The sequence below is a fragment of the Polypterus senegalus genome, chromosome 6 (genome assembly GCF_016835505.1).
Source record: "Polypterus senegalus isolate Bchr_013 chromosome 6, ASM1683550v1, whole genome shotgun sequence".
Taxonomy (NCBI): Eukaryota; Metazoa; Chordata; class Cladistia; order Polypteriformes; family Polypteridae; genus Polypterus; species Polypterus senegalus.
This window is the reverse complement of record NC_053159.1, coordinates 135,240,330-135,384,508: the sequence shown is the minus strand read 5'-3', so window position 1 is coordinate 135,384,508 and position 144,179 is coordinate 135,240,330.

Sequence of the window (144,179 nt, the reverse complement as noted above, 5' to 3'; positions counted from 1 at the left end):
TATCTATCTATCTATCTATCTATCTATCTATCTATCTATCTATCTATCTATCAATAATATTAATGTCCTAGAGGGGCCAAATCAAAGTCCAGGGGCCTCATGCATAACGCAGTGCGTAGAATTCACACTATAACATGGCGTACGGACAAAAGAGGAAATGTGCTTACGCACAAAAAAATCCAGATGCATAAATCTGCGAATGCCAACTTCCATGTTCTTCCGCTACATAAATCCCGGTCAGCATGAAACGTAACGCACGTGCACGCACCTGCTGTCCCACCCCATCTCCTCCCAGAATTACGCCTCTTTGAATATGCAAATCAATATAAATAGCCCTTAAGCTCAGAGTTCTGTGAAAAGGCAATGGCAAAAGCACTGGGGGGAATAGAAGAATTTCAGCAAAGACCAAGTGGAGACAAGGAAAAACGTACTTTTTGTTGGTTTAAACAGTGGTAAAAACATCCATCCATTATCCAACCCGCTATATCCTAACTACAGGGTCACGGGGGTCTTCTGGAGCCAATCCCAGCTAACACAGGGCGCAAGGCAGGAAACAAACCCTGGGCATGGCGCCAACCCAACGTAGGGCACACCCTCACACCAAGCACACACTACAGACAATTTAGGATCGCCAATGCACCTAACTTGCATGTCTTTGGACTGTGAGAGGAAACGGGAGCACCCGGAGGAAACTCACGCAGACACGGGGAGTACATTTAAACTCCACGCAGGTAGGACCCGGGAAGTGAACCTGGGTCTCCAAACTGCGAGGCAGCAGTGCTACCACTGCACCACCCTGTGGTATAAACAACAACAGCAGTACTGTCTCTTTCAAATGTACTAACCTCCAATTCCTGTCCTTCCTTTTCTTTCTCCAAGTAACCAATTGCCACACAATCAGCTCTGTAATAGACATTAAGCCATCTGTAAGCTTAGAACGCCGATTCTGAAAAACTTTTAAGGAACATTGAAATATCTTCATAGTACATGTTTAATTACTCCATCCATCTATCCTTCCCTTATTGCGTCAGTCTCAGCAAGAATACAGCCTGAGGCAGGAACAATCCATGAACGGAGCACCAGCTCCTCGCTAGCGCTGTGGCACCGTGTCCTCACATGTTTAATTATTAACAATATAGATTATTTAAATGAAGTTAAAGTTTTATCTGTATAATATAATAAACATATTTTGCTGCATTTCATCATAAAATGATATCGTCATCATATGTAAATACGCGCTTTATAAAGTGGCTCAGGTTATGCAATATTATAACTGTATCACAAGTTTACAGTGAGGTAATTGTACTTATAAGTACAAAGCTTTCTACAAGGAGCACTTGATGGACTGATTGAGTGCGTTTGTAGTTCTAGGGATGAAACTGTTTCTGAACTGCGAGGTCCGTACAGGAAAGGCTCTGAAGCGTTTGCCGTATGAGAGCACTTCAATAGACAGCATGGCTGAGGCAGAGTGTGCTTGATGCTGTGTCCCGATAATTCTCTTTCCAATAAGCTGCTGTAGATCTGTGATTCCCCACTCAGATACAGTGATATAAATACTCCGAGTGGTGCAGTGAGAGTAATATGGAAAAAGATGATCCGCTGTGGCAACCCCTAATGGGAGCAGCTGAAAGAAGAAGAAGAAAAAGGCTCAGTGAGAGTAACAACGCTAAAGCAGTTATGGTATTTAGAATAGTTTGTCCATTCTGTGGACCATTATATTGTTACAGGTTAATTACAATCAGATGCATTAAACTAATAAACAGAATGCGGTTAATTACAGTGTATTTAATAAAGCCGCATCAGGGATGTGGATCTAAAAAAGAAAGGGAAACCACACTGGAACAGTAGCACTGCTTTGACGCTGGGTGCCGCCAGTTTGCAAAACCGAGCGGAGAACTTGCGTACGCCAGGGTTGGAGCTACCGTGAAAATGTGTGTGGCTTTATGCCAAGTTTAGGTTTTATACATCGCGATTCGAACATGGAAACGTTCGTACGCAACATTTTTGTGCATACGCACCGTTTATACATGAGGCCCCAGCTCACAATCCAACTGCAAAGTTGTAGCTGGACTGGGAAAAAGCTGTTCACTCATGATCTTCAAACAAGAAGAATGGGGAAAAATTACTAAATGTGCAAAGCTGATAGATAGAAGCAGAGATGAGTGCACATAGACTCAAGCCTATAATGGCTGACAGAGGTGTGTCTACTAAATACTGTCTTGAAGGGGGTGAATACTTTCATCAATTACTTTATTTTTTATATTTGTAATTAATTTAGACCACTTTGCAGAGATCCATTTTCACTTGACATTAAAGAGTCTTCTTCAGTTATTCAAAGTCGAACAGGAGACATTTCCAAGGGGTGAATACTTTTCATAGGCACTGTATTCTGCCTTCCCTCATACTGCCAAAAGACAAGCACATGGAGTTAGCCCCAATCAAGTGAGTATGGGCATGTAAATGAGCTGGAAGGTGGGGAGGGACCAGACACACATGTCTCCAAGAAGTGGAGATTCACGCCCTGGTGTACCATATGGGTGCTGCACACAACTACAACATCTTTGAGTACTGTACAATCTGTGTCTGTTATTAACTAAAAAAAATTGCTATTATTTATCAGCTTCCAGGTCTGCTAAAGAAATTCCTTGACAAGCTGGACATGATACTCTCCTCAAACTCAGATGGTGACAGCCCACTTCTAAACCTCAGGGACTTGAACATCCACCTGCTATGGACTTCCTTTCTCTTCTTTGCTTTTTCAACTTGATACAATTGCACACCCCACCCGCCTCAAACTTCAAGATCTCTCCTCTGCCTCTGACATAATCAACCATCTAATTCTCCTTGCCACCCTCCTTTACATAGGTTTCACTAGGAATTCTCGTAGAGGATCCTAATTCTACCTCTTGGGCAGATCTTATTGTGTGCCTGCCAAAGAGAGATGGCAAGCATGGGAGTGTACCAAGAACCAGTACTGGGTCCTCTCCTCTTCTCTTTTTATATCATCTCACTAGGCCCTATCATCCAGTGCCATTATTTCTTATATATTGTCATACACAGCTGTAAATGTTGTTCCCTTCAGAGGACCACATGGTATCAACTATAAATCTAACATAGATTAGATGAAGGAGCAACATCTCCATCTCAGCCTTGCAAAGACACACCTTTTTGTTACTCTAGCCAGACCTTTCAACACTTCACTTCTGTTCAGCTCGGCTCACCCGCCAAGTCAGTATGTCAGTATGTGGTCGAGAGGTAACCAGCTATCCTTCACTTGACTAAGTTGCAAAAGTTTCTCATTATTGCAGATTCATTCTCTATAACATTCAGAAGACCAGCCTGTATCTTAGAGTATGCAGAACAGTTCCTGGCTTGCCAGACTCTTTTAATGTGTGAGCTGTGCACCACCATCCAAACTGCTGACACTGTGCTTAAGAAGAGTTTGAAGACTCTCGTGTTCTGTGAATATCTTTCTAATAACTTTGATATGTTCTTGTAGCTAAGAAGAGAGTAACTACTGTAGTTTTGTTTTCTTTTGATTTAAAGCTCTCCACTTATGATAATCAATGTTGTACACTTTGATCTTTAAAATTCCCCTAGACCAGGGGTGGGCAATGTTGGTCCTGGAGATCCACAGTGGCTACAGGTTTCCGTTCCAACCTAGTTGCTTAATTAGAAACCTATCTTTGCCAATCTCAGACCTTATTTAATCTTACAGCTTGTTACTCTGCAATGTAAGGTTCTTATATAATAGATTTTTTCCTTTCCAAGGATATCATCCAAATGATTTTGAACATATCATTTTCAGTCTGTCACATTTTTCTATTAAGTTTTTTATTAATTCATACAGTGCTGAATGAACACACACACAGATATAAACAGAAACAAGCTAGATGGAGAACTTCTAAGTGCTTTGTCATTTAAATTAAATTATTGCTAATACGAAGCCATTAAAACCCTGAACGCAGCTGTTTAAGATTGAAATAAGCAATTAAGGTTGGGGACTCTTAACAAGAGAGACAACTAAAATGAAGAATCAAAATGTCACTTAAGCAATAAGGGCTTCATCAGGAATAATTGACTTCTCAGTAAGAAACTGGGTTGGAATAAAAACCACTGTGGCTCTCCAGGACCAACATTGCCCAACCCTGCCCTAGACTGATGCCTACTTGATTAAATTGATCTCTTTTGTAAGTCACTTTGGATAGAAGCATCTTCTAGGCAAATAAATGTGTTTTCCCTTTTAAGACCAGTGGCAATTTTAAGCTGCATCACTAGTTAGCTTTTTATGTCTCTTGTATGCCCACCTCACAATAGGGCTGGGACTTTGTGTGTAGCAGTATATGACATTAATTTGGTCATTGGTAGATCACCCTGGAATAACATTATTGACAACGGAAGGGTTTAAAAACTTTAAATAGAAAATGATTTCAAGTAACACATGAGAAATTTTCATATCAAAGTCCCCTCCAAGTCAGTGGTAGCACGTTTCACCTCCCCTGATGAAAGCCATACACTGGGGCTGAATGGCACCATCAAAGGAAAACACTAGAAGCTAGAATGACTCTCACGTTCAGGCCCCAAAGCACTGAACATCCTGTGATTCTTCCTCTTTTCATGCTGCCACCTTCCGTGACTACTCTGAGCTTCAATTCTTTTCATCTATTGCCTTTGCATTTGTTTCCTATGCATTGCCCACCTCTAAATCCTTCTTTTCAGACACCAGCTGATGAAGGCTCAATAGCTGAAACATTGCGTTTCTAACATTCTTTTTATTTTTCAGAATGGTATTACTTTGACTTATTTCCTTTTAACAATGTAATGTGTGTTATTAAAGAGATCAATCACACAGAAGACAAGCTCCACACAGCTAAGACAAAGGATGGTTCTTCAAAGAGGCAAAAATGAAAGAAAAAAAGAAATGGAGGTGCCTGTAGTCACAAAGGCTGCCTATTGCAGTTCTAGCCACATGCCTGTTTATTTCTTCAACTGTCCTGGTACACTGACTTCCAAATGGGCATCTGATGACAGAAACCAGATAAATACTGACAAATTGTGTAAGCTCTGGTCAAGAATCTTCAGAATATGCATATTTTTCTCACCTCACAGCAGATTCCTTTTTCTTCCCTTTACAATTGTTGACAGGTCATTTCTCCTACACTATTCATCCAGATGTTGCCAGGGTGATGTGTTTATTAACCACCTAGCTGCTTAAAGTTATTCACTGGATCTTGAAGTCGCCCACCTGGCATTTTTGTTTCTGACATGACCTTTTAAAGAATCCCCATTAGAAAACAGAGAATATTGGCCTGTGTTCCCTGCTATGGAATTATGGATTCAAATTCTTGGCCTGGATACCTCTATGTGTCTCTGTAGGTTCTTTCTTTCTTTTTTTTTTTGGATAGCCTTTGGCATATCAAACCCATGTGTTTAAGAGTGAATAGATAGATAGATAGATAGATAGATAGATAGATAGATAGATAGATAGATAGATAGATAGATAGATAGATAGATAGATAGATAGATAGATAGATAGATAGATAGATAGATATGAAAGACACTATATGATAGATAGATAGATGTTTATTTGTTCCCAGGGGGAAATTTGGTAGTGAAGGATTAGAGAATCAAAATCTGTCTGGTAAGAGTGAATATGTGTGTGTGTGATTGAAGCCTCTGATGGAGCTGTATACGGTTTGTTTCTGCCTTTCATCGATGCTGCCAGGATAGGCTCCCGTTCCGTGAAACCTAGAGCTAATAGTGGCTGAGTGGACAGAGGTTTGTAACTTCAAAATTGTCAACGGTTATGAGACAATGTTTGTTATTATTCAGAAAAAAGCGTTTATGGGACAAACTGAAGAACATGGTGGTGCAGGAAAGACCTGACTGGACTGTCCATGTGTCTACTTGGATTCTTATGGCTGTTTGAGTTTAGGTCAGGAGGAGCAGAGACTCTAGCCCAACCTTCTATGAGTGGCTGCAAGTGAGTGTGAAAGTGTGACCCATTGGATGGCATCCCATCCAGGATAGGAAATGGTACCGGGTCAGGTTCACTTCCTACAGCTGTCTTATGGAATAAGCTCTGTAGAGAAATATTTGTATTAGTGATAGCCATTGAACATATTCGCAGTCCTGAACAGTATTGGATACTGGATGGACTGCCATTTCACTGAAGGATGATCACATACTCATTCTACAGAAATCAGGGCTAATTGCTAAGGGATCTTTGAGGAATATTTTCTGTATATTTTCCTAGTGAACAGCACATTTTTGTAATATCAGTTCTATAAATTGATTTAATGCGTTTCGCATTCTAGATAGATTCAGTAGCTCCCAGTTTTTTACTTCATTTGTCTGTTATCTGCTTGTTGTGACATTTTTTTCTGTCAAAGTATGGGAATGTATAATGATGGTTGATTTTGATAAAGAAACATGAGTTATGCATGGCTACACTGGTAAAAAATAAGCTGCTTATTCATTGTCATTCACAGCCAAGCTACATTTTACTAAAAGCTATACAAAGAAATAAAAATTAAAAAACTCAAAAAATCATATCTCGTGGACTCAGAAAGAATTCAGACCCCTTTCACTTTCTACATACTTTATTGTGCTGTAGGCAGACATGTTGCTAGCTGTAGAACTTATGAGGGTTTTAAGCCCCACAATCCCCTACCAATGATGCAGATCTTACTCCAAGTATGTTAGATTGAAAAGAGGGGGGGGTCCCAAAGGTTTATTGCATAGCCAAAGTGGAGATTCCCCCTTTGAGTTTTCACGTAGTCACAGAACAGGAAAAAAGGGTTGGCTAGGCTCAGCACCTAAATGAGGCCGTGGGGGGAGCAGCCCCTTGCAACCATCCCCAATTAGGAAGAAGAGAAAAAAGGAGCCTGCACGGGACCAAAGGAGGGAATCGAGCAGAGAAATGAGAGGAGAAGAAAGGAGGTTAAAGAGATTAACTGAGAAAAAAGCATGAGCGAATGAGTGAGAGCAAGTGCAAGACTGGAGGATGCAGGTGGACGGTAAACAAGCCCCATGAACGAGTGTATGGCCGGTGCTTAGCATGGGGCTTAAGGTTTGATCCTATTGAGCAGCCAGGTAGCAGGAGCGGTCATTGTGCTCAGGGTGTGCTATTGCTGGAAGGAGCCAGTGATAGGCAGTGGTGTGAGCAGAACAGTGCTTGACGGCTCCTCGTGGAACACCGTGGAATTAGCGGTGGGGACACGGGCCAGTATAAAAGGTTGTCTGCGCCTGTTGGATGGATGTTTTTCCATGTAACAAGGCCCGATCAGAGTTAGACGGAGAGACATCACTTTTAAAAGGTAGGCACCAGGGCTTTTGGTTTTAGAAGAATGTCTTCTGTGTTTTAACCTTGTTTTATTGGATTATTTATTTGGATTTTAACCTCCACAATTCACTTTTTTATGAATTATTTATTTGTTAAATTGTAGCACTGCACTTGCACAAAAGCACTGGATCACTTTTGCAACTACCTTTTTTGCTTTGTGTGCTGTGTCCTCATTTGCTGGGTCATCCCTGTGACAGTAGCGGGTTCAAGAGACTCCCTAGAGCAACTGGAAGTGTGGAGCAGACCCGTACTGTCACAAGAGTCACCAATCAATTTAAACTATGTGTCTTCAGGATTAAGGAAGGAAGCACAGAACATTCAGGCAAGGAAGAAGAAGAAGAGCAGTCAATCTTCCCATCAAGACTGTCCAGAATTTTGTTGCAGTTAGGTAGAAATGCTAACCTTATTTAGGCAGATAAGATGCTACAATAACACATTGATCAAAAACTTATGCCCAGTTAATTCCAAAATCCTGAAGGCGCTTTAAGCACACCTGAAATCCCCACCCCTACCCCGTTGTCAAAGAAGGTAAAAGCATACCATGCATAAAATCCCACTCTAGTGAAAACACCAAGATTCAGTAATAACTAAATAACACGTTGATACTATGAAAAGAACAGCAAAACCAATAACATGTCAGTGACACAAACTGGCAAAATTCATGCCAATATAGTAAAGCGCTAAACAGACCAATTAAGAATCCAGTTCACAAACGCAGACACCCTGTAAGGTATTGTTTCCTGCCCTGTGCCTGATGGTCTTGGAATGGACCCCAGCCCAAAATAGACTAGGCAGACTAGGAAATAGATAAATGGTCAAAAATAGCAATACCTTCTCTGTCCTTATAGAAGGCAGGAATGAGCTGAAATCCTGGCTGGGATGGATGGTGCTCCCTTACCTTGATGGGAGGCTGGCACAATGAATGAATAGTAGAAGATAACCTCCTGGGCATGTGTGTTACCCCCTTTATGCTGAGTGATGGCTCCATTTGTTTTACAAAGGTAGCTTTTTTGAGGTCATTGGGTGCTGCTTCTATGGGGAATAGGCTCCACTGTTATATGAAGGATCTACCTGGGCTTCCTGGTGCACTGGAAGTATCTGCAGGCCCATTTTGAAAAGGAACCCCTCCACCCCAGCCAGAAAAGTTGAAGTTAGGAAAAGAGGAGGACAACATTGTCCAAAACAGGAGATGAAGAAGCAGGCCCCAATTTTGTGAATCTTAAGAACTGTGCTTCTAATATAGATGTGAACAACACTGGAGAATCACAAAGTATGGTCCTGTGTCCTTTTCTCTTCACTCTGTGCAACTCAGGCTATAAGGAAAACAACAGATCATGTCACTTGCAGAAATTCTCAGATGATTCCGTACTTATGGGGTGTACTGATAAGGGGGATTAACATTAGCAAAACCAAGGAAGTGGTTATTAACTTTTGCCCCCCAAAGAGCTTCTATGTCCGGTCACTATTAAATAAGTGGATGTGGAGGTGGTGCACTCCTGCAAGGTTGGACTGGTCTCATAACACAGGAGCTATATAAGGAAGGGCAGGGCAGGCTCTTTTTTCTTAGGAGAGTGTGTTCCTTTAATATGGATGGTGACATCCTCCTCATGTCCTTGATAGCTATTGGCGAGATGTCTATTTGTCCCATGCTGATTGCCTTCACTTCATGTTCCTAAGCAGGGTCTCTATTACTGAACAGTTATTTATTTTAAGATTGAATTACCTTGATAAGAGCAAACTCAGTATTGTTCTCTTATAGGACTGGATTTTCCTTACTGGTCTTTTTGAGCTTGGATCATTATGTACTCTAACAGGATCTGTTTATCATTCCTTCGGCATGAGTTCCAGAGAGGGTAACTCTTGGTTTGAAGGTAATAGAGTCTTAATATACACCGACACATGACAATGGAACAGAGAATTTATTATCCCCCTATTTAAATGTATAACCTTTGCCATGATTCCTATTAAAATCTCTCCAGGCATCTTGCAGGTGGAGAGCACTCAGCTCATTTACATAAGCACATTCATTTAAATCGGGAAATGAAGGGAAGAAAAAAAAAGCAGTTGAGCACAGGTGTCCAGCAGTCCTCCCTGAGCTTCCCGTTTCAGCCTGGTGTACCTGATAAAAATATCCCGGCCACAATGGGAATCTCAGCAAAACCCATTAGCTAAATACAAAGAGCAGAAAAGCACAAAATAAATCAAAATCCTATATTTAGTTACAGAAGATCTAGGCACTAACCTTTCACACCAGTAAATTCTGAATTATATTTGACATTGGATAGATGAAAATCACTGAAATCTGCTGAAAAAGTGCTTGATACAGAACCCCATAAGAGAATTCTGTCATAGAGTGATAGAGATGAGAGCGTGTTGGCCATCAAGTGTCAGAGAAGTGTGTGCTTAAGGCTGAACTTATCTAGGACTACTTCTTAGCCTTAACAATTAATGTCTGTTGTAGCGGTAAGAGCCTAATAAGTCCCTATTGGTCCCATGCATATTTTGCAAATGCACAGGGATGTTGAGGCTCAGGTTGTTTTTAGTATACAAGGACATGGACTACAGTTGTCAAGGCCAGGTTGATGAGCAATGACTGTAGGGCATTTTGACCTCTCAGTGTGACTCTCGAAGACCACACAACTCTGCTGGGCAAACAGTGAGTGCTGAGGTCAGAGAGTTTATCAACAGTGCATGTTGTATAGTAGAAAGTGGGCCTTATCTTAAAGGGGTTCCATTACAAGAAGCTATGAGCAAGGAAAGTAAAACAAATTATTCCACGGGACTAAGCACATGATCAAAACTTCTCACAGAGGCTGAAAAAACTCGAAACAAAACATGACAAACCACTACAGCACACCAAATGGCCCTTGTTATGAATGGGATCTTTTATACATTTTTTTGTGTATCTCCTAATGCAGATAAAATTCCTTCTGATGTGGTCATGGGTTTTTTCAAGGAATTATGCATTTAATTTTGTAATCCGAGGAGTCTTCGAAAAGTTAACATTTTTTTTAATCTGTTTTTCCTACCAGCACTACAATGCTGGGAAGGTTAGTGTGGCTGTTGAAAAGGCAGTGTATCCGATGAGCCACTGGAAGTGTGCAATGAGTGACATCATCACGATGATTACCTGCATCCCCAGATTATCCAAAATTGGATAAAAATACTGCACCTGTTATTTTTGTGAAATTCTGACAGTAGAAACTAGCTTTGAATTTTGGTTACTCACTCATACACGTTTTTACTGACTACCTTTTTATTGAGTACATAATCTCATATCATCATAAATGACCCCATGAATGAACAGAATTTTTGATATATATGGGAATTGGAATGGGAATTAAAAGATTTATGAGGAGAAATGTATGGAATTGCCTGTGACCTTTGAGACAATATGTATGATGCCGTAGTCTTCATAACTAAAGAAATAAATGTTCTTGGGAAGCAAAACAGGATATTTAAAGAAATTAAATATAATGTGAAAAGCACAGACATCTCACTAAAACTCAGATTTGCATGGGGAATTATAACAAAAAGCTCATATATTCTATCGACTTTGGAAAAGTGAGTTTTAGAAGTCAAACTTTTTGCAAAGTCAACAATCCTTAATAACACTGAGGTATCCACATTTATTGATTTTGGTATTGCAGAAAATTGTATTTGTGCAGCTTGCAATTGGTCGGTATACATCCTATAGCATTAATAGTGAAATGCTATGAAACCCTGAGTGATGTTGATCTCACTGAGATTCAGTTACAAGTGGGAATGTTTCACAAGGAAGCAATAACTTTCTTTGTCATACAATCTTCTTTTTCTCAAATCAATTTAGGTATGCCCTGGTTACAAAAACATAATTTGTATATCGATTAGAAAAATAGAGATATTACAAGATGGGGTATTATGTGCCATGGAAGCTATTTTAAAATCAATGAACATGCAGTAGTCCTCTGTTCCAATATTAATGCTCTTCCACCAGGAATACAGAGAGTTTCAAAATGTATTGAGTACATTAAAGAAAATGTGCATAATGAATTAGAAAAATGTGAATTCCGTACAACTAGAGTTCTGATTTTGAGTATGACATTACACAATAGGAATTAGTTATGAATCAATCAAAAGTTGCAATAACCTTGAATTGGAAAATACCAGAAAGTATTAAAAAGATACGAGGTGAGACATAAATATAGCTGGACTGGGCTTGGGGCTTTCCTAGAAAACCATCCAGAGGTCGACCGAATGTAAATCATAGAAATATATCCCCTCCTATATGCCCTCTCAAACTGCTGACTGGCTAGGTACAGTATATCCTGTGAATAGCCCAGCCAGTATTTGCACAACAATCACTACACAAGTTTCTGCTATAATGTTGGGTGAAAAAAATCGAACAGCAAATCAACATCAAATTCCTCGTGAAATTCAACAGAACAGCCACAGAAACTTATGAAATGATAAAAAGAGTGTATAGTGATAACAGTTTGTCACGCAAACAAGTTTTTGAGTGGCACAAATGTTTCAAGGAAGGACAAGAAAATGTGGAAAACGTTCAACGCCCAGGTAGAGATGGGGGTGGGTGCTTCACCAAGACAACGCTCCCGCGCACAATGCTTTTTCCGTAAAGCAGTTTTTGACTGACAAAAGCATTCCTGTCCTCGATCATCCTTCCTATTCTCCCAGTTAAGCTTCCTGTGATTTTTACTTGTTGCTGAAAATCAAAAGTGACCTGAAGGGAACACATTTTTCTTCAATGGATGAAGTGAAGATACGTATGGAGCTGTGTAGAGATCGGGAGGGGGAGTATATAGAAAGTGACAATGTTTAGAATGCTGTAATTCATCAATAAATATATATTTTTTTACCAATCCGGTTATTTTTGTGTCTCACCTTGAATAGTGCTTTGTAGGGTTTATGAACTACTACAGCCAGTTTATCAGAAACTTTAGCTTTGCAATTGCCTCTAATTAAATTATGGACTGAAAACGTCTAAAATGTTTTCTTTGACTTCTGGAGTTCAGGAAGCCTTTGATAAGTTAAAAGTAATGTTAATGAGTGATCGCTTTTTGAGACATCATGATGTATTCATGCAGTCAAGATCAATCCCCCCAAGGGTTACTAATTGGGTTATTACAACCCAATCCATGTCCTTCTCGTCCCTGAGAGACAGTTTCTTTAGATTTTATTTTTGACCTTCCTCCTTCCAATGGCTACACTACTACAGTAATTTGATTTTGTTCCTCAACATAAAAACTAGCTGACATATTTCTCATACATGGAGGCTGCTTACATGATTTTCCCAGTACAATTATATCTCATCAAGGACCATGGTTTATATCTTGTTTCTGGAAGTTATCATCCAGAGGCAAAATGGACAGTGAGAGTGAACTGTAATTTAGAAGAATTACCCTGGTGTACTATTAATTATAATCAAAACATTTGGAGTGACTTTCTACCACTGGCAGAACTCACAAGGTATATTCTTTATCTTATAGCACTAAAAATGTTTCAACCTCATATCTTGGTCTTTCCTTAAGTTAGCGTTTCTCAACCTTTCAGTATTTGCGACCCGAGTTTTCATAACAGTTTTAATCGCACCCCCCTAATGTTTTTTTGAGGGAGCCCACTAATACCAATTTTTTCTTTTTTAATGAATGATATATCATAGATGCATATTTTATTATATCTACTTAACTTTTATCGACATTTATCTAACTCTATATTTATTTTTCTAGTATCAGAATGTAGTTTAAGTTAATTTGTTTTGGTTTCAATAGATGTATTTTTCATATTTTTGATTCTTGTTTTCTTTTTTTCACATCTTCGCTCCCCCTTTTTTGGTACTTCATGCCCCCCTAGGGGGCCCCACCCCACAGTTTGAGAACCACTGCCTTAAGTTTCCTCTACAGTGACTGGCATTGCTGAGTATCTCAGTAAGTTACCCTCATTATCATGGACATAAAATGTAGTAGTCGGTTCACTGAAAGGGCTATGACCCTGAAGATTGATCATGGGTCCATTCATGTGATGTCCATAATTGGTGACTTCTAGATTTTATTCTCAATTTCTGAAAAAGCCTGATAGATGCATCCAGAGATCACGCCCTAGGTAGGGTGCCCTTTTATAAATGGCATCTTTTATTCATTTTTTTAAGTGTATCATACTGGCGATAAAATTACTTCTGCCATCTGTTTGGGGAGTTTCAGTTACAAAGAATTCAATTTTTAAACTTATGCTCCAACATTGTTTTTGGGAGTGTTTCTGGTATTGTTGCTGAGGCAATGTATTCCATGATGAACCAGGAGGGTGTAACAAGTGACATCATTGACGCAACCATATGAAAGTCACCACATGCATTCCTGGATTATCCGAGATTGGATGAAAATAGTGATACTTTCAGATTTCATTATTGTGACTCCTGTCAACAGAAACTAACACTGAATTTTTGACTTTGACTTTTGGCTCACTCATAAACCTTTTAATTGACTACCTTTTTCAGTCTGTATAGTTTTCACAACGTTAAAATGACGCAATATTTGAACACAGCCTGAAGGATGTGCTCTTCTTTTATTTCCCACTAATACTGATACCTGTTTACCCCATTATAGGGAATGCTATGGAGCACAGTAAGACATTAGAAGTCAATAGCAGGTAGCAGGTGAAAAGAGGGGAATGAGGCAGGATTTAGGTAAAATATCATTTTATACAAGTTTGTTATTGAACTTATTGAGAGGTAGTGAACAAAACATTGTGGCAGAAAGGAATATGGTTAGTATATAGAAAGGAAGTGTGGGTCTCCAGACAGGAATAGTGGCCAACAGTCTCCTTTAGAAAATTGTCAGGATGCCATTAGGGAATGTTCTCATTCATTTTATTCTTCCATAAGAAGGATGAGGCCTATTAGAGTAGGAGAACAGATCAGGCGAACAATGAAGCATAGTCATATACCATACCAGGTTTCACAACTGGGAATTCTATTAATCAAATATTTTCACTGAATCAAGAACCAAATCATAATCAAGAACCAGAAGCAACAAGTTTAAAGCCAGGAATATTAGATCTTAAAAGTCACACAGGAAGTATTTCTGATTTCAATCCACAATCTCAGACAATGATGAAGTGTACTTCTGCCATCTGTGCATGGCAATATCCTAGAGACAAGAAACAAACAATGGTCAAAATTATCTATAAAGCAACTAAAAATAAATGGCACAAACCATTTCTCCACACTGACAACCCCCAAAAGAGATAATTATGTTTCTATTCTATTTATTTGCATTTTTGCTACTATTTTTGTTGTAATAAATTTGAACTATTTTGGTAATGTTACCACACCTCAACTTTCTCAACTAAATTAACAGAATTTAGAATCAACAAAGCAAAGAACTAGAACCAAAGCAACTCAAAGACAAAACTAAGCCATCATTGATTGTGTTTTGATAAAAACCTTTAAAAGACTCTTGATTAAGATTTTTGAATAATGTTTTAATTTTGGCTAAGGGTTCATTAGACTTATGCACATCAGAGCTCCGCCCGTTCTATGACAATAGCTTTGACACTCTTTCTCTGCCATTACTACTCCTCTTTAATACAAACACTATATAAATGGGATACCTAGCAGCAGTTTAGAGCACTTTTCACAGAACACATTGTTATTAAATTATGCTTTGTTGCTCTATTTTTCTGTAATAACTCCATTGTCTTCATTCCCTTGCTGATTCTTGAGGAGCTTATTGTAGGTCATCATTACCGCACTTGTTTCCATGCGTTTTTTTGCAATTATGTTTATGATTCATTACTGAATGAGGAAGAAAGACTCAGCTATAAAAAGAAGGCTGTGAACTTGCTATGTACAGTTGTGCTTGAAAGTTTGTGAACCCTTTACAATTTTCTATATTTCTGCATAAATATGACCTAAAATATCATCAGATTTTCACTCAAGTCATAAAAGTAGGTAAAGAGAAACCAGTTAAACAAATGAGACAAAAATATTATACTTGGTCATTTATTTATTGAGGAAAATGATTGAATATTACATATTTGTGAGTAGCAAAAGTATGTGAACCTCTAGGATTAGCAGTTACTTTGAAGGTGAAATTCGAGTCTGGTGTTTTCAATCAATGGGATGCCCATCAGGTATGAGTGGGTAACCTGTGTTATTTAAAGAACAGGGATCTATCAAAGTCTGCTCTTCACAACACATGTTTGTTGAAATGTATCATGGCACGAACAAAGGAGATTTCTGAGAACCTCAGAAAAAGAGTTGTTGATGCTCATCAGGCTGGAAAAGGTTACAAAACCATCTCTAAAGAGTTTGGACTCCACCAATCCACAGTCAGACAGATTGTGTACAAATGGAGGAAATTCAAGACCATTGTTACCCTCCCCAGGAGTGGTCGACCATCAAAGATCACTCCAAGAGCAAGGCGTGTAATAGTCGGCAAGGTCACAAAGGACCCCAGGGTAACTTCTAAGCAACTGAAGGCCTCTCTCACATTGGCCAATGTTCATGTTCATGAGTCCACCATCAGGAGAACACTGAACAACAATGGTGTGAATGGCAAGGTTGCAAGGAGAAAGCCACTGCTCTCCAAACAACAGCAAAACATTGCTGCTTGTCTGCAGTTTGCTGAAGATCACGTGGACAAACCAGAAGGCTATTGAAAGAATGTTTTGTGGACGGATGAGACCAAAATAGAACTTTTTGGTTTAAATGAAAAGCGTTATGTTTGGAGAAAGGAAAGCGCTGTATTCCAGCATAAGAACCTTATCCAATCTGTGAAACATGGTGGTGGTAGTATCATGGTTTGGGCCTGTTTTTGCTGCATATGGGCCAGGACAGCTTGCCTTCATTGATGGAACAATAAACTCTGAATTATATCAGAGAATTCTAAAGGAAAATGACAGGACATCTGTCCATGAACTGAATCTCAAGAGAAGGTGGGTCATGCAGCATGACAACGACCCTAAGCACACAAGTCGTTCTACCAAAGAATGGTTAAAGAAGAATAACGTTAATGTTTTGGAATGGCCAAGTCAAAGTCCTGACCTTAATCCAATCGAAATGTTGTGGAAGGACCTGAAGCGAGCAGTGAATGTGAGGAAATCTACCAACATCCCAGAGTTGAAGCTGTTCTGTACGGAGGAATGGGCTAAAATTCCTCCAAGCCGGTCTGCAGGAATGATCAAAAGTTACCGGAAATGTTTAGTTGCAGTTATTGCTGCAAAGGGGGGTCACATCAGATACTGAAAGCAAAGGTTCACATATGTTTGCCACTCACAAATTTGTAGTATTCGATCATTTTCCTCAATATATAAATGACCAAGTATAATATTTTTGTCCCATTTGTTTAACTGGTTTCTCTTTATCTACTTTAACGACTTGAGTGAAAATCTGAGGTCATATTTATGCAGAAATATAGAGAATTCTAAAGGGTTCACAAACATTCAAGCACAAATGTAAGGTTTGCCACTAGTGGTCCTTATTTTAATGGCTCATTCAGCACAATGGACAGTGTACCTGACAGTATGATGACTTGACTCACAAATGAGACGCATAATAAGTCAGAAGCTCAGCTGACAACTACTTACAATGAAATGCCACATAAATCAGGGCATCAGAAGTGAACTCTGAAGTGACTGTATTTTCTGGATAGATAAAGGAGGTGTCTTCCCTTTTCTAAAAGGCCCATTAGGAGTGACATGTCCTCCTATTTGCCAGATCTGCATGTTTGTATGAAGCCTTGACAGGCAGCCAAAAAAGCACTGTATATTTTTCTTCTAGAAGTGCCTCATTGACTAATGTATAATTCAATTATTAGTCATTGAAATGTTTACAGCTTTATGTCTAAGTGGCCCATGGTGCCAAAGCCACCATTTGATCCAAAAGCAATTGCCTCAAAGGCATTGATTACACTTCAATTAGTCAGAAGGCCCTCCACATTCCAACTGAGTGCTTTGCCTTTGCTTTGTTCACCTCATCAAGTTTTATAGCTTGCCTCCTGAAACACACTGTCCTCTGAATCCTGAGTGCATTATACCAAAGTGAGTGTAAGACACAATTTTGAAGCTCCCATTCATGCATTTTCTCTCTTGTTTACAAACCAGATACTGACCAGATGTAATACTGTTAATACACAGTGCATTTTTAGCTTTCTTGGCCAGCAACTTTAAGTACTTTCTAAAGTTTTATAATGCAGTGGCGTAGGCAGAATGGCCTAGTGGTGGCAGAAGCGTTTAAAGATAAATGACAAAGCTGTCACCTCAAAGCCCACTACTGAGTGAGTAGTGAGTGACCTTGTTTGATATTTTGTGTAAATAATTGCGTGTTTTTAAAATGCCTTAGGACAGGGTTTCTTAAACTATGGGTTAGCGCTATTGGATCTCGACTCACTGTTGTATTTAGTTGTAATGGGTTCAGGATGGTTTGCAAAATAGGCTTACAATAATCCTCAATTATCACATTTTCAACAAGGAATTGTTCTCAAAGACACTCTAAATGGCAAAATTGGGACATGACAACAAAAAAAAAAAGAAATTGTGCCTTAGGGCAGTGCCCATTACACAAAGACATAGTATAAAATAAAGTTTGTTAGATGGAGTAACATATTCCAGGGGAATTACCAAAATGTTTTTTTTTCTAAAAGATAGAATTTTATGGTATGGTTGCAAAAATAGTGAAACACAAAAGAAGCAGAGGACTTCTGAAGTTCTTTTAGAGTGACCATTGGGTTCTTGCTCAGCTTCCAGACCAAGCTTCTTCTTGCCTGGTTGCTGAGCTTGGCCAAACAACCAAATCTAGGAAGGGTCCTGGTGGTTGCAAACGTCTTCCATTTCACAGTCATTAAGACCACTGTGTTCCTGGGAATATTCCAAGCTTTCAAAATGGTATACAGAAAGGTGTGTGCCGTTCTAAATGATGTCCAATCAATTCAGAGGTGGACTCCAAGCTCAAGAATAATTTAAGCAAACAAGATGCACCTGACCCCAATTTGGGGTGCCACAACAAAGGGACTGAATACTGAGAAACTTTCAGTTTCTAATCTTTAATACATTTGCAGACCCCTCAAACACTTGTTATTTTGTCATTATAAGTTATTAAGGGCACATTGATGGGCAAAATTTGCACATTTAGCAATTTAAAATTAAATCTGCAACACACTGCGGTGGGCTGGCGCAATGCCTGTGGTTTGTTTCCTGCCTTGAGCCCTGTGCTGGCTGGGATTGGCTCCAGCAGACCCCGTAACCCTGTAGTTAGGATATAGCGAGTTGGATAATGGATGGATGGATCTGTAACACAATAAAGTAAAGGGGTCTGAATACTTTTTGAATCTACTGCAAGTGTGAATGTAAAATTGAGGGTGCATTGCAATGGATGTTTTCTGCTTTGGTGCTCATGTTGTCAGGATTGACTTTTTGCACCCCTGAATTGGATAAACCACTTAAAAATGTATGGATAAGTGAACATCCCCTATATGTTTAAAAGAACAAGAAACAAATAGACCGATAAATTGCAATAAGATAAGGCAGCCCACAATTCCATTGCCTCAGGGTGAGGACCCTATGAAAGAGATATCATTCTGGCAAATGCAAAGTTTCTTTAAATAGTATTGTCTAAGATAAATATGTGTTTTGTGCTACTAATCACATTGCATCCCACTTAGTGTCAGCGGATCCATTTTAGCAGGGAACTGTAAATATTTATGACGTATTAGACTGAATAATGACCTGTTATTTCGTTGGGGCGGGATAGTGAGTCAGAGGCACTACAGAGCTCGTGCTATCAAATATGCGTTTTTCTGCATGGCTTCTAAAAAGCTTTTTAGAACAAGCTTCACATTGTTAAACATCAGTGTACTTTCTGCAGGGAACGCCAATAACGTTTCCCACAAAGAAAAAACATTCAAGATAGTGCTGTGGTCATCTCAGTATCATAATGATAAAAATAATAAGCAACAAGTAAAATATCCCAAAATGCCAAAATGAAAAGACAGGTACAGCTAAAATGATGATTCATCAGAAATAACACATATTAGCCATGGCTCATCCCTTAGACCTTCCTTTCACCGCTGAACCCACCCATTTTTAAAGTCTTTTTAGTTATGAATTACTATTTTTCATAATTTTTTATTATTTACATTGATTTTGAGTATTATTGTTTAATTATGGACTGTCCCTTTAAGTTTGCCCATGTTCCATTTCCTTTTTTGGTGGCGCCACTCTAACATCACCACTCATGACAGATAGATAGATAGATAGATAGATAGATAGATAGATAGATAGATAGATAGATAGATAGATAGATAGATAGATAGAATGTTATTTGTCCTTAGGAGGAAATGTTTATAGAAGCTCTTAGAAAGAAAGAAAGAAAGAAAGAAAGAAAGAAAGAAAGAAAGAAAGAAAGACACTTTGGTATGAACACCCACCAGAATGACTATAAAAACAAGAACATTAAAAACAAAGAAAAGTCCTATCTGGGCTGTCACATTCACAGTGAGGCATCATGCAGACGTATTCCTGTTAGTATAAAGGAGCCCCCATAGTGTTTCGTGACACAGTTCCACTGAATGATTTCGTTAGCTGAAAGTACTCATTGTTATTGTGTCAGAGAGAGGATGTACAGCATTGTTCATAATGGCACTCAATTTTATTTTAATTCTCTCCTTTGCTACAACCTCCATTGCATCCAGAATGCCTCCTATAACTAAGCCTACTCTTTTAATTAGCTTGTTGATTCGGTGGGCTGCTCTTGAAGTGATGTTACCAGCCCAGCACACCACAACATAGAAAATCACATTGGCAATAAGATATCCAGATGTCCCTTTGGCTATTTAGAGCAGAGAAGAGGAAGATCAGGCTGCGTTTTCATTGAAGTCTTTTTGGAGTTGTGTTGTAAGTATTGTTTTTAAGTACTCTTGTTTTTTCTGATTATTTTGCTCAGTCTTTGAACTCTGTGTTAGTGTTTAGGGACTTTTCTGCTCTAAGACTGATTTTTTTAGGCAATTCCTATCTGCTCTTTTGAACACCTTTTATTATTCTTTCTTTCTTTAATAAATAAGTTTAATTTACAAACGATTTGTTTCACCTTTTGGGTCATAAGCCAGAGTTTTCCTTGTTTCTGCTGTTAAGAGCATTTTTGAACTTTAGTCCAGTTTTCCCATTTTTGGAGGCCTAGTCAGGCCAAAGCCTACTGTCATAGCTGGGCGAAAACTGAATTAGCTGAGCCTTTTCCGGGCTGGCCAGTAAAGGTCCTGGACTACTTGTATAGCTTCTTTTGAAGTTCTTACCAACATTTTGTCATGTTTGTGATTCCTATCTACAACAGAAATAAAATGGAAATATTCCTTACTGCTTTGTGAAAATAATTTAATAATTTAGTGTTCACAAGTTAAGGTCAACATATTTGAATAGCTCTGCTTGTCTTTTGCCTACCTGTAAGTTAACTATGTTTTTTGAGAGTCAACAGATATTAAAGTGATATCTTTAATAGTGTGAGAGATAGTGCCCTGCCCAGACTTGGTTCCTGCTTTGCCCTCCATTGCTTCCAGAATAAGGCCTTTCTATAAAAAAACAGAAAAAACAGAACCCTAACTATCATTTGGGTTGCTAAGCCACTTCCCAACAATGTTCCCCAAAGCACTCCCTGATTACTAAATGCCATTACCACATTCTGGCAACTCTTCATACTGCCTTTGCCAAACTGTCACTTCTCAACTCCATGTTCAACAGCTTTACGGATGGAATGATCTTTTAAGCTCTGGCCAACAATTATTTCTGAATATTTTGAGGTCCTAGATGTTGTGCAAAAGCGGTTATCTCTATAGATGAGGGCATACATGACACCACAGGGTTTGCCACAGTGGATCATCTTCTTCCATATCTTTCTGTCCTCTGCATCTTGTTCTGTTACACCCATCACCTGCATGTCCTCTCTCACCACATCCATAAACCTTCTCTTAGGTCTTCCTCTTTTCTTTTTTCCTGGCAACTCTATCTTTAACATCCTTCTCCCAATCTACTCAGCATCTCTCCTCTGCACATGTCCAAACCAACGCAATCTTGCGTTAACAGGGAAAAATAATTAACATCCATCTTTGTAAATGACAAATATTTATATGGTTCTAGAATAAGAGTATCTGCTTGTCTTTTGTGCCATGTTAGACAGAGTAGAGTTTACAGCTATGCACTTTGTGTAGTAGTATTTCACAGTCAAGTGTTATTTTCATTCAGTGTGTTGGTCACTGAGAGAAAAAAAGCAAAATTAAAAAAGACAATAAACCCTGGGGCTTTGTAAAGGTAGTTTACACCCCAAGACAAGCTCTTGTAACCATGGTTACTCGTGATGTTTCAGCAAATAAAAGAAATGCGTAGACAAATTCTATGGAGGTTTGCCACGGGTGAGGCAATGAGATCAATGGAGTGGACTTCCTTTAGAAGGTTGAGAGGTAAAACTGACAGGGGGAATGGAATGATTTCCTGGGGGCAGGCCAGCCATGGTTTAATCCTTAAGCAAAATAAGCTTTGGCTTAGGAAACCCCGAAAGAAAGGGACACCATAGAGGCCCTTAACATTTTCACTGCCACAGTCAACTAGTTGAATTTGTTTGTAATTGGCCTTATGTGAATTTCCCCTTAGGATTAATTAAGTATCTTTCTATCTATCTATCTTATCGGCTGTGCTCAACGTTAATCTGCATTGATGTTTTCTTTGGAATAGTGAGCAGCTGAAGTTTAAATGCTTGGTCTGAAGGTGTCTTCAGATATCACATTTGTTTCTGTCTTATGGCATCAGAGTTTTGCTTCCTTCAAGTGTAAACATAGCTAAGTGGGTCTGGCTAGCTTTTAACTTATCAACTGATTTGTGTAATGAACCCTTAAGCCCTTTATTTTATTATTTCTTTTGCTGTTTTTTCATATAAAGAAAGTAAGTTTTAATCTTTTATTTCACCTTTAGCACTTATTCAGTTTTAATGTATTTTCAGTTAAGCAATGGAAGGGCCAAGTGGCACCATTGTTGGCCTGTGCTTAGAACATCAGTTGACCTTAATCTGGTCCTTGGGCAGACTATGGCTGATTCTGGACTAGTGTTCATCATATTTTCCATAAGAAAGAGAGAAATGACTGCATGTACTAGGTGTTAAATAAACCAAATTAAAAACAGTTACTACTTAAGTTTAAAATCTGAAGTCTACGTTGTACTGTATAATGAAGTAGTAATTAGTTAAAAAATCTGGTCTTAAACCACTTCCTGCACCCCAGCATATTACATTATCATTTATAATACTGGTTAAGTGTGCTTCTTTGTTGTGAATGGACTGAAATTTCCCATAAAAGTTGTGAATGTTGAGATATTTCAGATGAGAAGCTACATATTTCTAGAAACCTTAATGGTATATTAGAAATTGTTAAGGACAGAAATTTTGAGCTAAGGTAGTTATACTCACTGGACTGTGGCAACATGTGGCATGTAGTTTACCATATGCAAGTAAGAATTTTACCATACTCTGTACATATGACAACAATGACCTTATCTACTCTATATTTAAAATCCTAAGCCTAAAAGTGCAACGATTTTACGTGACTTTTTATGTCATGTTTTTTTGTCATGCTTTAATTTGGGCTTATTTTAAAACCTACATAAATATGTTTGGTATCATTCTTTTCAGAATTTATCAAACTTTAATGTCATGTTGTTAGATTTTAAGATTCATATTCTGTTTTTAATTTATAAACTAAAATATCAAGAACTCACATCTCACGAGATGAGATTTTGTGCCAACAGATTTAACCACGCCCGGGGGAGAAATTAAAGACAAAGAGTAGATGACAAAGACAGCTGCTGTACAGGCTTTTAAATGTTCAAAGCGCCACGCAAGATGCAGATCACGAGGCACAGCAGCAGCAGCAATCCAGCAGCTGATCGAGCAAAGAGGAGGTAAAAAAAACTGTATTTGTTTCCAATTGTATCACTGTTTAAGAGGGGGTTTTGGAGGAGCGGCCGCGTCTCCTTGAGGTACGTTCAGCCCCCCTCTCGTGTGCCAGCCCCTTCACAACATGAGTGGCAGAGACATGAAGTTGTGAAGTGGCTGGCACATAGCCCTGGCAAGCGGGGGTTGGTGAGCAAAGCGAGCAGGGGGTAAGCCCCGTAGTAAACCTATTAAATTTACATTTAGATTTAGAATGCTCCATCAATTTGGGGCTGGGTGATACTTCAGTGGTTATTCTTGGGAGACTAAGTGTAGGTAGAAAATATTGCAATGCTATTGAATGACTTTCTAAAGCTGTGATGTAATGCTGTGACCAACTTTCACTATCTGGCACAACGGAATATTTTGAGTGGTATAAGATGGCACTGCATTAAAGGTGTCTCATGTCATTTTCTATTATTCTTGGTGTCTTTCTCTTTTGTTCTACACTTTTAATGTCCACTGTTTGATGAAAATGTCTGTGCTGCTTGGCAAAGATTGTTTAAAATGATGATGATCATCCAGCAATGATTTTCATGATGGACAGTAAGGTCATGGTGCATATTCATCATTATTATTATTTTTTATTCTTAACTTGTGCAATATCTTAATTTTTTTTTGCATATGCTAACAATTGTGTAATGTGTGAGACATTAGATGTGTTTTTTTAAGTATACTTTTGAGCATCATTATAGGTAGTGTACTGAAATCTCATTGTATGTGTTATGCAATGGTAATAAAGGAATCTTATCTTATCTTGTTTTGACTTTTCAGGCATGACAATGACTGCAAAATGAGAGAAGGACACACCGGTGGGCTCAGGCACAATGATTGCCGCTAATCATCTGACTGGAATATGAGGTCGGCTAAGATTGAAACTGATGTGCCTTATAATGCAATACATGAAGTCTATTTGTGCTTGCTTATGGATGAACTTATGAGTGAAGATGAAAAGAAATGCTGGACAGCAACTGTTTGGTCCATGCTGCTTAGAAACAAAATGGTGGAAAAGCTGGCTGTCTCTAAAACGGAGATTAATAGTTCTTTTTGGAAAACTGAGACATGCTGGCAGCTTAGCTTGAATATGTGCCAAACTGTACTGTACTAAGAAACACTATATATCTGATCTGCACTTTTACAAGTTATTGCCTACACAGCTTTTCCCCCTGTATTTTTGGGTATCTTTGCTGCCTTATTGGGTATATCATGCCTTATGGAGTCAAAGATACTTAGTAGCACTGCGCTGCTGGTGACCTTTCACAATCAGTTTGTCTTGATTTCTCTGTATGTTTAAATTTGTTAATATTGTTTAAAACTGTCAACAAGCAAAATAACATTTTTAATAAAACAAAGTCATTCTTAATCTGAATCTTTGCAAAGTTAAGTTATTTTTAAAGTAATAAACATGATTAGTTAACAAAGAATAAGAAAGACTGATTAGAATAAGAAAGAATAAGCACCAGCTGCTGTGGAGTGCGTCTATCCTTTGATTATTTAAATATCACATATGATGGCTGAGGGTATTCCATCTTTCAAGCCTCCTCTTATCACTTTTACCCTTTGCTGATGACAGATTTATTCATCTGTTTGCAACAAGTATTAACATGAGCATCACACTCACCATCAATCTCCCGTTTTTCTCTCACAGTTACCCAGTGCTCTCCATCTCCATTCCTTTCCATGCTCTTCCCCTGCCACTTTCCAGGTCATATCCTTCCTGTTTCCTCCCTTTCCCTCACTCCCTCACTCTGTGTCACTCCACCCTGTGACATTGACAGCCTTGGAAAAAACTAACAAATCTCCAGATGGATTCTATTTTTCGTAGACGCTTGAAAAGACAAACCTAAGACTCCACAAGTACAGCGCAGTTTGGATACACTAAGCCATTCATTTTTAGTCTCTCTTTTTAATTTTATCTTTTTTTTTTTTTTGTTCAGTGATTTTACAGGTCAGTTTCTATTGAAAAACCCATTAAACAAAGTCATTGACAAGGACAGCAGAGTGTTATTAGTCTAATTCCTCCCTCTATTGGAGGAATGGATTTTATCATTGTAATGTATGATAATGCACCGTTCCAGGTGCACCTTTAACATTTATGAAACTTGAGTGAACCATGCATAATTTATAACATACATATGACCTTGACAGTAATCATGTTCCTCGAGAGGCCCGATCTTCTTAATCTCGTTCATAAGGGATTAATTGATGCCTTTCAGTTTCTGATGTGAAAATTGCCACTCAATTGATGTGCAGTAGCTCCCAAAAAGAAAAATATGAGAACAGGGAGATTTAGTCTGCAGTGTGGAAGGTCACCACCTGTCCTCCTAATGCAAAAATCAGTCCTTTAGTCTTTATTTTATATAGTGCTTGAAATAATGAGAGCTATCACAAAGAGCCTTTACACAACACCTGTGATTGAAAGTATTTATTTTAAATAACATAATGTAAGACAGCTGAAAAACAAGAATCGATCAGCCATGAATTTTTAGCTAATAACTAAATTATCCTAATATCTCATTCAGGTATTTTTCAAAAGTTATAAAAATTTCCACTTCAATTATATGACATGGCAATTTGTTCCAGATTTCATACCACCTTGTATGAACAAGTGCTTCATGCCTTTCATCTTAAATGCACTTCCATTTACCCAAGCCATCAGTAGGACATAACTAACCATGCAGTACTCACGTAAACAGATTTACTGGAGAATAAAAAGCACTCATATCCCATTAGTTGTGCTCTAATACTGTGCATTCTAGCAATTGCAAAAGCCATTAAATGATTAATGTGGTTTCATTTAACAAATTTGTTTTTTATTTATATAAATATATATTAATATTTACCACACAATAATTATAATAAAAAATAATCAATATGTAGTGGCAACTAATAACAAACAAGAACAACGCCCAACAACTACCCTTTCCAACCCTGTCCTAAGTCTCCATTGTACCACCAGGAACAATGGCAGTACCACAGAGTGCCTTTGGATCTTGGACTTTTAAATAATTTTTAACCTTTTAACTTTTGCATTTTGTTTATTCTTCAAATGCTTTATATAACTTTGCTGAAATTCTACCCACCTTACTGCATTATTCTATAGTTACCTACTTCAGATGTGCCTCTACATTACAAACACTTTTCTGTAAATATTCTCTTCACCTGTATTTTTATGTTTTACTGTTTTTATGGCTACACTTCATGGATGTCCCACGTCTTCCCACCTGAATTCACCTCTTCATCCTGTGTAATGTGGTCAACCAAGCATAATTAGGGTAAAGTAATTGATTCCGAGGTTCCCATGCTTCTTGATCCTAATCCAACCCATCTCTCTTGAATGGCAACAAAACGTACACAATATCCTCTTGGGGTCTCTCTAGACATACAGTGTGTGATGTACAGTATGAGGCTTACTTTTTGTTCTTGTCCATTGGATTTAGAATTTATGCCTGCCTCAAAACCTGGAATGAAATGTTTGTTTACGGGAGGAAGAGGCCCATAGAAACTTACAAATAGGGCCCAAAGATAAGCATGTGACCATAGGGTACTGGGATAACAATGAATGAGGAGAAGGTTAAGGGTGCACAGTCTCAAATCTCATGTCCGTTTCCTTATTTAAAATGTAGAAGAAGCTGTTGTAAGATATCTGAGGTCAATTCCACCCCAACATCCCAAGCTTTTCCCTTTCCAGTTCTTCCCTTATATAAACCTATCATCCACCAGAAGTTGGAAGTCACTCTGGACCCTGCTTGCATAGAGGATGCACTTTTTGATGTATTTTAACTTAACTGCTCAGACAAGGGTTTATGAGTTGGGATTCCACCAGGTAAACCTTGTTTAATTCTGAAATGAAAAGAAAATAACTGAACAAAAATAAAGTGTAATCGCTTTGATTTGAGGCATAGCTAGTACAAGAGAGCTCTGTCAGTCTCAGATTCTGGTCTCAAAATAAGGTGGCACTTTCTGTGAGCAACTCATATACATACCACCTGCCGTAAAAGAGGTGAGTTTACTGGTGTAGTAGTCCTGGGGCAGTTATGTACTGTATGCTGATACTTTTAACAGACTGTGTACCGCATGCTTTCTAGAATATTGTAAATAAACTTTGATTGGAGGTTCATTCTCCAATAGCCTTTGTTTTGACTTTCCTCAATGAACCGCACTCTTGTGAAATACCCTGTTTTAAAAAAAGGCATAATTTCTGTCATTGTCTGAACTCTACATCTTTTCTTAGATTTGCAATAGTCTTCTTGATGACTTCCTCAACCACCGCCTATCCATAAATTACTTAACAAGATAAATACTAATCTGATTAAAGCCACAGATAATTGTACGATTGGTGGAATTAGAGTGGGATTATCATGGAGGAGTTCATACAAAGGTAAACAGTAAGCCATAAAAAGTCTCATGAGATCAAACTAAATAAAAAGTAAAAAGCTGAAGGGTCAAATGAACAAGAAACAGAAGAAGTAATAAAACATGCCAAGACCTCATTATACAGAGATTCAAGAATGGGGTCTCCTTTTTCAATTAAATTTATTTTGATACAACACTCCTCCCGAAATACAGGCTCAGAACACTTTATTAACAATCTGCTGCAGACAGGGGGCTTGAAGCCAAGCAACCGAAACCCTAGACAGTGCCCCACATTAAAAATACATTAGAACAACTGTGTCAAGGAGAGGCCATTCATCAGCATGTCCATCCTATTCTGCTAAATTTTCTTTCTTTCTTTCTTTCTTTCTTTCTTTCTTTCTTTCTTTCTTTCTTTCTTTCTTTCGGTTTATTATTCCCATTGTTACCCTTTAATTTTCTAATTGATGAATTCAATTTTAAAGGGCTTTAGAACATAACAGGTACAAAAGTTGATCAGGGTATTATACAGATATAGCAAAGACTAAATATGTTTTCATAAAAATAATTTTATCCCTGTTTTTTTCCTGAAGCATAGATTTGTTGTGCTCTAAAGGTAATTTGAATTTTCTAGTTTCCCCTATCTAACCACTGAAAATTCTATTTCCTTTTGAGTGACTATAGAACTCCTTGGGGCTTCAGTCACTCAGATGCTAAGTTTGGAGGACATTCTGTTCTGTACAGGTGTGTCTAATATTCTAATTTATTCATAATATATTTTGCTGAGCTTTGTGGAATATTTAATGTGGTATAAATATTAGTATACTTCTCCTGATTGATACTTTATCGCAAACTTACTCATGTTGATTTTCAAAAGGTATAATAGCAAACTGTAGGCCTTCCCAGAAATACTCTGATTTAAGATGAACTCACGTACAACACCTTGATTGTACCAGTTAGGCTCCATTGAATTAATCATGCTACTCCTAAAGATAAAGATGGCTGCATCAGACCATTTTTAGGTGTTGTGGACGCTTGGTGGCACTGTTGTCACCTTAAACCCAACAGGCAGACACATAGGACACAGGGTAAAAGCACTAAGAAGATGTTTAATTTCTTTTTCTTCTTTTACAGTACCTCCAAGCACCACAGCCACAATAAACACAATAATATTCACAATACAGTAATCCCTCGCTATATCGCGCTTCGACTTTCGCGGTTTCACTCTATCGCAAATTTTAAATGTAAGCACATCTAAACATATATCACAGATTTTTCACTGGTTCGCCGCTTTCTGCGGACAGTGGGTCTTTTAATTTAGGTTACATGCTTCCTCGGTTTGATTGCCCAGTTGATTTCATACAAGGGACGCTATTGGCGGATGGCTTAGAAGCTACCCAATCAGAGCATGTATTGCATATTAACTAAAACTCCTCAATGCTATAAGATATGCTTCCCGCGCTGTGCTTGTTTGCTTCTCTCTATCTTTCTCGCTCTCTCTGCCTGACGGAGGGGGTGTGAGCAGAGGGGCTGTTTGCACAGTGGCTGTTTGCCTAGAAGATAGGACGCTCCTCTACAAAATGCTGCTTTATCGTGGTGCTTCTGTATACTTAAAAGCACGTATTGATTTTTTGATTGTTTGCTTTTCTTATCTCGCTCTCTCTCTCTGACATTCTCTGCTCCTGAGGGCGCTCTTTTGAAGATAAGATATGCTTGCATTCTTTTAATTGTGAGAAAGAACTGTCATCTCTGTCTTGTCATGGAGCACAGTTTAAACTTTTGACTAAAGGGTGTTATTTCATGTCTAGAGGGCTCTAATAATGTTAACAGGGTGGGAGAGTTTATAAGGGCTTAAAATATATAAAAATAACCATACAAACATATGGTTTCTACTTGGATTTTCACCTATCGCGATCGGGGGTCTGAATGCAACCCCGCGATCGAGGAGGATTACTGTATTCTCTCTCTCTCTCTCTCTCTCTCTCTCTCTCTCTCTCTCTCTCTTATATATATATATATATATATATATATATATATATATATATATATATATATCTTCCACACCTTCCAGCAAGCTCCGTGCTGGGTCTTCAGCAGTCCTTTAAATTGTCCTCGGCCCGGAAGTGGTTCCGTTCTTCCTCCCACATGACTTGTTAACACTTCTGGGTCAGAAGGAAAACTCAAGTTGTTTAATCAGCCCGGAAGTATTTCAGGGCTTCCGTCCTTGTGAATTCATACTTAAGGGCTATGGGGAAGACATGACTCCCCAGGTTCTGTCACAGCGTCCCCTGGCAGCACCCACGGTACCAAGCAGAACTGTGGTATAAAACTACATGTTCCATGGTGCCCTGCATGAATCTAGGGCACCGCTACACTACAGGGAAGCTGTCATCTAACATCTTGAGGGAAGTAGTGTCCCAAAGGGTTTTCCTTCCCACATCCTTACACACAGTATTCCATAACAAAAGGAGTTAATACTTATTAAAAATGCCATTTTCGTGTTTAGGTGTGTTGGTATATATTTCAAAGAGCACCTACTGTGGTTGCCATGACAGTGTGTCTGCCTGTATGTCCATTTGTCTGACCACATGAAACAACTCGGCTTTTAAGGGGGCAACTTTGTTGAAATTTGGCACACTTATTTTTTAAAGAAATTTGTTAGGAGAGTTCAATTTTCATTCAGATATCTAAAATAGACCATACTGTAGAAAGGTTTGTGATTTCAAAATCTCTCATTGAAAAGCACTGGCAAATTAGAAATCTTGTCTATCTTAAAACAGAAACATTCTGTATGATTTTAATTACAGATTATGTTACTGTTTCAAATTTACCTTGAGAGAGGTTACTTCAATGCTTATATATTGTACATTTTATATTTCAACCACTGAAATATATCCCCAATACAAATTTGTCAAGTGCTACTTGAGACAAGTCAACATTAAAAGAAAGAAAAAATATAGAACAAGTTACTTGTCTAGAAAGTAACATAAGAAAAATAGAATTATGGAAGTGTCACTCTGTATTCATAGAGTGAAAAAATATGTCATGTCACTTTCTAACCTGCTTAATCCAGACCATGTGTGTAGGGAGGGTGGGAGCCTATCCCAGCTAGCATAGGGTGTAAATGAGAATGAAACCCGCAACCAGGCATACACACACACACTGGCCAGTTTAGTGTCACCAGTCCACCCAAGCTGCATGTCTTTGGACAGTGGGAGGAAATCAGAGCACCCAGAGGAAACACACACATGAGATGGGGAGAACATGCAGACTCCACACAAGAAGAACATGGGACTGGAACCCTGGTCTCCTTCCTGCAAGGTAGCAGTGATACCATTGCCACCAAGGAGTAAACATGCAGTCGGGCTGCATAATCTGCACATTATAATAATATTTTAATATTTCTCTGACACTGTAATTTATTGCAAAGTGTCAGACCTGCTCTCCATCACAGTGCAAAACAGCCAACAGTTTAACCTTTATAGACCTCAATAGAAATTTTGTAGTCCCATTTAATAATTCTTTCAAAAATATTATATTTAATAAATAAAATATAGTTTTCACCATCCACAACCAACAACTAACAATAGCACATCAATCAGTGTTATTTTTATGCAACTTGAATCAGAATTGCTAAAAACGCTATTGAGCCTCGACAAGCCTGTTTGGGCTATGGCTTTAACAACATGACATTGGGTGCTGTTGAAATGTATGTATTTCATGTAGTCTAATAATGCATGTAACTGAATTCTGTTTCTGCTTTTATTTTTGTACAGTATATGGCCCATGGTTACAAATAATTTAATAAACAAAAAATATAATTGACTCTTTGATGTGAGATGTGAAATGATCCAACTTTCAAATCAGTTACCTAACTCCCCCAAATGCACGTAAATGTTATGCCATGCATACATTTTCTGACTTGTTTATTATTCATTAAGACAGAGTTATAGGATTTTGTTGATTTAGCTAGAACTTATCAGCAAGTGTAGATTTACTGCCAATATACCATTTTACTTTTTACTTGACACAGTACTGCTAATGAAACTAAGATATTTAATAAGAATTTTTATTGCAGACAGGGACTTTATTGGTTCTGTAGCAGCTGTCAATCAGTTTAATATGTATTTCTTTGAGACGTGGCAGGAAACTGAAGAACTTGGGTGGAATACCAATTTAGACACTGGGTGCTATGTACATAAGACACACAGATAGGAAATGCCAGAAATCTGAAGACATGTCTCTGGAGGTGTCATGCAGCAGGCCTTACAAGTATACATTTCTAGCATCCTAGTAAGGGTCTTGTTCAAAAAGCAGATGCCACCTCCTTCTTGTTGATTTGTTTTAGACTGGCCTACCCCTACTACAAACCCCAAACTTAAGGTTTGTGGGTGTAAGGCCAAGTACACCAGGGTCCCTAATCTTAAAGATTTAGAGTATGTGCCTATTCTTAAAATAGTGTAAGGGTGCCTATTCTTAAAATCAAGTGGCATCCAATTTCTGAATAAGACCGCCTAGTAATATATGATGCATGTGAACTGCATATACTAAAGTCTGCATTTCAGCTTTTTTGAAGTAAACTCAAGGCCATTCATCTTTTTCTTCTTCTTTCAGCTGCTCCCGTTAGAGGTTGCCACAGTGGATCATCTTTTTCCATATCTTTCTGTCTTCTGCATCTTGTTCTGTTACACCCATCACCTACATGTCCTCTCTCACCACATCCATAAACCTTTTCTTAGGCCTTCCTCTTTTCCTCTTGCCTGGCAGCTCTGTCTTTAACATCCTTTTCCCAATATACCCAGCATCTCTCCTCTGCACATGTCCAAACCAGAGTAATCTCGCCTCTCTGATTTTGTCTCCCAACTGTCCAACCTGAGCTGATCTTCTAATGTACTTGTTTCTAAACCTGTCCATCCTCATCACACCCAGTGCAAATTTTAGCATCTTTAATTCCAGCTCTGTCTCCTGCTTTCTGGTCAGTGGCACTGCCTCCAACCTATATAACATAGCTGGTCATGTCATGTTGTTTATGTTTATTCATCTTTAATAGGATTTTGTTACCAACAATATAGAAAGAGAAATTGTATTGCAAAAATAAATAAAAAATATTTGAAATTATGTAAATATGTACATTCTCTGTTTATAATAGTAGTTGTCACAGTGTTATTTTTTACTAATCACATTACAAAAAAATACAAAGAGAATTCAACTTCAGCCGAGATCAGCTGTTATGATTCTGATCAGCCCTCATGAAAATCAGCTGTTCCTTTATAATTTCTCTGCTGATTTCTTAGTTAGAGAGTGCAAAGCTAGCTATTGTAAACACAGAGCTAAGGAAACAAACGTAGATCTTATTACAGATCATACAGATCAAGAGAGAGATAGAAAAAGAATTATGTATATCATGGAACACTATGAAGACCACCCTTAAGCAGTGCAGGTAATATGGCACCACTAGGACTTTTAAAAGATCAATCCGTCTCCAAAATTGATGGCTACTGTTATGAAATTAGTAGTAAGCATAGGAAATTTTAAATAGGGATTAGAAGATAAAGCATAAGTTTAAAACAAGCAAACTTTTGTAAGCCTAAATGTGTTCTGTCTTTAATCAAAGCACAATCAGAAACCAAAAAACATAGTTGAGAAAATTAAGGCAAGATGGCTGGATCAAGGTAATGATCTGAACCACAAAGTGAAATTAACCAAGGAAATGCTTAAAAAATGAAGATCAATGTCTTGACCTGGAATGGCTCAGTCAGGGCTTAGGCCTCAATCTTTGCCTAGTGAGACCTGTGCATGGGAGGTCCTCTAGCAATTTGACTAAACTTGTCCTCTACTGCAAAGATAAAGGCAAAGAAATTACAAGATGCAGTGCAGTTGAGAGAGACCTATCTAAACAAAATTACAGCTGTAATAAAAGTAAAAAGTGACAACTGCTAAGTATATGTGCACTTAAGCAATTAGCCACTGAAAGCTTTTAGTTTTTAGTTATTTGTTTTACAAATGATCCATGACTTGCTCTGATTTTAATCTTTGCATCAACAAAACCCAAAATTTCAGTTACGTTTGTTCAGTACAGAAACATCATGGCACAAATGACACAGAGATAATGCATTAAATACAACCTAATCACATAGAAGCAGGAAGCAAATGTGCACAGTTTTCATGATCTTACTTACCTTTACTATCTGTGAATTACACAAGGGAGGCAGTGGGAGAGATTACTCAAGTGCTTTAGCTTTACACTCCTTCTATATTGCCTATGATAGTAAATGTGGCAGGGAATTTATAAATGTTATGATACACATGAAATCAAATATCTTCTGTTTCAAATAAATGTTCATTGCTGTTATTTGTGATATTTTTTTCACAGGGTGGCTGGGCTGACACTCCATGACTGAGTGAGAAGCAATCTGGGAGAGCTTCAAATCAGAGGCCCTGCTCCTCCGGATCAAGAAGAGCTAGATGAGGTAGTTTGGACATATCGTAAGGATTTCTCCCAGGCAGCTCCACCATGTGGCAGACCCTGGATATGCTGGAGGTATTTTATCTTGTGACTGGTTTGGAAACACCTTTGAATTCCCTAGGAAGTGCTCGAATCTGTAGCTGGGGAAAGGGAAGTCTGGGCTAACATGCTATCACCATTAACCTGACCCGGAAAAGCAATCGAGAAGATGAGATGAAGTTTTTGTACATTTGAGATTCTTGGTGTAAAAAGTAGGTTTGATTTTGTGATTCAACTCCTGCTCCTCACTACTTTCGTTGCTCAGTTCTTATCACAGTTTGTACAATGGTAAGGAACCAGAAGATTAAAAAACAAGCAGAAGATTTGTAAGTAAGGTGCTAGGAAACTAGAAACCAAAATGCAAATCCTAAATCATAAGCAGAAAACAAGGTTTTCACTAAGGAGAATTCCTGAAAACAAGAAAACAAACAAGAAATGAGTGGAATTAACTTTAGACAAATCCAAAATCCTGGACAACTAGGAAATGCATGAAGCTGACCTTTATACCATCACAATAGTGAGGTCACACTCCACACACTTTTAATCATCCCTTAAAAACAACAATTTAGCAACTATCAACAACAGCTGGTGGTGCTCAAAATGGAATCTCATGAGAATGTGATTAATTCATCATTAAAATTAACTCAAAACAAAAAATGACCATTAGAAATAAATCTCTTGGCCTGCAAAATTCTTGTTTATACATACAGTTTTTATTTAAATACAAGTGGGATGCAGAAAGAAAGTTAAATAGAACAGCTAATCATAACACCATCCACTTATTGTAGGAAAGGTCATGTTAAAATCACACTAAGCTGCATGGATCAGGCCATATATATCTATCTCCATAACACTCTCAGGATGTTCCTGTGGAACTCCCAGACACCCCAAACCCAGTGAAAAGATATCATCCTTCCAGCTTTGCCCTGGGGCATTTGGGTATGCCTGGTATAACTCACATAACGGGCATCTTAGCCATCTCAAAAGACTCCTTTCAAAGTAGAGAAGCAGAAATTCAACTCTGAGGTTCTCCTATATCGTTGACTTTCTCACCCTGTCCAGATAACTGACACCAGCAACCCTGGACAGGAAAATCCTTTTAGCAGTTTGTATGCAAAATCTTGTTTTTCCACTTCCTATCCTTGGCTCTTAACAATATGGTGAGAATGGGGATGCCAGAAGGATCAATAAATCAAAAGCTCCATTTTGCAACGTACTGTAGCTCCTGGCTTTACATGCAAGGTCTAGTACAGGTGCAGTCACTCTACTTATTATTTGCCCAGTCTTCACGTGTGAACAATCCTTTGAGGTTCACAAGCTTCCATGCTTGAGGCAGGTGCTCCCCATTAACATCCAGACAACTGAGCACTTCTTCCCTTGAGATGACCATGAGCTCAGACTTGTAGAGTGTAATTCTCATCCTGGCTACATCATGACAAGCTATTAATCGCTTCAGTGTTTTTCACATTTACACTCTGATTGAGGACAAAAGGACAACCTGATTTGCAAACCTCAGAGGTATAATCCTTGACACTCACTCAGTATACACTCCAAGCTTCGCCTGTTTCTTAGTTTCATATCTATAAAGTCACAAATAGGAGATCCCATTGGAAAATTTTACTGCTCAAAGGTTGATCTTTGATGGCTCATGAGACTTAAAAGAGATTCTCATTTATGTTTCACTTAAGAATTAATTTTGTCATTCCTTAGGAGTAACACCTTCAGACAAAAAGGAGACATAATATACAACTGAGATAAAATAAATTAAAATTGAGAATGTGGTTTGAAAACTATGATACTGTACATTTTGTGAGATCTCTTTCTAGTCTTGTTTTAATCTCTTTCAAGACTTCATATTATTATTGGAATGATGCCTTTATCCAAGTGACTTACAATGTTTGAAAAATAATTGGTTGTATTTCTTTTGCTTTTCCAATTGGAGACCAACCAGATTAAGTTAATTTCTTGTTGTCACACAGTGGTGTCAATAGTGGGATTTGAACCCGGAACATCAGAGCTTGAAGTAGAAAGTCTTAACCACTACACCACACTATCTACATTTGCTTTTTTAAAATGAGTGTGATGTATTTGGAGCACAGTAATATAAAATAGAGCAACTAATAGTATTAATCAGAAAATCAGTTTTATAATCCTAGTAAAGTGTTTTACTACCACAAAGACATCTCCATATATTTTACTTTACATTACTGAGCACACAATGCAAATACTTTGAGATTGCAAAAGAAAAAAGTCAAAACGCGACTTGGGAAATCAGCCCACTGTGTGACTTTGCTGAAATATCTGTTGAAACTCAGGAGGAAGTCCTTGTGAAAATTCCAGGGGTATTTTTTTTTATCAGGAGAAACATCTGAAAAGCAGTAGACAAAAGAGCATGTTTCCATTTCATTTGTTTCTGATCTCACTGCTATCCTGGAGAAATCAAAAGTAAATTAAGGAGATCTCTTTTTACTTTCTCATGTACGAAGTGTAGGGAAAGTATTGGAATCCTCCATTCCAAAAATTCCATTTTGGGATTTTGATGAATCTCGACATTTTAGGCCTCCCTGAGTCTGAAAATACCATTTTTGGAATTATGTCTGTGTGTGTGTGTATGTGTGTATGTAAACATGATAACTTGAGTACGCTTTCACTTAGGCCAACCAAATTTTGCATACAAGTATTAGGTAAAAAAAAATGTAGATTTCTATGAACTTTTGGGCTATTTCCGCTAACCAGAAGTGGTACTTTATTCATACAGCTGCAGATTCCGATTTATTCAACTTTACTTATATAATTGTTCAATATATTATTGATTTGATTTGTTGTTGATGGTTATTTAATGTACATAATATAAAAATATAATAATTGTCTTGCGGTTTAATCCTCAAATATCCATCCCTATACCTGAGTATACGAGAAAGTCTAGGGGAGACCACTCCAGATTTTTTGACTTTTCATTCCTATAGATTTTTTTTAACAATTCAACACAATGATATTTTAACATGTTTCATGTTATTGAGGTGGGCACCATGACCAAGCCCATTTATTACACTCTTAATTTTATTACTTTAATTCTCAATTGTATTCTCAACTCAATTTTCTATTTCCATTTTCAACAGATAAATATTATGATCTAAGCGGTAAAGAGTCTTACTAGGAGTGTTAAACATTTGAAAAATCAGATAGGTTTTATGTAAGTAAACCACTGCTGTCAGGAGAGAAGTTGCCTCAAGTGTCCATGCCTGATCTTACCTGAACATTTTATATATAATGTATCATACCAACTGGTTAACAATTTCAAGTGAATAGCAGCTGTGTGTAGTCTAATATCAAAGCAGGATGCCTTTAACTGTCTTTTGTTCACACTACCATTGCTGGCAGTGCGTTATTCCAAAGTGTTATTTATACACAAGGTATTTGCATATTTTATATGCATTTTTGGATTATTATTTTTCAGATTTTTATGTCATTTCTGTTATGTTTGTTAATTGTTTAATATTTATGTACTAAGTCAGAAAAACAAAAATACAGAGAAGAACACTTTTAGAATTATCCAAACATGGATACTAAAATAATCTATACTAATAAAAGGCAAAGCCCTCACTGACTGACTGACTGACTCACTCACTCACTCACTCACTGACTCATCACTAATTCCCTGCGCTAACCGAAACCAATGTACGTACCTATTTCGGTGGTGTGACGCCATTGTCAGCCACCATATTGAACTTTCCAACGTCACTAATTCTCCAACTTCCCGTGTAGGTAGAAGGCTGAAATTTGGCAGGCTTATTCCTTACAGCTCATTTACAAAAGTTAAGCAGGTTTCATTTCGAAATTCTACACGTAACTGTCATAACGGTCGATAACGGTCGACAACGTCCGCTATGTTGAACTTTCTTATTTATGGCCCCATCTTCACGAAATTTTGTAGGAGGATTCCCTGCACTAACCGAAACCGATGTATGTACTTATTTCGATGGTATGACGCCACTGTCGGCCGCCATATTGAACTTTCCAGCGTCACTAATTTTCCAACTTCCCGTGTAGGTAGAAGGCTGACCCCATCTTCACGAAATTTGGTATGTGGCTTCCCTGCGCTAACCAAAACCGATGTATGTACTTATTTCGGTGGTATGATGCCGCTGTCGGCCGCCATATTGAATTTTCCAAACATTACTAATTCTCCAACTTCCCGTGTAGTTAGAAGGCTGAAATTTGGCAGGCTCATTCCTTACAGCTTACTTACAAAAGTTAAGCAGGTTTCATTTTTTGAAATTCTATGCGTAACGGTCATAACGGTCAACAATGTCCGCCATGTTGAACTTTCTTATTCATGGCCCCATCTTCATGAAATTTGGTAGGTGGATTCCCAACGCTAACCAAAACCGATGTATGTACTTATTTCGGTGGTATGACGCCACTGTCAGCCGCCATATTGAACTTTCCAACGTCACTAATTCTCCAACTTCCTGTGTAGGTAGAAGGCTGAAATTTGGCAGGCTCAATCCTTACAGCTTACTTACAAAAGTTTAGCATGTTTCATTTCGAAATTCTACTCGTAATGGTCATAACGGTTGACAACGTTCGCCATGTTGAACTTTCTTATGTATGGCCCCATCTTCACGAAATTTGGTAGGTGGCTTCTCTGCGCTAACCAAAACCGATGTACGTACTTATTTCAGTGGTATGATGCCACTGTCGGCTGCCATATTGAAGTTTCCAACGTCACTAATTCTCCAACTTCCCGTGTAGGTAGAAGGCTGAAATTTGGTACTTATTTTGGTGGTATGATGCTATGAACTTTTCAACGGTCTTTGGTACTTATGGGCCCATCTTCAAGAAATTTCCCAACGCTAACTGAATCCTACTTACGTACATATATACTGTACATCCATAGCCTGCAGCTCGGTCGCCGTGTGAGGCGGCGTTGGGTCCCCCATCCCAACACCTCCCACGTTGTTGGCTGCCTGCCTATATAAGGCCGTCTGTCGCTCCAGTCTCTACATTCCCTTCCTTGCTTTGCCACGGTATTCACGTCTCCCTGCTAATAACTACAGCCTTTTTATTTAATCCACGGCTTCTCCGCTGTTTTATTGTTCATTTATTATGATTATAGTTATCGTGTAGGTATTTTAGACTTACTTTACATTGTTCAGGTACCCATTTCCTTTACATTTCAACCGTACCCCCATTAACATGTCTAATCGAGGTGATCACCATCGATCAAAGAACTGTCACTTACCGAGTGGTTTCCATGCCCGGAGATGGCACCTGCCTTTTCCATTCTCTTTGTTACTTATTGCACAGCCATATCAGGCTCACTCTTGATATCCGGAGGAACATTGTGTCTTATGTGTTGAATGACTGGGACAGGTTCAAGGTGTGGACTGATGACGGTACAGGAGATAATTATACTACACAGGAGCACTATAAGAGTGAAATGCTTAAGCCCTTCACCTATGGTTCTGCATGTGAGTTGATGGCTGCCACTGAATTGTTCAGTTGTCGCTTTCAAGTGTACCGAAATGGCCAAATATTTTACACCTTTCGACAACCGCCAATGCCTCTTAAACATCTTAGATTGACAGGTGACGATTTCAGTAGTGGACACTTTGATGTTTAGAAATGTTTAAACTCTCAAAAGCTGGATGTGAAGTTATCAATGAAACTGGTTGTATACTTACAACGCTTGACAGATGCCGAATGTCACTTTAACACAACAAATCCTGCAAATACTGTCGTAATTGAAACAAACCATGAAACTCAAACCGATTATGACAGCAGCAATTCTAAGCTGTGAGATTTGAAACAAGATTACTGTTCACATGGCCAACTGTACATTGCATGCTCAAGAGTAAGCTCAGCGCACAGCTTGGTCATATTACTACCAGAGGGCCGAACTCACAATGTGGTATACAAAGAGATCCTTAACAAATAATTATTGGTATATTTTCCCTCAGTTTAAAAAGGTTTAATTTTCTTCTTAATAAAAATTTTAAGGCAGTACTTTGCCGCTGCGAAGCGCGGGTATTTTGCTAGAATATATAAATATATATATAGATAGATAGATATGACAACAACACTCATATCAATGACAAAACAATTACATTAACAATCATCTTACGTTATTTTTAAAGTATTTCCTCTTCTTTTTCATAACTTCTTTAACACACTACTTCTCCGCTGCGAAGTGCGGGTATTCTGCTATCCTTATATATAATTTGATACTATCCATATGTATGGTGTTCGCATCAATACCCCGTATGTATGGTGTTCGCGTCAATACCCTGTATGTATGGTGTTCTCGTCAATACCTCGACTCAATACAAGTTAGAACCATGCAATGGGACTCTGCCTCTGTAGTTAGAACATAACGTGGCAAAAGCAGTATTGCATGATTGGCTAGGAATTTTCAAATGCTTCATGGCCAAGTATAGCAAGTCGGTGTTGGTCCGAGCAGATAACAGTAAGTTCGGTTGGTTTTTGGAACGTTGGTTTGGTGGGGCGTACTTTCCAGAACTAACATTGTCGACTGACTTAAATTCTTCGACAGCTCCGGAACCATAAGCAATTTAGAACGCATCGCCATTTGCTTGGTACGTCGAAATCTATTTTTGGGCAGTTCGGTTTTAGCATCTGTCCTTCTGACATCTATTGGCAAACTGAGTAATGACGGCTAGGTATTAGCAACGGTCATTGTTTAAATTTTAGCTGATCTCAGATCTAAAATGACCATGCCCACATAATTATTACTCCGACTCTGACTGGAGTTGTAAAATATGGTTTGTTTTGAAAATTGGTTTGCCGGAAAAAATCAAATGAGGTGCACCGAAGAACTGAGTTCACGTCTCGCAGCCCCGTTTAAACAGGAAGCTCTTCATTACATCAGCCGAAAAGGTCTATTTTAAGCACAAATCAGTGCCATGATAACAAAATCATTTCAAGGACCTAATAAAACAAATAATTCTTTGCAGAGAAAGTATGGATTTCACAAACGTAGAATTTGTAGCCTGATTCGATCAGGCTCCCAGTCATTAGTATAATATAACCTTATATATGGCCATGTCGATGGCATCACGCAAGCGTGCTTCTGGAGAATTCTGGGAGGTTGCCTTGGCAATAGTCGACATGAAACTCACATAATGGCACCACAATATGATATTAACATATTTCAGCTTTGTTAAGATTATGAAAAAACAAAATTTGGATTTACTACTACTGTTTCGAGATTCTGATTATGTATTGGGACTTGCTTGACATTTTTGGATTTCTTTGTGGACTTGTCTTATGGAGCCGGATGTCTTAACAGTTCCTATTCCTCATATGGCACTTTTGTGTATTTTGAACTTTTAAAACCAGCTCTAAATTTTAGCCGTTGTAAGCTGCCACCTACAGTTAGCTGTTGGGTGTCTGGCTGGATTAGGGTACTCCCTTTAAAAGCTACCTGTTTTCCATTTTAGGTTTGCATTTATCAGGCATGCTCCTTGGGGGTTGTTATCAAACACTGTCCTGCTAGTGTGTTTCATATTCATAAGGGACGCATGATGGATGCAGGTATAATCTTTCAAAGAAAGCAGGAAAGCAAACCACAAGTAAATAAAGACTGTAAAGAGATGTTACAGAGTTTTACTTTGTGAGAAACACCAAGAATTTGGAAGCACATCTCAAAAGGCAAACTTCAGGAATAAAGTTAATACCATTAGCTCAGCTAAGCAAGCAACATTTTTTTTTACTAGAATCAGTTTGTACAAGGTTTCCCAATTCTTGCCATCACGTAGCCAATCAGTGAGCTGAGCTGTGGGCCATTCAGGACTGATTGTCATGTTGAGCTTACAGAAATGTGGAACATAAGGTAGTGTCACTGAAACATATGAACTGAGGAAAGCCTGCAGATTTTGACAACTGGGTCATGCATCAACCCTGGAGAGACACCGCGGGATGGCAAATGTACCAGAGGTGTCTGCGTGGAAGGAGGCATTCTGTTGAATATAATTTGTTTTACTCTTATGGATGATGTTGTGGTGGTCATGTCAAAAGGAACAGTGAGTACAGGCCCATAGGGACTTTCAACAGGAAGCCGCCATTCACCAATATTAGTAACTTGACTGGAAAATTTCAAACAGAAGAAACATGTATTTTTAGATGGAAAACTTAATATTGAAATGGAACTAAAATAGATTCAAATGTTAAGAGATATCAGTAAATAATATTGAAAATGTATTGGCCAGGTTCATGGTTCCAGCAGACCGGGTCCAAATGCCAGCCCAGTCTCTGACTGTGTGGAGTTGTTGTATTCTCCTTATAACCAAATAGTTTCTTATTTTTCAAGATCTAAAGTTTTACAAGGCACTGTTAGGTTAATAGCCATTACAAATGCATGAAACAAACTGCATTTCAATTCGGGTGAAATGTGTGCCATTCACACAAATCACTTCCTGTGAGGATGTGTTTTCATGCATTAATTTGCATTCATCTGCCTGTCATTTAGTAGTTTCACAGTATGTAAATATATACGTCCGGACACAGTCATGAGTGAAGTTAGCTTAAAACTGTGTGGGGACAATTAGACGTCTCTCTGAGTGTCACATTTCTAAACCAATCCAAAGTCTTATTAAGGAGATGCTCAAAGTAGGGGCGGTGAGTCTGAACTGCAAAGCGCAATGGTGCTCTTGTTATTCTAGTCCGAGGGAGCAAACATCTGATTAAGAAGAACCGTCTACAGCCTAAAAGTCTCCTGAAAAGACTCTTATTAAACATACAAATTTGTGTTGTGTGTGCATAGAGGACATTGTATGTGTTAAAAGTAAACATAACATATTGCAAAGGAAAACTTTTCTGTAAAACCAGATTATACACTGGCATTCAAAGACATCAAGGCTCTAGTGATAATAGTAAACAATACGTTATTGCAGACCCTGGGTCCTCCCTGCATGCAATATTCATGTTCTCTCTGTGTCTGTGTGGGTTTCCTCCAGCTAATGTTTCCTTGCACTGTCCAAAAACATGCAGGTTAGGTGAACTGGTGATGCTAAATTGGCCCCAGTGTGTATGTGTTTGGGTATATGTTCATCCTGAGATGCACTGGCACCCTATCCAAGGTTTCTACCTGCCTTGCACCTTATGCAAGCTCGGCTTGGCTACAGCACCCCCATGATTCTAGTCTGGATTAAACGGATTAGAAAATTACATGATATGACGTTGTTGCAGGTGCTGTGTTTGTCCTCTGTTGTTCACAGATATGATAATAGTGTCGAAGTTGATGTAAGGTTGAAAGAACTAGCAGCTATGTTTAAATGTAAAATCTTGAATTTCAAAGTTTGCATTCGAAGTTAATGGTGTGTCAAACCCTTTCAAAAGGAGGTGAAAAGGAATATGTTAAGAGAGCTGATAACAAACACCTGAAATCGTAAATGTGCCTAACAACACTGACACAACTCCAGTAGAATTACGGACAAGACTGCACAGCATTCAACATTTCACTCCACGACTATATGAATAACTAAAGTAAGCACAATTGACAGAAAGATATCGTAGCAGACAGAAGCACATCTCAGACGTGTGGGGCCAAGTACCTGCAGTGGTCTATGTGTATGTGTGTATGTGTATGTCTGTCCGTCTGATCTGTCACTGCGCTCATTGCATTGTACAAATTAATCATTAGGCTTCAGTTACCTATGCTGTTGAGCTCCTGAACGATTACAACAATTTTAGCTTTCTATTTTCTCTCAGTGTCAGCTCTTATGTTCTATTTATTTTCTCTCTCTCTGTCTTTCCAGTTTTTTTTACATATTTTTCTATTTCATGAGAACAAATAGGACAGTACAACCCCGAGCATTTAAAGTGTAGAGACTGGAGGAAATTGGGGACAGGCATTTAGGAAGGAACTCTGTGGTCGGAGCTTTTCCAGCTACACAATTTACTACAAACGTTTTAGTGAGGTCTCCCCACATGGGTGTTCTCATTCAAGAATCACCTCAGACTCTGTGAGACTAGTCATTTAGTAATTAAAAAAAATCTCTGAAGGTGTGCATATTTTCAACTAGGATAAGGCAGTGGCTATGTAAGCAGTATGACATTTGCTAGCAGTTACGTATAGTTCGACCTGTGGAGAAAACACAGTAGTGTGCACAATGGTGTGTTTTGGTTTGTCATCCTGCTGAAAATATGCAGCAAGTAACAATTTAAAAAAAACACTTCACATCTCTCTGGTGATGTGAACAAGACGCATAAATAGAATCAATATTACGGTGTGGTACAGATTATTTGCCTTATGTAGCTGGAGAAAGAAACCCAGGTAAACACAGAAGTCTAAATGAGGCTTTAGGGAAGTAGTATTCATTGTTTTCCACCCCAAAAATTACTCTGAAAACCACAGAAACTCTTCAGTAAGTTTGTTTCACAACTGCAAAATGAATTTTAATGTCAGCCTGTTTCACTTATCACTCATAGCCATCTGTAAATTTGCGGCCTATGATAAGTGTAGGTGCATTGGATTGGCCCCTTCCTCATGCTCATTGCTGCCTAGTGGTAGGATAGGTCTGCCTCCTCTCAATCCCACAATTTCATTAAGAGCATTGGTAAAATAAATGGATGAATAGGAAGAGTACGGCATCAAAATCAAGAAAGAAAGAAAAGAACAACATAGACCCTATGGCTGTATGATATCAAGGAGGAAATTAGAAAAAAAAAAAGTCAAGCCGGTAGCGAGAAAGCATTGGAATTCACTGTCCATAAAATCAAATATTCTCCTGTTGATCTTTAATATTGGGAGGACATAGTAAGTGAACTCTTGGACCTTGTGTTCATATAATCCATGAGTTTAGTTTTTCCTCCAATATTCCAAAAATTTGTCAAATTAGACCTAAAGCTGTATTCAGATTACACCAGTCATTCATTTTCCAACCTGCTATATCCTAACACAGGATCCAATTCCAGCTAACAGAGGGTGCAAGGCAGGAACAAACCCCGAGCAGGGTGCCAGCCTACTGCAGGGCACACACACACACACACCCACCAAAGACAATTTAGGATTGCCAATGCACCTAACCTGCATGTCTTTGGGAGGAAACCGGAGCGCCTGGAGGAAACCCACACAAACAAGGGGAGAACATGCAAACTCCACGCAGGGAGGACCCAGGAAGTGAACCCAGGTCTCCTTACTGCGAGGCGGCAGAACTATCACTGCGCCACTGTGCTGCCCCCAAATTACACCAGTATGACTGAATATGGAGATTTGAGTGTGCTCTATCATAAATTAGCATCCCATAAAAGCTTAATTCTTGCCTAGCACTATTGTGGAAAAAACTTTCCTCTATATTCAAATAAATCTTTCTCAGAGACCAGATGAAAATGCAGAACAATTCTTTATTTGTACATAGCTATGCACAAATGTCTCAGTCCATGGAGTGAGCAATCAAGAAAATAATTAATTCCCTTATACTTTCCTATTACCATTAACCTTATTTAATACATCACATCATCTGACTCCTAATATTTAGAATTCTATCATCTTAGCTATTCGACTACAGCCACCAGTAACTTGGTATGCATGTCGATTGTTCTATTATTCTAAATATCGCTTTGCTAATAGGGGTGTCTTACGGGCTTTCCTATTGATCTTATCACCACTTCATAATAGCAGTGTTTGTGCTTTCTCACAAGTTGGTCTTTGCTTTTTAAGAGGGTGTTCATTACACATCTACATTTTAACTTTTGAAACTATCTTGGTGGCTCCTCTAGATAAGGCAAAAGCCTCATGTGCCCAAGCTTTAAGCTGCATTTAGTTAACCCTTTAGTTACCTTCAACTCTTTGCTTTATGCTTTTAATAATCCATTGTAGCAACTTCATTTAAATATATGTTAGTCAGTCAGTCAGTCATTTTCCAACCCGCTATATTCTAACACAGGATCATGGGGGTCTGCTGGAGCCAATCCCAGCCAGCACAGGGCACAAGGCAGGCATAAACCCTGGGCAGGGCGCCAGCCCACTGCAGAGCATACACACACACCCACACACACCAGGGACAATTTAGAATTGCCAATGCACCTAAACCTGCGTGTCTTTGGACTGTGGGAGGAAACCCACGGAGACACGGGGAAAACATGCAAACTCCACGCAGGGAGGAACTGGGAAGCGAACCGGGGTCTCCTTACTGCGAGGCAGCAGCGCTACCACTGTGCCACTGTGCCGCCCCATTTAAATATATGCTTATATTAAATTATAAAAATGATCATGTATTGATTAAAACTATTTGATTAAAATTCTATAGCACCCAGTGTTGATGGGATAAGCCACAACTCTCCCTAATGGAAACAGCAGTTTCAGAAAATGGATGAATGGGTAATAATTAATGAATGGAGGATGCCAGGTTGGAGGCATTGGCTGTATTCAATCTGACACCCAATGCTGCCTTGTTAAACTAAAACAGCATTCTGCCGGAAAAGCAGCAAATAAAATAAAAAATCAACCAAATAAAAGAAGAGACATGCAATTGAACCCAAAATTAAAGAAAAAATATTAATGTATCACCATGGTGTATTAGGAGTTGTTTTATATTTAATTTTATACACACACATACACCCACACATGCTTCTCAACGTCATCTCTTTTAATTCTTGGTTTTTACAAAATAAATAATATGTGAGCAATTACAGTAGGTACCGGAAGGTTAAAACATTACAACAACAAACTTTATGCTAAAGGGTCAAAAGTATTTAGTATTCTGCCCCGACATTACATTCATGAATATTAAAAAAATGATTTTATTCCCCTGGAACCTTAACGTCTTGCCTGCATATTTTAATATTAAAAGACTTTTCCTTCATAAATGTGACATTGCCTGATTTGAAAAAGGCAAAGCGGTATTAGCATTCACACACGGGCGTTTCGTGCAACATGTACCTGAGATCCCAGAGAACAGCTCAGAGGCCTCTGGCTAATATTTTGTTAATTTACTTCTTGGATTGCCTGTGGCTAGTACTAATTTCATTGTGTTTTAAATGTTAATTTGGTTAACGTTCACTTTCATATGTGATCGCCTGCATCGCTGTTGGCAAAACTGTCTCCTCTCAATCAGATCTAATGAAAGTGACTAATATTTTTGACTTTGACTAACTTTGAAAAATACGTCTTTTCAAACTTTCTGTAAAAAACATGGAAACACAAATGGGTGTGTTTCTGTGCAATAAATGATGTCTCCTAGATCAATACTGTCTCCTCCCCAACTTCTGAATGGATTGTCTGGTTAGAGTGTTTCCAAGAAGCATTTTATTAACTTTGAATGCAATTAAGTTTATGTTCATTATATGTGTACCTCATAGTACCAAGTATGTGTTGCTAGGCCCCCAACAAAAACACAGTGACAAAGCACAGCACAAAGGCATCAACAAAGCAGTGGACCTTAAAAAAAAGAATCAATTTAAAAGGTAAAAATATACATAGTTTTAAATATTAATAAGGCACAAGAAGTCAGTAAAAGATTTGGGGTACTGTTAATTGAAAAAAACAGATTGTCTCTCCAGATGTGAGTCCATTCATTGACTGAATCCATCATGGAAGGCAGAAGTGGCAGGGCTAGGAGGAAGAACTGGAAGTGACATCATGGATCCTTGACATTTGGAGCCTCTGGTTTGCAGATGAAAAAGGACTTTGACTCAGGGTGGACCAATTGACATTACACAAGCCCTTTGAATGCCTCCTTCTCACATGCGCATAACTATATATTTATTTAATTTGTGGGGCTGAATTGGCTGTTCTGTCCAATTTGTAAGGTTTTCAGTTTTACTTAAAGCTTTGCCAACGGATCAAAGCACAATGGAAATGAAGGTTACTTATGATTTCATTCCTCTTACACTGTAGACAATCTGGCTGGTCTGAGTCAAGTTGTTTCCTCTTCCATTTCTCCTATAATAGAACATATGACACAGTAGAGCCTATTGACGCATTTTAACGCAACAGAAGAAGATGAAAAGGTATATATCCACAATCTAAAAATGGCATCAAGTGGAGATGGTCATCTCTTATTTACAGAAAGAATAGAAAGACTCCAATAAATTATGAAACCGTTTATTTGGAAACGCAATACAGGTAAAACTAGATACGTATATTTCTGCCTTTGATGGATAGAGCTATATTTGTTTCTGAATGATTGAAAACTATAGAAGAAACAAAAATGTTTACCATGCAGTTGGATCTAATTGGTGTGAAGGATCCAGAGCACAACGTCCTCGAGTCATATGTCAAAGTGCACTCTGTTGAAGCCTCCTGAATCTTATGAAAGTCTTGTGATCTATTTGCTTGTTTCACACTTTGCATTATTTGGCTCGTGGCTTTGCAGAGATCCTAGATGGCCATAATCTTGTGATGTCACAAAGGCAGCTACCAGAAATGTGTGGGACGAGGTGAGTAAGTACATAATTTTGCAGTGGCTATTTTCCCTTCCCATATAACAGCAGGAGAGATATCTGTCAAAAACTGTACTGGACTCAATACTTGGCTACTTTTTGTTTTTTTTCACTTTTGGACACACCTAATTTACACCCTAAACCCAAAGGTCATGAGAAAAGACAAAATCCTCTCAGGGATTAACATATTATATTAAAAAAAAACTTTGGTTGTTTGTTTTGGCACTGTGTACTGATTTGTTAATGCAGGCAGACACCTATGCTGACTGAGGAGCTGTAATGGTCTTTTGAGTCAATTTTGGGATTTTATGGGCACTACCAAAGTTTATTTACAATCACCATAGCAACTGTTGATCATGTGACATGACATGTCTTACTAGATGGTTCAGGCCTTGTTTCCAGTGCTACCAGAACAATGTATTTCTTGTTCATTTAGTTTTTATATTGTTATTTAAATACGATTTAATATGTTATGTTATTAATTCTATTTTTAGTATTTGCTTTAGCTTTGTATTTTGATAATTCAATCATTTTTTGTTTCTATGTAGTGTTATTTGTGATCTGCCGAACTTCTTGTAATGTTTTAGTGTTTGTGGTTTGTTCTCGATTCTTGCTGTGTTTTTTAGATTTTCTGGTGTAAGAGTTTCTGAATTAGGTACAGTCTCTATATTTTCTATTGGATTCTTTTGACTTTAGGCAAAGCCAAATATTTGCTCTTGTTGTCTTGCCTTCTGCTTTTTGCTATCCTATAGTATTCCCTTAATGATTTGTTAAATATAAAGAAAGGTTTCACAGTTTTCCTCTTGTCTACTTTTGTGAACTTTCTAAGTCTCCATTACTTTAGAACCTAAGACTCATCTTGGGCCTAGCAAGCCTGAAAGCCTGCCTTTGGGGTTGGGGCCTGGTAGACAGGGATAAGGCATGTTTTTATCAGACTCAGTGAAGTCCTAGTCTGACTGGTAGCATCTACTCATCCTTTTTGTTCTTCATGTGGAACGATTTTAATGCATCTGCAAACTTGAACTTACACATGAATGTGAGGATGTTACATTATGTTATGAGATGCATCTGGGGTGAAAAACAAAACTCCAAGAAAATCAGCTCCACACAAGACCCAATTAGACTGCCAGTTAGCTCCTTAAAAGCCAGGTAGGGTGATGTTTTATAATGGGAATGGCTTTTGGGGACATTTTTTCTTAAAATATAAATCCCATGTACCAAATGCACATATTCTTTTCCTGCAGACTACAGTTATATGTTAAATCCTATTGCTACTCCAGTTTGCCTATTTTTACCCTTCCAGACCTTTAGGGATGTACAGTTGACACTTGCACCCTGGACTATAGTTTACTACTTCAAGACTTCACCCAGGCATGACTGTTACTTTAGCGTTTCTGTTGGGTGTGTGCTCTGTCTATCTCACCCTGGCTATCCTAGCTGTGAACTGAGTTTCTTAACTCTCCATGGTAAAGCAGAACAAAATTGTCAGCAAACTGTCAGATAAACATTTGAGTAGCATCCTGGAAATGCTTGTAAAAACAAAACAAAGAAAAAATGTAAAGTGAAATGAAACTGACTCCAATGGGAGAGACAATAAACAGATTTGGTATCCACAGATCGGATAAGGATTTACACTCATAACCTGTCGCCTCAATTATGTTTGGGTCCCAACCTCAGAGACCAAACCCCTAGCAATGCTGGAAGTGTATCTAATGACAGGATATTAACACTGTTGACCTTTAAGGATCCAAAATCATACCAAATCATGACAAAAATGTACAAGCATGAAAGCTGGATTAATAAGTTTTAAACTTCTAAAGTCACTGACAACATTCAGCCTCTCTGACCTGTAGACAGACTTTTTGTTCCTTATTCTCTAACTGCAAGCTGACTGCTACCTCCACAATATCTTCCAGAGAGGGTTCCGCTGCCACAGAGGACCATATTGTTAAACTAGACAACTTTAAGAATGCTGTTGCTGCAGGTGGCCATTGGTAAGTGATTTTAACTAAAGTATAATTTGCCCACATGTGTCTGGGTTATTCTTGGGGATCTTAATGTGTCAGCGTTTAGGGCTAGATTATATTCAGGGATATTTGTGTGAAAAGGTCATTCTCAGGGATCAACGTGTGTCAACCTTAAGGTCTGGGCTATATCCCAGCCTTCATGTGTCATGGCTTTTCTCGAGGACATTTGTGTGTATTGGTTATTCTTGGCAATCAAGGTATGTCGGTCATTAGGTCTGGATTATATCCAAGACACTGTGAAGTTGTGTCAGTCTTTATGTCTCTAGGTTATTATCGTGTATCAAGCTAGCCTTTAGATCTAGGTTATATTCGGGGACACCCATGTGTTGTTCACACCAAAGCTAGTGAGTCCCTATATGGAGTACTGAGGAGTGGTAGGCCGTGCAGGCATCAGTAGTGCTTGTGTGGATAAGGTTTGTTTGTATCTGTGTCTGTTTGTGTATTTCTGTATGTGAGACGTTTTGGGTGCAGGATAAAGAGCAAGAGTCATTTAATTTTATATTGTAGTAATACAAATGATTTACCCACCTTTTATTTCATGATCTTACCTGTAACGTCACGCTTTCTTCCTCTCTCTTTGTAAAATATGACCGCACTACCTTTTTACAAGAGAGCCTAGTCTGCAGACTCCAGATTCAAAAGAAATTGGCCAAGTCAATTTGAGGTTAGGGGTAAGCCCAATAAAATTGTGCCCCCCACATCAATTTGAGGTTAGGGTAGACCCAGTAAAATTATGCCCCCCACATACTAGACTGTGAGTATGAAATGGGGTATTTTCTGTGGCATTCTGCTATGTGTTGGTATCAAAGCTCATATCCTAATACCCCTGAAACATGTACATGAACAGGCGTCAACCCTGAAAGACAACTGGCTTTAAGAGGATACTTCTTTTCTTAGTGCAAGGTCTTTCCTCAAATGGCCACAATGAGTCTGTATTCTTTCCCAGGCCCCCTTATTTTCTTTTCTCTAACAAGCAAACATTTGACAGCTCCACAGACAGGCAAAGCAGAAATGGTACTGTCCATGACAGAAAGTCTCATAAAAATGCAATGGCACTAAATTCTCTGGTGCTAAATAAAGTATTGTGGCATCACCAATAAATAACAAATGAAAATATCTGTAAAAACAAACACTTTAGTTTACGTATGATCTTTTTATAGTGTGTGCCATTCTATGGCTCTTCAAATGAAAGATTGTTTCCATATTTATTTTTTACAGTTGTAGCACAGGCAGGTTACATACTGAATGAGCAACCTTGTGAATTATAACTGGTTATATTTCATCATGCCTCTTTCATCCTTTGTAATTTACTGTCAATGGTCACTCCACCTCCTCATGACTAAACCTCAGGGAGACAGGGGAAAACCACCGGTGGGAGTTTAACATCTCCAAGTACCTCAGATCAGATTTTTTTTTCTCCAGAAAACGAAAATGGAAATATGTCAAGGAGAGCCTATGGACAAGGTCAAGGCAGCCACCGTGGCAGAGACCCCCCAAGGAAGGCCAAGCAATTAACTACCATGTTTCAAAGAGACAGAATCTCCACCTATTGCAAAAAAGACAGCAAATAAGCTTAGCACTTACAAGTCATTTAAGAGGGAACGGCCAAACTGGTATTGAATTGACATTTCTAGCATGGCTGGTTTGAACCCTGATTCTTTGTGTTGTTTTATTGTTTTCTTAACGCACCTTAGTAGTCACATTTTGGAATAGCAGAGAAAAAACTGCTCTGATGCCTTGTGAACCATTTCATAAACAGAGCCTTATTTCTTTAAGCCCGTATCAACTACTCAGCACTTTGAGTCAATGAAAAAGAAAAAAAAAAACAGACTTGATTTATGCTTCCTTTTATGAGCATTTTTACAATGGCGTATGCCAGTAAAGTCAAGTAGAACAATTGTGTACAACGCAAAATGAAATTAGTGGAATGCTAATATAATCAGCAGAGTAAATGACTGTAATAATAAGTGCATAATTAAATAATTAGGCAGAAAAAAGCCTGCTGGGGAGGAGAGCACAGCACAGACGGCACCGAGCCTGAAGAACGCATAGATCACTTTATTTAGAGGCTCCAGGGTAAAGACTTGAGCCTTTCTTCATTCTTTGTAGGTGTCAAGTAAGCATGAGTACAGAGATATCACTCAGCAACCAAATCAAAATTACAAATGTAAGAAAATAGAAAAAACATGAAAATAATACAGTAGACACCCAGGCTCTGTTTAGATCTGATTAATATGAATGTCACATTTATTTTGATTGAGTGAAAGAGTGCCTAAATAAACTGGGTAAGTTGCCTTTCTCACAGTAAGAAGCTAAATATGTTGTTGTCTTGGCTGGATGACATAGACTCAAGTTGATAAGATCAAGCACTTCATGCTCTGTGGTATAAAATACCATAAAATGTCTCTGCTGTCCACATGATTCATGTACTGGGTTATTCTTTTAATAATGGGGCTGCCCATACCCTAACAAAAACTTGACAGTGGTCTATCCTGACATATTTTATTGTATATGTTTTTGCAAATGTGTGTGTCTCCAGTTTCTCATAGTCTGTTTGACACACACCATTAGCCAAGGTGACTTACAAGATCTGAATACATTAGTTTTTTTATGTTACAGTTGGAGCGTGGCGTCTGGGTTAAACAGTGAGTCAGATAAAGCAACCTTGTGATTTAATGTTCAGTGGCCTAACAACACCCCCACCTGCCTGTAGCAGTGGTATCATAAGGGGTGGTTTGACTTCATATTAACACACTAGTTTGTCTCATAGTCTGTTGTGGAAGGATGGCCGGCTGTTCATCCCAGCCAATACCCCCAGGCCGCCAAATGCAGCCCTCCCTGTAGCATGGAAGTGCCCCAAAGACCAGCAGGGAATCCTGGACAATGGAGTTTCTATTCCCAACCCTGCTGGATACCGTGGGGCCCACTAGAGGATGCTGCAGGGTGGCTCAAGGACTTGCATGTGCACTATAACCCGGAAGTACGTCTTAGTCACAGCGACAGAGTAAATGACGAAGAAGGAGAGTTTTATCCGACCTAGAAATGCTAAGAAGTCACATGGACAGGGGTTCAGGAGTACTTCCGGGTCATGGACTATAAAAGACTATGAGAAACCCCAGACGAGTGAGCTGAGCTGGGTAGAAGGGTGGCAACGTGTCTGGGAGTGGTGGAGAGTTTATTATTGTGGTTATTGATTATTGTATGAGTATTATGGAGAGGAGGGTGCTTTGTGCACTGTGCATTAATAAAAAGTCATATATTTGGACTTTTATGTGGTGTCTGGAGTCAAGTCTGAGGGTTCAAGGAAGCAATAGTGCCCCCTACTGTTACACTGTCTTACCAAAAAGATTAAACAAATTTAATTTGATATTGAAAACTGATGAGTGCAAAGGACATTGTCATAAATCGTGTTACCTGTTTTGTTTTTTAATAATTCCTGACCGTTTTCATACTTCAGTAGTTTGAGTGTTTTTTTATTGCTATAACAGTGCAAGGATCTCACCACCATTCTGCAGTTTTCACTGCTCATGCTGCCATTTTCTGTTAATTCCTTCTCGCAGTAGGCATATCTATTGTTATGGTGGTCACATGACATGGGGGTCACGTGGCCTGCTGGGTCATCGGTCACTTGTAAAGATTACAACATGGTAGGCCTTGTATCCTAGCTTTTGAATAATTCTAAATGTGCATTGAGGAACTTCTTTTGATGTTTGTTAGTTTGCTTTTTTGGAAATTTTGTTTGCCTGTCCTGCTGACAATGATTGCATCTTCTCTCTTTGTTTTATTTCATCTCCTGATCATTCTTTCATTTTTTTTATTGTGCATGTATTATTCACCTAAAAGTATGCACAAAAGAATTAATGTAAACTGCTAGACCAAGTAGAGGAAAATAAAAGACAGATGCTTATGAAGACAATACATGGAAATTATTTTTTCTTTATATTATAAAATGGATGTGCCCAGGACTTGTCCAAATAAAACACTATAATAACATTTGTTTTGCTCTAATATCTAAGAACTTTATAATGTAGGAATTCAATACTAATGGGCTAATTTGAGTGGAGTCATATTATTAATTTTAGCAGTTGTAACCAGTAGGAAGCAACTCCAAGCCCCAAACCCCAGACCCGATAATACCCAACATGGTCAAGGATTCAAATAATGGATTTTTTAATTCAGTCAGAACTTTGTACATTGAAGCACAGACAATAGCCATACAAACAAAGAAACTCTATCCTCTCCTTCTGCCTCAAGTTTAAGTGTTGTCTGCTGCCTCCCTACTCTGCCTGTCCAAGGAAAGGCACCTTACTTCTGGTTTGCGGTGACCTGGCATGACTTGGTGGGTGCACTTCTGGGTTGTTTGAGAACCAGAGCCCTTTTGCAGGACCCAGGACCCCAACAGGGTTGTACTTCTGTGCTACAGTTCCCATGCCTCCAGCAGACCACTGCCACCTAACACATGGGTGGAGGAACGACTCCTGGCCTCTGGATTCTGCTTGTCCTTCCCTTAGCACCTTCCAACTTGTCCCGAGGTAATGTCGCCTGTCCCCCAAGGCACTCATAAAGCCTTTGACATGGTAACAATGTAAGGGTCAAGCTGTCTGTGAGTTATCTTAGTGATGGGACTTTGGATTCAGGATTGGGCTTCAATGACTACAGTGGGTAATTAATTCTACTCTTTTGTAAGCATGTCAGGGTATTAAAGACAGAGAATCAGAACTAAATTCTACATGTCTGCATGATTCTATGCATTGTGCTGCTGTCTTATGATTGGCTGAGTAGATAATTGTGCAAATAAACACATGTACATGTGTTCCTAATAATTTGACCAGTGACTGTAAGTATAATACAAAAAGTAAAACTGCACATACAGTATACTACTTCATAAAAAGGAACATTTGATCCACAGTTCATGTATTTATACTGCACTGCTATCCATATACATTTTACAGTAGCTAAGTAAACATTGCTGACTATACTTTACTGGGAATGTTTCCACTGAGTGTTTGGTTTGCATTTCTTCTAACCAGAAAAATCTTTAATAATATATATAATATATATGTTTTCTCTAAGCAGTTCTGCTTTTTTTAAGCATATCACTTTTAAATATAACTGCTCTGCCTGGGTTTTAATCCCATTCTGTTATGGTTTTGCAGATCTTTATTCTTTTCTTGTGTCAGTGTGGCTTTTTCTGCCAACACTGTAAAAAAAAAATAATGTTAAATTTACACTAAAATACTGACATGCTGAGTTGCCAGAATTTTACCATAAAAAGAAGGTGACAATATTTTTAGGTCTATGGTACACTTAAAAAAAATTATGGTAAAATACTGGCAGCTAGGTTGCCAGAATATTACCATAAAAAAGAAGGTGACAGTATTTTTAAGTCTATAAAAATGTTATTTTTACGATAAAAAACTGACAGCTGGGTTGCCAAAATGTTACTGTAAAAAAAAAAAAGCGATAATATTTTTAGGTCTACAGTATAACTTTGTAGTAAAAACTGTTTTTTCTTTGCAACACTTTCTAACAGAAGGGAATGTTTAACCATAACCAGAAATTCATGTAGTGCAATAAATATGTCAATCAATAAACCATTAGAAAGTATTGTCAGGGTCAAACCCCAGTACACAGCTTACATCAATAAAGTAGTAACAACAACCAATAGCAAACATGTACCATTTAATTATACACATTGAAAGCAATTCAATATTTAAGGAAGCAATGGCACATTGTCTGGTGGGGAAGTAAAGTTTGCTTTTGTGGTGTATGGTGTCCTACAGGTGTGCCAGCTTATTGAATACAACCCACCATAAATAAGCTTCCATAACCTCAAAAAACCTTCAGCACGCAGGGAAAAATAAGTTTGTTAACTTAGTTTAAGTTTTTTTCCCTACTATTCAAAGGTATGTGGTTCACCAGGAACAATATGGTAAAAGAGGGCGTGTCCTTATGCAAATATCGTAACTTCGGTTTTACTGAATTAGCGCTTTACCGTTTTACATTTTACGGTTGTTTACCTTCGCTATTTAACAGTTTTACACTGTAAAATTAACAGATTTTTTCAGTGTAATTGTAATACATCAGTAAATGGCAGATTTTGAAGGTAGAAAAATATCAATTTTACAGAAACTTGGCTGTAAAAAATAATTAAATGTATTATTTAAGACATACAGGTCATTTTCAGTAGAACATAAGGTAACTTGCCTTTTTTTCAGAAAAGGTCTTTTACTTTCACCATTTACAGTATTTTTACCATTAAATTTACTGATATTTTTTACAGTGAAGGTGTAAATTGGTTTGTATGAATGTAGGTGTGTGCAAGTGGCCCTGTGAAGGCCTGGCAAGCCATCTAGGGTTAATTCCTTGCACCCAGTACTGCCGGTATAGACTCTGAATCATCTCCACTCTAAAATTGAGCATAAATGAATGGATGAACACACCAAGACTTTAATGATGATTACCGCTTCTTCTGCAGGGTCGAGTATGTACCCTTCAGGGTTATTTTTGAGAGCTTAAATGAATCTTTTTATTTTTTGTCAGCACTTGCCTGCATTTTTTTAATTGCCTTGTCTCTAAAATGTTTGATTACAGCTGTAATATTTTAATGTCTTTTAAGGGAGATCAATTAATGTTATTACCCACTAATAAAGCAAAATATATCTTTGAAATCACCAGACATGGTCAGCAGTTTTAAACCTTCATTCCACTAAAGCTGTTGCCTATTTGACTTAAACTGCTTATTGAGAAAAGAGACCCCTGGCTCCCAGCAAGAGCCTTTGTACTTACAAGCAGAAGAGCAAGCTTTGTAAATACGAGTGCAAAAAAAAAAAAAAGGCAGAGCAACACTTGGAATTCACATCTTCTATAAAAGGAACAAATTAAGGTTGCTGATCCTCCTTCAGCCACATGAAAGCTGCCGTGAGGCTGCTATAAAAATTTATAGGGCAGACGGTAAGACTGCTTGAAAAGAACAGCAAGGTAATGGCTGTTAAAATAGTCAAATGGAGCATTCAGCCGGTGGTAATATCAGTCATGGTGAGGCGTCTGTGTAATTTTCAAAGAGACTGATTTCACACAAGGGCTCAGTGAGAGCTGAATTGTTCCCTTAGCCACTTCTTTCTTTAAGGAAGCTGTGAAAGAGCATCCTTATTATAAGATGGGTTCTCTGTAGCTTGACACTGACACTTATCAGCTTTTATTAACTGTTTATTTGTAGAGACTGACAATTTAGCATTTTGCAGGTTAAGGAAATGTATAAAACAGTAAGATGGATGAGTACAGCATCCCTTCTAGCTCAGCCATTTTGGTTTGGTGACGTTCAAAATTTCTACAGGATGACTTTTCTCCCAAAAAACTCAAATATTGGTTAGGCAATGTATCTCTAAATTGGCCTTGAATGAAGGAGTGTGTCCTGCAACAGAGTGGAACCCCATTCTGAACTCGTACTTACCTTGTGTCCAGTCTTACCGGCATTAGCTCTAGCTGTCCACAATTTCGGAAAGGACTATGCAAGTCCAGACGTGTATGTATGTAGCATGAAATTCCACTCAGTATGTCTTACTATGTCATCCCGATTAGTGATAGAATTGGACCCTAGTCCAGGAAGAGCTCAGTATTGGGGAAAAAACATAAGGATGACAGTTTCCATAGATATTGACTTGTCAAAACAGAACTAAATGCAAAAAGTGTTATACTTAAAATGTAATCCATTGATCCATTCCCCCCTCCATTCTATAATCCACATTACTTGTCTTGCACTTGTCCTGTGCTTATGTAGGTGTTGTACTGTGGTTCTGGGAAACGTTCTTTCATACAGCTGTTTGCTGCATTTTTGTGTATGGATGGTATGACAATAAAGCCACTTGACTTCACTTTACTTATCCAGATTTGGGTCACAAGTAAAATGAAATAAATGATACAGAAACAGGAAAGGAAACTAAATTTCATCTTGAACTCATTTTGACAACCTGAGAGAGAATGAAACGCTCACTGTGGTTCAGTGTTGCCAGTTCTAATTTTGATTGTGTTCTCTCTGGGAAAATGTTCTTTTGTGGTTATTTTGGGCTTCTTTTGACAAACAATGCTGTATTTTTAGGCTATTTTTCAAGCCTTCCCCCAACTCTACCAACAAGCTTGTTGAAAAAAATCACTCTCTATTGTTTTTGTTTCAGCCAGGTTTATATATATATATATATATATATATATATATATATATATATATATATATATATATATATATATATATATATATATATACACAAATGCTGTATATACAGTCAAGGGCCTGTCCTCAGCAATGGGATTACCCACAGTCCCTTGAGGTTCATTGAACGTACACATTGAGTTCCAATATGATATTTTTGTGCTTTTCTGAATTTCTGGATTTTCTTCCTCTGCATCTGTGTTTTGGTACATTGTTTGCCTTTTTTAGAACATTAGAACACTCTACACAATTCATCCCAACAAAGCTCACCAGTCCTATTCACTTAATTCTTTAAAAAAAAACATCAGTCAAGTCAAGTCAAGTTTTGAAAGTCCCTAAAGTGTTACTGTCTACCACACTACTTGGTAGCTTATTCCAAGTGTCTGTGGTTCTCTATGTAAAGAAAAACATCCTAATGTTTGTGTAAAAATTTACTCAACAAGTTTCCAACAGTGTCTCCGTGTTCTTGATGAGCTCTTCTCATTCCACTGTGCTAATTCCCTTAATAATTTTAAACACTTCAGTCATGACACCTTAATCTTCTTTTGCTTGAACTGTAAAGGCTCACCTCTTTTAATCTTTCCTCATAACTCATCCTCTGCAGCCCTGGAAGCAGCCTAGTCACTCTCCTCTGGACTTTTTCTAGCACTGCTATGTCCTTTATGTAGCCTGGAGATGAAAACTGCACACAGTACTCCAGAGGAGGCATCACCATTGCATTATAAAGCTTGACAGCATAGAGTCCACTATGACTCCTAAATCCTTCTCCTAAGGTGTACTCTCGATTTTCTGACCTCCCATTGTGTATTCAAACCTAACATTTTCACTTCCTATGGGTGATACTTTAAATTTACTGACATTAAGTTTCATCTGCCACAAATTAACCCTAAGCCTGTATGCTATACAAGTCCTTCTGTAATGACCTGTACCAAATATTTTGGTATCATCTTGGTAGCATTTTTGTTGTTTCAGGCAACTGCTTTGAGCTCTTGTGCTCCACAGAGCTTACTTTTATTACTGTATGTAGCATTTTTGTTCATAATAAATCTTTTATTTATAAAGATTCTATATTTTCCCTTTTTATGGCTAGCTGGGGTTTTGAGGTGTCTCCACTGCAAGGATTGGCATTTTTGAGATAATTTGGGACTTTTGCACTTAGGAACCCTATGTTCATGACAGGTACTGGATATACCTTACATGTAATATTGTGCTGAAAACTCCAAGCAGGCCCAACCTCACCATTCAATGGTGTATGCGTAACATATTGCACTCAAAACTCAGCCCTTGATGTTTTATTTTGTATAGGTTAGGTATAGGGAAGGGTTTTTGAGCTTTTGGGTTTTGAGCTATCTTTGGCATGGGCCCATTGTAGCTGGGCTACATAGTAATAGTGTTGTCAATGTTAGTATTAAGTGCGTTTTGTTTCCATCATCCCGTTTGCTGTTTATGTATGTGTCATTGAATGTCGCCCCCGTAAATACAGGGGGGACGGATGATGGAAAGAGGCCACAGCCCCAAGATCACAATCAGTTACATCCGGCTCTTAACTATTTAAAAAATCAGAAGGGAACAAAGAAAGGAAGAGAGGAGAGGAGAAAGACAGAGATTTTCATTTTCACAACCATGAACCACCTTTACCTGCTGTTTTCCACATCGCGCTTTTGGTAATCGGTTTGTTTTTAATTCCGCTGGACTTGCCTCAATTCCCTCATCGCCAGAGACCCCGGGGTCGGACTACATCATCCACCACAAGCTGAGGATTCATGATGAGGTTGTTCCATTTGTTCCGGGAAATATAAACGCATCACATATCTGTTGACCAGTCATCCGCATTCAGGACAGTAATATACTTGGACTCAAGTTCACGATCATTCATTCCATATTTCATTCATTGTTGTTATTCATTGTTGTTTGTTATAAGTTACAGGGGCAAGGGAGGGTTTGTTGTGTGTATATATGGTGGTGTCACGTTGTTATTTGGTGGAGGGATATACATATTTATATATATACTTATTTATTTTGTGTGTGAAATTTTTATTGTTTGTTAATTATTATATTTAATATAATTAATCATTTAATTTTACATATGTGCTTGTGTGCGTATGTTTAATTCGTCAATTGTGGGGAAAATTGTATTTGTTAGAGGTATGGCTTGATTTATAAGATTCACCTCAGTAATTTATTCAGGCCACAGGTCTTGGAGGGGTAGCTGTCGGCTGGGTAGGGGGTCAGCCGTTACACCATTACAGCAATCACACATTTGTGTAGATTGACATTATTCTGTTTATTTATATGAATGTACTGAATTAAAATGTTATATTAAATATCTTCATTTACTGTAAAGAAAACAGTTAAACAAACTGCCACACAGATTAAAAGAAACTTAAGGAGCCTCTGAAGTTAAAGTAATTTGCCACTTTTGACAGATTTCAGAAATTATGTGGATAAAATATTGGGACAATTTAGATATTACTAAATTGAACAAGCCTTAATGGTTTCCTTTTGTATACCATATTTATGTTTTTATGCATTTCTGAAAGACATCCCTTCTCTTCCCCCACAAACTCAAATCCATTGGACAGGTAAATGTCAATGATTCATTGTTCTTTGTGTTTTTAGCCTTGTATTTGAACCAAGGGTTGAGTAACTTACCATTTGGGTGCAATATTGATTGCCTTTCAGCACTGAAACTTTGATTTGAATCTTGAATGAAGTGTCAGCACTTTAGGATTTGTGTGTTCTTTCCATATCTTTGTAAAAATTCTATTTGGGCTCCAGTTTTCTCCCATAATATTATAATCATCTCATAAGGCTGAAGGGCAGCTCTAAATTGTTCTGCTGTGAGTGATTTTGGTTGAATGCATTGTGTAAATTTCCCCCTTGGTGCAAATAAAGTATGATCTATCTATCTATCTATCTATCTATCTATCTATCTATCTATCTATCTATCTATCTGAGTGGCATCTCACCCAAGGATGGGTCCTACCCTACCTTGTATATGTCGCAGCTTAGATAGACTCCATCTTCTTGCCAATAGGCACTGAAAATTGCAGGTTAATAAAATAATGAATGGGCAATTTAATCATAATCGTATCCCCAGCATCATGTAACATTTGAGTGTTTTTTTTTTTTTTTCTGGAACCTGGACACAACTGCCTCCGTAATCACAATCTATTAATTTTCTAAATAGATTTTTCTGCTGCAAGTTGGGATGACAAATGACTAAATGTTTTCTGCAATGTCAGCTTGGTTATAAGCAAAACAATTTAGACACACTGGACACTGGTCTCCAGATCACTGAATTAAAATAAAATTTGTTTATTTATTATGTATTGCATGAGAAGAATTCATACTAGCACATATCCTTAGTAAATTCAGGAAAAAATAAAAAAAGGAAAAAGATAATGGAAAAAAGGGTGTCACAAACATATATTACAAAGAAGACTCAAGGCAATATACATTAGAGAACAAAAATACAACATATCTGCATACTATAATGAGAAAAATGCATTTTATTCAGCAGTCCTTTGGTGTGATTGTGGATGCTGTTGCCATGTAAGTGTGAGGAACAAGGTTCAGACTCACATGTGACAACTGTAAGCTTAGGTCATAGAGATAGTTTAAAAATAGCCAAGTATCTCAGACCATTAGATACAGACCATTCTGTGCAGATCTGGGACAAACTAAGCAGCAGTTTTAAGCCAGTAGCCTAGGGGACACAATGGGCCACTGCTCCAAAGGTTGGTAGATTCACAGGAAAAGCTGCACACATCTTATTTGACACAGTCAGAACTTTCCATCCATGACCGGACGCATGGCCAGCTCTGGTGTGTCTCTTTCTGTCACTCTGTGGTGTTATGGGTCCACAGCTCACTGAGCAAAGGCCATTTTTAAATCACCGCACCCGAGGCGGCTTCGTGAGGGGCGATGTTGTCGCGAGCCGCGGGGCAGTCGTCGATGTGGGCGTTTCTCACCGTGTGCACAGGTGAGGAACTGCCCACATTCCTGATTGCTCCCGTGGCTAATGCTACAGCTGTGATGGCCCCTCACGTTATAAAAAAAGAAGCGCAAGTCGGTCTTGGGGAAGGAGGTGAAAAAGAATTGATCGATCGGAGAGAAAACGATCGGAGAGAAAATGGAAAGGAAAGAGGATGGAGGTTACTGGGAGCGAGGAAGCATGCGGTGCAGGAGAGACAGACACGCAGAGCGTGCGTTCGAGCGCTCGGTGGGCAGCTGCGAGGAAGCTGGGTGTTAGGCCAACACCCAGACGTTTGAGTTGATGTTGCTCCCGCTGAGTGACCAGGTAGCGGGAGTGACCAGGTGAAAGCGACGAGCCGCAGAAGGCCGCGGAAAGGCAGCGGAAGTCGGGAGGCTTGGTGGTGGAGTCCCCAGTGTGTGCGTCCTGGTCATTGGTGGACATCAAGTCTCGGGGACTGGGATGAGTGCCAGACCGAAGCCAGGGATCGGGAGGTCTCCAGTCTCGCGAAAGTGTAGAGGAGGGCAGCTGCAGAGAGCGTCTTGCCTGCTGCTAAGCCCAAACAGGATAAGCAGGTGAGACGCTAACAGAAACGCTAATAAACGATGCACCGGATTTGTTGCTGTTTTTAAGACTGCTTCCTAGAGAAGATTTTAACCTCTGGTTTTAAAGGATTGTTTTTTTTTTCCAATGGTTTTAGCCTCCATGTGTTCTTTTTATGGATTATTTATTTAATGAAGATCTTTGCAACTGCACTATTTATGGAACACTGTTTTTGTTGACTGTTTTTAATAAAAGCACTGTTTTCACTTTTAACCATCCCCTTGCTAAGATGCTCAATTATTGCCTTCACTGACTAGCTCTCTTGGTTTCATTATCAACGGTGTTGGGTTCAAGGGTTCCCAAACATCAAAGGGAGTGTGGAGCCAGAACCCACATCGTCACACACTCTCTCTCCTCCAAAATGTCTGATAAGGTAATAGTCATGGCTTGACTGAGTAAAAACCTGAATTTTATGGAAGGAATCACTGTCATTTCAAAGGACACAGAGTGCCCATTTATTCTTTATCAATTTTCAAGCCTAGATGATCATGATCAGGGCACTAGAAACCTCTGAACAATACCAATAATGTAATCTTATAAACTATAAATAAAATCCAAAACAACACAAAAAATAATGAGGGTATAAAATATGAGCTATCAATATGTTAAATCTAAACATAAGGAGCTGAGTACCCAGGGGGTTAGGGGGCCTCCTAGAAAATCAGGTAATTTTTATTTCAGTATTGCTGCTTGTATCCTAATGGATATGCGCTGAAATTACCAATGCAGAATTAACTATTATTGTTTCCTATTAATTATATTGCATTTTCAATGTTTGTGCTGTTTTGTAAATGTTTAACCACAACTTTGATACACCAGTTTCCTTACTGTCTGTACTATTTTGCTTTATTAGAATGGCATCTCATTACAAAGAGCTTGTCAGTTGTTGAATCTTGTTGACTCTGAGGGAGTCCATCAGATTGTGAGAATCTTAGAGGGTTGAAGGACTACACAGCTACCTAATGGCTTCTCAGTACAGATTCAGACAGGTCTTTCCTACAATGGAGAAAGCAGCCAGAAGTTGTCATTGACAATGTTAATTACAGCTTCCTGGTGTTGGCAGCTAGAGCCACCAAGCAGAATGCTTAAGACCAACAACATGAACTTTTTTACTGTAGTGACACTGGTAGACAAGGCCTCTAAACGTATTCAAAATCCCCACCTAGACCGTGAGTGTGAAAACTCTGTGAGCCAGCTGTAGCACTGTTGAAATACCCAGGCAATTCAAATTAAAAGAGGATGCACTTTCAATATTAATCTTTGTGATTTTGCTGTGAAAGAATCAATTGCAGTGATAGAGGACAGGACAGAACTTCATTGATCCTAAGCAGGGGGAGATGCAAGCACATTTTGGAGAGCACAGTAGCTAGCATGGGGACACTTTGGCAGCCTTTAACCTAGAGGTAGAGTTCTCCACAGTCAGTGTGAACTGGTTCAGTCTATGGGTGTCAACGGGGTCCACACAGGAGTGTGTTAAAGTACTACTGTTAACCTGTGACGGAAAAATGTATTGCAGGTAGAGCATGGGAGTGATTTAAATATTGCACTATACACAAGGTAATAAAGTACAGGAATGTAAAAAAAACACAGAGAAATAAAATGTAATCCTTAAACAGTTTTTAAATAAAAGAATGCTACACAGTACTTTAGGTATATTACAATTCCTGTTTTAAATGTGTGTAGTCCTGTCAAACTGTGAGAGGTGCTCAGTTCAGGATGGCTGCTTATCTTCATAATGCAGGGGTACATCACGTAGACCTTTTCTTCGAATAAACTGATTATTAGAGAAATATTGTAAATTAAATTGATCCAAGATTCTCTTTGAATAAATTGTTATAACTATAGAGGTAAGAGAAAGTATAGAAATAAGAGAAAAAAGGGTGATTTTCAATGCTGTGGTTTGCTGAGCTGGTAATGTCACTGCAAGAGTGGCCCACCAAATCAACAGACAGATATAGGATGTACTCTGGACACCCTGGAGGTCGTTGCAAAGAAGACAATTAAAACAAAACTGAGTGCTATTATGAACAATGCTGCACATCCTCTCTCTGAGACACTAAAACTGAGGACCTTCAGCCAATGCATTATTCAGCAGAGGTGTGTCAAGAAACACACTTTATACCAACAGCAATACACCTCCATAATGCGACAGTGACAGCCAAGCCTGAGGTTTTTTTCCATCATTTTGGTGTGTGCTCAGACCAAAGTGCATGTGTACATTTATTTATTTACTTAACTACCTATTTATGTATTTATTTATTTAAAGAGGTTCCGTAAAAAGCCAGATTTCCCCTTGGAGACAAATAAAATTCTGTCTAATATAATCAAATCTAAATGCAAGCAATACATTTGGCAGCAACTGTGTGCCATTTGATAACGGTAACCTGCATGAATACAACTTAAACAAGATCATAGTATGTTAAAGCGTAAACACTAAGCTTAGTGATTTTGTAAAATTAATGAGGTTAACGTGTGTCTGTTAAAGCCCTTACAAACATAGATTTATAAGTACAGGAAATTCTTACTTACTTGTACTAATCAACATGCAACACATCACAACTATTTGGCAACATGACTTAACTTCTGTATCATTAACCTGAAACTTCTCAGAACATATGAGGGTGAGTTAAAAATTATCCTCACTCCGGCATATTAAAAGTCTTATCAGCACTTTCCGTATGAGGTCCCTGTCCCCACACCCACTGCTGTGCAGGTGTGAACGTGTTACGTCAGATCATTTTGTAACTGTGTTGCGAGAAACAATGGCTGCCCCAGATGTGATTTGCAAGAATGAAAGAGCAACATGCAGTAATTCTTTTTTGTGGTTTGAGGGTGTGTCTGGTATATTTATTGAAGACTTTGTGTACAGTATGGAGAAAGTGTTTTATTGCGAAGAAGTGTAAATGAATGGACAAAGAAGTTCAAGGAAAGTCACCCAAGTTTAAGCCATGAAGACGGAGCTAGACACCCGTCCACATCCACGACTGATGGCAACATTGAACGTGCACGTGAAATGATTCTATTGAATAGACAAGTGACAGTAGATGATGTGGCAAATCAGCCATGGCTCTGTCTATGCAATAATCCACTACAGACTTGGGTTTCGAAACGTTTGTGCGAGATGGGTACCAAAACAACTCACAGAAGAGCACAAACAGAAGCGTTTGGATATCTGCAAACAAAATTTGGACCGATACTCTAAGGAAGGTGAAAGTTTCTTAAAAAGAGTCGTTACTGGTGACGAGACATGAATTAATTACTATGAGCCTGAAAGTAAGCAGTGTATGGAATGGAAACATCCTTAAACGCCAACCAAGAAAAAGTTCAAAAGTCAACCATCAACTGGAAAATTGATGCTTACAGTTTTCTGGGATTCTCAAGGGCCAATATTGGAAAATTATCAAGAAAAGGGTTCAACGATCAACAGTGCTTTTTACAAAGAGATGTTTACTGAAGAGCTAAAGCCTAAATTGACTGTTATCCAAGGGCACTGTGTTCCTGCATGACAAAGTATGTCCGCACACTGCTGCCAACACTATTGACACCCTGAAAAACTTGTTTTGAGGTGTTACAGCATCCTCCCTATAGTCCTGATCTTGCCCCATCGGACTACCACCTGTTTGGTCCCCTGAAAGAAGCCATACGAGGACAAAGATTCATATCTGATGAAGAGGTGAAAACAGCAGTGGCCCGCAGCTCAACATAAAACATTTTTTAATAAAGGAATATGAAAGCTTGTAGACAAATGGACAAAGTTTAGTGAAAAACAGGGAGATTATGACAAAAAATGATGTATTTATCTTTTCTGAAAAATGATTAAAATAAATTCTACAGCCAGAATGCGGATAATTTTTGATTCAACCTCGTATTTATCATGAACAGACACAGAAATAGCAAACCATGCAGCAGCTTCCTTGCTGTCCTTGTTATCTTGGGCTTTATCAGTCTGTTAGTAGATATCATCACTAGCTAATGATGTGTGTGAAATTGAATTTGCACCGAAACTTACAGTTTCACATCTCAAAAACATGTGCTTCCAGCAAAACTGACCTTCACACAATAAGAAAGCTGCTCTCATGCATTCCTTTACTCATTTCCTGTCCGTCACACGTGTTCTGGCAATGCAATCCTCACTTTGTCAGTTATAATGACAAACTTGGCAATCACAACCCTAAAGATGTATCAGAGACAGAAAAGAAATAGGAAGCTCCACAGTGCATTTCCTCTACCTGTTGTGCAGGAATCAAGAAAAGGAAAAGAGTGGTTGCTACTGAAAAAAAACAAATCACTGAAAGTGTGCATATTCTCAACTAGGATAGGGAGGTTGCTAAGTAACTGCAGGGAGGATTCTTGGCAGCACCAAATTTCTATGCATTTAATGGAGAAAACACAGTAACATGTATAAGGGTGCATTTTAGTGTATGTTCATGTGGAAAATATGCAGCATGTCATTTTTTTCAAAAAGCATACAGTACTCTTATATGGTGATGTGGACAAAAGGCATCAATTGGAATTGATCTTGCCAGTGTGGTATGGATTACATGCTTTAAGCACCCAAAACCTTTAAAACCTCAATAAGCTCTTTAGTGAGACATTTCACAATTGTTAAATCACCTGCAAAATTAATTTTAGTGTTAATTTTAGGAAACTGTATGAGAATTGAAGCTTGCCTTTTCACTCATCCCGATCATTAAATAACATGCTTATTGTACATGAAACTGCATTTCATAAACAAAAAAAGGATATTTGGGGTTTAATTTCCAATATTGCTGCCTTATCTCAACCAAATATACTGTTTAATATTAGTCTTTCCTATTAGTTTCCTTTCAATGTTCCAGTCATTTTATGGTTTTCAGAAAATTTTGCCTCTGATAAAAATTCCTGTGAAAGCCCATGCATTAGAATTTAATTAGATGAAAAAGACTTGAAAAGATGAAGATATCTTTAATCAAAAAACTTCTCCCAATGTTGACTGGGTTTTGCTGCATAACACTGTAATTGGCTATAAAATGGTGACAGCCTTCTTGCACACAGAGAATCAGAGAATGTTTTACCCTCTGGTTCTAAGCTGTCTTCAGGTCCACTAGCAATGATATCTCCTGAAGGCGGTGTTACTGTGTGCTCAAAACCAGAATTGCTGAAACCTTTGGATATAACTGACATTTCTGTTTATAGGCCTGGTTGTGTATTGATAGATTTCCAGCATCCCCCATATGACTGATGATTTTTTTTCCAATCTTAAACAGACGGTGCCACTCTTTTTCTACTTAATTTTCATTTTATGCAACCAGCAGCACTTGACAGTATTTTGCATTGTTTCCTCTTCACGTTCCTTTTAATTTTGCATGACTCTCATTCTAATTTCCTTCTTTTTTGATGCACATGCTGCATTTTCAGCATTTTGGTTCAGTCATTATTTTTTTTCTTTTTGATGTTTTCCATTCTGTTGCTCATGTCACTGCATTAATGAAGTGTTCACTATTTTACTGTGATCTTATCTTCTATAGCTTGTTCAAAATCAAAGTATTTCCTACGACCAATCACAATAACAGTTGGATATGATAGAGAGAAATAAAATCGCAAGAAGAATAGTACATGCAGGCAAGGATAGCACCAAACTGGCCCTTTAAGTTCATGAAAAATGTAGATGAAATGTTAACATTTGCAAGCAATGGAATGCACAGGATTCTCCATTTTGGATTTTGATCAAAGAAGACTGTGTTGCGAACTATTTCAGGTCTTTAAAATTTTCAAAGGCATTGATAAAGATGGTCCAGGAGAAGTCTTTCAATGAAATAGTGAAACATGCAATTGAGAAGAACACTGAAGATAATCTTACAGAAATGAAATACATCTAAAATTATAAATAAAAAATACAATATCTTGCAGTACAGTATACCAAAAGTATTGTAAAATATGCAAATGATTGCCATTTTTATATATTGCAATACAGTTTCCAAATTATAAAAATATATTTCTTAATATATTTAAAAATAATGAGAATGATATACTACAAAATATTTTTTATAGTTTATATTTGAAGATGCTTGTCATTTTTATTTTGCAGTATATTTTAAAAATATATTAAAAATATCATAAAATAGTTATCTCATAAGGGTTTTTATACTGACCTTAATCCTAGTCCAAATTGGGCCGTGATAAAGCACAAACTATAAACTTATTACTCTCAGAGGAGAAGTAAGTAAGTAAGTAAATTCAGCGGATTGGAAAATGGATGGATGGATTATCCATCCATGCATTATCCAACCCGCTATATCCTAACTACAGGGTCACGGGGGTCTGCTGGAACCAATCCCAGCCAACACAGGGCACAAGGCAGGACACAAACCCCAGGCAGGGCACCAGCCCACCGCAGGGTGCACACACACCCACACACCAAGTACACACTCAGGACAATGTAGAATCGCCAATGCACCTAACCTGCATGTCTTTAGACTGTGGGAGGAAACCAGAGCACTCAGGTATCCTACGAAGAACATGCAAACTCCACACAGGGAGGACCCGGGAAGTGAACCCGGGTCTCTTAACTGCGAGGCAGCAGCGCTGCCCACTGCACCACGCTGCCCACTGCACCATATTATATTATATTATATTATATTATATTATATTAGATTAGATTAGATTAGATTAGATTAGATTAGATTATTATGTGGAAAGATATAAACCAAACAAGATTGATAGTCTGAATGGTTTCCTCTTCTTTGTCAAGAGTTAGAGTTACTCAGCTATGATAGATGGCATAGTAGCAAATACACACCTACAAATGGAATTTTGAGGGCTCAGTGCAGCATCTGTGAAACTCACACTTTGGATGAATCGATGTTTGATGTTAAGGATCAGTAGAAGAAGGCTTACAGCTCTAAGGCTCATGTATGATGCTGTAGAAAAGACAGCATTGCCACTTTGCTCTAAACATTGGAAAACATGTTATATATAATATAGAAATATATATAAATATTGTGGTCAGTAGGGAACACCGCAGAGCTCACTGATTTATTTTACAATATCACCTTCAGAGGGTTAAAGCTGGTCCAGAACCGTATAATTTTCGACATAGCACCTCTGTCTCCTTCTATTCCTCCTCTGCAAGTGTTGTCCAAAGCCTCCCAACTCTGACTTCCTGATGCAGAGGAGGCAGCTTCTTTTATGCTGAAACTAGGAGTACATCTGGTGCCAAAGCACTGCATGTCAGAAGCACTTCCAGGCCAGGCAGAAGCCCTCCAAAAGAAGCAGTAATGTTCCCCTGGAGCTCCCTCTTGCGGCACCCAAGTATCCCAACAGGTCAGCTCATAAGGACTATAGCTCCCAAAATACCCTGTGGGTGTACACATGAGAGTTCCACCAGAGTGATGCTGCCACCCTGTGTTTAGGGGGAATATATTGCCCTGGGAAGCGGCCTCCCTCTCTCCTTTCATCATGTCTGGACCAAGGTACCAGTAACAAATCTGGTCAGGATGCGTTTCCATCCACATCCTTCCATTATGGAATCTCTTACATATGGCAGACACAGTGCAGAACTTTATATAGTCATTTTTATTTACATACAAACTTTGAATGCTAGAAGACAGAAGCAGGACAGGACAGCAGTCTATCACAGGGCGAACACTTGCTGTACATTCCCATTGTCACGCATGGGTGTCTGGGGGTAACTTTTTGCTATAGCACTACAGGATGAGAGGGGGTACTTGTACTAACAGTATTGTCTCTTTTTCCTTCCTCAGTACTGAGAAGATGCCTACTGAGGACAGCTAAGCCGCTCCCACATTTTTACGAGAAGCAGCGCCTCTTCCAGTCAAGATTAATATAACCATGGAGTCCCCGGAAAATGATGTCTCATTTGATTTAGAGTCACTGCATGTCAGAGCTCCCAAAACTGTCCAGGTAAAGAAAGCTGTGAGTATTAAGAAGCCAAACTGGCTCGTGAAGCAAACCTATTTCCTGTTATGCCACGAGCATGTTATTTTTGTTCCATTCTTTGGAGTCTGGCATTAAACAGGGTAGCCTGGTTGGCACCCCATCTTTTTTTGGGACTCCTCTCCCAGTTCAGACTTCCACGACATTTTAAATTTGTTGTCAAAAGCACAGTTTAGAACAGGGAATCCACTAACAACATGTGTCTATGGGAATGTAACAAAAACAGGTGCATCAGGAGGAAAAATACATATGGGAAGAACATATAAACCCCACATAGATAATAAATAGGAGTAAATAACAATCCAGAACTCTGCATCTATTGTACCACTTCCTTTATTTTTTAAAAAATGAGAATGTTTTCCTTCATCACTTGTGCTTTTGTCTTATATCGGGCTATAAAATTACAGGTAATATATTACAGTTATGACGAGATAGGACTGAGTGAGTTGCAAATATTCAAAGAGTTAAGAATAAGAGTATTAACAGCAAACTTAATCTTAAAATATGGTTTTAGGGTCAGTTGTGAAGGTGTTCTCTACCCCATTGGTCTGAAGTATGGCTGTTTAGAACTGGTTTGTATCAAAACCCTTTAAGTAACATGACTCACTATTGGCTCTAGGGGTTGGACAGAAAATTTATAGATTTGTTTCCTTTACCTCACTTTCTATCTCTTACCAAACTGATGAAAGACCATCTCACACACCATGAACCATGAAGGACAACACATTGAAGAGCACAGCTCGGCAGCCATATTAAGACAGGCATGCGGCTCTGTTCTGAAGAAAGCTGACCAAAAATTAACTAGAGACATTTAAAGTAACTACAAGTCTGTGTGCTGCCTGAAACTACACATCGGCATTTATCAGGTTGTATGGTTGCCAATATTCAAATGTACTTTCCATATTGTTATTATTTATGACTATTATCAATAATACATTATTTAATGTGTAACTTAACTCCTGCTTGTCTTTTACTACACCTAATTGTCTGAGGTTATAGATGTATAAGGGAAAGTGGAGAGAAATTATATGATACAATAGCTTATAAACAGTGGCAAGTCTGTGAGATTTGAGGCATTCTGACAAAGGCTACATTTTAATAATACAAAAGGGGAAAGTACAGCAATATAATACTCTACCAAGACAAAACACCTGGTATGCCTCTTGTGTGAATTTTGCGTGTTTAACCATCTTCTCCTTTATGTAATGGCAAGCGGGTATCAGAGTATCAGACTCCAGCTTACTCTTTGGCATCTTGCCTTCATGGTGGCCCTCAGGAGCTGGTCCTCTGACATGCAGAAGGGCAAAGCCTTTAGCAGCATGAGCGGCAGACCTTGTATATTAAAAGTGGATTCAGACGTGTGGTTAAAGCAGAAGCAGTAACAGGAGCGATGGTCAGAGGAGGCAGGGTCAAGAGCCGGAGAATCAATAAAAATGCAAATAGGTTCATTCCAGTAGGCTGATTTGTTGTTAAAAGCACAGGCAAGAGTTCAGATATGCAGTTCAAGCAAAACACAACTGCAAAATTACTAGACAGAGGCTGAAATCCAAAAAGGTTAGGATGGAAAACAAACTTTAAGAAAATACATGAAAGACTCAACAAGGGCAGGATGGTTGTCAAGGACAAATTTTTTTTTTATTATTTTTCTTCACTTCATTGCCAAAGCAATGGCAGTTGCATGCATTTTAATTTACTGAAGGTCATACAGATAAAATATCAACACAAACATGGAACATAAGATAACCAGTAATCATCATTTCCTGTGTGTAATCACCCGATTATCCATCCATCTATGTTTTGCTGAGCCCACTTAATAAAAAAAAGACACGTAGGGAAGCAAGGCCGAACTCAGCAGCATAGCACAAGGCCAGATCCAGCCCAGACTGTGGCACCAGACCATCATAAGTCAGTCACACTCACAATAGGCTAATTTAGAGCCGATAATTAACTAACACACACATCTTAGAGCTGTCGGAGGAAGCCAGTTGCACAATGCAACAGAAGAACATCCAAAGTTCACAGAGGTAGCAATCAAGTCAGCATTCTAAACCTTTTAGGCAGTATTGTTAACCACTGTGCTGCCATGCTGTCAGAAACACAATGATGATAAGATCATGTCTGGCATCCTCACTATTTATTTTTTCTTTTTGGACATATTTGTTTTTTTAATTTTAATTATAATTTTTTTGTTACTTTTGTTTCATATTCATCCCATCCTTTTCTACAGACACCACCATATTATTTATTATTTTCTATGACCTCAGTTGCAAGTTATGGGGTTTGTAACTTGTGATGTCACCTCATTTCCCCTATAAGTGATGGCAGCACATACTGTAGTTTGTCTGAACTGTAGACTAAATACTTAAAAAGTTAAAAATAGTTTTAGGATATTTTTGTATTGTTGTCAACATCTTCTTTGATTTTGTCTTGACTCTGGTATTTGGTTTTCTTGCTTTTAAAATGCTTGTGTTATATCTCAACCAGGGTTCTTCCCCTGGCTGGGGTTCAAAGTATTGTTTTATGCCTTTTTTGTTCAATTTTGAGTCATTGAGGTATGTTAAGGTTACTTTTGTTTTGTCTACTTTATTTTCTATTGTCTACGTTTTGTTTTCATACCCTGTGCTATGTTCCAAATGTTTTGTGAGTGGTCCCGCAAGAGGTGGGCCACCTACCAATCGCAATAGGAATTGCTCAAAACAATAAGGTATTCCAATGCAACAAGGCAAGGTCCAAATAGAGAAATTAAGACAAAATTAAGTTAAAACAGAGCATAAGTCAAAATCTGAAAATCACAATAAACTTAGAAATCACCACTCTCTAGTACTTTCAGAGTTAAATGCCAGTCACTATGAAAGACCCTCTTGATATACAGGGCAGAAGGCAGTGCCTGGTTTTATTTGTGCTCCACAGAGCTTCATTGATATTGAAGAGCATTTTTGTGGAAATAAATATTTTATTTTTAAAGATTGTTTGTGGCTCATTTCATATCTAGTCAGGGTTTTTGACCAGATTTCCCTTCTAGTGGGTGTTTTTGGAAATGCTTTTAGGACTTACATGTTTGGGACTAACATTCACAATAGTACAGAGTCCTTCCTGCCTAATGATAATTTTCTATCTTTGCCTACTTGAAACTCCATATTTGTTCTTTGGTCCTTACCTTCTGCCAAAGGTTATAACACACTCCTCCCCACAAGCAAGTAGTTCAACATAAAGTTGTCCAGCCAACTGCATGAGCTGCCATACTGCTTAGGTCTGCACATTTTCTGTACATCTAAGTGGGTTTTTTCTCTGGGTTGTCCGGGCTGTCCAGTTTTGTTCTACTTCCCATAGTATTAATTTTATTGATTTTAGAAATGTCATAACAACTGACTAATACACAGATTCGTAAGAGATAAAACATTACATCTTATTCAAATCAAATGTGAAACACTCCCCTTATTCATCTAGAAAACAGAGAAAGCCCAAAAATTGAAGTGAAACAATAATTTTAGATGATTCAGATCGTTCAGATAATTGTGGATTTTGTTAAATACCTGCCAGACACAATGAACATTTGGACAGTTCCTCAAACATTTATTTTAGAATTTGTTTCTTATTTTAAATAACATACAATGTTCTTTTTCTATTGTTTTATGCAAGGTAGCTTAGGATTCTTCCATATGAGCAAAATAAGATGGCATGCCAAGTGTGTAGGGTGTGATACCACAAAAGATTTTCTTCAAGAAGTAATATCCTATCCTAAGTGTTAAATGTTACTCCAAACCGACCTACTGTATTTAAGGGTTAGAGATTATTATGATTATTGTCTGATAAATAAGCAAATATCTTATTCCAATAAGATCTGAGCTGAGGGCATTCCCGGGAAAATGTGGCCTTCTAAAGGCTTTTGCTTTTAACTTGGAGTCATCAAAAAAAATTTGTTAACCAAAAGCTATATCTGAAACACAGTTGTTTAAAGGCTGCAGATATATTGTCAATACAGAAATCACAAATATGTACTGCCTTCCAATGGATCTTAAAAAGCAGGTTAAAAAATAAATGGATAGATGGATAAATGAAACCTAATTAAAGGGGCAAGGGCAGCCTGTAGTGAGCCAAGTGTGTGGTCAGCTCCATGAAGCACAAGTTTTAGTTTCAGGTCTAAATTGTCAAAATTGGGTGAATGAACAAACCAGGGTTTGTAGTTGGTGAGTATGAATGAATATATGAATATTATCACACAAACCAACCCTTCATAACCCCCAAACCTCCATAGTGGGGATGTAATTTTGGAAAAAATTATTACTTCTTCCAAATTATGTTGCTGTAGTGGTCTGTCTCTAAGGCTCCAGAAAGTGCGGCTGAGGAAAACATCCAGGATTGTTCCTGTTCCAAGGAAGGCAGGTGCTTCTTTGCCTAACGACTACAGACCACTGGCACTTGTGTCTCACATGATGAAGGCTTTTGAGAGACTGATTCTGGATTATATAAGTCCTCTTATGGTAGACCACCTGGACTAACAGCAGTGTACCTATTGGACAAAGACTGGAATGAAGGATGCAATTACCCTTCTGTGTCACAAGGCTTATTTCCATCTGGACAAAGCTGGCAGCACTGTGAAGATTATATTTTTTTGATTTCTCCAGCACCTTCAATACCATCCAACCATCCATGTTATGGGGTAAACTTAGACATATGCAGGTGGATGAGTCTATGGTGTCCTGGATAATGGACTACTTGTCGGGCAGACCACAGTATGTGAGACTCAAGGTATGTGTCTCGGGTAAGAATATGAGCAATGCTGGTGCACCATTAGGAACTGTCCTGTGTCTTTTTCTCTTTCTCTACACCTTTGGTTATAAATATAACACCAAGTTAAGTCACTTGCAGAAATTCTCAGATGATTCTGCACTTATGGGGTATATTGATAAGGGAGATTAGACAGTGTTTAGGAGTCAGGTGGAGAACTTTGTTTATTAGTGCAAAGAGAATTGTCTAGCTAAACAAGAGCAAAAACAAGGAACTGGTTATACACGTTTGCTGCACCAAAGAGCCTCAATGTCCAGTCACTAGTCAAGGACTAGATGTAGAGGTGGTGCACGCCTACAAGAACTTAGGATAGGTTGGACTGGTCTCAAAACTCAGAGAAGCTATATAAGAAAAGGCAGAGCAGACTCCTCTTCCTCAGGAGACATGTGTTCCATTAATATGGGAAGTGACATTCTTCATGTCTTCTGTTACCCTGTGATGGCCAGGGCAATGTTCTACACTATGAGGTTGCCTAAAAAGTCAGTCCTAAAGCACAAAAGTCCCAATACACTAATCCAGAGTTCAAAGACAGAACAAAATAGTAAAAAAATTAACATTTAAAAAGAGCAGTTACAACATGACTCCAAATGGACTTCAATGAAAATGCAGCCTGGCTTTCCACTCCTCTGCTCACTAAATAGCCAAAGGGACATCTTCTATAACTCTAATTGCCAGTGTAATTCTCTGTGCTGTGGTGTGCTGGGCTGGTAACATCAATTCAACAGAGACACCCACCAAATTTACAATCTAATTAAAAGGGCAAGCTCAGTTATGGGACACAATTGAGATCCCTGAAGGTAGTAGTGAAGAAGAGAACAAAACAAAACTGGGCACCATTACGAACAAAGCTGCACATGCTTTCTCTAACATACTAACACTGTGGACTTTCAGTCAACGAATCATTCAGCACAAGTGTGTTATGAAACACTATGGGGGCTCATTTATACCAACAGCCATACATCTGCATAATGCTTCACTGTGACTGTGACAGCCAAGTCAGAAGTGTTCTTCTTTTGAAATTTCTTGCTTTATAGTCATTCCAGTGCATGTTGAGACCAAAGTCTGTGTGTACTATTTATCTACTTACAGTATGTATGTTTGCTTCTGTAAAAAGCTAAATTCTAACCTTTGGACAAATAAATGTTCTATCTATTATTACTGACTATCAACTGACTGTTGTGTGTTTCCGGCAGCAAATGTAAATGGGCTCTTTTGCATTGATGTGCATTTCATTGCCCACATGTGTATAATGCATGCACTCATACAGAGCTCACTGTACATGAATACATACATTAAGGCATGATGCAAGATGCAATGTGAATAATGCACACCAAGCAGTAATACATTAGCATTCACCAGGTACCAGACGTGGATACTGACCAACTGAGTAAAACTCTTGTGTGAAGGAATAGATTTTTCTTTTTTATTTATTTATGTCACAGAGGCAACACTTGAGTTTGGCTCAGTAGCACTCTCTGGAGACTATAATGATGTATGTAGTATCTGACTGATATGGAAGTGCAGGACATAATTACTTACTTACTCAGTAAAACTGTCATGTAAAGGAATAGACATTTTTTCAGGTGCAGTGAGCATAGAACCTGTCTCCTTGTTAAGGGCTGCAATGGAAAGAAGCACTACAGAATGTCTTTAATGTCTTTGAGGGACCTACAGTGAATCGTGAGTAGAGCTTGATTTAGGCAGTTAAATATAATAAGAGACCAACATGCTGCTAAGAAGATATTTCAATGGGAGTGATATCACATACATATGAATTAGAGCAATTATTTTGGTAAATTCTCATGCTCCCTTGCAAGCTAGATAAGCAGCTTACAAAAATGGATTTGTAATTATTACCCAATAAAACCTGTATCTGAAAACAATGCAATATGTTGCATTCATTTCCTAGTGATATCAGTCAAATCAGATGTAAGGATATTAAAATTAATTTAACCTAAAGAACATCTTTACAATTAGGATAATTAGTCTCCTTCCATCCAACCAACCATCCAACCATGCATCACATTCCTACACATTTAACCAGTTCAGGGTCATGGAAATGTTCCATAACATTAGACACAGTCCCTTCAGTAAAAATAAGTAATTGGAAATTTTGTTTGGACCGATAAACAGCTTTAATAATAGCTAAAGATATTGTGATGAATCTGATACATATTTCTACAATATACCTGAAACTTACACCAGGAGATTAAAGGCATAATCTGAATAGATTTATCAAATTTCATGATTATGGAAGATAACCAGTAATGATCTCCAAGATGTCTAGTGTACCTTTCAACATATCATGAGGACCACCTGGAAAACATCCTGCTTTAGGAAAGGTGTGTTTTTCTTACTGCTCCTGGACCTAAGAGAGATAACGATATCATTAAAATATGTCAGTGAAAGGTTAGGGGGACGCAGTAATTAAACATTCTAATTCTGCTCATTAGCCAATATAGCTCATGACAAGGGCCAGTTCATAAAGTAAAATGCATGACATTAATTGCTTATTAATGCAAACAGTGTCTTGTAAATCATAAATCAACGCAATAATAACTACTTAGCTTTCTACTGTGATTAATAGGCCCACAAGGAGTTCTTCATTTAGGACAATTAATCTTTTTTAATTAGATGAATTAGGTAGCAGTTTTTAAAGCGTCGCTAACTCCATCATCAATGTGCCTCTGGTTGTGATGAAGTATGACAGCCCGCCGCATTGCTGGAGGGAATTTACCTTTTCAACTACCATCTGGGACAAGCATAAAAGACTTGTTTCCATCCATCCATAAATTTTGTATGTCTGCCTATCCTGGCAATAAATGGCATATGAGGCGGAAACCAGTTCTGGGTGGGAGACCTGTCTGGTTCATGACATGAAGAGTCACATTGACTCACACTAGATGACCTTAATGGTGTCTACTGTGCATGGAGCTGGCATCCTCGCAGAGCAACCATAAAAACATGGAAAGCTTGTCCGGAACACACCACAGCAAGAAATCAAACTAGGTTTTCACCAATGTGAAGTTAAGAAGCTAATGGCAGGATTATTTCCAACCCTTATTAATTTCAATCTAAGTTAAAATGGCAATGGATGACAGATCATCATGTTAAGCTTCAAATTCACTCTATGTGTCCTGTCTTACAAATGTATTCATTATTTATTTTTTTGCACGTTCTTCTCTATTGTTTTAAAAGATTTAACACTCATTTTCAGCTATAGAATCTAAATCTGACATTATCTTACTAAATTAAAGCTTAATTTATTTTGATTATTTATTCTGGGTCATTTTGCCACCATTTTTGTTTATTCACTATCACTGCTATTTTAACGCAGCCTCTCATGTTATTTAGGTGTGCATCCTCAGAGGTTGTGATTTTCGGTTAATGATACGATAGGTTAAAACTTCATCTTTAGAAAATCTTTACCATCCAAGTTTTTGGATTTAAAATCATAAATAAATTTTGCTCCCTGCACCTTATTACTTTTGTTTCTCAGGTTTTTAGCTCAAATTTATGTATTGCTATCAGTGTGGCTGATTTCTTGGCTTTCAACTATTTTTTGGTTTACTTTAATATTCTTTCTGTCTTGCCTAGCATAATGCCCTGCTTGAATAAACATGCGTGAACCCCTTTAGTAAAAGCAATCTGATACCCTACTAACACTGCCCTACGAAGCTGAACAGAAAGTTCACTCTTATCCATCCTCTTAAGCACAATCCCCTCCATTGTTACCACTGTCTGAATCACAAAAGAAGCACTTCATTTGCTCGGTGCCTTTGGCCCTTCCAGAAGCCAAGGTGGTTTTGAATCATAAAGCACCAAGATCTTTGTTGTTATGTATATCCTCTGATATTTGTTATTTATTATTAACAATGATATCTGCAAAAATACAATGAAAGTCCTGCAAGAGGAGGGATGACTGTAAACCTTCGACTTGTAGTAAAAGGGCAAATAATCTTTACAAATGAAAAATGTATTAACAGAAATAGGAAAATTTTGGGAGTGAGCATCAGTAGGCTTTGTGCCCTAGGAACCAAGTTATACAAACTATTTAATATTTTTTCAGTAATTATTTATCACTGTGATGCTCATCTTTCTGATACTTTTCTGGTTAAACAAGTTTCATTTTGCATGTGAAAGACATTTAGTATGTTGATTGGGAACTCTTTATTGCTATCGTATGATAAATGTGGCTAGATGACTGACATTGAAAGTGTGTTCTAGTTCAGCCTTTTCTAAACAGGTTGTGCCTGCAATATAATAAACGGATGATGGAAACGGATGGATGAAGAATGTACATCAAAGTGACTGAAGAGGAGAGAAAAGTGGAGAGTTCACATGTCAAGGAGAGGCAATCATCAACAGGTAAAAGACGCTGAGACCACAGGAACATACTGGCCTGCGGTCAGTGGGCTACAGGCTGGCCATCTTTCTCTCTCCCTATTTGGACATAGTGATGCTGATTTGATGAAATAATAAAGTGTGGCTAAGGGACCCTAAACCAGATATACAAATATAAGATGCATGCAAGTTTTGTTCGCAATTGTCATTTGTAATTTATGTGATAATGTATTTGGCTTTGCTACCCAAGAAACTATCCAACGGACACCACTCTCTTGTTCTTGTATTTCAAAAGCATGTCTAGCAAGGGGCATTGAACTAAGACAAGGAGAGTAAAACTTCAGCTAGTGCTTTTCAGTATAAAATATTGTCTCAAACAGAAGCTTACATGCCTTCTTGGGTGAATGGTGTAATGCTTTTTCACCTAAACTATGGGCAGCACCTTGAGTTTGTGAAAGAAATGTTCAAGTGTTTTTTGTTTTTCAGTGGCCCTTTCCATTTACTATTATACTAACAGAATACCCGCACTTCGCAGCGGAGAAATAGTGTGTTAAAGAAGTTATGAAAAAGAAAAGGACAAATTTTAAAAATAACGTAACATGATTGTTAATGTAATTGTTTTGTCATTGATATGAGTGTTGTTGTCATATCTATCTATATATATATAGATATCTATATATATATATATATATATATATATATATATATATATATATATATATATAGCAAAATACCCACGCTTGGCAGCGGAGAAGTAAAAAGAAAAGGAAATATTTTAATAATAATGTAACATGATTGACAATGTAATTGTTTTGTCATTGTCATGAGTGTTGCTGGCATATATATATAGAGGCTTGTGCCTCCTCCAGACCGAGAGGGGGCGTCCATCCTGGTTATGTTGGGAGCCTCAGGTACAGGGCTTGGAAGCCCAGCCCTGTAGGGACCCGTGGCCACCGCCAGGCGGCGCCCCAGTGCCTGATTATGCCGGGAGCCCGGCACTTCCGCCACACCAGAAAGTGCCGGGGGGAAGACGACAGGGGACACCCGGACGGCTTCCGGGTGCGCAGCCGGCACTTCCGCCACACGGGGGTGTGTCCGCGGGAGATTGCCGGGAAGCAGCTGGAGCCCATCCGGGTTCCTATAAAAGGGGCCGCCTCCCTCCAGTCATTGGCGGAAGTCGGGTGGAAGAGGACGGAGCTGGAGTGAGGACTGGAGGCGGCCAGGAGAAAGAGAGGCACAGGACTGTGTGGCCTGGACATTGGGGGAATCGGTGCTGAAGGCACTGGGGTTTGTGAATGCACTGAACTGTAAATATTGTATAAATAAACGTGTGTTGGGTGGAACTATGTTGTCCGTCTGTGTGTGTCCGGGCCGGTGTTCACAGTGGCGTAGTCGGCAGGACAGGGGCTGATGAGTGCCCTGGGTCCTAGCGCCCTGCGCTTCAAGCCCACGGCAGTCTCCTGTCGCTCTGCAGGGACGCAGACGGGATTGGATTTGAGCCGTTGTCATGCTCAGACCCAGACCGTCAAGGCGTCCAAGAGGAGAAGGAGGAACCGAGGGAAGAATGCTGGTTTCTCCGATAGGAAGGAGCGTCTCGCTGGGTGCGAGCATCTGGAGAAGGGCCATCCTCTGCGGAGGCAGAGGGAATCCCCTGGGCGGCTGGGCGAGCCGCCTGCGAGAGCGGTCCCGCGGACAGCGAGAGGACGGGCATGGAAACTGCGGCGGAGGACTCAAGCAGGCAAGTCGGGGGCTGTCGGAGGGGGGCAAGAGCACTGCCGGTACAGAGACCGAAAGGACGCTCGGGGTGAGTGACCTGGCAGTGCTTCTGGCCCTCCTTTTTCTCTTTTTACAGGATCAAAGCCCCGACGAGCGCTGGAGCCGACGTCGCTTGGGACCTGCCCTCCTGGAACGGGCCGCTCCGCGGGAGGGCTCCCCGCCAGGAGGCCAATGGTGACCCAGCTGGTGGGGACGGCGGGGGTGAGAGCGGCGCAGACCAGAGGGGCATGTTTGCGTCAGAGGGGGTGCCGAACTGAGATGTTCCAGGGTGCCGTGTGACCCTGGGGGCTGGGACGTGCTGCCCTTCGCGAGTGTCGCTCGGACCCACGTGTCTTCGCTAGCGGTGGGGCACTGTGGTCCCTGGCCGGGACGCCCAGGAGGACGAGAGGAGGGCTTGTGCCTCCTCCAGACCGCGAGGGGGTAGTCCGTCCTGGTTATTTTGGGGGCCTCAGGTACAGGGCTTGGAAGCCCAGCCCTGTAGGGACCCGTGGCCACTGCCAGGCGGCACCCCGATGCCAGTATATCCCGTGTGGTCTCCGGCCGGGGCTGGAGCCCGGCTGGGATGCCCAGGAGGACCAGAGGAGGGCTTGTGCCTCCTCCAGACCAAGAGGGGGCGTCCGTCCTGGTTATGCTGGAGGCCTCGGGTAGAGGGCTTGGAAGCCCAGCTCTGTAGGGACCCGTGGACCGAGGACTGGAGGCAGCCAGGAGAAAGAGAGGCACAGGACTGTGTGGCCTGGACATTAGGGGAATCGGTGCTGGAGGCACTGGGGTTTGTGAGTGCACTGAACTGTAAATATTGTATAAATAAACGTGTGTTGGGTGGAACTATGTTGTCCGTCTGTGTGTGTCCGGGCCAGCGTTCACAATATACAGTATATACATACATGTGTACATATACACACACACCCATATACTATGACTATATCAGCGTCAGTATACATAAAGTCAAAACTTTTTTCTGAATGTATAAAGTCAAAACTTGAATATATAAAGTCAGCGCTGGAATATATAAAGTCAAAACTTGAATATATAAAGTCAGTGTCGGTATATATAAAGTAAAACGTCTTTCTGAATATTTAAAGTCAAAAGTTGAATATATAAAGTCAGCTTCAGAATTTATAAAGTCATTCCTGATTATATAAGGTCAACATCGGAGTATATAAACTCACTCCTGAATATATAAAGTGAAAGTCAAAATCTATTGATTGAAACGACTCTGAACTGAACTAAGTTAACAAAAACGTATTCAGAAAAATAAATTAAAAAAACACTGTTCAATTAATGTTTTGAAAATGATGCATGTGCCCTGCCCAGGATTGGTTCCTGCCTTGCGCCCAGTGTTGGCTGGGATTGGCCAGTGCTGACTTTATATATTCCGACGCTGACTTTATATGTTTAAGTTTTGACTTTATATATTCCAGCGCTGACTTTATATATTCAAGTTTTGACTTTATGTATTCAGAAACAAGTTTTGACTTTATTTATTCCGACAGTGACTTTATATAATCAAGTTTTGACTTTATATATTCGGGAATGACTTTATATATACAAGTTTTAACTTTATATAGTTAAATTTAGTCATCATTGCATAACTTTTCTTTACCATAGAAATTTAAAGACTAAATTCAACTTCCATTCCTAACAAAGATATTTCTGGCGACTAAATAGAACCTGCTTATATCCAAATTCGAGCTATTGAGCTGTCGCGTGCCTGCCTGAATAAGTCACCCTTGCGTCGCTCTTACTTTTTTACCGTTCATTTAATCATGGCTAGTGGCGGAAAAACTATAAAATGGAAGGAGGATTACACTGAGTATGGCTTTACCAAAACAATTATTGATGGCGAATCGATTATTTATAAAGCTTCAATTGGTGATCTGTTTTTCTGTGTTAACCTAATATTTTTTCATACTTCTTCTCAAACCAAGGTGGTGCAAGGGTAAAATGAATCGGGAAGCGCTGATCAATGTAATCGGTGTACCAGAAAATCATGCATTGACAGAAGTTCCCCTTTGCTTGAATTGCAAAGTGTGATTAAATGCGTGATTTTTTAACGCATTATGGAGCACATGCATCGAAGCTTCTCAGCTGTGCTTGTGCTAAGAAAAGGAAACATTTTAAAAATAACGTAACACGATTGTCAATGTAACCTTTTGTAAGTAGTGCCTGGAGGATTCAGTGTTGAGAAACTGTAGAGACAGCGTGTGTATTAACTTGTGGATTTTTCTGTGAGTATTTGGTGGCAGCGTCACAAAGTCGCGTCCATAACACTGCTCAGCTCAGAGCAAAATGAGGTGAATGGGAGGGGAGATGATGACATGACTCCCCCACCCGCCTTAACTGTCAATCCCCCACAAACACAGTCTCTCGGAATTTGCTTAAGCACAGCCCTTCACCTGCAATTTTAACTTAGTTACAAAGTGATCAAAACTTTCGTTTATATCCTGCGTCCTCTCAATAAACTTGTATCCCGCATTACCCATGGGCATGACAAACGCCAGCGGCAGCCTGTCTATGAACTTAATTTAAACTTTAGGTTTACACCGTGCTTTGTTTCCGAAGTAGCAGCACTTATGAATATGGTTGTATATGTCACTCGCTCGCTTCTTATTGTTTCGCTGCCTTCTCAATTATATAATGCATGTTTTCTTCAGAGCTTTTTGGAGGTCTTCCTGGTTTTCTACGCACTGCGTTGACAGTCAGTTCATGTGATTACATGGGAGGTGTGATGATGTCACACGAAACTCCGCCCCCAACGGCTTTCAAGCTCAACTCCATTACAGTATATGGAGAAAAATAGCTTCCAGTTATGACCATTACGTGTAGAATTTCGAAATGAAACCTGCCCAACTTTTGTAAGTAAGCTGTAAGGAATGAGCCTGCCAAATTTCAGCCTTCTACCTACACGGGAACCTGTAGAATTAGTGATGGGTCAGTGAGTCAGTCAGTCAGTCAGTCAGTCAGTGAGGGCTTTGCCTTTTATTAGTATAGATTATTGAAATTACTGCAGTGGGCTGGCGCCCAGCCCGTGGTTTGTTTCCTGCCTTGTGCCCTGTGTTGGCTAGGATTGGCTCCAGCAGACCCCCATAACCCTGTAGTTAGGATATAGCGGGTTGAATAATGGATGGATGGATGGATTATTGAAATTATCTTGTATTCACTCAGTATCTCTTACCTACTTCACTTATAGATGTCAGTGCCTAGTCAAAATGCAGAGTCCAAAAGAAATCAACTGTTTAAAGTACAAAATTGCAAACTGTTTATTAATAGAAAGAGAAAAAATAACTAGTTAAACTCACTTAATAAATTAATCTTCTGTTCTAATTCAAATCTATAAAAAATCATTATAAATTTACCTCACATTTCAAATGTTAATATCTCACAACAAAACTATTTACAATCTATTAGACTTCAATATTCATTTTAACTGTAATTGCCCCCCACGCAATCACTTATTTGAGTACACACACACACACATAAGTATTAAATCTCAAATGCTGCATTAAATAGAAAAAAATGTACAAATAAAAACAAAATAACCCCCATTGCAGGCCTGAGCAATGCTTGTGCGTGTGGGGGCGGAAAAACAATTAAACTGCCCTTTCACTCTCATCAGAGCAAGTAAGAAAGAAACAGATACTCACAAACACAGCAAAGGGCTGACAGCACCTAAAGGAATTGCACGGAGAATACCTTCGAAAATGTCCATCGTTGATGGATTTTCTCTTTCAAGAAATGCAAAATTATTGTCTTGTTTCTCTTCTTTCATTCTTGTAATTCTGCTCAAACGATACATTCACTGGCACACTGAATGTTCACTAACAGTCACATTATAGTGCTAGTGGTTATGCTCACCAGTTGTTTTACACCACTCAGTTCCTTCATTTCAATATTTTCATATTTTTTTCAAAAGCACACAGAGAATTTGACAGTTCCACAGTTGCTTCTACTGTTTTTTTTTTTTTCTTTTTCATTCATCCCCCTCTCTTTTTTTGGCTTGCGATCTTTTTAAGTCTCCCGCCTTTCCTCTCTTCGCATGCCAATCCCATTGCAAGTACAGACAAGACCAGCATTTGAGGGTGGCAAGTGCGGCAACTGCCCCAGGCCCCGTGACTAAGGGGGCCCCGCTACTGGGGTCCACTTGTCCCATTTGAGCGGATTTTTCAAGTTATATTCTCCAGTATATATATATATTTGAGATGCTTCTAAGAGGAACCCTCTTAACATCCCTCTTCATGGTCAAATTCCATACATGTACATCTTTGAAAACATTCCAAAGTCCGAATATTATTGTACAAAAACATGTATTGCTAATGATAACCAGGAGACATGACATCAACGTGAATTATGACTATGACATACTGCATATCGAGACTCAGAGTATACTTGCAATTTGGGTACTTTTCTAGAAGAAGCCCTGCTAATTTCCGCATGACACCGCATCACATTTCACACTGTCTTGGTATTGTCATGAATTATGAACTGCACTTTTTTAATAGATTATATCGTTATATTTTAATAAAGTCCACATGTTATCTTGCAAAAATTTAGCTGAATACTGTAATGAGAAAATCTGGTGTATGTTAACATTATTTTTATTAAATTCGCATACAAGTTTATACAGTCCAGACATACCGGTAACAGTATTTGATGTCTGCCCTAGACCCCCACACACCCCTAAGGCCATCTCTGGGTACAGAATACAGACTCTCACTCTACCAATCACACAACTAAGATACTGTCAAATAATAAACAGGCAATTCTCAAACATCATTTATTTTTATTAAACTTTATTAAACTAAATTAAAGGCACTCTGAGATTCAGCATGGCTGCATCAGTATTCGCCTGAACAAACTTATCAAGAAAGCCTACTTCATCATAAGATGATTCTGAGCACACTGGAAGCTGCTGTGGAAAAGATGATGGTTTCAAAATTGGATGCCATCATAAAAATCCCTCTCTGTCCCCTCTTGGAGCACTTTTAGCCACTGGCTCATTCCAACCCGGTGTGCTAAGAAGCGCTTCTGGGGGTCTTTTCTGCTCACTGCTATTAGGCAATTCTTTGCAGCCTCCCGACATACTCTAAGTTCATTTGAAATTTCTGCACAATATACATTTGAGTATTTATTTTACTTACTTATCAATTGATTTGCTGCATTATCTGTCCTGTGTGTCTGAATCCATGTTTCTTATGTTTCTGCTGCACTATGCATCTGAATTCCCCTTGGGATTTAATAAAGTTCATATTATCTAATCTAATTTAATTTGACAAAAAGATGCACTGATCTACAGAATGTATGCAACTAATTCCTTTTCTTTGCAGCTAGAATAACTGGTTCTTCATTATTTCCTCATATTTTACCCTTCTTGATATTTTTTGAATATCAACTACACACCCATTATTTTGAAGGTCCACTGAGTTTTTCTAAAATGAAAAAGTTGTCCAGCCACCATGGCTTTGGGTATGAAAATGATCAGGTGATGCAAAGAAAATCTGATATCTAATACCTAAGCGAATAAAAAGTAGCAAAGGTCTGAGCCAAAAAGAGAAGAAAATACCAGTAGCATCAGAACCAAAAGTACAAGACAAAACCCATACTCAATCAGCAAGTCCTAATCCCGTTTTTGAACTAACTAAACACATCAGAAAATATTTTAGACAGCAGAAGATCAAGTGGTCACTTGACAAGCAAAGGGAAACGGCAAGAGTAAACAAGAAAATGGTCTTGTCTTAAAAAAGGCAAATCACAAATTGAGTCTTCAGAATGACATTAAATAATCACAATAATACCAGGATTTAAAAAAGTGAAAAAAGCAGGAAAAACAAAACAATGTTAAAGGAAACTCTAAATTATGACATGGTGTCTATGGCTAAGCGTTTCTTCACCGGGCTGAATGTCTTACGACTGACACAGTGACTGCATTACTGACATTTGCTTAATTTAATGGCTGACAGAATCTCAGTGATGGACACAAAATTGCTGCACTGAGCCCATTGATCAATGTCACCGAATGTGACTGAGATAAGGCATAAAACACATCAGGGTGTGCTGCCATTTTAAAGACAGGCACTATTTGTTTTTTAATAAGTTATAGGACCAGAAGATGAAAACAACCAAAATCACACTCCTAAAAGACTGAAGTCAAAGCCAGGAAAACAAAGAGAATGAATAATAAAAAAAAAAAAATACAAAAAAAATCAATTGGTGAAAATTCCTTCCTGAAAATCCTTTAAATGTATTAACTATACACAGAGAGCTGATTATTTTTTTTTTTTATCTAAAATCTTGGACGGCAGGATTAGCAGAATTAGAAGGATTCCGATTTAAATAGCATCTCAGTGATGAGATTATGTGTCACACATCCTTCAGTCATGTGACAGCAATGGAGTGCCATTACCAGCAATAATATAGCCATGTCATGTAGCAAAAATCCAAGAAGGTGGCACATACTCTTGGTGAAAGGAGCCCAGGGGGTGTTTTATTGTGTTAATTTATTAGTGATTTTTAATGAATTTTTAGCACAACCTATAAGGTTAACTCACCATGGTGCACATGTGACAATGTGTGCTAGTTTAATTGACAATCACTGTTCGAGCAGAGGCCCTTGCTAGATGGGGAGGAAAAAGTAACCTGTTTTACTTCATGTGCCAACCTAATGAAGTGATTACCATCTGAGCAGTGCAGTAATCAGCAGGCACCAGCTGTGACTCAGGGTAAGGTGGATAAAAGGGGACGAGTTAGTGCAGACAAGAGGAAATTGTTTTTTTTTTTTGCAAAATGTTTTGCTTGAAACAAAAGGAGTGTGAGTGATCTCTGGTAGGAGAAGTATAAGAAAAAAAGGCCAAGTTGAGCAGCATCAGTCAGGCCAACCATTTAGCAAAGAGCAGGACCGAGGGCTGCCTAGAGATTCCATTCCATGTGGTTGTTGAGTATTGAGTCTGCTGAACTGAAGAAGCAGATAGATAAGATGAGGCCACTGAAGCTTGTTGGAGAAGGGAGGTTTGGACACAGAGGCATTTGTGGAAGGGCAAAGTATCCTAAGAGCTGTGGCAACCGATGCAGTTCAGGTCAGCATGGTGGACCAGGATGTTGGTGGTCTGCATCATGGAGAATCCTAGCATCCTAAAGAGGAGTAAATGATAGAAAAGAGAAAGAAAAACAAGGGATTAAACTCTCCACTGTTTGGGCTTTTAACATATTTATTGGATTTATTGTTTATTTGCACCCGAGAACACGTTTGTTTTAAGGCAGATTTTATTAAATGTGTTTATTGAACCAATTAGATTTTTTTCTTTGCACACTTTTGCACTTTAATTCTGTTTTAAACAACCACTGCCATTCTTTTAAACATAAAGCCTCACTTGTCTGATCTCAAGCCCTATTCCATCCTCAATGTCAAGGAAAACGGAAGCTGCCCATGGCACAACACAACATCCAAAAACGATTCACAAAATGGAGCCACAGTGATGTCACAAAAATAATGGTAAATTATACAAACACCAAGAAAAACAATACAACACTGAAAATATTAAGAACCACAGTATGGGGAAATCAGAATGAAAAACAAAGCTTAAGTGGCTTGACCAGAGTCACACAGTAGTGCAGAGGCAAGAACTAAGGGTCTTAAGTCCATCACCTTGGCCACCATACCACCCTGTGTGGAAGATACTAACAGGATGTTCAAGTAACATGCATTATATGCCTTTTGTGATCTCTGCCCTGCAATGAACTGGAGTCCCAGCCAACAACACGTCCCTGTCTGGCACCTAACATTTCCAGAATAAACCGACACTGACTCCAAATTAGATTTAGAGAGTTTAAAAATGAGTGAGTGGTTGTGAGCTCTTGGCACAGCTTAACACACAGTCTCAATATAACTGCCTGTGCATCAGACTTGGCTCAGGAACAAACTGAGGATCAGTAACACTAGTTTGAAGGATGGAGATAGTGGGGTTTAATATTCCTGCTTTTTAACCCTTTAGAAACAAAATTTGGCCAAACTCCCTGAAGGAAGTAAGGTGATCTGAGTCCGATATTTGTTCTTCTAACCCGCTTATCCTAGTCAGGCTTATAGGAAGCCAGGGTCCATCCCAGTAGCTTCAGGTACTAGACAGTAAAGTTAAACCTAAACTGGAAACCTACTGTGGGTTAACTCTTTAGAAAAAGTGTCAGAAGGAGAGCATTTTTGTACAAATGATGGTTTTCTTTTTCTCTCATGCAAAAAACAGAGAGGTTAGAAGAATGCACTGATAGAATGTTGCCGCACCCATCACGCGACGAACCTGAGTGCAGCGGGTGACACCTCAACACCACACTAAAACAGCATGGGTTTTTTTATGGTGGCTGGCGTGCCAATCCTGCCACCAAACCCCAAGATTTCCCTGCAATTTGGAGGACCTGGTTGCAGGGCTGGATGCAGATTAACGTCATACCCAGGACGAAGCAACTGCAGGTTAAGGACCTTGTTCAAGGGCCCAATGGAAGAGTCACTTTTGCTTTTTAAAGGATTCAAACTGGCAACCTTTCGATTGCAGGCGCAGATCCCTAGCCTCGGAGTCACTACTCCACCCTAAAAACAGGCAAATAATAAAAAGCCAATAGATAAAGGGGCAATAGCCACCTTTTCTTGAGACCAGGGTGATAAGTGAAAAGGCAAATCTCCTGAATGGCTCTGGTTACAAGTTATTGTTGATGTCTGTCTACATGACATTGATAGTCACCTGTCCTGCTTTGAAGATTAAACTGCTTTGTACCGCATCACCCTACAAGTTTCTGATAACAGAACTGCCTGCTTCCTTGGAAAATGTTTGTATTTACTTGGTTTGAAAATTAACATGTCCTGGGAGCATTGGTTTCTAATCAGCATACATTGGTACAGTATATGTACTTCTTGATAGCTGACAACAATACTCTTTTTTAACCAATGAAAATGTGTTTACACTATTGATAACATGAGGAAATTGGTATGTGCCATTGCTTAACACTAGAATTACCAGAGCCTATGAAAGAACTCGTAGACCCGTCCCACCTTAAATCGCTTTTCACCTCTCCATCAGCGTCTTTTGTCCTTTAAATGTGTTGATAAGCAGCAAGCAGTCTGCTATCACGCGCACAGTTTTCTCAGCTCAAGTCTTTTTACCTGCGTGTCAGTTGCTTGGAGTTGTATAGGTGAGAAGTCAAGCAAAATCACACCTTTTATAAATACTGTATCATTATTTGGAACACTTGCATTTCATGTGTGTTCCTTGTCTACAACGATTTATGTCAGGAGCGCCCACACTTTTTTGGCTAACTACATTAAAAATTATATATATATATATATATATATATATATATATATATATATATATATATATATATATATATATATATATATATATATATATATATATACTGAGTATCAGAGGTGGGTAGTAATGAATCACATTTACTGCGTTACATTTACTTGAGTAACGTTTTAAAAAAAATTGTACTTCTAAGAGTAGTTTTACTGCACCATACTTTTTACTTTTACTTGAGTACATTTGTGAAGAAGAAACTCTAGCTCGCAAGCTATAGAACTCCAAGCAACGGACACGCAGGTAAGCAGACTTGAGCTGAGAAAACTGTGCGGGGTGGGGGGATGTGATAGCAGACTGCTTGCTGCTTATCAATACATTTAAATGACAAAAGACGCTGACAGAGAGGTAAGAAGCGATTTAAGGTGAGATGGATCTACAAGTTTTTTTGCAGGCTCTGGTAATTCTAGTGTTAATCAATCAGCATGTTGATCCAGGCAGAGACTGAAGCAGTTATACACTTATGGACAGTGGGTGGTTTTTGGATAGTTCAATGAGGGAGAACACAAGCAGAAGAGACAGAGTGAGTCCAGAGGATGGTGTAAGAGGGCAGACAGTGCAGGAGAGGAGACGGTCCACTAAGGATGCTGTCAAGATCACTCTCACTGAGTGCAGGGACTCGCAGGCAGACGAGGTTACATGGCCGAAAGGATGCAAGGCACACGGACGGTGACTCCTATTTCCAGAGTGGAACAGACAGTTTCACCAGAGAGAGATGCCAGATCCAGCGAAAGAGGGAAGACTCACAAGAGGACCGAGCAAAGCTTGTGGACAAGAAGCAAGGCATTTCTTGGGAAACAAGCATTCAGTAAACAGAGTGTTTCGGTGGGACAGATGGAAGACTTTATGTTAACACAACATGCAACTTGGACTTTGCAGCAACAAAGGTTGTATCCTCTGTTAGGTTTTAATGGACTTTAGAGTGTGGACTGTGCGTTTTTCTTTTTAAAAGGTTTTTCTTAATATTTTTAGATTCTTATGTAACTTTATCTTCTTAGTAGATTTTATATTGTCTGGTGTAATACAATTTGCTGTCATTTTTCTTGAATTTGCTGTCTTGTCTTTCATTGTGTGTTCACTCACAGCCCAATTTAATGAAACCTGTGCACTATTATCTTTAAATTTCATGAGTTCCCAGACTATTAATAAAACTGGGTGACGTAGTCAGATATTTTCCCTGAGTTTAGGTTAGATTACCTATATGTGTAGCCTAGACACCTGTCACAAATGGACTACACAGTCCTCCTGAATGATGGCAAAGATATTGACATTTGCCAAAGAAATACAGAAGGGTTTGAGTTTGAACTGGATGGAGACTGGGATGGATGTTCCTGATTTTTAACACTTTACACACTGCCAACTGCATTAAATCAACTGAAGAACGGTGAAAGAGTGATGTTTCATTAACTATCACAAGGGAATCAATTTGGAGCAGCTTGCTTGTTGTTAACCCTTTACACAAAGAGCTCCACAAGCCTCCTAAACTGTACAAAATCAAAAAAACTCTTAAGTGGAGTGATGGCTGATAAGAAGTGATGCTCAATGAAAACCCATAAAATCATGCAAATCTTTCTAATAGCTTATGTTCAGAATGGAATCTGAATTTCAGTTGCACTTTTTCTTTGTCAGTCCCAGTTGATCAGTTATCCATCAAGCAAATTGCTTACCAGCAATGTCTGGATTCAGATCTCAGCAGAGTAAGAAATCAAATTAGGTCCCTTATTAAAGGGAGTGACCTTCACTGGACACCCTCTGTACTGGCACTCTGACCAATGCTTGTCTCGGGCAACTTTGCTGGCTTCAAAAGTACTCCAAAGGCTTCAGGGAGATGGGTGCTGTTTTTCTATTTGTTTTTGCTGAGGTAATTGCACATGAATCATCGGTGACTGTGATGCCTGCCATTAAAGTACTTGACCTTCAACACACACAGGCAGAATGAAGGGCTGAAAAGAGAAAAAATAACACCAATTTACCGTCTTCACTGTCCACCCCCCAAATAGGATAATGATTTGCATTTAATGAGTGAGCGCAATGCTTCTGAAAGATGGCGTTTCCAGTGATCCAGGTGAGGCAGAGCAGACCCCATTCTGTGTAGACCGACATTTCATCAAATCAGACAGTTCTGCGTGTGTGCGCATAGCAGTGTGACTGTGTGTTTTAGATGAAGGGTGCTAATGTGTTGCAGACGACGTGTTGGCATGGCAACTGAATGCGTTGAACTTCCTCAGCTGTCTTCTGCCTCGCGACAGATTTTCGACCCTTTCTTTCTCTTGTCTCCTCCACCCTTCCAACCTGCACAGGCTTTGAAATGGTAATAGGAGGTGGACTTCTTTGCCCAAGGTGCATTCAAAGCTGGAGGATCATCTTTAATAAATTACACTTTAGAATTCATGTCTGTTTCATTCAAGTACTTGAGATGACACTTTAGTAGTTGCAATGCATGTGCTAATTTGCATTTGGTATAGCACATTTGCAATTATTAAGAAATGTTTAATAATGTCATAAGCAGGAATGCATAGAAAAAAAAAACTTTAAAATTCAATTGGACATCGAACCTCATATCAGGAAAACAGTCCACTCTCAGAAGCTAAAAGGTACTGTAAGTGATTCAAAGTGTTAAATGGCCCCACATAGAGTAAATGCAGCTTGGTTGCCAGTGGTCGCTTCTTCCACAACCTTACTTTATGGCGATATCTCTCCATGTCTGCCCTCCTGACCTGTTCTCCTTAACTGTCTTGTTCTCCTTATAGGGCAAGGACAAGCCATACAGTTGTTAGGGTCTCTTTTTGTCCAATAAGGGAGACCCATAAGTCATAAAGCACCTTGATGTTTAACCTGCCCCTCCCATTTATGTATTTATATGCAGATTTTTCATACTTTCCTGAAATATATCACAACCTGATAGCATTAAGACCATCTCTTTTAAAATATCATTCCACCTACTTTAATTGTATACTCCGAGATGTGCAACATGAGTATGAGTACAAACATGCTATTCTTTGTGATTGGCCTAGCTTACTAAATAGGCATAGTGTGTGATACAGCATAACGTGCTTCATGCATTTTTTTAACAAGCACCAGATAAAAGGTTTGAATATATCCACATGCTTTTCACACCAGTAAGCAGCTAGAAGATCACTGGATATCATGTCAGAAAGATCTGGAATTACCAAAAATACTCTTTCAATGATTTGGCGTGATGAATTGGTAATCAAAGATCTCATACCTCTAGTATCCTATTTTCACATCCCTTGCTTGATCTTTCTTTGTGTAGAGTTTGTACATTCTCCTGTGTCTGTGTGGGTTTTACTCTAGGCAGCCAGTTGTACGTGTACATCCTAAAGACATGCATAGTAGGTTAAATGGTGACTCTAAATTACAAGAGCTCAGTGTCTAACAGAACAGATTACAATATGAAAGTTTTTCAAGCAGTTCAGGTATTCAGTACAGTCTGCCTGAATAGGTGACCTGAGCTGCCCGGAAAGCTTGCATATTGTGCTCTGTTTAGCTAAGCAATAAAAGGTGTTATTTTCCTTGACGTCTCAATGCATCCATAATGGCTAACACAATACAACACCCTACTACTACAGTAGCTCAGCGTGAGATTTAGTGTGTGGATGACTAGGTTCTGCAATGTCTGGAGCTCTATTCAATGTTGGTTGGTTACCACCAGAATAAGATCTGGACCCCCTATGGCCCTGAATTACAGAACTGTAAGTGGGCTTGAGAATATGATGCTATGTTATGTAAAGAAATATGGCAAAAATCCATTCATCCAAACATGAATTTGTATTTGCAGTAATTGTAAACATTCAGTAGTTAATAAAAATAAGTTTAATCCACAAAATTGAATGCCCATTCCATTCTGATGCAAAACTATATATTAATATAATAATGGTAGCTGAGGTCCTTGGAACATTTATAATCACACTATTATCTTTATTGTGACATCTCTGTAATAATTACATTTTTCCATTTAAGCACCTACATCTATTCATCTGCCTTTGTGTTTCTGCTTATTAATGTCAGAAAAGTATTTGGTTTAGTTTATTTGCCTTTAAGGTTAATGCTGATGCCAGTTTGTATTTATAGCTCGTAAGTGGTTATGTCAATGCTGTCAATACTCTATTGAATCAGCCTCTAACTATTCCGTAAATGTTATTCTCTTGCTACATGCTCCACTTCTGCCTTGTTATGACTGTTTATATGGAAAAGTAGTGTTCAACTAGGGTGCCATGTCCTGCCATGTACCCAGCCTTGCTATTAGGGATTTTGCTAAGAGTTGTGACTCAGGGTCAGGTCAGGCCAGGTTGGGGAGCATGCACTGGTACAGCACATTGCAGCACCCACCACACAACGAAACAGCTTGGAATTCTGGTTGGAAACCTCTCAGGGTAGACACACGACCCAGTTCCACCTCCTAGAAATGACTATCCTTCTGCCGTAGCCGCTTGGGTCCTCAAGAATGAGAATCCTTCAAGCAAGATCACCCTCAGGGAATCACGTCACATGGCCGTAGTGCAAAAGCTGACACTCCCTCACTTTGCAGGTAATGTACATCATTCGGGACTCCATGAGCAATCACGCATTTCATGTAAAGTCAAACCAGTGGTACCCAAGGGTTCTCCAAAGAGACACAGTATCAAAGGAGTCCAATCTTTGTCTCAGGTCACTGGATAGCGTAATTCTGAATATACTGGAGTGTCTGAATACTCTTGCCAGGAATCCTGATGAGGAGCGCATTACAGTAATCCAGCCTGGAGGAGACAAAGGCATGAACAAGATTCTCTGCATCTGCCAGGGTGAGAGTTGGGCGGAGTTTAGCGATGTTCTTGAGGTGGTAGAAAGAAGACTTACAGAGGTGTTTGATGTGGGTGTCAAAGGTGAGTTGAGGGTCCATTTTAACACCTCAATTGGTGACAGATGTGGAAAGGGGAATGTTTTGGCCAGCGAAAGTGATACTGGTGATGGTAGAAGAGCGGAGATGGTGTGATGTGCCAAATAAGATGGCTTTTATTTTGGATCTGTTTAGCTGAAGAAAACTGAGCCTCATCCACGCCTCTATCTCCTCCAGGCAGGTAGACAATGTAGATATTGTCAGAGGAGCAGTAGAGAAGGTGGGGGTAGTCCTGAGGTAAAGCTGAGTGTCATCAGCATAGCAATGAAAAGATAAACCATGTCTGCTAATGACATTTCCAAGAGGGAGCATGTAGATGGTGAAAAGGATGGGGCCTAGCACAGAGCCCTGTGGGACACTACAGGTGATGTTGTGGGTTCAAGATTTTGCGCTGCCCAGAGCGACATGCTCAGTTCTGCTGGTCAGGTAAGACGTGAACCAATTGTGAACATTTCCTGAGAGTCCAATGGTGCATTTCAGGCGATGAAGGAGAATGTTGTGGTCTATTGTGTCAAAAGCAGCTGTCAGGTCAAGGAGGATGAGTAAAGAAGGGGAACCAGTATCTGCTGTTATTAGAAGATCATTAGTGACCCTGACCAGGGCTGTTTCGGTGCTATGGCCAGGGCGGAAACCAGACTGAAACTTTTCAAACAGATTATTCAGTTTGAGGTGACTCAAGATCTCCGCTCGGTTTTGCAAACTGGTGGCACCCAGAGTCAAAAGCAGTGCTTTTGTTCCAGTGTGGTTTCCCTTTCTTTTTTAGATCCTCATCCCTGATGCAGCTTTATCATATACACTGAAATAAACCGCACATTGTTTATTAGTTTAAGGCATCTGATTGTAATTAACCTGTAATAATATAATGGTCCACGGAATAGCCAAACTATTCCAAATACAATAGCTGCTTTAGCGTTGTTACTCTCGCTGCACCTTCTTCTTCGTTCAGCTGCTCCTGTTCGGGGTTGCAACAATGGATCTTCTTATTCATTATTCTTACTGCACCACTCTGGACAGGGAGCTGGCTCATCACTATCACTGCACCACCGTGTTCCCATGTTTAATACATGCTTTAATTCCTTTCATCATGAAAATTATATCAAGTATACATCTCAGTATTTTAATTTTTCAGAGAGCTGTAATGTCATGAATGCAATGGATTCTATGTCCAGTTTGAGGAAGAGAAAGCCCGTTTAAGAAGCACGTAGTGATTCACACACATAGAGCACATAGAAGAACAAATACAAAACAAAGCATTTAACGTGCTACTTTAGTTACGATGGGATTTCAGAAATTAGTAAATTAAACGATTTTAAGATGAAGTTTATGATGTTCTACTTTAATGACAAAATAAACTACATGACTGCGATGGGCTGGCGCCGTGCCCAGGATTTGTTCCTGCCTTGCACCCTGTGCTGGCTGGGATTGACTCCAGCAGACACCCGTGACGCTGTGTTAGGATATAGCGGGTTGGAAAATGACTGGCTGAGTTACTAAACTACATGATTAAAGTGGAAATTTCGAGATTAAAGTTGACATTTCAAGCTTTTTTCCCACTGTGTCCCTATTTTTTTATCTTTTCTGTGTACCCTAATAAGCTTTCATATGACACTCAGATGGTGGGCTACGACTCACCTTTCACAGCGACTTTGATATTTGACAACTTCTTTTTTATTTTGGGCACTGTGTTTCTCCAACACTCTATGTCACTCGATCAACTTCCTTTTGTTGTTTATACCACTGTTTAAACCAATAAATACTACGTTTTTCCTTGCCTCCACTTGGTATTTGCTGAAATTCTTCTATTTCCCCCGTGTTTTTTTCATTGCCTTTTCACAGAACACTGAGCTTAAGGGCTATAGTATTTATATTGATTTGCATATTCAAAGAGGCGTAATTCTGGAAGGAGTTTGAGAGTGGCGGCAGGTGCATGCACGTACATTACTTTTCACGCTGACCAGGATTTATGGAGCAGAAGAACATGGAAGTTGGTGAACACACAGATTTATGCATCTCGATTTTTTTGTGCGTAAGAACATTTCCGCTTTTGTCTGTACACCATGTTTTAGTGTGAATTCTATGCACGGCGTTATGCATGAGGCCCCAGGACTCTAAAGACTTGGACCTTCGTCCTTTTTCAAAGATATTGGGAGTGTCAGAACTCCCCTTTACAGCGACCTCCTGACCTCCCATGCTCTCGCAATCCGTCCACTTATTTCATAGGAAGAGTCACTAGAGGCATGAATGTCACTGCAGAGGTAAATAAATTTGTCTCCAAGGTTGACTTTCTTTCCACAGACAGACACACTGCTGATGGCTGTGCCCAAGAGGTCATTAAAGGCCTGGATCTTAGTTTTTATCCTGGATGCTCACAAGCACAAACACTCAGACTCCTCACTCAGTCTCTCTATCAGAACCTCCATTGACTCTGCGAACATCACAGCATTGTCAGTAAAGTCAAGATCAGTGAATCTTTCTTCACCAACAGATTTCCCACAGCAACTGGACCCCATGACCCTGCCCAACACCCAGTCCATACAAGTATTGAACAGAGTAGAAGCAAGAACAGACCCCTGACGAACCCTAGAATCAACTGGGAAAAATGCAGAGGTTCTGTCTCCAGTCGGCACAGCACTCACAGTACCAGTGTACAGGCTGGCCACGATATCCAGCAACTTTGAGGGGATCCTGTGATGTCTCAGGATGTCTAACAGGGCAGCCTGATCAACTGAGTCGAACGCTTTATGAAAACTGACAAAGGCTGCCAATATTCGGGTTTGCACTCCATGAGAACCCTCAGTGCCAGGATGTGGTCAATAGTAGACTCTTAGACGTAAAATCAGACTCCTCCAGTCACTGGTAGGTGAGCAAGTGATCACGGATCCTATTGAGGATGACCCTAGCAAGGACCTTAACTGGTACCAAGAGCAGTGTTATCCCCCTGTGGTTGCTGCATTCCAGGCGATCACCCTTCACTTTCAGATAGGAATGACAAGTCCCATTTTCCAGTCAGTTGGGATGATACCAGTCTCCCAAATGGAAGTAAAGATTGCTTGCAATGCCAGGAGGACAGCCTTACCAGCAGCCTGGAGAAGTTCACCCCGGATACACAGATCCCTTCTCTACCTTCAGCTGGTTGGCCACCTGCACAATCTCAGTGAGATTGAGAGGTTCACAGTTAATTGAAGGATCAGCCTCAAGAACCGTGGGACCCAAAGATATCCAAAATCACCTTTAAAAAGCTGCTCAAAGTAGCTATCCCAGTGGGTGTTAACTGCAGTGTCATTCGTAAGGACCATTCCATCAGCTACCCTGACTGCAAAGAACAGATTTGGATGTGTGTAATGAGGTAGGTTTAAAAAAGGATGGATGGTTATATAATAGTGCTCAAGATGCTATCAAATACCAGACATATACAGCATACCTCCTTCATCTTTTCTCTTGCCATCTTTAGTGCAGCTTCACTCTGTAATCCAGTTTGCTTCTGTAAAACGACGTGTGCCTGTCATCATTGCTAACTGCATTCTGTAAATAATATACTGATGGATTGTTCTAATGATTGAAGTTAAAGGGAGACATCTTCTTAATCATTCACTTGGTTAGAGGTCAAATAGTTCACCCACTAGGTTTATTTATTTTTTAAATTTGCCCCATTGTCAGCTGCCAAAATTGTTTCATCTGTACAACAAAAACGTGAAATTAAGTGACCTTTGAGATGTTTAGCAACTAGCGTCATAATCAGAAGATATATTGCACCTGGCACCTAAATGTGTAATTTTCTTGTAAATTGGATAAACTACTTTGCATTTTAAGAAAAGGTTGTGCCTCATGCTATTGTATATTCGCTTAGTGTAAGTAAATGAATGCTGATAAGATATTGTAACGTGGTGCTGGCTTACAGGTAAAGCTAAGCTGCACTGAGTTGAGCTCTTGTGACAGAGGGTAAAAAACCATTCTAATATGACACACTATAATGTATGGTTGGGATGCCATGCCTGTGGAATTTGTAGTGACTAGAATTTCATTCCATAATCCAAAGGCAAGCAGTCAAGTTGATTGTAGATTAGCCCAGAGTTAGTGTCACTGAGCCAGACATATAATGCACACATCTAGGAGACAACCACGAGGGAATTTTGCCTAAAACTGGGTGGGAACAATTAGATGCCTCACTAAGCGTCACATTTCTAAAACCAATTCAATGCCTCATGAAGGCGGCACTCAAAGTAGGGCTGGTGATTCTAAACTGTAAAGAGCAATGATGCTCCAGTTAAACTGGTCTGACAGAAAGCAAGGTTCTGTTTACAATGAACTATCTACAGTTGAAAAATCTCCTAAAAAAACCCTGTTAGACATATAAATGTGTGTCATATGTGCAGAGAGCACACTGCACATGTTAAAAATACATGTATCCTGTTGCAAGTGAAAAACCTTCATGTAACATCAGATTACACACTCAAAGACAACAATGCACTAGAAGAAGAAGCAAGAAGGTGCTGTGTGACCTCTGTTGTTTACCATTATGACGATAATGTAGGAACCAATGTGAGTTTGAAAGAATTGCCAGATATGTTCATGAAAATATGAACTGTAAAAGTGAACGTCATGTCACACCCCATCAAAAGGGTTGATGATAAGAGAACTGATAACAAAAAGCCACAGGACATTCAGATTTCAATACTCAAAACACCTGAATCAGCAAATCAGTAGATGCACAGGTGAAGCTGCACAGCATCCACCTTCTGACTGAATGTCTAAATGAGTAACTAAAGAAAGTTAATATTTATGTCGAACTGGAAATGCAAACATGCCCTACCAGAATATACAGTAGCTGCAGTGTTTTAACACGCAGTATACAGATAGACCATAATTCTTATCTAAACTCTATTTGCTGTTGTTATGTCAAATAGTTATGCAATAGTCAAAATGACAGAAAGATTCCAAAGGAGACAGAGCAATTCATAAATACACGTGGCCAGGTAGCTATAGGGGACTACATGCACATGTGTCTGTCTGTTCTTTCAACACTCATTAAAACACAAATTAATCATTAAATTACAGTTACTTTGTACTACTGAGCTCCTGAACTGATAACAGCAATTTTAGATTTTTATTTTCTCTCAGCGCCAAGTCTTTTGTTTAGTTTCTGTCAACCCTCCTCCTGAAACCCCAGCAGTTTTAAAGTGCATGGACTGGGGGAATTGAGGTGGGTTTTGTTAGGAGGAACCCTCCAGGTTGAAGCCCTTGCAAAAAAAATGGATCTGGCAGTTATTCCCTAAAAATCTTTGAACAAGTTGTCCCCAGATATGTATTCTAGTTTATGAATAATGTCTGACTCCACAAGACTAGCCCAGCATAAATGCATTCTGTGATGAGCTGACTTTCTGTTCAGGGTGAGTTTCTGCCTGTTGCTGCTGCCCAACAGGATAAAGTCCTGCTCCTTAAAACCTTGACTGTTCCAGTATCTGCCAGCGTTCCTTAGGTTATTTGGTTAAGGTCTGGTGACTGGGACGGCCTTGCTATATGGTGCATGCAAATTTTTAAAAAGGCAGCGTGGTCATTCAATTAAAATCTCCAAAGCTGATCATATCTTTACTTTCAGTCATTGTGAACTTCCATGTTGGCTATGATATCTAGTAATAATGAGTCTTAACTAAGTTACGGTATGTGGTATTTCTTTGAGTATTGTTTTACATGGTTCAAAAACCATATGCTCTGTTAATTTGTGGCTACCACTTCGTGGATTCTGTGGTAAGGCCAACTTGCTACCGATTTGTCATTCTCAAATCTAAATTTCAAATTGAAAGAATGAATCGTCAGTAGCATCATCATCTTTGTCCTTGTAAATGTACGATGTAGGTTTGGACATCTTGTAAATTCTCAGCTTGCAAATTAAATATGAAACATTATACTACAATGTTCACCTTGATAACCATTGCTCAGGAAGTGGTGGAGGGCAAAATACACAAACAACACAAATATATGTAAATATATTCCTCATCATAGGGCCTAGCTGACCAAAGACTAGGATAAGTCTATTGTATCTATGGAAAAAACAGACTTCATTTATCTCACGTTCAAGATCTTGTCATCTCAAGAGTTTCTGCACCCAGGCTTGCATGTGTGGCAAGGCATCTCATCCAAGGGAAGAAGTCTTTACAGTCTTCCTGGTTCCTGGGTTTGGACCATATAGACTGAGTCATTGTGGTTCTTGAACACAGAAAACACAAACCTAGAGGCTCAGATGAATTTGGAAATACTCCCATTTTTTACCAGAAATGTTAGCAGAGCTCTATATTATTCAATTAATAGCTCAAGATGGCCCTTTTCATTTAAGTAGCTGTTATCATTTGAGAGGCCTGCACTAGGATGAATGCTTGTGACACACTGTTGGCCTTTGAAGAGAAGCCTTAGCAGTCCTTGTGTGGAGGGGTGTATATGTGTTTGAGTGTGTACAAGTGATTTTTAATACATTGCCACCATGTAGGAAAGAGCTTTGAATAGTTTTGTCTACTCTGCATGATTCAAGAGTGGTATTTTTGCCATTGATACCATTATTCCAAAGTCAGACTTGAGTCTATAGCCTGATACTGAGCACTTATTTTGTCAGCATTACTTGTAGAAAATACCTTATATGAAATCAGAGAGATTCATTGTGTGCTTCCAATTTTTATCTAAACTGTGAAATCATTTCCTTAAATGCAGCTTAACTTAAAGAAGTCCCTATAACGAAGGACATAATGTTTGAAATGTACTTCCAAATATCACCAAGTGTTCTTTCTTTTTACCTCTCAACTGTTTCTCTCTATAAAACTCTCGCCTTTCTTCTTTATCCTCTCAGTGGTTGCCATCTTGAAATTTGGGTGGCAGGTATACCTGTTCCTTTCAACATCTATGGGGCAAGTTATGGAAAGAATAAGGGTATTGTGGATGTCACGGACTGAAGTTGTGGAGCACAGTAGAAATGGAAAAGCTGACATCAGATTGGGCAGCATGGTGGAAAGGGTATAATACATTTTAACCTAGATTTGTCCAGCAGGTCTGGTACTGGACAGGCCAAGATGTGCATTAACACTTTGATGAGGACCACAACAGCATGTGATAGATAGATAGATAGATAGATAGATAGATAGATAGATAGATAGATAGATAGATAGATAGATAGATAGATAGATAGATAGATAGATAGATAGATAGATATGAAAAGCACTATATAATAGACAAGTGCTGCTTTGGATTTCTTCTCCACTGCCTCTGTATATGAGTCTCATGCAATTAGCTGTCTATATGTTTGAATGTTCTTTTAATATCCGAGTTTGTTTCGTAGCAAAATGATTAATTACTCAAAAATTGTCTAAGGGTTTTATTGTGTGTGTGTATGTCATAAGGTACAGTGGTGATCAATCCTGGGTTTGCTTCTGCCTTGCACTAGGTGCACTCCAGAACACTTTAACATTTGGATGGTGTAGTGATCTGAGTGCAGGACCCGCTCTGCATGTCCAACTCATTATTTAACCATAAGCAAAATACTTAAGGCGCCTGGGCTCCAATAGTAAAAAAAATGAATGTAATGCATCTTGATCTTACCCGTCTCCTTGGTAAAGGCATTAGCCAAATGTAGAATAATAAGTGTGGACAGAGTGGATGAATATGTGACAAGCTATGACTTAAATGAAGTAATAGGATATGCCAATAAAATGCTGAAATATTTTATACCAAAGTAATACAGCTGCAGGCCTACAAGCTGTAACAAAATCAGCCTCCATACTGGTACTCCTGCAGCACAGCGAGTTCTAATGATAGGCACTATCCCTGCATGAATTAGTTATAACTTATCAAGCAGATTTCAGGATGTACAGAAATGACAGTACTCTGTGATTACATTCTGAAGTTAGATAAGTTGTCCCATAGCGCTGAGCACTGTGTTCACATTACACGCTACCATTGCGGGATATAATTAGAAAGAGAATATCTGTTTTCACACTCAGCTTTAACTTTTCGTCAGAATAAATTATCCATCCATCCATCCTCTTCCGCTTATCCGAAATCGGGTCGCGGGGGCAGCAGCTTGAGCAGAGAGACCCAGACTTCCCTCTCCCTGGCCACTTCTTCTAGCTCTTCTGGGGGAATCCCGAGTCGTTCCCAGGCCAGCCGGGAGACATAATCCTTCCAGCATGTCCTGGGTCTTCCTGGGGCCTCCTCCCTGTTAGACATGCCCGGAACACTTCACCAGGGAGGCATCCAGGAGGCATTCTGATCAGATGCCCGAGCCACCTCATCTGACTCCACTCAATGCAGAGGAGCTCTACTCTGAGCCCCTCCCAGATGACTGAGCTTCTCATCCTATCTTTAAGGGAAAGCCCAGACACCCTGCAGAGGAAACTCATTTCAGCCGCTTGTATTCGCGATCTCCTTCTTTCGGTCACTACCCATAGCTCATGACCATAGGTAAAGGTAGGAACATAGATCAACTGGTAAATTGAGAGCTTTGCCTTACAGCTCAGCTCCTTTTTCACCATGACAGACCGATGCAGAGCCCACATCACTGCGGATGCCACTCATGAACAAGACCCCGAGATACTTGAACTCCTCCACTTGGGGTAGGATTTCGCTCCCAACCCTGAGAAGGCACCCTTTTGCAGCTGAGGACCATGGTCTCGAATTTGGAGGTGTTGATTCCCATCCCAGCCGCTTCACACTCAGCTGCGAACCGATCCAGAGAGAGCTGAAGATCACGGCCTGATGAAGCAAAGAGGACAACATTATCTGCAAAAAGCAGTGACCCAATCCTGAGTCCACCAAACCTGACCTCCTCAACACCCTGGCTGTGCCTAGAAATTCTGTCCATAAAAGTTATGAACATAATTGGTGACAAAGGGCAGCCCTGTCGGAGTCCAACTCTCACGGGAAACGGGTTCGACTTACTGCCGGCAATGCGTACCAAGTTCTGACACTGGTTGTACAGGGACCGAACAGCCCTAATCAGGGGGTCCGGTACCCCATACTCCCAGAGCACCCCCCACAGGATTCCCCGAGGGACACGGTCGAATGCCTTTTCAAAGTCCACAAAACACATGTAGACTGGTTGGGCAAACTCCCATGCACCCTCCAGGACCCTGATAAGTGTGTAGAGCTGGTCCACTGTTCCACGACCAGGACGAAAACCACACTGTTCGACTGTCTGAAGGACCCTCCTCTCCAGGAACCCCCGAATAGACTTTTCCAGGGAGGCTGAGGAGTGTGATCCTTCTGTAGTTGGAACACACCCTCCGGTCCCCCTTCTTAAAGAGGGGGACCTCCACCCCAGTCTGCCAATCAAGAGGCACTGTCCTCGATATCCATGCGATGTTGCAGAGGCATGTCAACAAGGACAGTCCTACAACATCCAGAGCCTTGAGGATCTCCAGGCGTATCCCATCCACTCCCGGGGCCCTGCCACCAAGGAGTTTTTTGACCACCTCGGGTGAACTCAGTCCCAGAGATGGGGGAACCCACCTCGAAGTTCCCAGACTCTGCTTCCTCACTGGAAGGCATGTTAGTGGGATTGAGGAGGTCTTCAAAGTACTCCCCCCACCGACCCACAACGTCCCAAGTCGAGGTCAAAAGCGCACCATCCCCACCATATACAGTGTTGACACTGCACTGCTTCCCCCTCCTGAGACGCCGGATGGTGGACCAGAATCTCCTTGAAGCTGTCCGAAAGTTGTTCTCCATTGGCATCCCCAAACTCCTCCCATGCCCGAGGTTTTGCCTCAGCAACCATCGAAGCCGAATTCCACTTGGCCTGCCAGTACCTATCAGCTGCCTCCAGAGTCCCACAGGACAAAAGGGTCCTGTAGGACTCCTTCTTCAGCTTGACGGCATCCCTCACCGCTGGTATCCACCAACGGGTTTGGGAATTGCCACCATGACAGGCACCGACCACCTTGTGACCACAGCTCCGGTCAGCCGCCTCAACAATAGAGGCACGGAACATGGCCCATTTGGACTCAATGTCCCCCACCTCCCTCAGGACATGGTCAAAGTTCTGCCGGAGGTGGGAGTTGAAGCTACTTCTGACAGGGGACTCTGCCAGGCGTTCCCAGCAGACCCTCACAACACGTTTGTGCCTACCAGGCTTGACTGGCATCCTCCCCCACCATCGAAGCCTACTCACCACCAGGTGGTGATCATTTGACAGCTCCATCCCTCTCTTCACCCGAGTGTCCAAGACATGTGGCCGCAGGTCCGACGACATGACCACAAAGTCAATCATCGAACTGAGGCCTAGGGTTTCCTGGTGCCAAGTGCATATTTGAACACTCGTATGCTTGAACATGGTGTTCATTATGGACAATCTATGACATGCACAGAAGTCTAATAACAAAACACTGCTTGGGCTCAGATCGGGGGGGCCATTCCTCCCAATCACGCCCTTCCAGGTCTCACTGTCATTGCCCACGTGAGCATTGAAGTCTCTCAGCAGTACGAGGGAGTCCCCAGAAGGTATGCCCTCTAGCACCCCCTCCAGGGACTCCAAAAAGGGTGGGTGCTCCAAAGTGCTGTTCAGTGCATATGCACAAACAACAGTTAGGACCTGTCCCACCACCCAAAGGCTGAGGGAGGCTACCCTCTCATCCACCGGGGTAAACCTCAATGAACAGACTCCAAGTCGGGGGGTAATAAGTATGCCCACACCCGCTCGCCGCCTCTCACCGGGGGCAACTCCAGAGTGGTAGAGAGTCCAGCCCCTCTCAAGGAGATTGGTTCCAGAGTCCAAGCTGTGCGTCAAGGTGAGCCCGACTATATCTAGTCGGAACCTCTCCACCTCACGCACCAGCTCAGGCTCCTTCCCCTTCAGAGAGGTGACATTCCATGTTCCAAGAGACAGCTTCTGTAGCCGAGGATCAGACCGACACGGTCTCCGCCTTCGGCCACCACCCAACTCACACTGCACCCGACCTCCTTGGACCCTTCCATAGGTGGTGAGCCTGTGGGAAGGAGGACCCATGTTGCCTCTTCGGGCTGTGCCCAGCCGAGTCCCATGGGTGCAGGCTTGGCCACTAGGCGCTCGCCCTCAAGCCCCACCTCCAGGCCTGGCTCCAGAGGGGGGTCCCGGTGACAACAGAAAACGCCTTCCAAATTTTTTGTTCTTCATAGGAGGTTATGTTGAACCGCTCTTTGTCTCATCCCTCACCTAGGACCAGTTTGCCTTGGGTGGCCCTACCAGGGACATAAAGACCCGGACCACAGAACTCCTAGGATCATGGAACATGCAAACCCCTCCACCATGATAAGGTGGTGGTTTGAGGAGGGGAACAGCAATTTGGAGTACTCACCCTTTTAGAAGTCCCTGGAGGGGGTGCAAGAGGGCATACCTTCTGGGGACTCCCCCGTACTGCTGGGAGACTTCAATGCTATTAAATTATATTTCTCTTATTGTGTCTTTTAATTAATTGTACTAACAAGTTAAACAATTGGATGATCAATAACAACTTCACTGTTGAATATACAGTAGAAGAACCAAAAATGTTATTAAATGGTGGGAATAGCTCCAATAGTAATAACATTCTTTCACTTTTTAACTCAGCACACCTAAACATTAGCTTTATTAAATCAACCCACAATTTGGGTGTTATTTTGACACCAGTCTGTTGTTTATTGAATGCAAGTTTAACACATGATGTTTCCACCAAAAATAATAGGAAAATTCAAATTTTTGCTTATTATGCATAATGCAGGAAAAATAATTCATACATTTATTTCTAATTGTACTCAATAATTCAATAAAACAAGATGCTAAAGTTGTTCTATTCTATCTGTCTGTCTATATATATTGTAATGAGGCACAAGAAACATCATCAAGATATGGAGCACTGTGGTGATCCCACAGTTGCCATAAATAATAGAAAAAAACTATTATAAAAATAAACAGTTTGTCTTGTTCAGATGTAAGTTTTCTTCTGACTGCCTCAAGATGGCACTGGAGCCAATTATGACTTCTGCACACCAGAAGAGAAGGGTTCAGGAGACGGAAGAACTGTCAATCATCCTTTCTGCTGAGAGGAGAAGACAGAAGGCATTAGACAACAGCGCCACCCTCTGGCTCAGAGTATAACAGTTATTAAATGAGCCCTGAGGTTGTGGGTGAATCACAAATACATAATCAAATAATTTATTTGGGAAGAAAATGCTGAATTATAAATGGGAGCAGAGGAGTATGAGCATGGCAAAATCCATAATTAAAATGAGAAAATTAGTAAAGTTTGCAATTTTACATTTAGTCTCATCATGTTGAACAAATCTTTTGCCTACTAACATTGTTGTGTTGTTTACAAACTATCTTAAAGTCACAAGTTTAAATCAGTTTGAGAATGAAATAGATGAGATTCGTGTGACTTGTTTACAGGTAATGATTCAGTTCAAGAATCAAAGGAACAAAATTCATGTGACTTACTCATAAGTAATAATTCATGTTTCCAACTCAAAAGAATCAGTGAAAAATCAGGTGCAGTCATTGAGCCACAAAAAGTTTGTACTAGGTATCGTGTGCCTTTTTTTAAATATGTCTAAACGTTTCCTTGGTCTTTAAAACTATTTGATGTGTTGTTTTCTGGGTTTTAGAGGCAGAGGAAACGTATTTTATGTTTCAACATGTTTTGAACAATGTTAAATGTGAAATGCATTATTCTGCAGTGCCATCTTGTTTTTCTAATGGGTGTCACCATTTTGAGACCTTTCTGCTTACAGTTGCCATTCACTTGGTAAGGTCAACCAGAAATGTGTGGCTCATAACATGACCAGGTCAAAGGTATGACGTTTTACATTTCCGGATTCTTCCAGTCTGTAGATACAACCTAAAAGATTACATTAAACTATGTAATATTAGATAAACTGTATTAATTCCATGGGAAAATGCAGATGCATACAGCAGCAGAAACATAATAAGGATACAGGCTCAATAGGACAGATAATACAGCCAATCAATCAATTGACAAGTATGCAAATTAATAAAAATGCATTCAACAAGCAAACTGGGTGGAAGCATTGAATTGCCTGATAGCAATGGGCAGAAAAGTCCCCAAAAGGTGCTTCTTAGTACACCATGGTGGGATCTGCTTGGGGCTAAACTTGCTCCAAGAGAACTTCTCCTGAAGGGGAAGGGGGGGGGGATTTTTCATCCAATTTTGCCATCTTCCTCTTTTCCACAACAACTTCAAGCATATCCAGGATTTGCCCTGTGGTGGATGATGATAAATGTGTTCATTGTGCTTCTTCTGAGCACTGGTTGCCTCCCCAAGAGACTGCAGTGTAGAACATCACACCTGCTACTATGGACTGGTAGAACATTTCCAGCAGCTCGCTGCAAACATCAGAAGACACAAATCTCCTTAGCAAGTGTGATCTCAGAGGTAGCACAAGTAAAGAAAGCCTACAGTTAATTTTTGAATTTGCATACACTGTTGGTTCTGCCCTGTCTGTGAAAATGTGAAAGACAAGTGCAAACCTACACTGTGCTATTCACTCCCAGTTTACTCCATCCATAATGTACTTCCTCATCTTTCATTATTTTACTGACATCAGTGTCATGTCTTAGCCAGTGTTCCTTTCTGGGCTGGGAATTAAATTCATGTTTTACCTTCTCTGATTCTTTTACTTATACTAATGTTTCGTTTGTTGATTATATGCATTATTCTTTGTTTTTGTATGTAAGCTGTCTGTATTATATTCCATGTGTTTGTGGGTGCTCCCCCAAGACGCTAAGCCATGTGCTAATCACCACCAGCAACTGCCCTCCACCCTATACATTTAAGGAGGGTCTCCCCCAGTTCTTAGCAGTTCATTTCAAATGTGCCTGAGAGTGGGGAGTTTGCTTCAGTTTTGCTGTGCTTTTTGTAATTTATGGATTATTAGACCTTCTACTCCATTTCTTTGGATCCTGTATTGGGACTTTCCTCGCTCAAAATGCCTTGTGTTTCAAGGAACTCCTTTTTGCTTTATGTTCTCTCAGGAGTGGGTGTATAATTATAGGAGATTTTCTTTATTTATAAAGATTCTGTTCTTGCCCTTATTCTGTCTGGGGTGTGACAGTACCTCTAATGTGAATTTTTGGAATGTTTTTGGAACTCTTTAGTGAATTGGGCACCTAGTCCACAGCAGTTAGACTGATGCTGACTGTGTACTCTGTATTCCAAGTTTTGTGAAAAAAATTGTGATACCATTTCAAGTGAGTTTATGAGCATTTTTGAAATAACTGGGGGGTTAAAAGTTTTTCAGTTTAGTTTGTTTCCTTTATTCTGCATACTGTAGTTAATAATAATAATGATTGTAATGTGAATGACACTTTTTTTGTGATTATTTCCTAGTTCTCTGCAGAATAACTCAATCTTGTTTAAAAGCGTCAATGACAGTGGCAGGAGAGGGTTTGTCAAGGAAACAGATAGAGATTCACATCTTGGCACCAGTGTTCAGTGGTATTGTTTGCTGTTGTAATAAGAGGACTTTGGAGTAAAAAAAGGAAAGAAAAATATAATCAATCACATTTTTAGAATAGAATTTTAGAGTGTCAAAAACATGGACCTTTGTGCTGCAGTTATTTACGTACAGTAAAGGAAGAACAGGGGCATAATATGCACACTTAAGAAATCTCTCTATATATAAAATCCAATGTCTGTCAGACAGTATGTCTGTCTGCATTTCATGAGAGATCTACTTAACACTAGAATCACCAGAACCTACGAAAAAACACCTAGATCCGGCCCACCTTAAATCCGTTTGCACCTTTCCGTGAGCGTCTTTTGTCCTGTAAATGTGCCGATAAAGACAAGTAGCAAGCATCTTACAATTCCATCCCCCCACCAGGGCCGGATTTAGACTTGATAAGGCCCTAAGCTATTTGAGACATGGGGCCCTTTATAAGTCCAGATATTCTATGTAAGTGCCAAATATGATTTTCCGATACCTAGAGGTTTAAACTGAAATACAATTAAGAAGTATATAGATAGTGAAATAATAAATAAATGCTTAACTTAAAATAATTTTTATTGATAATAAACTTAAAAATGCAAACTCTGGTAAAAAGAAACAAAAGTTCTTTTAAAAGGCACAATGTACAAAGGTTTATTATCTAATATCTTGTGTGGACCTGACCTGGACACAGACAGGCAGACATGTTCTTAATCACCACCACACGTTTATTATATACAATTATTTACAATAAATGGTCACTAAGACCCAGTTCAAAAGTGCACAAACCCCAACACACAGTCCTGGCCACACAAATGCCTCTTCTCGGGCCGCCTCCACCCCTGTCTCGTGCCTTGTCCTTCTTCCACCCGACTCCAGCCTCGAATGAATGCTGTTTGGACACGATCATTAAGTATTACCCTATACAGATCCTGATGTGTCAGACTATCATGTTCCACTGAACCATGGGCTTGACTATGTCTAACATATTGGTGAAAATGCTTGACTTCTCCTACAAGATTCATGTCCACATCTTCAGGATATGTTTGGCATAAAGCACTAACTCCTTCATGAATCTCTTCTTCTGTAGCTTCTAATTTTGTTAGGAATGAAAAATTTTTTGCAGCATCATTGTATATTGAGTACCTCTGTGCCAGACTTGACTCTAATGCATCCATCACAGGTATAAATGTTTTAATTCTGAACTTGTCTCTTGGCCCAAGGTTCTCTAAAGCATCATCTTCATCATTATTGATATGCCTTCTTCTATAACTGCTTTTCTTGTAATCAACATCAGGCAATTTTTCCTTTGTTTTTTCTTCAAAATGATCAAACAAAATGCACTTACCTGAAATGTAACTCCAGTAAGGACACAAAAAACTACTTTCCATAATAATGTCAACAATCAAATTATCAAAGAAACACACACTGCAAATAAAAGGTCAGAATAGTGTATCGTCTGCCGGCTCACTCGAACTACAAAAGATCAGCACATGCTCGAGTGTAGCGGAGCGAACACAGGGGAATCCCCGTGTTTATAGTAAAAGAAATTGTATACTCTAAAGTTTAGAGTCTAAACGTTCCATTTCTATTGTGAAATAATAATGAAATAATTTTAAAAATTACCGAAATTACCGGCATTTACTGTCGAAATTTATCAGTAATTTCGGTAGTCATAATTACCGGTAATATTGGTTAACCGGTTATCTGTAATGCAAACCCTAGGTACAATAGCGCTCTGTTCCTCGAAAAGACGCACAAAAAAATTGAATGAAGAATATTGGACGTCCCGGACGTGCGGCATTGGGACAAATAATGCTGTAGTATATTTAAGTATATATGACAATTGCTTACGCGGACAATTTGTGTTGGGGGCCCCCAAGAAGGTGGGGGCCCTAAGCTATAGGTTGTGTAGCTTATACTTAAATCCTGCACTGCCCCCCACAGCTGCAGAACGTGCACAAAGTTATCCCAGCTCATGCCTTGATTGATTATCTGGGAGTGAAGTGCTGGAGTTTTAGAGTGGAAATAATATATCATTATTTGGAACACATGCATTTCATGTGTGTTCCGTTTCTACAATAATCTGTGTAAACACATCGTTAAAACAGAAACGTTTTTCATATTTTAGTAGTAAATGACAAAATGTTGGCATAAACTATATAATATGTGAATGATTAATTCGCTCTAATCTGAGAGAGGCTGTGGGCCAATGTGAGGGGGAAGCATGATGTCAGGAGTGAGGAGCTGGCCGTGGCCGTACTCACTCACACGCCTGCCTCAGAGAGTACCTTGCCTCGGTTTCACTAGTGAAAAAGAGAACTACTTAATGCATTTAGATCAGGTTTTTTTTCTATAATTTGCTTGAACATTCCGGTTGATTTTGAGACTTCCGTCATCGCGCTAAGTGTCATAGTTCGCTTACAGGAGCGATTGATTCACTCTAATCTGAGAGAGAGGCTGTGGGTCGAGGGGAGGGGGAAGCATGATGTCAGGAGTGAGGAGCTGGCCAAGGCCCTACTCAGTCATGCGCCTACCTCGGAGTGTACCTTGCCTTCGCTTCACTAGTGAACAATAGTACTACTTAATGGATTTAGATCGTTTTTTTCTATAATTTGCTTGAACATTCTGGCTGATTTTGTGACTTCTCTCATCACGCTATATATCATAGTTTGCTTGCAAGAGTGATATATTTGTGCAAAAATCCGAGACAGAGGCTGCGGTGAGTGGAGAGCCGGGTGGCTCCTCACTCAAGCGCCAGCCTCTGATCGAATCAGTCTACCTCTGGCCATGTTTTGAAACATATCTTGCCTCTGCTTAGCTAGCGATACCCGTATGCGGGTGGAGTCACAGGGGACAGCTAGGGGACAGCTAGTAAGTAATAAATTTAAAAATACAACACTTGTTTGCATTGTCCATGGCACATCTAGTGTTAGGTGGGTTCTATACATTATCAATTTAACATCGAAGAGCTCTAACTCATTTTCTGTTACAATTTCATGTTATACTATGTGTAAATTGGGTGTGTCATTATGAATAATAGGTCCATTCATAGTATTTAAGATTCAAATAAGTTCATATTAGAAGCCACTAGTGCTAAATAATAAGTTAATTAGGGTTTTCCTTTATATTTTAAAGTAAAACTCTGAGTGTGCACATGTGTACATGTATAAACCAATGATAGTTTAAGGCAGCTAGGTTATTGAAGACCACACTACATTTTAACTTTTATCTGAAGGAAAGACACATCAATAAGAAAAGGCTAGCTTCTTCAGCAATCTAATTACATTTAGGTATAGTGGATTTCTGATCTGTTTGTTCTTTGAATCCTGTTTATGGCAATCTCCTTTGTTTGGTGTCTGCCCTGCTTTGGATATTAACAACTATGCCTTTTTGAATGCTCTTCTAAATCACTCAAGAAAAGTTCACGTCTTTTATTCCAATATGAAATCAAGCTGTGCACAATCATTCCTCTGATGATGGCACAAACACTACAATATCACCTCAGATCTAATAGTTAGAAAAAAAAATTCCCAATATGTGATATAGCTGCAGGCCTATAGAGTTTCAGTCAGAGTCAACAGGATTTCTTTCTAAAATGACTGAACTCTCTGACTGTGAACTCAAGCAGAAACCATTTTTCAAGATAATTAACCTGTGTACATACACATTCTCACAGGACAATCTCTAGTTTTACAGTTCAATAAGAGTAAAACCATTACCTAAGAATTATAGGATACACCGGCCACAAGCAACAAATAGTAATATAAAGAAAACATTGAATAAAATATGATCATCAAAGTCTGAAGATCACTGTTTGTGTATTGTTTTTATTGTTTTCAACAATGATCTAGTCATACTTAGGAGCAACAATAACAGCCTGTGTAGATATAGAAAAAAGAACAGTTGCCTTTCTCACATAATCAGCCTGATAGCCACAGATGGAAAGCTTTTTGTGGCATTTGACTAAATTGTGCTGATTTTTCGTTCTCTGTGCTTCTAACAATTTTCCTGAAGATTATATCGACATGGAGAGAAATAAAATGTCTTCAATTTACATCAAGCAGATGGTGAGATAAAATGCCTCACAGTGCTTTGAAAGCAAATGCTAGTCATTAACAAGGAGTCAGACATGTTTTCTTCAGACAAACACAGAAGCGCTCGTTGATTTCTCACTCATAAGAGGTGTCACTCTCATAGTAAGTGACTTCAGGTCTTATGAAGTGGGATGCTGGATAAGAGAGCACAAATCCGAATACCTACCATAAAAGAGGCATAGAGTGCTAATTTGTTGAAGAGGTCTAATGCAGTTGTAAGTCACCCTGGTAATGAGATAGATAAAGCCACCCATGGCTAGAGGAGCCTGTGAAAACACTAACTGCAGATTAAATTTGGAGGGAGAAGTTACAAATGGAGCTTCCTCTCTATTCCAGATCTATTACAGAAGATGAGAAGGTCTACATCTGTGCTTCTGATCACTGCACTCACAACACAATGGGGGTCTCAGAGCCTGAGGCGATCCTGTCAAAACTGTTCAGCTGTTAATTTGTTTAGAAGATGGGAAGTTTCCATATTTCTGATCATAACATATTTTTTAGAAATGAATGATACCCTTTAGCCTCAAATCAAAACCCAAAGCTGTGCCACCCCTAGGTAGTTCCATTGCATTAGAACTATTTAGGGTGCCTGTTACATCTCATCCTTTGTTATACCCAGCACAACAACTGTGAGAGTGTGCCAGGTTTGTCAGTGACAGTGTCACATACTTCCATATGTTTCCTTCTCCACAATCCAGGACATTTTACTGACACAGAGCCTCCACCATTGTGAAAGACGTCTCTCACCAGTCTCACATACTGTTTGATCTCCTGCCATCAGGTAGAAGATACTGCAGCATTAGGACCAGTATAGCCAGGTCCTATAACAGCTTCTTTCCCCAAGCTGTCAGACATCTGAACTCCTACATGTTACCCAGCACCATATACCTAAAACATTCTCCCAATTATGTACTGTCACTCTACACTCTGCACTTGATTATGGATATTGAGCATGTTTGAGCTTCATAGTCCTGCATCTTTTGTTACATTATTACATTGTATTTTTGCACTGGTTTAGGTAATGCTATAGTGTATGTTAAATTTATGTTGTTTTACCTATACACCTGGGACTGTAACTAATGAAATTTCTTTCAATCATATACTATATGTATGGATGAATGACAATAAAAACATTCATTTCAGTTGGCGGTGGTGCAGAAATCCACCACAAAAAAAGCAGAAAAAGAAAGTACAGAAAAGTAGAGGTTAGTAAAGATTGCAAATCCATGATGAATATGAAAATTCTATGCATGTATGTAGTATGTAAATGTAGCTATGAAAAAGCCAAATTAAAAAAGTGTTTTTTTGAGTTTTGCATTAAAATTTTATAACACTCATAGCACATTCCTTTAATGCTCATAATGCCACAGACCTGTACAAATAAGTAGCTGTGCATAAGTTGTGAACATCACCCTCACCAGAAATAGAGCTGACAAAACATATGACTAGTAATAAAGACGTGGAAAACAGCAAAAACACCCGTTAATAGCGTCACTCCTAAGAACTTCATTTGGATTTTCAGCAAACTAAACCCGCTTAATTAAATGTTTTTAAATGATCTCGTGGTTTTCATCAAAGAAGCATGACACACAAGGCAGACATGCCAGCTTTGCCAGATTCAGCTCAAGAATAAGGACTCAAGCAGTGTGCTCATTGTACAAATGCATAGACAGATACGCAGGACAATGGCCCCATTATCAAGTTCATGTACCACAGGCAGCACTAGTAATTAAGGCTTTTTTTTATCTGGAGGTAATGAGAAAAGAAAAAGTTACAGTGCATGCAAACAGCCTTTTCTAACAAACCTGAGAGTTATACAAGATAAGGGGCTCTTAGGAATTTATTGATTTATTAATCTATTTGGTCTTTCCTCCCTCCACATTCCCTTACTGCTTATCTTGTGTGCACACTGTCTTCAAAATGTCCAAAGGAATTTTCATACAAAAGCATACAGCAATTACATATAACACAAAAGGGGACACAAGTACTGGTTGGGCATACCCATTCTCAGATAAATCTGTGTCTAAAATCGTGTCTAGGGATGTACCCTCTCACAACCTCTCACATCAGATTACTCTTGAATTACACTCAGTTTCACAATACATAGGGAACATGGGATTACCTGAGGTGCAAAATACAAGAAGTTCCTGTTTCAAGTTACTCCTGGACATTGTGGTCATGCAAGAAATAACAAGACAGAAAGAAAAAATGTTGGGGTACCAAGTCAGCTATCCCCAGCTAATTCTGTTGGTCTTTTCTTCAAATGCTAACAAACTCTATGGCACAAGATAAAGAAACAAATAGAATCTTTAGCAGCCTCTTTAGAACTTAAGCAAAACATTCTCTGAATGGAAGTCAAAGGGATGGAGCTCCATCCTTCCAGGTGCTCAGAACACAGAGTGCCATCTACTTCTGGCAGGCTTGACATTTATAGGCCAGTGAATGGAAAGGGCAGAGTCAGTTACCCTCACTGGTGGAGAGCAAGGAAGAGGATATGATTAGCACTAGTGTCCCCTCTGGTCCCAGAGTGGTATTACAAACCTCAGATGAGCCCAGGAGGTGCTCCTCTGACACACATGTGCAACACCACGAACTTAGATCCTAGAACAAAACTATCGCTATAAAATTGTGTTTTCCACTCCAGGATAAATACAGTAGAGCCTCGCTTATCCAACATAAACGGGCCAGCAGACCATCGGATAAGCGAAAATGTTAGATAATGGCAGGTGTTAAGAAAAAGCCTATTAAACGTCAAACTATGTTATAATTTTACACATTATGAACCTAATAATCATGTTTAACAACAAAACAACAGAATAAATTAACTGAAAAAATTAACTTACAGTTACAGAATTGTCTGGTGTTAAATACAGTATGTACTGTACTTAAAAAGTTCAGTCGTGTGATGATTTAAAGGCATTTTTGATCGTAGTCTGCTTTCCTGACGAGTTCCGTTTCTTCGCTGTCAAGTCTCGCCATCTTTGCAGCATCATTTTGTCGATTCCTGTAGCTTCTTCTTGTTGCTCAATGTAACTAATTGCAGTTTCTAGAGCCTTAACTCCTTCCTTCACTCATATAGTCAACATCCGTACGAGCGTATACTGTTTAGGCCTACTACAGCATTGTGACTGCGTGTGTGTGTGTTTGTGCTGTGACGTGAGAGTCCCCGTCTTACACCCGAAAACTCGAAGCTGAGTCTCAGTACTTTTAGCAACACTAGCTTCATTCAGCTTGAAACAGCAACAGCACAGTTATTTATTTTAGTGGGATCTGCCTTTCTCCTATACACAGACACAGCAGTCAGGCAGGGTCGGGGGGAAAGTAACACTGTGCCTTGCGCATTTATAATGTTCCTTGTATCACCCATTGATGACAGACGCTTATAGCATGTCCACAATTTTTTCGGATTGGCCTTTATGACAAACTGCTACAACTCACTCACACCAGCCATGATTCTTTTCAAAGGTAAAGTGCAGGTTAATTTGCTTTATTTATTTTTACTTTAAATTATGTATTAATCATTTTTATATGAATAGTTTTGGGTTGTGGAACGAATCATATGAGTTTCCATTTTTTCTTATGGGGAAATTCGCATTGATATACTGTACGAGTGCTTTGGACTGCTTGCACATTTCCATAACAAATTATGCTCGCAAACTGAGGTTCCACTGTAATTAGCTGCGGTAGAGTTGGGAACAACAAAAAACAGACTACGCTCACAACTTGCAGTTCTTGTTGCCGATTGATGCAAATTTTTTTTTTGTGGTGGGACGTCGGATAATACAGAATATTGGATAAGCGAAGGTAGGATAAGCGAGACTCCACTGTACACTCAAGTTTTTGTTACACAAGTTTTAGCTTTTTTTCACATAAATGTACAGAAACATATAAATAAATATTGGTCAATAGTGCACCCTACACATAGACAGCCTACATTTCTTTTCACAATAGCATTTGTTTAACCCTAACCTGAAGTTTGCTTGAATGACACAACATAATTCACTCCTGGATTACCCCAACTCTTCATCTGCCTCCAAGTGTTAATTCTCAACAGCAAATATATATAAAAACAAATAATCTTAATTTGCTGGGCATTATTCTATAAAAAGTGCCATTTTTTTCCTGCCCTCAAATCAGTTGACACCACAAAGACACCACAGCTAGAAGCATATACTGTATAAAAAGGTTTTCTTCATTGACAACAGAGTGAACATCTCAAGTGTGATTGGAGGTGACAAGTGCTAGCTTTCATCATTTTTTTTCTCCTTTGCTAGTGAACCAACTCCCCAGAGTTCATTAAATAAGAAGACTTATAGGTCAAAATTGGGGGAGTCCACAAGCAGCAAATAACAGTGATTCTCTTCAGAGAGCCCACCGCCTCCTTGCACACTCTCTCCCAGAGGGCCTGGTTTCTCTGGAAACACCGCTCCTTCATCTTCTTCTTCTTTAATTAGTGCCACTTCACAACTGGAAATCTCTAATATATTTCATGAAGGAAGATGAGAAGGAGAAGGGGAGTGTTGGGGGAGACACCTGGTCCAATCCATTGTTCACAGGACAGCGCTGACCAAAGCAAATCATTAATAAGCAGGCAATGCTAAAATCTTAGGAAGGTGAGGTTAGTTTCTTATTCAAACAACAGATTAGCTGTGACAGTGGCAACATTATAAGACACAGAGTTTAAATGCAGAGCTTCCAGGATAAAAAATAACCCATAATTATTTCACATTTCAACAAGCAGTATTTGCATATTTATTGATTTTATGGTGATCCAGTTTGCAGCATTGTTGCCTCACACTTTCGAACGCTGTGTTCAAACTCTGAGTCTGCATTTCCTCCCATCTCAAAGAGATGTACAGTACAGAGTGTACAGAACAGTACCTATAAGGGTAGTCACTTTTTATTGTTATCTAACACTGAATCACAGTGGATTTATTTTGGCTTTTTTGATACTCATCAACAGAATAAGACTCCTTAAAGTCAAAGTAAAAACAGATCTTTGAGAACTGGTATAAATTAATTACAAATATTAGACACAAAATGATTGATTGCATAAGTATTAAGTCACACCTAAGCCATCACTGGTGCAGCTAATTGGTTTTAGACATCATATTATTAGTTAATGGAGATCACCTTTCCTGTCACTGTACCTGATCTGGAGGGTCCAGCTAGTGATGAGTCATTATGGTGGCCTAACTTACAGAATGAAGACAAAAAGAACACTCCAGGAAACCCTATGAAAAGGTAATTAAAAAGCACAAGTCAGGGGATGCAGATAAGAACATATCCAAGCTACTGAATATGTCTTAGTTAAATTATTCAGTAAGAAATTAAAATACAGAATATGGCACGGCTGTAAATCTGCCTAGAGCATGCAAAATATGAGTGATCTTGCAAGAAGAATACTAGTGAGATAAACCACCAGGAGACCTGTGAAAGCTCTAGCAGTAGGTAAGGTGAAGAAATTGTGGGTACAACTACTGTTGCTTGGGTGACTCAGCAGTGAAGAGAAAGCCTCTATTCGAAAAAATGCACGTAACATCTCCACCATAGTTTGCCAGAAGACACATGGAAGATTTGGAAGTCAGCTGGAAGAAGGTTCCATGGTCTAATAAGATCAAAATTGAGTGTTGCGACCATCAGAATAAACACCATGTTTGGTGTAAGCCCAGCACGGCACATGGTCAATAACACACCATTCCCACCGTGAAGCCTGGTTGTGGCAGCAACGTGCTGTGGGGATACTTCTCTGCAGTAGGTTCTGGAAAGCTTGTGAGGGTGGCGGGTAAAATGAATACAGCAAAATACAGTAAGCCTGCCACTTGGGAGAAAATCTGTTTTCCAGTAAAACAATGACCCCAGGTATAAAGTCAAATCTACAGAGGAATTGTTTTAAAAATAACAATGTTAATGTCCTTGAGTGACCAAGTCAAATCCACTTCAGAACTTGTGGATGGACTTGAAAAGTGGGTTTATTCAGGACCCCTATGCAGCCTTATAGAGATGAAGCAGATTTGAAAAGAGGAATTGGGAAAAAAACACTTGTACCAAGCTGAAAGAGACCAAGGCACAAAGGCTCATGGCTGTCATGGATGTCAAAGGCACATCTGCTAAATACTGACATGAAAGGAATGAAAACGTATGTGATCAATTAGTTTGTGCTTTATATTTCTATAAATTTAGACCAGTTTGAAGAGATGTTTTCATTTTGACATTAAATAGCCTTTTCCTGCTGATCAAAGTCAAAAAAGTGAAATTAAATCCACTGTGGTTCAATGTTGTATAACAAGAAAAAGTGAAAACATCCAACTTTTTAGAGGCACTATATCTTTCTGTATACTTCTGGGTACCAATTCCCATTCAAAAGCCATTGCAGGCAAATGAAAGTCTCCTGGGAAATTTTAGATCTATCTGTCCTTTAATATTCACATCTTAGTGTGACTCCATCTTTAAGGGATTAACTACTGTATACATACAATAACAAAAAAAAAATTAAAGGCATGATGCAAGCCATGTCCTTTTATATAATGATATCTATAACTGTTCCCAACAGAACCCTGCCATCCAGAGTTTACAAAAGGAACGTCCAACCCCAATAAGTCCATATCTCTTAACTAAATGAATGTTTATCCTCTAACAGTGCTTTGCTTTGCCCACTTTCCAAAACAACAGCCACATCTCAACAGCACATCTTCCTTTCCAATTTGAAAAAATTGCAGCCATAGCCACAGCTTCACTTTCACCTTTTCGTGCTACACACAAAGCAACATGACCTCTGTAGGTGATCAGAAGAGAACCAGACATAAAAATATTCTCCATTGCATCTCAAAACTGACACAAGGGATTTTAGCTCATTTAGTCACCATAAAAAAAAAAATTGGGCCTGGGAAGTCAAATAGGAAATTTAAATTTAAATAGTCACAAAATGCTAACATGTTGACTGTAAATAGTGCACTTGAATAAAGACAAAAACAAAGGGCATCACCTGGTTTTTCTTGCTTTGGCAGAACACTAGTGTTTCTTTTATGCAAAGAAGATGCAGGTCCATGTCTGCCATCAATCTTGCACTCAGGCTGTGACCCTGTCCAGTTTAAAAAGCTTCCTCCGTCAAGCTCCCTTGGATAGCCAATGTTATGCAAAGCCAGAGCCTCCTCTAGGAGATTTAGGAATGAAGGTGGGAGACAGAAGAGTTGGAGTTTTATTTACTGAAGACATTAGCTACACATCACCATCAAGAGGAAGGTATTGGATTGTTTCAAGTAACCATGGCAACAGTTGCATCTATTATATGTCCACTGTACCCTTTCCAGTTCTGGAGAATAGCATGTCATTGTAAAAGTTCTTTTTTTTTTTGTAAAATTTTCACATTTTCTATGTGAAAGGAGCTTTGTAAAATTATTGACCAATTAAAATCCGAGCTTTTTTAAGTTAAGAGTATTGTACTGTAGACTGTACGAAAAGCAATCATCCATCCATCCATCCATTTTCCAACCTGCTGAATCCGAACACAGGGTCACGGGGGTCTGCTGGAGCCAATCCCAGCCAACACAGGGCACAAGGCAGGAACCAATCCTGGGCAGGGTGCCGACCCACCGCAGGGCACACACAAACACACCCACGCACCGAGCATACACTAGGGCCAATATAGAATCGCCAATCCACCTAACCTGCATGTCTTTGGACTGTGGGAGGAAACCGGAGCGCCTGGAGGAAACCCACGCAGACACGGGGAGAACATGCAAACTCCATGCAGGGAAGACAATCATCCACCCGTCTGAAAATTTTTTAGAGCTTGCATATGATCCTAGGGATGTTGGTCCATCTCCAGTTACACTTATGCACAACTGTAATTCAGAGCCACCAGTCAACCTTGGGATTGTGAAAGTAAATCAAAGCAACCACTGTTGATTTTCACAACATTACATCTTTTGAATACCTGGATGTTAAAATCGCTGGAAAGGATTTGCTGCACATTATATTAATCTACAGACCTCCTAAGCTTCAGCTGAATTTTTTCTCTCAACTTTATGAAATACTCACTTGGAGGTTGGTTGGAGTCTCTAAAATAAGAGTGGGAGTACCAGTTCAATGGCTTAAAATCTAGGGTGGGGTTCTGTCTGGTGTTGGTAGCCTCTTATATTCCCATTCATGCATAGATTAGGTTAACTGATGACAGTAAACTGGCCCAGTATGACTTGATGTGGGTGTGTGTACTGGCATTGGTCTCTGCTACTGACTACTGCTGCTGGGATAGGAAGAATTGAAACCAAACAGATGATGTAGGATTCATTTTTGCACAGTGATAATGAGTCTGCTTACACTAGAAGCATGGACTGTATGAAGCGTTCTGAATGAGGCACCCCATCTTCTTGCACCCTACCACCACAGCACATCTGCTTTTCTTAAATTCTGTAGGTGTATAGGGAAGCACTGAGTCACTTTTTCAAATGTTTTATACGCAGTATAATCAGCTCCCTTAGTGCAGTATCACAGATGGCTTCTTCCCACTATAAGACTAGAAGGTTAGCTTGATTGGCTTGATAGGCCTGTTATGAGCAAGTGTGGGTGTGCGTTTGATTTGAGATAAAATGGCACCTAATACTGAAAAGAGACAAGCTGGACATCTGATAAGGAAAGAAATCTAATTGTGATGATCACTTAAATCAGCAGTTTCATAAATTAGGAAGGGCTGTTGTATTTTGGGAAAAATGTCTTATAAGGACTGACCAGAAACTGGATAGATGAAGGCAGAATTTAATGGTAGGGTACTGAATATGATACATATCCCCTTCCTCCCTCATTGACACATCATGATACAGATGTGCTTTGTCAAGTCAGCTCTTTTGGTGTCTCTGGAGATTTCCTGTATAAATTATGGTTTCTTTTTCTGGTTGGCTCTCTGCTTAACCTTAGAAAATGTTCTCTTTGCTGTTTTCCCTTAAAAATAACAAATCTATCATCCATTCATGTTTGAACCAGCTTTTATGGATCATAGGAATTAGAGTCTTTTCCCAGCAGCATTAAGGGTATGGTGAGAATCAATCCTGGACAGGGCGCCAATATAGCTCCAGACACATTGACACTCATACACTTTGCACGTTAAGGGATACCAATTTACTGAGAGATGTGAGAGGACTAGCAGAGAACCTTGGGAGGCACAACAGTGAAGGGGGAACATGAAAACACTTTAGAGGCAATGATAAGGTTGTGATTCAAACAGCATTGATAAACACCATGTCAATCACTCAACCAAATTGGACGGATGGATAGATACTTATTATGTGGGAGGAAACCCATGCAGACACGGGGAGAACATGCAAACACCATGCAGGGAGGACACGGGAAGTGAACCCAGGTCTCCTTACTGCGAGGTAGCAGCGCTACCACTGCGCCACCACTTACATTCACCTGAAATGGAGGAAATGGAACACAAGAAGTGACATTATTGTAAACCATTAGAGCATTTTAAATGAACAAGAACAAAAAAAATGTGTTATTCTGTCATTTTGACTCACATTTAATTTTTAACCCAAGTATGAATTATTTCCATATTCAGCAAAAATAGCAATTATTACTTCATTCTCCCAAAATCTAAGACCATCTTGATTACTGACATAAGTGTCTTTATCTTTGGCTCCAGAAATTATTCTCCACACTCATGTGTCATAACCATGTGCTGGAAGTTCATACTCCCTAGATTATTCATCTGCTTATCTGCTTCATCAGGCCTGGAGAGAAGCTTGGAGCAAAAACACAATCAGCATTACTGAACACTGCACAGGACTGGCAGCTGATGGTAGACTTTGGCAAATAACTTAAATTCCTACAGCAAATTCCCAAGACCACTCTGAGAACTGACATATTCTTGCTATCAGTGGTCATGCTGAAACTTACCATGCCATGTTAGGAGTTTTTGGATTGGAGCAAGTATGAAGACTTACTCAGGAGGTTGCTACAGATGGAGTGAGGTGCATGCCTGTGAAGGCAGAGTCAGAGGTTTTACGTGACAGTCTCTCTATAAGGCATACTCTGTACTTGGTATGACAGGAGACACAAGAAGGAGGTCCATCTACAACAGCACAGAGACTTCAAATACCTTTGGATCAAGAGAAGATCTGTGGGAGACTGCTGCTATGGCAGAAGCTGAAGCTTGATCAGATTCAACAGGGTCACCTGGGTGAGGGTGTCTGATGTACAAAAGAGTTGAAATAATTGATGACCCCAGATAACATCGCTGATGATGAGGCCAATCTCAGTATCGGTAGATGTAACGTCACTTCAGAAATATTGGGACCATTACTAAATTCCCTTTGTTTCAACACTTTGTCAAGGATGAAACTGATATGATTTAATATGAAGTATGGACATACTGTAATTAATCATCAATGAGAATGAGCAGGTTGGCCAAAACTGCAAAAGGAGAAAGCTGCAGTAGACATGGTGAATCGGAACAAAATGGTTTGCTTGGCTTAGACAGTTGAGATTGATTGGTTGATTGATTGATGGTTAGATTGAGAAGAAGCTAGTCCACACATGATCTTAAAACAGAAATATTAAAAAAAACCAGACTTCAGGATAGAAGTAGTATTACTGTGTAAGATTCGATTGACCGATTGATTCATCGCTCCAGAGAACCAGATTTGAATCCTTCCCCAGACGCTGCCTGTGTAGTGTTTGCACATTCATACTACATCTGTGTGGGATTTTCTCCAGGTATTCTGGTTTTCTTGCTTAATCCAAAGACAAAGATGTTAAATTAATGGACAGCTGTATACTGGTCCAGAATTAATGAAGATAAATGTGCCTTGTGACAACCTGCTACCCCTTCCAGTATTGGTTCCAGATTTGCACCCAGTAACGCATGAACAGTCACCAGCTCTTTGCGAGCTAGAACTGGTCACAGTAAGAAGATGTTAGAAGGCTAATGGATTAATTAAGCCATCATAGCATGTTACACAAGGATATCAAGGACTCAAGGAAATGCTAGTTACGATGTTACTCCATCCCGCGGCACACATATCCAAGCTCACAAACACCAGGGGCCTCATGTATAAACGGTGCGTATGCACAGAAATGTTGCGTAAGGACTTTTCCACGTTCAAATCGCGAGCCAAGCACTTTTCCACAGTACCTCATACCTTGTCATACGAAAGTTCTCCGCTCGGTTTTGCAGACTGGTGGCACCCAGCGTCAAAGCAATGCTACTGTTCCTGTGTGGTTACTCCTTATTTTCCTGATGCGGCTTTATAAATACACTGAAACTAACCGCATATTGTTTATTAGTGTAATGCATCTGATTGTAATTAACCTGTAACAATATAATGGTCCAGGGAATAGCCATAGTATTCCAAATACCATAACTGCTTTAGCATTGTTACTCTAACTGCACCTTCTTCTTCTTCCAGCTGCTCCCGTTAGGAGTTGCCACAGCGGATCATCTTTTTCCATATTACTCTCACTGCACCATTCGGAGTATTTATATCACTGTATCTGAGTGTGAATCACAGCAGCAGCTGATCAGAAAGAGAATTATCGATATACAGCTTCAAGAGCACGCTGTCTCAGCCACGGCAAAATGTTTCAAAGCCTTTCCTGTACAGACCTCGCGGTTCAGAAACAGTTTCATCCCAAGAACTTAAAACGCACTCAATCAAGTGCTCCTTGTAGAACTGTTTGTACCTACAGTATAAGTACAATTACTTCACTGTAAACTTGCACTACAGTTATAATATTACACAACCTGTGCCACTTTATAAAGCGGGAATTTACATATGATGACGATATCATTTTAAAGGTGAAATGCAGCAAAATATGTTTATTATATTATACAGATAAAACTTTAACTTTGTTTAAATAATCTATATTCTTCACTGGGACTGGCATGAAGGATAGAATGTATCAAACATGTACTATGAAGATATTTCAGTGTTCCTTAAATGTTTTGAAGAATCGGCGCTCTAAGCTTACAGATCTACACATCTATTACAGAGCTGATTGTGTGGCGATTGGTTACTTGGAGAAAGAAAAGCAAGGACTGCAGGGGCGACCACGCCAACATATATTGAATATAAAACAGAAAGAGAAAATAACGACACAGCTAAAAACGCAGCGGCAAATTTCGACAAAAGTTAAACGCTTGTGTCATGAGCACGAGGTGGCTATGCAGTGTCTGCAATGGACGTGGCCATCCACCGTGCATAAGATACCATATTGACATTGGCAGGCGAAGGGGCCACCGATTCTTTCTCTGTCCAGGGCCGCCACAAGCCTTGAGCCGCCCCTGAGTACTGCTGCAATAAATAATTTCATCGAAGGTTGAAGATTGAAGTTGACATTTCGTGCTTTTTCCCCACTGTGTGCCTTTTTTTTCTCTGTACCCTAATAAGCTTTCATATGACACTCAGACAGTGGGCTACAACTCGCCTTTTCACGGTGACTTTGATATGTGATTTCTTTTTTATTTCCGGCACCGTGCGACTTTGTGAACGTGAGCTTTCAAGTTTCTCCAACACGCTATGTCACTCGATCAACTTCCTTTTGTTGATTATACCACGGTTTAATTAAACAAATAGTATGTATTTCCTTTGCCTCCCCCATGCTTTTCCCATTATCTTTTCACAGTAGGCTGAGCTTAAGGGCGATTTATATTGATTTGCATATTCAAAGAGGTGTAATTCTGGGAGGAGCTGGGGTTACATAAAGCGCATGCACGAGCGTTACTTTTCACGCTGACCGGGATTTATGTAGCAGAAGAACGTTGGAGTACGCACAGATTCCTGCATCTGTATTTTTCTGTGTGTAAGCACATTTCGGCTTTTGTGCTTACGCCATGTTATAGTGCGAATTTTACGCACGGCGTTATACATGAGGCCCCAGGCCATCTAACTTATGAAGCAAAGTTCTTGGATTAATGAAGAAACTAGAGCACATGGAGAGAATCTATGTTAATCTGTGAAGAACATTCAGAATACACAAACATAGTGGGGTTGGGAGAGCGGGGGGGTGGTGTCAAAAATTATATCCAGGTTCTTGATGCTGTGAATTAGCATCTCTACGGTTCACCTAATGTGGCACTTACATTCATTTTGTATTTTCTGGCTGCATTACCACAGGGTGCCCACATTCTTAATTCTCCTATTTCCCAGGGCATCAATAGTCACATACCAAGGATTGACTAGACCATAAGAGATGCCCCTTCGGTCTCAGCCTTTGAATCCCGGCTGAAGACTCACTACTTCAGTTTAGCATATCCTGATTAGAGCTGCTGATTAACTGTACATACTGCACCTCTGTTGTTAGTCATTAGCACTAAAACATAAGTAACATGATAGTTATAAATGAATACTAACCCTCACCTATTCTGTTTCTCTTCTCGGTACTCAAATGTGGCACTTGGTGCCACGGCCCACCTGCCAAGTTGTTTGCCTGCCTTTGGTAAAGTCATCCCTGATGGAGGATTGCAGGAATCATGGGAAAGAGGGGTCCTTTCATCGGATTGGCAAGCCCAGCTCTGTTTTTAGCCATGGAATAGCCAAATGGGGGAGGCAGCTTGATGGATGAGGTCTCCAGGACTCTAAAAATATCCAAATCTTATTATGTCATATCATCTACTGTTAAACCGTACTTCTAAAATTTGTATTATTATGCTGTATTAAGGATTTGTTCTGTTCTGTGTATTGTATTGTATTGACCCCCTTCTTTTGACACCCACTGCATGCCCAACCTACCTGGAAAGGGGTCTCTCTTTGAACTGCCTTTCCCAAGGTTTCTTCCATTTTCCCTACAAGGTTTTTTGAGAGTTTTTCCTTGTCTTCTTAGAGAGTCAAGGCTGGGGGGCTGTCAAGAGTCAGGGCCTGTTAAAGCCCATTGCGGCACTTCCTGTGTGATTTTGGGCTATACAAAAATAAACTGTATTGTATTGTATTGTACTAGTGCAATGAGGACACAAAATAACAGGGTGGGTGCAACAAAAAGTGAGTAGTGGATTTTTTTCAAACAGGCAATCCAAACAGTATGCAAAAATTGGGGTGCAACCAAGTCTTCAATAAATACATAATCCTCGATAAAAATAAGTTTTGTTTGCAGAAGTTGGAATCAATAAAAAATATATGCAAATTAACAGGTTAAAAAATCAAGACTAAATCACGACCTTCTTGCTATTTTGCTGCAAGCCTCAGCGTTTCTCTCTCTTGTTGCCTGCCCCGTTTACCTATCATGTCTTCTCAGCATCGTTGAGATATCAGCGTCAAGAGAGGTCCCAGTCAATTCAGCCAGACACTTCTGGTACACCAAAAATCCACCACCATCTCTTAGAATCCATAAGATGATCCATGAAGCCATCGATCACTCCTGCTCCCAATTTACTCAAAAGAAGTGACCCGCCCCTGGGGCACCATTCCTCTCACTCACTGAAAGACCTCAAAACCTCCATGCCTCTTGTCCACTGCACAGGTGCACACTCCCAATCTCATTGTTTGTTCCTTCCAATGACATGCTTTTGATATTCTCCTAGATCATCTACCAGTATTCTTTCTTGATCCCCTCTTTTACAATTTATCCTACTCAGACTTCTCATATACTTTGTGAATGTAGGTGCCTTGCATTAATGACCTGTGGCGTGTCAATGAGAAAACTGGCAAAGCTAATCACATTTGTACATGAACAAACAATCTGCCCTTTTCCTCATCACACACCCCATGGCCACATAGCTTTGAAGCAGCACACACCAACACCCACACCCACCAGGCCTGAGCATTACTATTTTTATTAAAACTCCTGCACTGCCAGGGATCCTTGACATGTTGCACTACACTGGCACATATTTTTGCACATCTAATTGACCAATGCCGCTGTGTCCAAACTCTTATGAACAAATCTACACCTCTTAGGTTTAAAAACAAAAAAAAAATAATTGCAGTGTACTGTAATGCCCACCTGGCTGATGGACACAATGGAAGGAGCAGTGAGGGGTCCTTCCAATAAGGCAGTTTCCCTAAAGAAAGTGACAAGTGGAATGTAATGAATTTTTTTAAATAAAAAAACATTTTAAAAACTTTTAGCAATGAATTTGGAAAAAGAAATCAAAGATTTCTTTGATTTCTTTGAGAGATTAAAGATCTCTCTGACCACCAAGTAGTGTTTAAATGTCACACATCCAGTGCAGGTAGAAAGATGCATTGGGTGTAATTGTACAAGACACGTGTGACACAATACTTTTCAGAAAACACTTCTTCTCATCCTTTTATAAATATAAATGTAATATTTTAACCTGATGACATATGATGTGGACTTGACTGCACCATGTCAAATTACATGAGTGAAAATCTCAGCCCATATCACATTTACTGACCAAGTGCCAATCTTCAAGAGCAGGCATGCGCTTCCCTTTTTCTGATAGCCAATAGCATGTTGCCTGATGGACTCGGCACTGTCCGAAGTGTTGAGTTGCAGCAAGTTCATCAGCAATCTCTGCCCTTTATTTATTTTTTCCATTCTGTCTTTGTATGTAAAACATGAAAACATGAGCTCCACAGCTCTCACACTGCCTGACGGAGTCAGCTCTGTACGAACGCTATACTAAGGGTTTATAGTGGTTGAGCATTCAGCCACAGTGTCTACTACTTTTTTCTTTTCTTTAGTACATAAAGCATAAGACATCAGACAGACAATCTTCTCTTCTATATGTGAGGTTCAAACACATGTGTTCTTATTTCTCATTGCAGTCAATGCAACATACTTCTCGCTGGATGCTAATTGATTCTCAACTCTCACGTGCAAGAAACTGCACCTCCAACCAAAGGAAAAAATTAAATATGGCAGACTAGTTGGTCTCAGTCGTTGGGTTTGTCACATGATGCGATCAGTTTTTCTGATGCCCACCACTAAGATTATGTAAATAAAGGCTACAAGTAAAAATGACTGGAAAAGTCTTTTAATGTGACACAGCCTTTACACAGGACTCTCCTTTTCATCTTCTATAGAAACAACACATTGTCCTAGAGTATAAAACTATACCAAAAATGTATTAGTGAGGGATTTGTGAGACTTACCAAGTTTGTTACTAGTTTGGTCTATTCCCACACCTTAAGATTATCACACACTCTGATACACACATATGCACACTCAGAGATCCTACTCACACAACTACTTTTGAGTGATTCCCTAATGCCAGTCAATCTGTAGTATTCCACATAGGATCCCCTCCACATAAGTACATTAGAGTGATGCCTCAAGCTTATCACTTCTCAGTACTCCATCTAGGGGCTCACTATCACCTGCACTAACAAACGTACGGGTGTCCCCGAGACATACGAAGGCTCAACACAATGTTGGTCATATGCCAATTATCAACCAGTAGGGTCTTACTTCTACCGCACTTGCTCTACTATTGAGGTGCAGCCTTAATAACCCAGTGGGCAAGAAAGAAGCAGTCTTCCCATACCAGGTGCACTAATTACTTTATTACATCAATCACTCAGAATATAAAGTATATATATTGTGGCCCCCGGCCGGGGCTGGAGCCCGGCCGGGACGCCAGGAGGACGTGAGGAGGGCTTGTGCCTCCTCCAGACCGCGAGGGGGCGTCCGTCCTGGTTCTGTTGGGGGCCACGGGTTGAGGGCATGGAAGCCCTTCCCTGTAGGGGCCCGTGGTCACCGCCAGGCGGCGCCCCGATGCCGGTTTATCCCGTGCGGTTGCCGGTCGGGGCTGGAGCCCGGCCGGGACGCCTTGGAGGACCGGAGGAGGGTGAGTGCCTCCTCCAGACAGAGTGGGGGCGTCCGTCCTGGTTAGGCAGGGGGCCTCGGGTACAGGGCTTTGAAGCCCAGCCCTGTAGGGACCCGTGGCCACCGCCAGGCGGCGCCCCGGTGCCTAATTATCCCGGGAGCCCGGCACTTCCGCCACACCAGGAAGTGCCGGGGGGGAAGACTTTGTGTGGCACCCGGAGAGCTGCCAGGAAGACAGCCGACACTTCCGCCACGCTTGGGCGTGGCTAAGGACGGAACACCTGGGGCTCATCCGGGAGCCTTATTTAAGGGGCCGCCTCCCTCCAGTCAGGGGTGGAAGTCGGGAGGAAGCGGACTGAGCTGGAGAGCGAGGACAGGAGGCGGCCAGGAAGCAAGGCACAGAACTGTGGGCCCTGGACTTGGGGGAATCAGTGCTGGAGGCACTGGGGTTGTGTGAGTGCACGTGACTTTTATATTGTATAATATTGTAAATAAACGGTGTGATGGGTGAAAACATGTTGTCCGTCTGTCTGTGCCGGGGCCAGCGTTCACAATATATATAAAGAATATAAAATATAGAAATGTGACTGCAATGTGGTATTTACTAAAGTTCAATATATCAACAGAGGAAAACATAATAGTAAATAAAATAGACAGCAAAAGTCCAAAATTACTAATGTCAGGGGTGGATGTTCTCCTTTTTAATTTAGCTATTGGCGTGATGCACAAGTTTGCATTCTCCAACATCCAAACAAAATGGTCTCTCTCTTTCTTTCTTTCTGATGTGTCTTGGTTTCTGATGTCGGCTCCTATTTTGTCACTCTGCTGCCCTTCAGATAGGCTATTACTTATTTTGAAATGACGGGGCTTCAGGATATATGACATTACACACATTTCATTGGTTAGCTATCCTTGTGATGAATGGATCTGTTCAAAGACTTTGATCCTTCGTGCATCTCCGCACTGTTTTCCATTCCCAAACAGCCTTTGATCCTGTGGTGTCCACACTGTTTTCTATTCGCTCTACCATTAAGTTATAAAATGACTGAAACACATGTATTAAAGTTATAAATTACTGGTGCAATACAGGAAGAATATATAAGAGACAATACTTTTGTTAAATTGCTTCATTCAGTTCATAGGAATTCTGAACACAGTGGCACAGTATTCAGCCCTGCTGCCTCACATATCCAAGGTCTTTTCTCTTAGTGAGTTCCCTCCATGCACTTTGGTTTTCTTCCTGCATCCTCATGCAGATCAGGTTGTTGGTGATTCCAATTGGTGATTGTGAGTTTTTCATTTTTTTAATTTGCTGTACAATCCGCACAAAAAAAAAAAAGCTATTAAAGAAAGCTGTACTTTTTGTTAAAATAACGAGCAGACTAAACACATTTAGCATGTATCACATTGCTCTGAATTCATTGTGATCATAAAAAAGTAATTTATAGTTGATGTCATTATTGTTTATTTTATATAATGCAATTAGGGGAGAGGTTGGTGTTACATCTTAATTCAGGTAATTTTGAAAGTTATTGCACCTCTTCACATATATAATTAATACAAAACTTTATTTTTTGCCAGTTTCTGTTATATTGTTGTAATACAGAGAAATCTCCTTATCTCTAAGTTTACCTTTAAATTTGTTTTTGTAAATAAAAAAAAATCCTTAATTCTAAAAAAAACCGTATATAAGCACAGTAATAAAATATGTATATTATAGTTTCCTCTTCAGTTTTACAGAACATACACTCCTCATAACCATGTTTCCTAAACCATGAAATTACACTCTTTATTGAATATACTGTATTAAGTGAAATTTTTTAAAGAGAATCTACTTTATTACATTAGTGAATAATGTTTTTGCATAAACAATAAAAAATTTTGTTAGCATAATAAAGAGTTTTGCTACATTTGATAGCCACACAAGACCACATGAGCTTTTTGTAGCTTAATACAGTCTCCACCGTCCCGATTGTTTTAAAAATGTAGATTCAGGTCTAATCTTCAACATTATCTGACTGCAATAATTACAGAAAATAAGCCTAAACACACATCTTTACAAGCAAAAGTTGTCTAATCAGTACCTCACAATAAACACCTGTCACGCATGTACATCTGTGGATCATCCTCAGGGCTCCTCTAAGGTATGTGATACAACCCCGGGTGAAGAGGGGGTCCTGTCACTAATCAGGTTCTCTCCTATTCCTGAGAAGATGCTCAGTGAGGACACCTGACTCCGACCCTTCCAGACACCCGCCTATAAGTCACAGGGTCTGTGGATCATCCCCAGAGCTTCTCTAATGTATGTGATACCACCCCGGAGCTCCTGCACGATTGACCAGCTGTAAAGCACAAAGCGATCTGAAGCCTGATTTGGCCTCTTTTGCTTACTTTTGTTTTCTCTGTCTCCACACCAATGGGCGCTTGCATTTTGCTTGCTTTTTCGTTAGAGTAAACAGGGTTGGTGCCCCAACATTTATTGTTTGGGACTTGTGATGCCCCAGTTGATCGCATACCTTGGATTTGACTGGTAGATATTCCACAGAAAGGAGGCATAATGGCACAAACACTAAGCTCAGCTAGTAAACTGCCAATCTTAAATCTTCATAACTTTCCTATTGAGATGGCGAATGTTGTTCTTCAGATTCTTACCACTGGATGTTGCAAATGAAGGTTTGGTTCAACATTAAGCATATTTCTACATTTGGTCTTCAAGGTCACCAAGACAGAAATTGGAGCTTTACAAAGGTATGGTCAGAAACAGCATTAAAATATTGCATCTAAACTTTTTCTGAAAGATCAGAATGCAAAAAAAAAAAAAAATTACAGCACTGTCAAAAGATACAACCATAAGTTGTTTTTCTGCATTGTGGTCAAAATTGCGATGGCCTCCATGCAGTTTTATTCCAGCTGAAATGAACACCTGCACCCTTACTTGGTCCTCAAAGTGTGCAGGTGCCACTTTTAAACAAACTGTGGATGACATGGTTGAAGTGTTTAAATGATGAAGAGATTTAGTGGAGTGGATCCCAGCTGTTACTTTGAAAGGAATTCTTCAATAAGAACTTTTAGACACCGTTGGAAACTTGTCAAGGGCACATTTCACAGAAACATTACAATATTTTTGTTCACACAAAGAACCAAAGATGGAATAGTAGTGTAGTAGAGAGCAGGACCTTATGGACCTCCAAATCTCAAATCAATAATATTTTGAAGAAATTAGGTAAATGGGATAGATGAGTATGTTTGACTGAATGGTCCATTCTAGTCAACATTATTTCATTGTTCTAATCACCTTTATAACAAACATTTGTAGCCACATTTCTTCTCTTGTCAGAAAATGTAACATATTTTTAAATGAAAGAAGCAGAAGGAAAAGCAGAATAATTACATAAACACCTTTTATTGTTTAGCATCTCTTTACAAATACAATTACAGCTACAGTAGCTTCATGTTTTCAATATTAAGTGTGAGCATATTAGCTTCCAAAGTTACATTATAAAATAAGTTACATGGTGTTAGATGAACTGTAAACTATTCCCCACATAATAAATACTCACTGGGCAAATTATTAGGAACACCTGTACACCTGCTTATCCATGCAATTATCTAATCAGCCAATCATGAGGCAGCAGCACAATGCATAAAATCATGCACATACAGGAGCAGGTGCAGGAGCTTCAGTTAATGTTCACATCCAACACTAGAATGGCTAAAACAATGTGATCTCAATGATTGTGACAGTGGTATGACTGTTGGTGCTAGGCTGGCTGGTCAACTGCTGATCTGGGATTTTCACACACAGCAGTCTCTAGAGTTTTGTCAGAGTGGCGTGAATAAGAAAAACACATCCATTGAGTGGTAGCTTTGTGGACATAAATGTCTTGTTAATGAGAGAAGTCAGAGGAGAATGGCCAGACTGGTTTTAGCAGATAGAAAGGCTACAATAACTCAAATAACCACACTGTACAACTGTTATGAGCAGAAGAGCATCAAGAAGGCATAACACATCAGACCTTGAGGCAGAAGGACTACAACAGCAGAAGACTACATTGAGTTCCACTCATGTCAGCCAAAAACAGAAAGATGAGCCTTCAGTGGGCATGGGCTCCCAACCTGCCTTGTGTCAGCAGTCAGCTAGTTGTGGTGGTGTAATGATGAGCCCTTAATCCCTGTTAATAACAATCAGTCATCACTGGAATGCCATCACCTATTTCAGTATTGTTGCTGACCATTTGCATCCATTTGCATCCCTTCATGGCTACAGTGCAGGAGCAGAGCACTATGAACAATTCTGATTTCAAATAGAAGTATAAATTATACTAAATACAGAACTACAGAGTGTTCTTCAGTGGCCTTATCAGTCACCAAAACTGAATCCAGCAGAACATCTGTGCAATGTAGTATACAGGAGACTCGCAGCATGATTGTACAGCTGACAAATCTGCTGAAATTGCGGGGTGCAATCGTGTAAATGTGAACTAGAATCGCAAAGGAATATTTCCAACATCTTGAGGAAATCATGCCATGAAGAATTTAACCTGTTTTGAGAGCAAATAGAGGCCCTACCAAATATAAGTATAGTGTTCCTAACAGGGCTGGCTCTACCACAAAGGTGAACTAGGTAATTGCCCAGGGTAGCCAAGTTTCTGGGGGGTACCATTTAATCAACTGTTACAGACACAGTCATTGGTAATGCACGCAAAACCCCCAAGTGCCAAATCTCCTCCCCCCCAAACTCTTCATCAGTCTAACATCAATGTACGACTCACACACAAATTCAAGTGGGACTCCTAAAACCTCTTACTCCCAACCGATTCTCTTTGATCCACAATAATATGAATAGGAATTGCCTTTGAGACTTTGGTTTGGGTGCAATATTTTCATTTTTGCCTAATGAGGCAAAAAACTGGAGCCAGCTTTGATTCCTAATAATTTGCTCTGTGAGTGTATGTGCCAAAGTTATCGTCAGCCATGGCATCTTTAAAAACTGAAATCAGGTCCTTAGAAGAGATGCATTAGAGGTCACCATTCCTTTTTCACAGCCAGCTATTACAAAAAAGGTACAGAAGGAATGCTTCTTATATCATTATGTGAAATCAAATTTTGATAATAGCTAATCATCATCATCATCATAATCATTTACTTACAAGTAATACATATTTCTCATATTCTAAAATACTGGTATCTTTTAGTGTCTGAGCTGGATACAGTATTTATGATTAAGCTGTTTCTTATATTATAGATATAAGACTTTAGATCTGTTTTAATTGATTGAAAAGTTTGAAAAGGCTAATTTTTATTGGTTTAATATAGTTGTTGATAGAGAGTGGCAGAAGTATATAAGGTTTATTTCAAGGAAAATTACCTGTCTCAAAAATCATCTTTTTTAGAATGTGAAAGAGCATGGTATGGTGAGCTAGCTATATTGATGGTGTGCAGTAGTGTTGCTAATAGACGGGAATGGTAATAATTGAAGATGACAAGAAATAATAACAAGATAAAGTAATAAAATGAATTTGACGCCCACTGTGGTACCACTGTGAGACACAAGTTTAAAATTCTGACATAAGTATTTCAATTAAAAATAGACAATTATATAATATTTTTAGCACTTTTTAATATTTCTAGACATCGTATGTCTATACTATTATTGCTGCTATTGTAAGTTGATTAATAAAAATCATTTTTAAAAGTTTACTCTGAATCAGCCTCTTTCTAGGAGTTACAACTTTTATGCAGTTTCACTTGAGATTTTGCCCACTGGGAACCTCACATTTCTCACCTTTCCCATAGTACATGAGCACAGTGACATAAAGATTTGACAAACAGGCTTTCTTCCTTGCTGAATGTTTGTGTGCTGTTGTTACTTTCCAACCATCTTTAACTCTCATTTTATAAAAAGATCTTTTCCTACTCTAATATGTGTCAGGCCAGACCAGATGGAGCAATCAAATCAAATAGTAATTTTCTGTCTTATGTACCACATATACACACACACACAGAGAAACACACACACACACACACAAAGAGAAAGGAGTGCACTTGTTTCTTCGAGTATGTGGCTCCTAATGGCTCTCGGCTGTTTTTACTGTCAGCTTTCATTTCATTCAGTCGTGTGCGCCTATCTGCCAGCTCTCTAGAGCTGTTGTCAAAACAGCCAATGGTTCAGTAATGTTGAATTCTTTGTTGCTCCATCATCCTCATGCACTTAGATCTTTCATAAGGACCATTGTAAGCAGTTTTCAGCAGCAGCAGGCAGAGCCATGCCAAATTAAAGAGACTTCACTGTGCCCACTATATCAACCAAACCCTTCAGTACTGACAGACTTTTTTAAATTGTCTAGTAAGATCCATAGTGCAGCTCAGAACATGTCCATTCTTCTCATACTTTATCCACATTTAGATTATGTAAGTCACAGTTAGTCTCCCAGTAGTTTAATGACAGAGAACTGCAGAGTCTGAATGTTCCCGGTTCCTGGGTTAGGCTGTACCAGCGTTACATATTCCGAATACAAAAGTATTCAGGATTTGGGTTTCAATATGTTGCTAAAGATGTATTAAAGAATACAGTTACTTTGACACTACATCAACTAAAAAAAAAGTACAGTCGGCACTCTGTATCTGTGGATTAAATCAAATGCTGATCTAAAACATAAAAAGAAAAGAATCCAGAAAGTTTCAAAACACAAAGCTTGGATTTGCCATTTGCTGAGCACTACACTGAATCCAAGTGAATAAAGTGATGTATAGGCATACCCTGCTGTAGCCCCCGAGTGTTCCACAGGTCCTGAGTCCCTCTCCAGCATTCATTGTTTGAGCACCGTTCACCTCATGTCTTGTTCGTTCACTCCTGGCACGTGTAACTGCTTAATTTATTGTTCAAGCATTGGGAGATTGGGTGCTAAATGTTTTATTTTAGGAAGACTAGCACTTGTTTGCTCTCTCTCTCTCGTGCTAGAAGCAGCAGTGCTGTAGATGCACAATGGTTTGCGACACACCTCTGATTCTGGCTGTTTCTGTTTGCTTTGTGTGAGCTAGGCTCTTTCATACATTTTAGTCTATTTTCCAACTTTATAAAAGTGTTTGTTGTTGCTTTATATTTGTGTCACACATGCGTGAGTAGGAGGCAGCCAACAAACCCTAAGGTGAGTGAATACTCGCAAGATAAGGGGTTACAAAGTAGTACTAACGTCTCTCTCTCTCTTTCTTCAGAAAAAAAGAAGGAAAATAAACGCACTCTACCACATTCCAGAAATCATCATGGCCGATCCACACTGTCACTTACGTCTCCCTCCCGATGACGTCACTGCCGGTCCCGTTATGATGACGTCACAACCTGTTGTGTCACTTCCTGTTGCCATCTGCTTGTTTTGTTTTCCCTATAAATACTCCACTGTTTCAGATGTCTGGGTCAAATGACTTATTTTGAACCTATTCTTCATTATCATTTTGACTGGTCCTTTAGACATCGTATGGGGCAATTTCACCAACACTTGGAAATGACTGGAGGTCGATTTATTTCTTATTTACATTTGTTTGTGCTTTAATGAGTAGCAGTTAAGTAATTATTTGATGTTTTAAGCAGCAGCACTACAGATGCAGAGGAAATGTAAGACGGTTTGTGACGCGCTGGCTATTCTGTTCATTTTTGAGCCTCTTCAGCCCAAGTGCAGCTTGAAACAGACAATAAAACTAAAAGGGGATTTGAACAGTGATATATGGTTGACTTTATTTGACCAGATAAGACATATTTACACAACACAGAGCACTCCATTTGTGCATGTGCATGTAAAAGAGGGGTTACATGTACAGTTGTGCTTGAAAGTTTGTGAACCCTTTAGAATGTTCTATATTTCTTCATAAATATGACCTAAAACTTCATCAGATTTTCACTCAAGTCCTAAAAGTAGATAAAGAGAGACCAGTTAAACAAATGAGACAAAAATATTATACTTGGTCATTTATTTATTGATGAAAATGATCGAATATTACATATTTGTGAGTGGCAAAAGTATGTGAACCTTTGCTTTCAGTATCTGATGTGACCCCCCCTTTGCAGCAATAACTGCAACTAAACGTTTCCGGTAACTTTTGATCATTCCTGCACACTGGCTTGGAGGAATTTTAGCCCATTCCTCTGTACAGAACAGCTTCAACTCTGGGATGTTGGTGGGTCTCCTCACATTAACTGCTCACTTCAGGTCCTTCCACAACATTTTGATTGGATTAAGGTCAGGACTTTGACTTGGCCATTCCAAAACATTAACGTTATTCTTCTTTAACCATTGTTTGGTAGAACGACTTGTGTGCTTAGGGTCGTTGTCTTGCTGCATGACCCACCTTCTCTTGACATTCAGTTCATGGACAAATGTCCTGACATTTTCCTTTAGAATTCTCTGATATAATTCAGAATTCATTGTTCCATCAATGAAGGCAAGCCGTCCTGGCCCAGATGTAGCACAGGCCCAAACCATGATACTACCACCACCATGTTTCACAGATGAGATAAGGTTCTTATGCTGGAATGCAGTGTTTTCCTTTCTCTAAACATAACGCTTTTCATGTAAACCAAAAAGTTCTATTTTGGTCTCATCCGTCCACAAAACATTCTTCCAATAGCCTTCTGGTTTGTCCACGTGATCTTTAGCAAACTGCAGACGAGCAGCAATGTTTTTTTTGGACAGCAGTGGCTTTATCCTTGCAACCCTGCCATGCACACCATTGTCGTTCCGTGTTTTCCTGATGGTGGACTCATGAAAATGAACATTAGCCAATGTGAGAGAGGCCTTCAGTTGCTTATAAGTTACCCTGGGGTCCTTTGTGACCTCGCCGACTATTACACGCCTTGCTCTTGGAGTGATCTTTGTTGGTCGACCACTCCTACACTCCCTACAGATTTTATTTTTTTTTTCCTCCAGCCGTCTGGAGTTTTTTTTTGTTTTTTCTGTCCACCCTGGCCATCGGACCTTACTTATTCTATGTTAATTAATGTTGACTTATTTTTATTTTTTATTGTGTCTTCTATTTTTCTATTCTTCATTTTGTAAAGCACTTTGAGCTACATTTTTTTGTATGAAAATGTGCTATATAAATAAATGTTGTTGTTGTTGTTGTCCTGGGGAGGGTAACAATGGTCTTGAATTTCCTCCATTTGTACACAATCTGTCTGACTGTGGATTGGTGGAGTCCAAACTCTTTAGAGATGGTTTTGTAACCTTTTCCAGCCTGATGATCATCAGCAACTCTTTTTCTGAGGTCCTCAGAAATCTCCTTTGTTCATGCCATGATACACTTCCACAAACATGTGTTGTGAAGAGCAGACTTTGAGAGATCCCTGTTCTTTGAATAACACAGGGTGCCCACTCACACCTGATTGTCATCCCATTGATTGAAAACACCTGACTCGAATTTCACCTTCAAACTAACTGCTAATCCTAGAGGTTCACATACTTTTGCTACTCACAAATATGTAATATTTGATCATTCTCCTCAATAAATAAATGACCAGGTATAATATTTTTGTCTCATTTGTTTCTCTTTATCTACTTTTAGGACTTAAATGAAAATGTAATGCTGTTTTAGGTCATATTTATGCAGAAATATAGAAAATTCTAAAGGGTTCACAAACGTTCAAGCACAACTGTACACCTGTTGTTTCTGTGAAAACCTGGCTCCAAAAACAAAAAAGACAATAAGTGGTCAAAACAATCCCTTAAAGGCTAAGAGGAAGCATGTAAAGTGCTATCTCTCAGCAAGAAAATAAAAATCTTAGATCTTCTTTAAAGTGGCATGCCGCTTGATTTGATTTGGAGTAATGTTCATAGATTATATACAAATAATATTTTAGTGAATTATTTAGTTGGCAGGTTAGTTAAGTATGTCATGTGTCACATATGTGCAAGTAGGAGTCAACTAAAGGGCCTGGATAATGGCAATTCCACGTCCGACCAGGGGGCAGTGGGGTGTACTAACTGTCCCTCCCAACCCCTTGCAGACCATTCTCGGGAAATCCCACCGGTTTCCAGCGTCTCCGATGACATCACTTCCTGTTCCAGAGTCTCTGATGACATCACTTCCAGCCCCCGCCTCTGACAATGTCACTTCCGGTCCCGCCTCTGAAGACGTGACTTCCCTTTCCAGCCCCGATGATGTCATTTCCCACCCTGGCCTTTAAAGCTGCCCTCTTGACTTCATATAATCAATTCTGTTTTGGACTCTGTCTTGTAAACTACTCAAAGCATCATGATGCACCAACATTGATGGACTGAAAGCCAGAAGTCTACGTGACCATCATCATCAGGTCCTTCCATGAAAACCCTAAATACAAAGAGGACTGTTTGACTTATGTTAGGTAGATTGCCCAGAGGGGACTGGGCGGTCTCGTGGTCTGGAACCCCTACAGATTTTATTTTTTTCTCCAGCTTTTGGAGTTTTTTCTGTTTTTCTGTCCACCCTGGCCATCGGACCTTACTTATTCTATGTTAATTAATGTTGACTTATGTTTATTTTTTATTGTGTCTTCTATTTTTCTATTCATTTTGTAAAGCACTTTGAGCTACATTTTTTGTATGAATATGTGTTATATAAATAAATGTTGATTGATTGATTGATTGAAAAATACCTTTTTGCAGCCAGGATATATTATATGGATGGCTGCCGCAAACCTTTATAATGTCCTTTCGTCATTCTTGTGACACATGTCAAAAATACATACCCTGATTTTGTTTTTGTAATGGTAATTATGTTTGTTAAGTTTGTTTCTCTGTGGTGGGCTGGCGCCCTGCCCAGGGTTTGTTTCCTGCCTTGTGCCCTGTGTGTGCTGGGATAGGCTCCAGCAGACCCCCGTGACCATGTAGTTAGGATATAGCGGGTTGGATAATGGATGAATGGAAGTTTGTTTCTTAAAAGAACATCTCAACAATGTGAAACGGCTAAAATACATTCTGAGCAGCAGTCATTTGTCTTTAAATATTCCATTTCTATTAAGAAACATTTTCTTAAAAAGTTCTTTATCCTTGTTTTTGATGAACATTAAAAGCTGAACATCTTTTTCATGTGAGATTGACGTGCGTTTTCAGGTCACAATATAATTTAAGTATGTTTAACTTGTTATCCCATTTTTTGGACTAGGCTATATACAGAGTTGTATAGAGTAGCCAAAAATTGTACTCAAGTAAGAGTAGCGTTACTTCAAAATAATATTACTCAAGTAGAAGTAAAAAGTAGTCATCCAAAAAATTACTCAAGTAAGAGTAAAAAAGTATTTGGTGAAAAGACTACTCAAGTACTGAGTAACTGTTTGATTTTATTTTTTAGAAATGTTGTAATAAGACAGATAAAAATATAAAATAATGTTCAAATTCTGATATTTCCAAATAATAAAATAAAAAATGAGTAAAAATAAATAACATCTTTACAAAATAAAGATGCACAAATAACACAAAGTTCCAAATCTCAGTTTTCACAACAAAGCTTTTGAAGCCAATACCTACAGTAGGTAACATGTATGTTTGAACAGTGCAAACTTCTTACAGTGACAAGATATACTGTACACTGATAGTATAATACTGCATATTCACTTGCCCTCCAAATAGCACAGCTGATAGAAAATACCATTAGAACAAGGCAGCTTTTACACGTACAAGAAGTCTCAGTTTACCTTGACTGTCTGTGTCTGTGCATGTTTGGTTAAAATGTGCTTATTCTTTACTCAGTGAAGTGATGGTTAAGATTCAGCAGGAGCTGGCTCTCATTTTTCTTGTATTCTTTCTTTCCCTGTCTGCTATCTGTGAGGAGTTTGTGCTGCTATGCCGCCACAGTTTGTGTGTGGTCGTGTGACTGCATGGCTACATCTGATTGGTGAAACGGAGTCTTGTGATTATTGTTGCTACATCTGATTGGTGAAACAGTCATGCAGTAGATCCACTGGTGGCTTCTCTCTGGCAAAAATATAGGGTATCTAATGGAAAAAAGTAACAATTCAAGTGTTGCCCAATGTAGCGGTGTAAGAGTAGCGTTTCTTCTTCACAAATGTACTCAAGTAAAAGTTAAAAGTATGGTGCAGTAAAACTACTCTTAGAATTACAATTTTTTTTAAAAGTTACTCAAGTAAATGTAACGGAGTAAATGTAACTCATTACTACCCACCTCTGGCTATATATCAGTTCTTGAAAATATTCAAAAAGAATTCATAAGGCATTCAGAATAAGTGTTGAGTGTTCAATTAGAATACAAATCTGAATACATTAAGGACTGTATATTCAGTATTCAATAACTAAATACTTTTATAGAGTTTCCTCTGTAACTCTTACTAAGCAGAGGAACTCTGAAAACCTCTTTGTTGCTTGTTGTGAATTGGCCACTCTAAGTTGTGCTTTGTGACTGAGTGCGAGCGTCACTACTGTGGTGATGACACTCAGCTCTTTGTGTCTTTTACTTTCGCTGATTTGCATATTTTT